This window comes from Phocoena sinus, chromosome 4 (assembly GCF_008692025.1).
Source record: "Phocoena sinus isolate mPhoSin1 chromosome 4, mPhoSin1.pri, whole genome shotgun sequence".
Classification (NCBI taxonomy): domain Eukaryota; kingdom Metazoa; phylum Chordata; class Mammalia; order Artiodactyla; family Phocoenidae; genus Phocoena; species Phocoena sinus.
The window spans coordinates 97,101,803-97,245,981 of record NC_045766.1 but is presented as its reverse complement, the minus strand read 5'-3'; the positions used below and the strand labels follow the sequence as shown (position 1 = coordinate 97,245,981).

The 144,179-nt window shown below is 38.7% G+C and overlaps 3 protein-coding genes across 11 annotated transcripts in view; all 3 read left to right on the top strand.

Moving 5' to 3' along the window:
• The window catches only part of LOC116753454 (cell cycle control protein 50C-like), a 27,740-nt gene extending 26,381 nt beyond the window's left edge, over positions 1-1,359 (top strand). The window contains exon 9 of the mRNA XM_032631230.1: positions 922-1,359. Coding sequence (XP_032487121.1) covers positions 922-1,112 — 191 coding nt within the window. The 3' untranslated portion in view covers positions 1,113-1,359. The remainder of the gene's footprint in view (positions 1-921) is intronic.
• Positions 1,360-43,493: 42,134 nt separating this feature from the next.
• TBC1D23 (TBC1 domain family member 23) lies at positions 43,494-107,842 on the top strand. 7 transcript variants are annotated; one of them, XM_032629739.1, is made up of 20 exons: positions 43,552-43,806; positions 46,515-46,547; positions 69,291-69,402; positions 70,954-71,059; positions 72,101-72,305; positions 77,304-77,427; positions 80,932-81,056; positions 81,148-81,194; positions 82,015-82,118; positions 83,474-83,596; positions 84,747-84,839; positions 87,320-87,490; positions 90,334-90,376; positions 92,277-92,386; positions 95,212-95,351; positions 96,881-96,925; positions 100,229-100,317; positions 102,958-103,093; positions 104,556-104,750; positions 105,560-107,842. In XM_032629739.1, exons 1-20 carry the CDS (start codon positions 43,754-43,756, stop codon positions 105,639-105,641), a joined length of 2,136 nt encoding a protein of 711 aa, XP_032485630.1. In that variant the 5' UTR covers positions 43,552-43,753; the 3' UTR covers positions 105,642-107,842. The 7 variants fall into 7 exon arrangements, 6 of the variants coding, with proteins under 6 accessions (XP_032485631.1, XP_032485632.1, XP_032485630.1 ...); XM_032629744.1 differs by lacking the exon at positions 46,515-46,547 and adding an exon at positions 66,284-66,314 and having other exon boundaries at positions 43,667-43,806; XM_032629740.1 differs by lacking the exon at positions 46,515-46,547 and having other exon boundaries at positions 43,544-43,806.
• Positions 107,843-111,301: 3,459 nt separating this feature from the next.
• Positions 111,302-132,050, top strand: NIT2 (nitrilase family member 2). Of its 3 annotated transcripts, XM_032629746.1 has the most exons (10): positions 111,302-111,655; positions 117,069-117,187; positions 118,725-118,845; positions 120,481-120,569; positions 124,892-124,985; positions 125,502-125,576; positions 126,673-126,751; positions 128,490-128,588; positions 131,241-131,296; positions 131,643-132,050. In XM_032629746.1, exons 1-10 carry the CDS (start codon positions 111,436-111,438, stop codon positions 131,732-131,734), a joined length of 1,044 nt encoding a protein of 347 aa, XP_032485637.1. In that variant the 5' UTR covers positions 111,302-111,435; the 3' UTR covers positions 131,735-132,050. The 3 variants fall into 3 exon arrangements, 1 of the variants encoding a protein (XP_032485637.1); XR_004349588.1 differs by having other exon boundaries at positions 111,341-111,655; positions 118,725-118,864; positions 125,502-126,751; positions 131,643-131,787; XR_004349589.1 differs by lacking the exon at positions 117,069-117,187 and having other exon boundaries at positions 111,432-111,655; positions 118,725-118,864; positions 125,502-126,751; positions 131,643-131,787.
• The last annotated feature ends 12,129 nt before the right edge of the window (positions 132,051-144,179 follow it).

Genomic DNA, 144,179 nt, shown 5'->3' with positions numbered 1-144,179 from the left:
CACTCCTCTTGAAGAATTTTCCGAGAGGTAGGAATCCATACCTTAGCCTATGAAGGACTTTAGCCTACCCTGGGTATTCTGATCCTTAAACGCAAATTTAGGTTTGCTGCAAAACCTATCTGTAGTCTTTTCATTTCCTTGGGTTTAGAAATTAACTATATTTGTTCACTAGTGAGTTGTCTATAAGTCATTCAGATCTATCTGTGTCAGAATTTCTTTCATAGATTACAACTATTTAGAGGGAAGACTTGTTTTTACTTAATTTCATTCCAACAAAATACAACATACTGCTTGGTAAAGATTGGACTATATGAAATTGAATAGTCAACCATTTTTTACCAACAAAACCAGCAGTATTATACGGTTCAGGACTTCCCTGGCAGTCCAGTGGTTAGGCCTCTGTGCTTTCACCGCATGTTCGATCCCTGGTCAGAGAACTAAGATCCCATGTGATAAAAAGCACAACCAAAAAAAAAATATATATATATGTGTGTGTGTGTGTGTGTGTGTATGTGTATGTATATATATGTGTGTGTGTATATATGTGTGTATGTATGTGTGTGTATATATATGTGTGTGTGTATATATGTGTGTGTGTATATATGTGTGTGTGTATATATGTGTGTGTGTGTATATATGTGTGTGTGTATATATATGTGTGTGTATATATGTGTGTGTGTGTATATATGTGTGTGTGTGTATATATGTGTGTGTGTATATATATGTGTGTGTGTATGTGTGTGTGTATATATATGTGTGTATTTGTGTATATATGTGTGTGTGTATATATATATGTGTGTGTGTGTGTATATATATATATATATATATATATATATATAGTTCAACCTAATGTATTTAGGATATGTAGTGGTAGAGCTGAGAAGTGCTGAGACAGATCCTTAACAGGTTTTCTTTTCTTAGACTTTCCTGTAAACAGGTTCCAAGGAGAAAAAGCAGTTGTTCTTTCCACCCTGACATGGAGTGGAGGCAGTAGCCTTTTCTTAGGTCTCGCCTACATGGTGACAGGAGCTGTGACCTGGTTAGCCTTCTTTTCCATGTTGGCAGTTCACTTGAGGCTGAGAGAAAGGAAAATGTTCTTCCTACAGCAGTAAAGTCAGACTTTAAAAAGAAGAGCAGAAAACACAGAAATGGACGGTGAAGTAATGGAGCCAAAGATCTCAAAATGACTGGGATGTTTCATCAAGGGGAACTGGACTGACTGACCAAGTTCAATCCCAGATAGATAAATAATGAGAGCTTCAGAGTGAAGAAAAAGAAGAAGAGGAGGAGGAGAAGGCATAATTAGGTATAGTAAAATGTCCTTGGAATGGGGAAGATAAATCATCCTTGAGCTCTAAACCAAGTCTCGGGAATTTATTTGAAGCCCTTGTGCCTGAAAGTGGGTGAATGCCTAGGAGGGTGGCATCACCAGACAAGAGTAAGTAAACCTGGGGCCCCAAGATTAGGCGAATCCTTTTAACCATCAATCAGGCTCAGACCATGAGTCCTCATTGGCTGGTTGAAATTACAGACTCACCAACAACAATTTTTGAACACTGAATTGAGCAATCAGGATGATTTTTGAAAACTGATTTATTCAATTATATATGAGTCAAAATGAAGTTTTCTCTACTAAGAATAAGCCGAGCAAAGGTTATGGCAGTGCCGTGAGCACCCAAAATACATCAATACACCAAAAAGAAAGTCCAGGAATTTCCCTAAATTTACCCATGTAGCCAAGAGGGAAGCACTGAAAATAACTGATTCTCTTGAAAACTGTACTCAGTATTTGAGGACACAACACAATTCTAAAACTTACATTGGGATGATGTACTCTAGAATGCAGGTGATGACATGGATTTGTGATACTTGAATTATACATGTCGAGGAAGCTTCTTAGGGTCCATCTTAAAAAGTTTTAATTCCTGCTAAAGGTCACTTTACAGGAGACTGAATGGCATACAACGTTGACCCTAGAATAACACAGGGGTTAGTGGCGCTGACCCCATGCAGTCAATAATCCGCCTATAACTTTACAGTTGGCCCTTAGTATCTGTGGTTCTACATCCACGGATTCAACCAACTGTGGATCATGTAGTGCTGTAGTAAGTATTTATTGAAAAAAATCCGTGTATAAGTAGACACTTGCAGTTCAAACCCGTGTTGTTCAAGGATCAACTGTACTTGGTAAAGCTGCCAGGGCAAGAGACTCCATAGATCTGTATAACTAGATAACCAGAATATTATACTTTAAAAAACATGTTTATATTATTTTATTTTTTGAGGTGGGGAAAGCTTAACTCTGTGATGACTCTAACAGCAGAATTTTCATTGTTAAAGAGAAACATAGTACCAATACATAGTTGTCTTTTGAGCAGGCAAGAAAGCATTTCTCTGTTGCAACTTTCTGCATTCACCAAATGGTCAAGTACTTTTCCAAAAAAAACAGAATGGTTTCAAGTACGAACCACTGACCTCAGGTGACCAGGTGTGGTAGGCTGAATAATGCCCAGCCCACCTCCACCCAAAGATACCCACATCTTAATCCCTGGAACCTGTGAATGTTACCTTGTATGCCAAAAGAGGCTTTGCAGCTGTGATTAAATTAAGGATACTGATATGGATTATCTGTGTGGGCCCAGTGTAATCCTAAGGGTCCTTATAAAAGAGAGGCAGGAGGTCAGAAGAATAGGGGGAGATGTGGCAATGGAAGCAAGAGGTTGGAATGATACAAAGAAGGGGCCATGATCCAAAGAATGCAGGCAGCCTCCTCTATAGGCTGAAAAAAGCAAGAGACACATCCTCCCCTGAAGCCTCTAGAAGTCCTGCTAACACCTTGTTTTGAGAATTCTGACCTCTAGAACTGTAAGAAAATTAATTTATGTTGTTTTTAGCACTGAGTATGATAATTTGTTACAGTAGCAATAAAAAACTAATATACTTGGCAATGCTCTAGTCATCTGAACAATTGTGGTTTCTTGAGCTTAGGTGACAGGGCAGAGAGCTAGGAAGGAACAGAGCTCACACAGGAACCAAACCCTGTGACTTCATATCCTGGGCTCTTGCCCCTTCAGTCCACACTCCTGAGTTATGGTGTTGATTGGAAAAAGGCAAGAATACATTTGTTACATTTCAATCCTGTTTGTCAGCTTATAAAATGCTGTATTAGTCAAGGCTCTCGGAGAAACAGAACGAATAGGAGGGGTGTGTGTGTAAAGAGATTTATTTTCAGTAATTGGCTCACATGATTGTGGAGGCTTGGCAAGTGCAAAATCTGACAGGGGAGGCTAGCAGACTGGAATCTCAGGAAGGAGTTGCAGTTTAAGCCAAAAGGCAGAGGCTTCCCTGGTGGCGCAGTGGTTGAGAATCTGCCTGCCAATGCAGGGGACACGGGTTCGAGCCCTGGTCTGGGAAGATCCCAAATGCCGCGGAGCAACTAGGCCCGTGAGCCACAACTACTGAGCCTGCGCGTCTGGAGCTTGTGCTCCACAACACGAGAGGCCGCGACAGTGAGAGGCCCGCGCACCACAATGAAGAGCAGCCCCTGCTTGCCGCAACTAGAGAAAGCCCTCGCACAGAAACGAAGACCCAACACAGCCATAAAAACAAAGAAAGAAAGGAAGGAAGGAAGGAAAGAAGGAAGGAAGAAGGAAAGAAAGAAGCTTTCATTAAAAAAAAAAGAATCCGCCTGTCCGCCTGCCAATGCAGGAGACACGGGTTCGAGCCCTGATCTGGGAAGATCCCACATGCCGCGGAGCAACTAAGCCCGTGTGCCACAACTACTGAGCCTGTGCTCTAGAGCCCATGAGCCACAACTACTGGGCCTGCGTGCCACAACTACTGAAGTCCGCGCTCCTAGAACCCGTGCTCCGCAACAAGAGAAGCCACGGCAATGAGAAGCCCATGCACCACAATAAATTTATTTTAAAAATATATAATAATAATACTGTGTTGCAAATATCCTATGATGTGGCTTAAATGTGGAATCCAAAAAAAAGGGTACAAATGAACTTATTTACAAAACAGAAACAGAGCCACAGATGTAGAAAACTAACTTATGGTTACCAGGCGGGAAGGGGTGGGAAGGATAAATTGGGAGATTGTGATTAACATATACACAGTGCTATATATAAAATAGATAACTAATAAGGACCTACTATATAGCACAGGGAACGCTACTCAATACTCTGTAATGACCTATATGGAAAAAGAATCTTAAAAAAAAGAGTGGATATATGTATATGTATAACCGATTTACTTCGCTGTACACCTGAAGCTAATACAACATTGTAAATCACCTATCACTCCAATAAAAAAAATTTTTTTTTTTAATTTGGCCAAAAGACAGTCTCCTGGAACACCTGAAAGAATTGATGTTGCAGATGGAGCACGAAGGCTGTCAGCTGGAGAATTCCCTCTTGTTCAGGGGCAGTTAGCATTTTGTACTATTCAGGCTTTCCATTGATTGCATGAGACCCACTCACATTATGGAGAGCAGTCTGTTTTATGCAGTCTACTGATTTAAATCTGATCCAAAAACAGCCTTACAGAAACATCCAGAATAATGTTTGACCAAATATCTGGGCACCATGGCCCAGTCAAGTTCACCCATAAAATTAACCATCACAGAAGGCATCTGCATTCACCAAGTAGTCAAGACTTTTCCAAAAAAGTACTCCTCATTTCACTTTGCACTAGAGTTGGTTCCATGGAAAGCTCCTATACAAAGCAAGTCTATCCACACCAGAAAATAAACTACTTAAGAAAAGTTAAGTGACTGGAATTTATGACAGAATGGAAGTGTCGTTCCTTTTTTCTGCTTCTCCACAAGTCATCAAGCCCAAAGCAGTTTATCTTTGTAAGACTCCTTCTTACCCTGCTATAAAAGATGGGAGCTGTCCTTCTAATCCTTGTTAGGGGAAGAGCCTCATCATTCACAATTAACTCCCCACCCACAATGGGGAACATTTCTGGCTTTCTTTCTCTCTTATTCTTTGTCTTCCTTCTCCCATCATCTTGCTCTTGTCTTCTTCCTCCACTTTTCTAGCTCTTCATCCTTGTGCTTTTGTGAATAGGTTGGTGAAACTAGCCTTTCTTTCTGCAACTCCTGGCAACAATTCTGGAGCAAGAAAAAGTGAGCATGAGATCAAGAGAGACAAAGAACAAAAATGTAAATAAATAAGAGCTTGTGAGTGTGTGTGTGTTCAGGCATTTGTGTGAGTGTGTGTGACTGTGAGTGTGACTGGAAACTATCGGGGTTTTTAAAAATATTTATTTTTGGCTGCGTCGGGTCTTAGTTGCGGCACACAGGATCTTTCTTTGTGGCGCGGGGGCTTCTCTCTAGTTGCGGTGCACAGGCTCAGTAGTTGTGGCACACGGCTTTAGTTGCCTGGCAACACGTGGGATCTTTGTTCCCCAACCAGGGATCGAACCCACGTCCCCTGCATTGGAAGGTGGATTCTTAACCACTGGACCACCAGGGAAGTTCCACTATTGGGGTTTTTAGGTGCTTTTATTCAGGTGTATATTCTAAGTACATGCGCAGAGGCAGCAGGTAAAAAGTTGGGTAGGATGAAATTATGGGTAAATAAAAGTATAGAGTTAACCTTTATTTGAAATTTAACTAATTAAACCCCTACCTCATGTGACAAATTCACAAGGCCAAGGATACCAAAATGAGCCAGCTGAGGTCCTGCTCCCAATGGACTCATCTCACATAGGTCTTTGTGTCCTTCCAATCCCACTTGCACAGCTTAGCATGGATCCCACACTCGCCTTACATGGGTTTCACTTAGCTTCTTTAAATGTCAGTCTGGCCTCCAGCATGGAAGAGAGAGTATGCTCCCTCAGGACAGCACCAGCTCCCCACCTCCGAGTATGATCCCAGAGCACCCAAGTCCATGCTGAGCGCACAGAGGTGTTCTGAAGTTGATAAAACCGTAATCCTTCCCAGCCTGCCCTAAGGCCTTCCTCATGAAGCCTGGTTTTTCATCTGGTTTGTTTCACAGTAGAGGCTTTATTAACCAAATGTTAATATACGAAAAACAGCTTCAGACAGCTGCTGGTGGTTTTCCTTCACAGGACGTCCAGCAGAATCCCACAGCGCCACAGCCTGCAGTTGTCAACATTTATTTGTTCTGGATGTTCCTAAGTGATAGAACTGCGGAGCAGATTTCTCCTGGCTTCTCCACTGGGTGCAACACAGGGAAGCCCATTCCCCTTTCTCCATGCCAGGAGTCACTCAGGCGCTCAGCCCAGGGTCCCTCCCCTCAGGACTGGTTCAGGAGTCCGTTGCTAAATCAGCTTTGGTTTGGCAAATAAGCGCAGGCCTTTGAAGTCTTTATCACTACTGACCAGGTTTCAAAAACCTTCCTTCTCCTTTTACCTGTTTACAGTGTCAGTATTCTTTGACACTTCTTAAATAAATGAATTCTAGGCTGAGCCACTTTTTGCCTCCACTCCCCCTGCCAGCCCCCTTAAAATAGCTAGCTATCTGGTAAACAATTAGAAGAGAGGATGTAAAATTATGAGATTTGGATTGCAATGACTCAGTTGCAAGAGAAGCTCATTTAGGCGGAAGAAAAAAAAACCTTTCCTGCAAAGGGTCGGGCTTGTACAATATCCCCATTCTAATCCTGTGGCGGTCAGTGAGATGACTCAGAGCCACTTCTGACAAAGTCTGGGGAGTGAAATATTGTCTTATACTGAATCTTCCTTTTTTGATTAGTGTGGAGCCTGTATCCTGCTTCCAGAGGCAGGATCCAGTTTTCTTATTCATTTTCACCACAGTTGGAATGGAAAAACTGAAGTCATTGCTCTGATGGCAAGAAACATCTTGTGGCGCCCGCAGAGCCAGCAGTCGCTGCAGACAGGCGTCGGGGTGCCTTTCGCCCCTTTTCTGTATGGAAAGAGCTGCACTCCACTGAAACAGATGATTTTTAGTGCAGGCTAATATGGCAGAAATAACTTAGACTCTGTTGATTTTTTTCTTTTTTGTTTATAAAGATTTCTCTGTTTCTTATAATCAACATCCATGAATTGGCCATAAAACTATATTCCTCAGTTTGAGGTCAAGAACTTTCTTGAGAGGTCAGGGAGATTCCGAAATGGTTTGTGGAAACTAGAGCTGCAGAAATCCAAAAAGTAAGTTGGGGTGGAAGAGACAAGCAATGCCTTTGTATAGGGAAGGTGAGCAAATCTTTTGGATTCCCATCTTTCTTCTAAGGCTGAAAAATAAGGAAGGAAACCTGAAGTAGAGAAAGAGAGAAATGGATCAAAGAAATGAGGATGTGCCTGGCCCAGTTAGACATGCCCTACCCACATTACTGTGTTTAATCTTTCACAACAATGGGTTGAGACAGGTCTGTTACCCTCCCAGGAGTCACTTCCCTTACCCTTCTTCTCTCCTGTCAAAGCCCACTTCACATGATAAATGTTAAAATGCTAGATATACACTTTGCCTGTGGGTAGGAATGGCCAAAGGACCCGGTTCTGACTATGGTTAATAATAGAAAGTTTGGGGTTTCCCTGGTGGCACAGTGGTTGAGAGTCTGCCTGTCGATGCAGGGGACACGGGTTCGCGCCCCCGTCTGGGAGGATCCCACATGCCGCGGAGCGGCTGGGCCCCTGAGCCGTGGCCGCTGAGCCTGCGCGTCCGGAGCCTGTGCTCTGCAGCGGGAGAGGCTACAACAGCGAGAGGCCCGTGTACCGCAAAAAAAAAAAATAAATAAAAAAAATAATAGAAAGTTTGTTGGCAGAATTGGGAAAAGAAGAGCTCTCTTGTCATCTACCTGCCCCCTGCTTCCTACATATGAATGCAATTGTATGAAGACATGGTGTCTGGAACTGTAGCAGCCATCTTGCAACCAAGAGGCAAAAAATCTGAGGGTTAAAAGTTTTCATACTGAGGATGGTGGAATGGAGGATGGAAAGAGCTGGATTCTTTTCGTTTAATTATTTTTAATTGAAGTATAGTTGATTTACAATATTGTGCTAGTTTCAGGTGTACAGAAAAGTGATTGTTTTATATATATATATATATATATATATATAGTGGTTGTTGTTTTTTGCTTATTTTCCATTATAGGTTATTACAAGACATTGAATATAGTTCCCTCTGCTTTACAGTAAATCCTTTTTGCTTATCTATTTTATGTATAGTAGTCTGTATGTGTTAATCTCACAGCCTAATTAATCCCCCCCTTTGATAACCATATGTTATCTTCTATGTCTGTAAATCTTCTAAGTCTGTAAGTCTGTTTCTGTTTTGTTTATAGATTCATTTGTATTATTTTTTAGATTCCACATATAAGTGATATCATATAATATTTGTCTTTGACTTACTTTGCTTAGTATAGAATTCTCTAAGTCTATTCATGTTGCTGCAAATGGCAATATTTCATTCTTTTTAATGGCTGACTAATATTCCATTGTATGTATACCACATCTTCTTAAGTCAGTCATCTGTTGATGGGCACTTGGGTTGTTTCCAAGTCTTGGCTATTGTAAATAGTGCTGGATGAACATTGGGGTGCATGTATCTTTTCTAATTAGGGTTTTTGTCTTTTCTGAATATATGTCCAGGAGTGGGATTGCTGGATCATATGGTAGCTCTGTTTTTAGTTTTTTAAGGAACCTCCATACTGTTTTCCATAGTGGCTACACCAATTTACATTCCCACCAAAAGTGTAGGAGGGTTCCCTTTTCTCCATACCCTCTCCAGTATTTATTATTTGTAGACTTGTTGATAATAGCCATTCTGACTGGTGTGAGGTGATACCTCATTATAGTTTTGATTTGCATTTCTCTAATAATTAGCAGTGTTGAGCATCTTTTCATGTGCCCATTGGCCATCTGTATGTTTTCTTTGAAGAAATATCTGTTTAGGTCTTCTGCCCATTTTTTGATTGGATTGTTTGTTTTGTTTTGTTTTTTGGGTTTTTTTGAGCTGTATGAGTTGTTTGTACATTTTGGATATTAACTCCTCATTAGTTGCATGATTTGCAAATATTTTCTCCCATTCTGTAGGTTGTCTTTTTGTTTTTTGTTGGTGTTTTCCTTTGCTGTGCAAAAGCTTTTCAGTTTGATTAGATTTACATTTGTTTATTTTTGCTTTTATTTCTTTTGGCTTGGGAGACTGATCTAAGAAAATATTGCTACGATTTTATGTCCAAGAATGTTTTGCCAAAAAAAAAAAAAAATGTTTTGCCTATGTTCTCCTCTAGGAGTTTTATGGTGTCATGCCTATATTTAGGTCTTTAAACCATTTTGAGTTTATTTTTGTATATGGTTTGAGGGAGTGTTCTAATTTCATTTATTTAAATGTAACTGTCCAGATTTCCCAACACCACTTGTTGAAGAAACTGTCTTTTCTCCACTGTGTATTCTTACCTCCTTTGTTGTAGATTAATGACCATAGTTGTGTGGGTTTATTTCTGGGCTCTCTATTCTGTTCCATTGATCCATATGTCTGTTTTTGTGCCAATACCACGCTGTTTTTTTTTTTTTTTTTTTTTTTTTTTTTTTTTTTTTTATGCGTTACGCGGGCCTCTCACTGTTGTGGCCTCTCCCGTTGCGGAGGACAGGCTCCGGACGCGCAGGCCCAGCGGCCATGGCTCACGGGCCCAGCCGCTCCGCGGCATGTGGGATCCCCCCAGACCGGGGCACGAACCCGCGTCCCCTGCATCGGCAGGCGGACTCTCAACCACTGCGCCACCAGGGAAGCCCCTACCACGCTGTTTTGATTACTATAGCTTTGTAGTATTGTCTGAAGTCTGGAAAGTTTATGCCTCCAGCTTTGTTCTTTTTCCTCAGGATTGCTTTGGCTTTTGTGGTTCCATATAAATTGTAGGATTATCTGTTCTAGTTCTTTGAAAAATGTCATAGGTATTTTGATAGGGATTGCATTAAATCTGTAGATTTATTTGGGTAGTATGGACATTTAAACAATATTAATTCTTCCAATCCAAGAGCATGGGATATCTTTCCATTTCTTGAATCATTTTCAGTTTCCTTTATCAGCGTTTTATAGTTTTCAGTGTATAGTTCTTTCACCTCCTTGGTTAAGTTTATTCCAAGGTTTTTTTTTTTTTTTTTTACAATGAGGTGTAACTTTATTTATTTTTTTAAGATGTTGGGGGTAGGAGTTTATTAGTTTATTTATTTATTTTTGCTGTGTCGGGTCTTCGTTTCTGTGTGAGGGCTTTCTCTGGTTGTCGCAAGTGGGGGCCACTCTTCATCACGGTGCACGGGCCTCTCACCGTCACGGCCTCTCTTGTTGTGGAGCACAGGTTCCAGATGCGCAGGCTCAGTAGTTGCGGCTCACGGGCCTAGTTGCTCCGCGGCATGTGGGATCCTCCCATACCAGGACTCGAACCCGTGTCCCCTGCATTAGCAGGCAGACTGTCAACCACTGTGCCACCAGGGAAGCCCCCCAAGGTATTTTTTTCGACACAGTGTTTTTTGTTTCTTTCGTTTTTTTGTTTTGGTTTGGTTTGGATTTGGCTGCACCGTGTGACTTGCAGGATCTCAGTTCCCCAACCAGGGATTAAAAAAGGGGCCATGGCATTGAAAGCCCAGAATCCTAACCACTAGGCCACCAGGGAACTCCCTGACAGTTTTAAATGGAAGTGTTTTCTTTACTTTCTCTTTTTCACTGTAAGAGATTTTTGTATATTAATCTTGTATCCTGCTACCTTCATTTATTAATTCTAATAGTTTTTTTGTGGAGGCTTTAGGATTCTCTATTTAGAGTATCATGTCACCTGCAAATACTGACAGTTTTACCTCTTCCCTTCCAACTTGGATACCTTTTATTTCTTTTTCATGTATAATTGCTGTGGCTAGAACTTCTAATACTATGTTGAATGGAAGTGGTGGAATGGGCATCCCTGTCTCATTCCTGAATTTAGTGGGAAGGCTTTCAGTTTTTCACCATTGAGTATTATGTTGTCTGTGGGTTAGGCATAAATGGCTTTTATTATGTTGAGACTTGTTCCCTTTATACCTACTTTGGTGAGAGATTTTATCATGAATGGGTGCTGAATTTTGTCAAATGCTTTTTTGAATCTATTGAGATGATCATGTAGTTTTTGGAAAGAGCTGGATTCTTCATGATATTGTTGAGACCACTCAATCAGTTCTGGAACTACCTACGTCTAGAGACTTTTTTATGTGAGATTTTTTGTTGTTGTTGTTGTTGTTGCGGTATGCGGGCCTCTCACTGTTGTGGCCTCTCCCATTGTGGAGCACAGGCTCCGGATGTGTAGGCTCAGTGGCCATGGCTCACGGGCCCAGCCGCTCTGTGGCATGTGGGATCTTCTCAGACCGGGGCACGAACCCGCGTCCCCTGCATCGGCAGGCAGACTCTTAACCACTGCGGCACCAGGGAAGCCCTATATGAGATATTTTTTATGTGAGATATCCACTTTCAGCTGGATATTCTGTTACTTGCAGCCCAAATCATCCTAATAGATGAAATATGACTATTTCCATTTTACTGCACTAGATGTGTTTCACCTGACCAGAAAATTATATTGCTGATCACTGCATTGGAAACAAAGCATAGTTGATTTTTTTTTAAACAAAATAATTCACCTTTTTAAAAAATTAATTAATTTGTTAATTTTGCCTGTGTTGGGTCTTTGTTGCTGTGCTTGGGCTTTCTCTAGTTGCAGCGAGCAGGCGTTACTCTTCGTTGCGGTGCATGGGCTTCTCATTGCAGTGTCTTTTCTTGTTGCGGAGGACAGGCTCTAGGCGCATGGGCTTTAGTAGTTGTGGCTCGCTGGTTCTAGAGCACAGGCCCAGTACTTGTGGCGCACGGGCTTAGTTGCTCCGCAGCATGTGGACCAGGGCTCGAACCCATGTCCCCTGCATTGGCAGGCAGATTATTAACCACTGTGCCACCGGGAAAGTCCCAAAGCATAGTTGCTTTACAAGCTGTTGGAAATCATCTCTTGTGCAGTTCTGTAGTTTTCAGCTTAATACATTTCCTCCTCACTGTCCTTCACGTGTGGATGATAACATGTAATAGTCCATGAAATGGCCATGTACCACAGGTAACCTATAGAATAGGTTAACCTCACATTCTGTTCTTTCTTTTTTTTTTTTTTTTTTTTTTGCAGTACGTAGGCCTCTCATTGTGGTGGCCTCTCCCGTTGCAGAGCACAGGGTCTGGACACGCAGGCTCAGCGGCCATGGTGGACACCAATGCACGAACCCGCATCCCCTGCATCGGCAGGTGGACTCTTAACCACTGCGCCACCAGGGAAGCCCACATTCTGTTATTTCTTATTTCTTATGATCCAGTTGCTCAAAGATTGGCACCAGTCTTCAACCATTAGTCTTCTAATTGGGCTAACACTCTTCCTAGCAGACTGATAGACGTTCTGAGGCTGATACAACATATGAATCTATGATTATTCTCTCCTACCATGATGATGATTATACCAGGTTCATGGTTTAGAATAGTTCTGTTATTCAGAATGACTGCTAGCAAAGCCATCAGTCACACTTAATCTTCCCCTCACAGATACATGTTATACACTATATGACATTCTCAAAAAGACAAAATAGTGATTATTAGTTGCCAGGAATTCAAGGTAGGGGGAGGATAATAAAAGGATAGAATGCAGGAGTCTTTTTAGGGCAATGGTACTGAGCTATATCATGATGGTGGTGGTAGTTACATGAATCTGTACATGCACTTATTCCTAGAACTCTACATGCCCAAAAACGTTCATTTTACTATGTGGCCATTTAAAAATTAAATTCATCCCATTCAATATTGTTTCTAGCCAGTCATTCATCAGTAAGTCCAAATTGATTTACTGTTTCGTCTAATTATTAGCAAGAAAGAGGGGATGCTTTGGTTAGCTATAGCTGCGTTTAAAAAAAAACCAGTAGCTAGGTCAAGAAAAGTAAATACCTAGATCTGATTGCTGTAATTGACAACAGTGGCTGGCTTCACTAAGAGGCACGGAAGAGAACAGAGTTTCATGAAATAAAACTGCAAGTTCTTAATTGCTGAGGCCTCCCCCAATTTGTGTGCAGGGGTTAGGGGCTAAGAATAAAAGCCATTTCTCTCATTACAAAATCTCAGGGTCCATGATCTCAACTGATACCGAAAAAAACATTTGACAAAATTCAACACCTTTCATAATAAAAAAACTCAACAAGCTAGGATTAGAAAAACGTTTCTTCAACATAATAAAGGCCATATATGAAAAACCCACAGCCAACATATACAATGGTGAACGACTGAAAGCTTTTCCTCTAAGACCAGGAATAAGGTAAGAATGCTCACTTTCACCGCTTCTATTCAACGTGGTACTAGAAGCTCTATTCAGAGCAATTAGGCAAGATAAAAGAAATAAAAGGCATCCAAATTGGAAAGGAAGAAGTAAAATTATCTCTGCTTGCAAGTAACAAGATCCTGTATGTAGGAAACCCTAAAGATCACACACACACACACACACACACCCTGTTAGAACCAATAAGAAAATTCAGCAAAGTTGCAGGATACAAAATCAACACACAAAAATCTGTTGTGTGTGTGTGTGTGTCTTTTTTAAAATCAGTTGTGCTTTTGTACCCTAACAATGAACAGTCCAAAGGAGATTAAGAAAACAATTCAATTTACAGTAGCATCAAGAAGAATGAAATACTTGGCAATAAACTTAACCAAGGAGGTTAATTACACTTGAAAACTACAAAACATTCCTGAAAGAAATTAAACACATCAATAAATGGAAACACGTCCCATGTTCACGGAATAGAAGGTTTAATATTGTTAAGATGTCAATACTACCCAACATGATCTACAGATTCAATGCAATCTTCATCAAAATCTCAACACTTCTTTTTCAGGAATAGAAAATTCATCCTAAAATTATAATGGAATTTTATCAAGTAACCCCAAATAGTCAAAACAATCTTGAAAATAAAGAACAAGGTTGGAGGTCTAACATTCCTGATCTCAAAACATACTATAATTCTTTGACAATCAAAACAGCGTGGTATGGGCTTCCGTGGTGGCGCAGTGGTTGGGAGTCTGCCTGCCAATGCAGGGGACCACGGGTTTGTGCCCTGGTCCGGGAAGATCCCACATGCCGCGGAGCGGCTGGGCCCGTGAGCCGTGGCCGCTGAGCCTGCGCGTCCAGAGCCTGTGCTCCGCAACGGGAGAGGCCACAACAGTGAGAGGCCCGCACACTGCAAAAAAAAACAAACAAAAAAAAACAGCGTGGTACAGCCATAAAGACAGATATATACACCAATGCAATATAATAGAGAACCCAGAAGTGAACCCTCACATATATGGTCAAATGATTTTCAGTAAGGGTGCCAAAATTGTTCAATGGGAAAAAGGCAGTCTTTTTAAGAAATGGTTTGGGAAAACTGGATCTCCAAATGCAAAAAAATGCAAATGCAAAAAAAATTAAGTTAGACCCTTACCTTACGCTATGTACAAAAATTAACTCAAAACGACCAAAGATTTGGGACTTTCCTGGTGGTCCAGTGGATAAGACTCCATGCTCCCAATGCAGGGGGCCCAGGTTCGATCCCTGGTCAGGGAACTAGATCCCTCATGCCACAACTAAGAGCCTGCATGCTACAACTAAGAGCCTGCATCCTGAAACTAAGAGCCAGCTCAGCCAAATAAATAAATTAATTAAATAAATAAATATTTTTAAATAAATAAATAAATATTTTAAAATGATCAAAGGGCTTCCCTGGTGGCGCAGTGGTTGAGAGTCCGCCTGCCGATGCAGGGGACACGGGTTTGGCCCCGGTCCGGGAAGATCCCACATGCGGCAGAGCGGCTGTGCCCGTGAGCCATGGCCGCTGAGCCTGTGCATCCGGAGCCTGTTGCTCCGCAACGGGAGAGGCCACAACAGTGAGAGGCCCGTGTACCGCAAAAAAAAAAAAAAAAAGATCAAAGATGTAAATGTTAGAGCTAAAACTTCTAAGAAAACATAGTAAAAAAGCTTTAAAAAAAAGAGAAAGCTTTAGGCCGTTGGATTTGGCATTGATTTTCTGACACCAAAAGCACAGTCAAGAAAAGAAAAATAGTTAAATTGGACTTCATCAAAATTAAGAACTTTTGTGCATCAAAAGGCACTATCAACAGAGTGAAAAGGAAACCCCCAGAATAGGGGAAAATATTCACAAATTGTATGTCTTATAAGGGATTGATATCCAGAATATATACTTTTAAACTACAACTCAACAACAACAAATCCAATTTTAAATGGGCAAAAGACTTCACATCTCCAAAGATATACAAGTGGCTACTACGCACGTGAAAAGACACTCAGTATCTAATCATTAGGGAAATTCACGTCAAAACCACAATGAGATATCACTTCACACCCATTAAGATAGCTATTATCAAAAAAACCAAACAAAAAACAAACCCAGAAAGTTACAAGTGTGGACAAGGATGTGAAGAAAGTGGAACCCATTGCTGGTAGGAATGTAAAATGGTGCAGCCACTGTGAGAAATGGTATGGTGATTTTTCCAAAAAAAAAAAAAAATAGAATTACAGTACAATCCAGCAGTTCCACTTCTGGTTATATACCCAGAGAAGCAGGAACTCTTAACAGATATTTGTATGCCCATGTTCATAGTAGCATTATTCACAACAGCCAAAAGGTGGCAGCAACTCAAGTGTCCATTGACAGATGAATGAATAAACAAAATGTGGTATTGGTGTGTGTGTGTATATATATGTATATATACATATATACCGACAGATATATGCATACAGTTGATCCTTGTACGTCTCAGGGGTTATGGGCGCTGACCCTCTGCACAGTCAAAAACCTGCATATAACTTTTCACCTGTCCTCGTATCCACAGTTCAGGATCCAAGGAACAATCAACCATGGATTATGTAATATTGCAGTACATATTTAGTGAAAAAAATCTGAATATGGGTGGACCTGCACAGTTCAAACCCATGTTGTTCAAGGGTCCACTGTGTGTGTATATGTATGTGTGTGTGTATATATATATTTATATGTATTATACACAGCAGTATATATTTGAGCCTTTAAAAGCAATAAAATTCTAACACATGCTACAACATGGATGAACCTAGAGGACATTATGCTAAGTGAAATAAGCCAGACACAAAATGACACATATTGTATGATTCCACTTATATGATATACCTGTGTCAAATTCATAGAGGCAGAAAGTAGAATGGTGGTTGCTAGGGGCTGGGGATGGGGGGAGTGGGAAGTTATGTTTAATTAGTACAGAGTTTCATTTTGGGAGTATGGAGTAGTTCTGGACATGGATGGTGGTGATGGTTGCACAACAATATGAATGTACTTAAGGGCTCTGAACTATGCACTGAAAAATGGTTAAAAGGGTCAATTTTGTGTTATGTGTATTTTACCACCGAAACAAAGAAAAATCTCTGGGTCAGTGTGCCATGCTTGGAATTTAGAATGACAGATACCAAAAAGTCTTTTTGAGTGGCTTTTGCAGAGGTGTTAAGCATTTGATCAAGCCAAATGTCAGTAAGGAAGATGGAGTGAAAATGGCTGTAGGTTTCAACTGCAGTATCTTCCAACAAGTTAGAACAGCGTGGCTTGTTGTGTGAGGTTCCTGTCTTGCTAGTTTTATTGGAAATGAATACTGTCCACATCAATGGAGAGTTTTATTAACTAGGGCTTATTGGGTTCACTAAAACAGTCCCATTATTTAACAACTCAAAAAGTTCTTCAGGCACAGACATCTTATGTCACTACAGCACCGAACAGAACTCCGTCTAAGATGCTCTGTAGATAACTTCTTAGCACAAGGAATGCATTTTCCTGGGAACACACTGGAGCCTCCACATGACCCTTAAGAAGACACTGACCTCTTTGAAACTAGGACTGCAAGATCCAAGGGACTGGGAGACGACTTCCAGTTGCACAGATTTTTCTGAACTCTGCTTCTCAAGAAAGACTAAATGAAGGAGTCATTGGAAGACTCAAAATAGAATCTGTCACATACCAATCCTATGAGGTAATGCATGATGTTGCAGAGGCATTAAGATGAAGGAAGACAGATAATCTGGGCCTCTTTTAACATGGTTTATTGGCTTCTAGAGAGACTCTAAGACTGTGGAAAAATTCTCCTCTTCTATAAAAATATATTAAAATATATAGACCTATTGGACTCTTTTAAACTGAAAATAACATTTAAATCCTAGGATCAGGACTAACACCAGCAGAAGGAAGGCATTTCCGACTCCCCAGCCTCCTTCCAGCCAGCCCAGATACCATCAGTCTCCCTGCTAATGCAGAGAGAGAGTCTGTATTTCAGGATCTTCATCTTTGACCTCTTTCTGTCTGAAACATAAAATACCATTGTCAGAGGTTTTAGATAGCCTATAGCTTCATGTAAGCTTTTTCAGTTCACACCAGTGAGATTTCCCCATATGGACTGAGGTCAATTCTTGACCTCTGGAATCCTTCATGTGTTATCCTCAAGGTAGCTGCTTTTTTATAAATTAGCTGTGTATATTCTTGGATCAACCACATCCTTGGAAAACTTACTGCATCTCATCCAAGAAACTTAGCCTCCATTCTGTGCTCTCCAGAGATAGCTGTGTGACTTTCAGAAGCAATAACTCAGGCAGAGGGCCCTCTGCAGTCAGGCAAGCCCCAAATTTGGATAAGGTTTCACTTGAATATTCATTGGTTTTAGTAATTTGTTGAAAGTAGGAGAAGACTCCTAATTCCAAGGGGTCAAATATCCTCCCTGAAACTAAAATGGAAAAGATGAACTGACTCATGGAAAGGATTTTGTGATAAATCTAATGTCCTGGGACCACTTTTGTAATAGTACCTCCTCTTCTCATCACTCATTTCCCTTGTGTGTCACTTGAATAATATCATTTTTAAAGACTTAATAAAGAGCAGAAGCAAGAAGAACTACAATCCTGCAGCCTGTGGAAAAAAAACCACATTCGCAGAAAGATAGACAAGATGAAAAGGCAGAGGGCTATGTAGCAGATGAAGGAACAAAATAAAACCCCAGAAAAACAACTAAATGAAGTGGAGATAGGCAACCTTCCAGAAAAAGAATTCAGAATAATGATAGTAAAGATGATACAGGACATAGGAAAAAGAATGGAGGCAAAGATTGAGAAGATGCAAGAAATGTTTAACAAAGACCTAAAAGAATTAAAGAGCAAACACCTAGAAGAATTAAAGAACAAACAAACAGAGATGAACAATACAATAACTGAAATGAAAAATACACTAGAATGAATCAATAGCAGAATAACTGAGGCAGAAGAACAGATAAGTGACCTGGAAGACAGAATGGTGGAATTCAGTGCTGTGGAACAGAATAAAGAAAAAAGAATGAAAAGAAATGAAGACAGCCTAAGAGACCTCTGGGACAACATTAAACACAATAACATTCGCATTATAGGGGTCCCAGAAGGAGAAGAGAGAGAGAAAGGACCCGAGAAAATATTTGAAGAGATTATAGTTGAAAACTTCCCTAACATGGGAAAGGAAATAGCCACCCAAGTCCAGGAATCACAGAGAGTCCCAGGCAGGATAAACCCAAGGAGAAACACACTGAGACACATAGTTAAAGACAAAAATTGAAGACAAAGAAAAATTATTGAAAGCAACAAGGGAAAAATGGCAAATAACATACAAGGGAACTCCCATAAGGTAAATAGCTGATTTCTCAGCAGAAACTCTACAAGCCAGAAGGGAGTGGCATGATATATTTAAAGTGATGAAAGGGAAGAACCTACAACCAAGATCACCCTACCTGGCAAAGATCTCATTCAGATTCAACAGAGAAATCAAAAGCTTTACAGATAAGCAAAAGCTAAGAGAATTCAGCACCACTGAACCAGCTCTACAACAAATGCTAAAGGAACTTCTCTAAGTGGGAAACACAAGAGAAGAAAAGGACTTACAAAAACAAACGCATAACAATTAAGAAAATGGTAATAGGAACATACATATCGATAATTACCTTAAACGTGAATGGATTATGCTCCAAGCAAAAGACACAGACTTGCTGAATGGATACAAAAACAAGACCCTATATATGCTGTCTACAAGAGACCCACTTCAGACCTAGGGACACATACAGAAAGTGAGGGGACGGAAAAAGATATTCCATGCAAATGGAAATCAAAAGAAGGCTGGAGTAGCAATACTTATATCAGATAAAATAGACTTTAAAGAATGTTACAAGAGACAAAGAAGGACACTACATAATGATCAAGGGATCAATCCAAGAAGAAGATATAACAATTATAAATATATATGCACCCAACATAGGAGCACCTCAATACATAAGGCAACTGCTAGCAGCTATAAAAGAGGAAATCGACAATAACACAATAATAGTGGGGGACTTTAACACCTCACTTACACCAATGGACAGATCATCCAGACAGAAAATTAATAAGGAAACACAAGCTTTAAATGACACAATAGACCAGATAGATTTAATTGATATTTATAGGACATTCCATCGAAAAACAGCAGATTACACTTTCTTCTCAAGTGCACACAGAACATTCTCCAGGAGAGATCACATCTTGGGTCACAAATCAAGCTTCAGTAAATTTAAGAAAATTGAAATCATATCAAGCATCTTTTCTGACCATAACGCTATGAGGTTAGAAATCAGTTACAGGGAAAAAAAACATAAAAAACACAAACACATGGAGACTAAACAATATGTTACTAAATAACCAAGAGATCACTGAGGAAATCAAAAAATACCTACAGACAAATTACAATGAAAACATGACCATCCAAAACCTATGGGATGCAGCAAAAGCAGTTCTAAGAGGGAAGTTTATAGCAATACAAGCCTACCTCAAGAAACAAGATAAATAAAATCTTAATTCCCAGTTGCATCCATCTTCTCTTATGAAGCAACCGAGATTTCACAGCCTGAACTAGACATATTTCTTGCAGGCATCTCTCCTCACTGCCTATTGAATAATCAGTGTTATCATCTATTCAAAATGACTGATGACTAATTATTGTTGAACAAATGTGAGTGGCAGCTTTATATTTATTTCTGTGAAAAATTTAGTATAGGAAAGATGCATTGCAAGAGTGTGCAAACATATGACAGTTATCCCCAATGCATCTTATTATGATCTCTATTTTTTTCCTGTAATCTGGAAGATGGTTGCCTGACATATGAGAATGTGTGATCCATAAGCTTCTCCCTGACCTATATGATTTGCTTACCAATATTGAATCCTTATTGTAGCTTCTTACCCTTTGTATTAAATGAAATAAATCTCAACTTTTAAAAGTGAAAAAAAAAAGACTTAATAAAGATTTCTCTGTCAGCAACCCAAGTCAAAGCCTCTAGAGGAACTGGTATATTGTTTGAAAAATCCAGGGCCCTCAGTTTCAATGAAGTGTAGGAATAAAGAGGATGTAAGGAACAAGATGTCTATTGGGGATGGACAGCCTGAAGCTGACAACACCCTGGGATTAGAAAGAATTAAAAGACATCAGCCCAGTGGAGATATTTAAACAGACTGGGAGTCAGATGGTATTAGAAGTTACATATACAGATGACAAATATGCATATGAAAGGATGCTCAACATCATATGTCATTAGGGAACTGCAAATTAAAACAACAATGAGATGGCACTATGTACCTCTTAGAATGGCTAAAATCCAGGCATCGACAAAACCAAATGCTCACAGTGAAAAGATCAGTGGTTGCCAAGGGTCTGGAGAAGGGAAGGAAGGATGAATAGGTGGACCACACAAGATTTTTAGAGGATCTATGGGAATTCTATGTACTTTTTATTCAATTTTTCTGTAAATCTGAAACTTCTCTAAAAAAATAAATTGTATTAATTCAAAAACCAAAAAAACCCTGCTGACTAGAGGACTGGTAATGCCTATATGCATAAAAAAAGGGCCAGGCAGAGATCTGCATCTTCTCAATCATGTGGAGTATTTGTGTGTTTGTTAAACGGAAACCAAAGTGGGGTTTCTCAAAATGAGGTTTAAGAACCCCTTCATAAGAATCAACTGGGTTGATTATTAAATGCAGACTCCTGGACCAAAACTATTGAATCAAAGTTTTTTGCGCGTGCCACAACTACTGAAGCCTGTGCACCTAGAGCCCATGCTCTGCAACAAGAGAAGCCACCACAATGAGAAGCCCACACACCACAACGAAGAGTAGTCCCTGCTTGCCACAACTAGAGAGAGCCCGCATGAAGCAACGAAGACCCAATGCAGCCAAAAATAAATAAATAAATTAATTTTAAAAAAGTTTCTTGGAGTGGGATCTGGAAATCTGCATTTAGAACACTCCAGTGATTCCTATGCACTTTAAGATTTGTGACCTGTTAGTGTACACTGTACCGGTCTACACTATACCAATCTCTTGGTCTTCTATTTTATTTTATTTTTGTCCACTAAATTCTTATATATGTAATAAGCCTGTGAACACGGGGGATGGAGATAGAAAGCGTGGGATGGACACATAAAAGTTGAGGCCAATGAACGAGTTGTTTGGAGAAGCTTCTCAGCCTGCATCAATCAGAAATGACCAGCGAAATATAGCTCATGAGCTTCAAGTCCAGGAGTAATAAGTGGTTTGCAGGAAGAAATGTGAAAGCACACCAAAAAAGAAACACAAACAGGGACTTCCCTGGTGGTACAGTGGTTAAGAATCTGCCCGCCAATTCAGGGGACATGGGTTCGAGCCCTGGTCTGGGAAGATCCCACATATCACGGAGCAATGAATCCTGTGCACCACGACTACTGAGCCTGTGCTCTAGAGCCCACGAGCCACAACTACTGAGCCTGTGCACCACAACTACTGAGCCTGTGCTCTAGAGCCCATGAGCCCCAACTACTGAGCCCACATGCCACAACTACTGAAGCCCACGTGACTAGAGCCCATGCTCCACAGCAAGAGAAGCCACCGGAATGAGAAGCCCACGCACCACAACGAAGAGCAGCCCCCGCTTGACACAACTAGAGAAAGCCCTTGCGCAGCAACAAAGACCCAACACAGACAAATAAATAAATTTATTTTTTTAAAAGATTGTTATAAAAAAAAAGGAAACACACGAACACACACAAAACCCCAAACCAAAACAAAGAAACAAGAATATGAAAGATGAGCATTTTTCATCATTGATGTTACATTCATATATTTGCCAGATTGTGGTTTTCTTTCTATTTGAATAAACTACTGTAATTGTAACCTGAGACTGAGGTAACAAAGTAAATGAAAGTGCAGTAGGAGGGATCATAAAATATCTTTCTCATTTGTCCCAAATCCACTTGTGTAACAAAATAAGGTCCTTTCATGTTTACATTTGCTTTATTATTGCTATTTTAGTACTTGTAGCCAGATGTGTACCAACCTGTCTCCTTCACTAGGCTGTGAACTGTTTAAAGGCTCTTATTTGCCTCTGGGGTCTTAGTGTCAAGCACATGGAATGTAGTTCGTAAGTATATATTTTGTTAATTAACTAATTAAAACAGCAGCTCAGGATAGAGTCACACTCTCCACTGGAAGTCATGTTGTATAAACAAGGGTAACTGAGCAAAACGTCATCTATTTAAAGCAAGTGGAGGGGAAGACCGGCAGTAAGGAAGGTTAGGGTCAACAACTGAAAAGCGTGAGGAGCAAGATGACAGTTGGTCATTAGATTTCCCAGAGCTTGAGCATTTTTGTCAGATCACAGAATAGACCCACAATTGAGCTTGGTCTACTAGTAACCATAGCCATTGTTAAGTACAGGCTTTTCCCTTCCTCTCCTCTATCCAACATCGCTCTTATTCTCAAAAAGAAACTCTGGTAGAACTACTTAAAAGAGCCCATAAAGTCAGATGTAGTGAAGTCAGGTAGTGGATGTTAAAGAAATGAGATGAATTCTGTCCTAGTGTTTGGGTTACTAACTTTGCATAGGAAATTAGATTTACATTTTAAATGAGTATATTTGCTGTGTACTAAATTTTCCTAGCCTGTGGTATAGAGTTGAGCTCCTCCTTGTTTTCACAGATTGGAAGGAATTAGTCTCTTGCCTGTAGAACTGAAGGACATAATTAGCATTTCTGAGAGACACTCTAGCAAAATTAGGAAAATTTAATTCAGTTTAGTTATTGGGCTTGCTTTTTTTTTTAACATCTTTATTGGAGTATAATTGCTTTACAGTGGTGTTAGTTTCTGCTTTATAACAAAGTGAATCCGTTATATAAATACATATGTCTCCATATCTCTTCCCTCTTGCATCTCCCTCCCTCTTACCCTCCCTATCCCACCCCTCTAGGTGGTAACAAAGCACAGAGCTGATCTCCCTGTGCTATGTGACTGCTTCCCACTAGCTATCTATTTTACATTTGTTTGTTAGTGTATATATATCCATGCCACTCTCTCACTTTGTCACAGCTTACCCTTCCCCCTCCCCGTGTCCTCAAGTCCATTCTCTAGTAGGTCTGTGTCTTTATTCCCATCTTGCCCCTAGGTTCTTCATGACCATTGTTTTTTTTTTAGATTCCATATATATGTGTTAGCATATGGTATTTGTTTTCCTCTTTCTGACTTACTTCACTCTGTATAACAGACTGTAGGTCCAGCCACCTCACTACAAATAACACAGTTTTGTTTCTTTTTATGGCTGAGTAATATTTCATTGTATATATGTGCCACATCTTCTTTATCCATTCATCTGTTGATGGACACTTAGGTTGCTTCCATGTCCTGGCTATTGTAAATAGAGCTGCAATGAACATTTTGGTACATGACTCTTTTTGAATTATGGTTTTCTCAGGGTATATGCCCAGTAGTGGGATTGCTGGGTCGTATGGTAGTTCTATTTGTAGTTTTTTATGGGCTTGCTTTTATTTGGATTAACAAAGGCATAGCTTAATTAAGGCTGCCCCAGAGGGCAGTAACTGTCTGAAGAGAAGCTGTGAGTAGTGAAATGGCATACACAGTCTTACCTTCAACTCACCTTAAATTACTCTGGAACAAGACAAGCTAGTAAAATAAAATTAGGAAACGTCTCGCATTTGAAGGAGATTTATGGTTTATGAAATTATTTTATGTATATTACAATCTCAACAGAGAAAAATCCTAACTGTTGGCAAAGATGTGTAGCAAGCGGATGTCTCATACATTACCTGTGGGAGTGTTAACTGCATCAACTATTTTGAACAATTGTTTGGCAGTATCTACTAAAGCCCAATACATACAAGCAATGACCAAGAAATCCCAATTCTAGGTATATACCCAACAGAAATGAACATATTTGTTCTCCCATTCATAAAGCCAGAAACACTATTCAAATACCCATCAACAGAGAAATGTATAAATAAATCATGGTACTTTTATAAAACAGTACTATACAGCAGGGGAAAGGAATTATCCATAAACTGCACACAGTATGGGTGAACCTCGTCAACATAATGCTGAGTGACACAAGTCAGGCGTAAAAGAATACATACCATGTGGGCCCTTTTATATAAAGTTCAAGCACAAGCAAAATCTATAGTATTAGAGATCAAGGTAGTGAACACTCTTTTGAAGGGGTGTGAGTGATATTTCTGGGGTATGGTGACATTCTGTTTCTTGTCTTGGCATGTTTATTATTACATGGGCATGCTCAGTTGGTAAAGTTTTATCAAGCTATGCAATTCTAAAATGTGCACTTTTCTCTTTGGTATCCTCTAATAATATTTGTTTTTAATCTCAATAGATACACAAATCCTAGGAGGTTGTCAAGGAAACTATTATTATGTCTCTTTTATAACTGAAAAAAAATGAGGTAAAGAGAAGATAAATGACCTTTTTAAAGTACTTAAGTTACTTTTCACATTGTGGATCAGGGCTAAAACAGTGCTTTATTGTACTGAAGGTGAAGAAATGTTGTGCCTTGTTTTAATTGTGTTTTTTTTCCTCTTTGTAGGAAGTAGTGCTTTAGAATCACATGTTACTAATTATATACCAACAATTTATACATCCCAATATGCAGGTAGAAAGAATGGAGTAAAGGTATATTTCACTCCTCTTAGTAAAAGTAAAAATAGAGTATACAGAAGTTTCCTATTCTAAATTTACCAAAAGAAGTGACCATCTAAAATCATTCACTAGTAAATTTTTATTCTAAACCAAACCAAGTAAACCAAACCAAACAACCAATCACATCTTCAGGTAAAATCTATATTTTATATACAAAATGGCATACCTAAAGTTCTCGTTTTCCATATGAGGAAAACTGAGTAGGAGAGAGCAGAAATATCTTACATGGAATTAACTACCAAGGCTAATACTAATATAAAGCAAAAGAAACGATTTCCTTCACAACTAGTCTTGGTATAAATTAACTTGGATAAATTTTACAATCATACAATCGTTAAAAGGAGCTAGGGGAGAGAGTGGTAAGGCAATGGCAGGAAAACCAACAATCTAGCCCTGAATGTCCTCACAAGCACTATACTGTTAAAGTAAAACGTTAATTTGAAAATGGAATTATAATTTATAAGCAAGCTCCCAATAGATGAGATTACTCTTCTCCTTTGTTAGTTTTAATCGTTAAAGTTGTCACATGACAGAGTTTATGCATTTTGTTCTTTAAAATGTTTCTTTTCTTACTGAAAAGCCAATAAATAAGTAAAGTCATCTCAAGATGTTTTTGAAAAAATTTAAACAGCTAAAATCTCACTTTTTAGCGCAATAACTATTTTTATATTATCTTGCAGGTGATTAAGTATATTTACATCATGGTAATCTTAAGGTATGTACTTTTTTTCTTTCTAAGTGACAAGAGCAATATTATACATGCTCACTGAAATAGTTTCAAGTAGTAGATAAAGGAAAGGGAAACGTTCTATTCCTTTTCACTCTCACTCAGGAGTAAGCACTGTTAACACCTTTTTCCTTGTATACTCATACATACACACCTACTATTTTGTCTTTTGTTGCTACCACTTAACATTTTGTTGTAAACATTTTCCCATGTTTCTGCAAAATTGCTGTTTTAAAGGCTACATAGCCTTCCTTTGTGTGGATGTAGTAATCAGGGCTCTTAATTTTAAGTGACAGAAACCCAACTTAAACTAGCTTAATGAAAATAGAGACTTAACGGCCTGTGTAACTGGAATAGACAAGAGTGGAAGAGATGCTAAGAAACAGGGCTCAAATTATGTTTTCAGGAACGTGCCAGCTGAGTCTCTGTCTCTCTTCACCTCTTGTGTCTGTTTGTGTATTGGCCTTACTTGATTTTGCTGCAGCCAGGCTTTCTTCATGTGGCTGGCAACACAGAGCTGTATTTTTCCAGTCCTTGACCATAGATGCAAGAGGATGTCTTCCTAACTAATTCTAAAGGAAAATTCCTAGGAAAGGACTTTTATTGGCTCATCCCTAAACCAATCACTGTGGGCTGTGGAGATGGGACAATTTAATTGGTCACTTCAGGTCATGTGCCTACCCTTATGTTTAAGGAAGTGATAGCGAAGAAACATGCTTAGCAGCCAGAAATCATACCCGTCATAGATACTGTATCCTGGGCTTTGAGACTGTTTTGGTATTTTGCCTATGATTGATAACCTTGAGAATACCTTCAAGATTGTTACTCCTACCAGATTTTTTCTTTATGAAAAATTCTTTGGAGTAGAACTTCTGAATCAAAGAGTATCACACAGACATTCCTATGGTTCTTGCTACATGTTGCTTTATTGTTTTCCAAAAGAATTGTGTCAAAGAAACAGCTAATAAAAAATGAGCGCCTATTAAAAGTTTTAAGCCATTTATTAACTCAACAAATATTTGTTCAGTTATATGCCAGGCAATAAATCCATCCAACGTGTCACAGAGTTAGGGAGTCAGCAGTGTCTAAATTCAAACCCATCTGAGAGATCTGTCTACATTGTAGCAGGAAGAATACACATGGGGAGACATTAAGTTCTGTTTAGAAGTCACTGTGGATCCTTGTGGGTGGGCAAATTGTCTTGAAATGGATCTATCAATTATCAACCTTCCTAAAATGGTTTCAGCCATTTTGAATTACCCACATGATTGATTCCTTTTCATTCAAAATTTTATTCAAATTAACTTTACGGATGCAATATAAATTGTAATCTGAGGCATCATCACCCACCAGCTAGCTTCTTCATTTCCCTGAGCTTTGGTTTGCTCATTTCTTTTTTTTTTTTTAAAGAAGATGTTGGGGGTAGGAGTTTATTAATTTATTTATTTATGGCTGTATTGGGTCTTCACTTCTGTGCGAGGGCTTTCTCTAGTTGTGGCAAGCGGGGGCCACTCTTCATCGCGCTGCACGGGCCTCTCACTATCGCGGCCTCTCTTGTTGTGGAGCACAGGCTCCAGACGTGCAGGCTCAGTAGTTGTGGCTCATGGGCCTAGTTGCTCCACGGCATGTGTGATCTTCCCAGACCAGGGCTCGAACCTGTGTCTCCTGCATTAGCAGGCAGACTCTCAACCACTGCGCCACCAGGGAAGCCCCAGGTTTGCTTATTTCTGACTGCATATCTGCCAAGCTCTCTCCTCAGGGCCACTAAGGGGATCAAAGGTGGAGAATGAGGGGTCAAGGAGACTAGGTGCTTAAGGTGTGATGTCACCAATGATGCGTGATGGAGCCAATGAGGTGAATGTGATAGGAAATTTAAAAACTGAAAAAATTAATTTGGGGAGTTCCCTGGTGGTCTAGTGGTTAGGATTCCGGGCTTTCATTACAGAGGCCCGGGTTCAGTCCCTGGTCAGGGAACTGAGATTCTGCCAGCCATGCAGCGCGGCCAAAAAATAAATAAATAAAAAATTTAAAAATCAATTTGTTAAACTGTAAAGTGTGGTATGAATGTAAGATATTATGATCGGGAGAGGTGCTGCAATAGCAGCTCTTTTTTATATGTACATATGGCACAAAATTATAACAGTGGAACATAAAGCTGGGTGTTGAAACTCTGTCATCACCTTTGCAGAAAAATAAGGAAAAAAAAATTTCCGAAATGCCTCTTCCTTTCATTAGAAGCTCTTGTTACGTTGTGAACATTTTATTAAACATGTAGGTAGAGTGATGAGTTAATAAAAACAAATGGATGAATTCACATAGAATTGCTAATTTCCCTTCAGATTTGAATTAAATTAATGGGCAAAAATTTATCATGTAAGGCATGAATAACAGGGCGTGTGAATTGTGTTCAGGTTTTAGCATTGACTAAACTTTTTCAGGGTTGCAGCCATAGATTTTTTTTTTCCCATGACTGAAAGCAAATTTAGAGATATTAGTTCAAATCCTTCATTTTATAGACTACTTTGGTTTCATTGCTTTAGCAGAAACTTTCAATGCACACTTCCATTTGGTTAATACCCATCTATTTCAAAAAGATACGTTGTGGCTATATTTGAAAGGTACTTAATAGGGAAACCATTAGAACTATATGGAGTGGTCCAAATTGTTTAGGAAAATATTTTCATCAGGGGATCATAAGATTTAAAAATAGCTGGCATTTACACTAAAAGTTTCATAAAATGCTTTATAAATGAAGGCCTCAGTAATCTCTGCAATGCATTCACAGTTGTTTGGTTCCATTATAAGTAGTGGTGGGAATGGAAATTCTAGAATCTCACCTCTATTGCTGTTCAATTTCCAACTATAGGTTCAAAGATTTGCATACTTTTAGTATCCATGAGCAGTCTAGAAGCTTCTTTCTGGTGCTTGCCACATTATGTACACTATTATCAAATGGTATCAGTTGACTAAAAGCCAAATTCTGGCAGAAAGAAAGATTAATTAAGAGTTTAATTATCACTTTCTGCTAAGTGACATTTTGTTTAACTCATTCTTTATAATTTTGTCACTAGTGTTAGCATATGCAAATATTGGCTAATCTTATTCTCATGGTAAGAAATAGAAGGCTTATGAATTCAGACGGGTCCCAAATAATATCCAAACATATACTGAGTCATGGATAACATCAGAACAAGGTAAAGAAACAATTACAGTCGGATGTTCGAAACAGAAAATTCATGAACTGGCCAATTATCCTTCGTATGATATTAGGTACGTTCTTTAGAAGTAAATAAAGCAAGTGACAACTATAATTTCTGTCACCATTTTGATTGAAGTATGGCATGGAGGATCATTGTCTTCTAATTCAAATTTGGTCATTAAATTGTTGTGAAGCCTTGGGCAGTTAACAGCACAATACAGACAGAGCCACATGACATGGTACAAAGTGCACAGGCTTTGGTGTTGGACACAGTCTTAACTTGACCCTCCATTTGTGGTTCCCTCACTTATCTGATCCTTCATCTAACTTTCATTGAGTATCATCTATGTGTCAGGCATCACCTGGGAAGTGGAGCTACAAAGCTACAGAAACGAATCAGACATGATATTTGCCCTCAAGGAACTTATATTTAGTGGCAAGAGACAGGCAACAAATAAATGTATAAAATAGGAAGATTAAAACCTACAAAATGGGAGTCCTATGAAGATTGAGATGACATATAATATACTTGAAATTGTCTCTAGCCTGTAATAGGCATATAACAAAACAAATTTAGTTGTTCTTCTTCATTCAACTATTTATTCACTCAACAATTTTTTTCAGTGCCAGATAAGCTTACGGCACTGTTCTGGGTATTGAACAAGAGTCAGGATAGTGCAAGTCCTAGCTCCTATGGTAACCTAGAGATTTACCATATAAAAGTTGGAGGGAGGGGCTTCCCTGGTGGCGCAGTGGTTGAGAATCTGCCTGCCAATGCAGGGGACACAGGTTCGAATCCTGGTCCGGGAAGACCCCACATGCCACGGAGCAACTAAGCCTGTGCACCACAACTACTGAGCCTGAGTGCCACAACTACTGAAGCCCACGCACCTAGAGCCTGTGCTTTGCAACAAGAGAAGCCACTGCAATGAGAAGCCCGCACACTGCAACGAAGAGTAGCCCCCGCTCACTGTAACTAGAGAAAGCGCACGCGCGCAGCAACGAAGACCCAACACAGACAAAAATAAATAAATAAATTTATTTTTAAAAATAAAGCTGGAGGGAGAAGAGCGGAAGGGAGTATATCAAGTACATAGATACCTTCTGCATAAGACAGAATTGGATAAATGTCAATCATCTCTTACAAGTTAGACACAATGTAAGTGGAACAGGGAGACAATATGAACTGGGTAAAAGGATTGCTGCAGTAAATGTGTTGATGAAATTGGCTGTCATTGAAGTGTAGTTTACCATTCAGTAGATGGTACTGAATGATTTTTTTTTGGCCGCACTGTGCAGCTTGCAGGATCTTAGTTCCCCAACCGGGGATGGAACCTGGGGCCCCGGGAGTGGAAGCGTGGAGTCCTAACCACTGGACCGCCAGGGAAGTCCCCACATGAATTTTTCCAGTAAGGTTCATCACTCAAGTTTCAGAGGAAAGAAGACCATGGGGTGACTCAGAAATCAGTCTGACAAGCATGAGAAAAAATCAAAGGGTCGAGAGGAACAAGAGAAGGCAACATAAAATCCCAGACCCTTGACTCCAAGCTAGTGAACCTTGCTAGAGAGGCCAGGGAAATCAGAAGGAGGTGACTGTCAAGATAGGGAGAGAAGGATAGGGGTCACGGAGGGTGGGGAGAGCACGCTCAGTGCTCAGAGAGGGAGTGGACAATATCAAAGGACAGAAGTTTGTGGTCAGAGAAAGGGAACTCATAATCTTGAGATATAATATACACCCATCTCAACTGGTGGCCCCAAGTAGAGTCATATTAGGGGCCAGTGTGGCAGACATGAGATATACCACTCATGTCCTCCTTTCCAGAAAGGACATGCTATTCAGCTTCAAGAAGTGTGGTTAGCTGACAGCCTCCAGCTATTAGCTCCTTCGAGACCTGCTCTGTGTTGGAGCTGAGGTCACTCTGTTTATGGAGTGGCCCCCCCCAGCCGATGACTAAGCAAGGCAGTGGTATAAGGAACTGGCCATGCCCATCCAACATGGACTTCTTGAACTGGCCATCGTAGCTCTGTGCTCCCTGTTGGGCTGGCAGAGAAAGCACTGCGCTCTGACCACTGCCCTGCTCGATCCTGTTGACTCCCCTTTTCTTTTACAGGTGTCACTCCCTCAGAAAACCTTTTTTACTCCATACTTTATCTCACCATCAGTTTCCAAAAGAACTCACCTATAGAATTTTGAGTCCTGTCACATACATTATCTTATTTTATCCTTAACATTATCTTATTTTATCCTTATAATAACTGAGGTGGAAGAGATAGTACGAACAGCCATGCTTTGCTTTACAAATGGAAAAACGGAAACCCGGGACACTTAAGTAACCTGACCATGTTTACACTGCTAGGTTGTACCAAAGCTGGATTAGAAACTTTCTCCAAACCTTTTCCAAGCTTCGTGCTCTTTACCTTGGGCAATGTTAAGAAGAATAATGAGTGGCAACAAAAAGTCCTAAAGGAAGTCACAACTGGGTATCTGCCAAGCTTTGTAGAATTCACGTGAGGTTGAAAAGTAAAAAACATCATAGTCGAAAAAGCAATCTCACACTTAAAGTAGTACATTTTGATTCAACAAGAGGAGAATTATAAATTATAAAACATTATTTGTATTCATTTTCCAGGTTCCTTTTGTGTATGTTGAGGACAATTGTAATGTTAATGTGAGTCTTTCAGGTGTTGCTTCACCATCAGTGGATCAGACCAGAGTCAAGTAATTTCCACATCCAAGGGAAATAGTACAATCCCCTTCTGAAATCACACTGGCTTTTTTTCAAGTCATAAACAAGGTAATTCACCAACAACTGTTTCTTTGTTGAAACCTGCTGATCATTCTTTTCTCTTTCCTTCTTTTTTCTTTTGAAATAATAAAACACAAAAACAAATTCATGATCATTAAATAAAATTTGAGAAATACAGAAAAGTATACAGATGACAATAAATGTCACCCATAACGCCACTGCTGTTAGTATTTTGGCTTCAGGTCTTTGTAGTCTACCAGTGCATACACATATGTACCTTCAATCCCTTACCCTGACTCTAACACCACCCCTAGGTCTGGAAGTCATGCCTATACTTCCACCCAGGAAGTTCACCCAAGTCCAGGGTCCCTTATATTGACAGGTGATGCAGTCGCTGCGATCCACCTATTACTCCCAACATGAATTAACAGTATGAAACTTCTTAAATCTCTTCTTAGATCTCACAGATTTAGATGCCAAACTTAGTTCCTCCATCTTTTATTTTTGTTGCTAAATCCTTGGGTACTACTACTGTGGTCCTTGATTGAGGGAGAAGCATCTGAAAAGTGTCTTGGGTGATTTTTGCCGATGAAGAAAGTATCACCTTTGAGATAATATCCTGATCATGAAGGTCAAGTTCTGAAGCCAGGTTGATCCAGACTGCATTCTTGAAATGAACCTAGACCAGAAGGAACCTCTTGGATACATCAGGACGGACCAGCTGTGGGGAGCAAGACTTTGAACAAAAGCCATGTCTGGGTCACCCTGTTCAGGGGCGGCTCATCTCAGGGAAGAATCCCATTTGCTTGAAGTTCAGTGCTGGAACAGTGGGTCTCTCTCCTAGAAGTTACTCGTATAGTGGCATGTGACTGGGAAAACTTGGTACTTGCTAAGGTAATACCACGTGCTCTTATGTCACACAAGCCTGTGTGTCTGGACAAGATTACAAATGTAGCTAAGCCATAGGAAATAGCTTTCTCTGTAATATTTTAATATTTGAGGTGATAAAAAGGAGAGGAATATGAAATCAAAAGTACATTGTAAAAGTAGCTGGTAAAACATAACAGACATCCACAGATTCAAAAACTCTTCTTGGTGAAAGGAGGCCCAATCAGTCTTCCTAAAACTGCATTATTTCCCAAGTTGCATTTATCATGTCCTTGGGTCTTTTAAGGGACAGAAGGAGGCTGGCAGCCAACATGGTCCAACCGTTCCCCACTGGAGTTACATGAGTGCCACCTAGTGTCACTTGCTACTGCTGAAGGGGGTTTGGATAGACCATATAGTTCAACTTACCTCATCTGAAGGAACCGAGGCCCTGAGAGCAGAGGTGACTTAAGCAGGCCACATCTGTGGTGATTAGTGGCTAAGCCAAGACTAGGAATCAGATGTCCTGCTTCAGACAGGACACCTGGTGATAACCTCTGGTGTTTGGGAGTCAGGAGTCCTGGGAGATGAACTGTGCTGAAGAATAAGGCATAAAACTTCCAGGGCCTCAGGTGCCCCGTGCATTAAACTCCTAAAATAATACTTGCTCGTTCTGAAAGTCTTTGAGACACATGAGTAACAGAGAACAGAATCTGAAAGCTAATACGGGTCCCCACAGGCATTTAATCTGCTCTTCTCCTCCATGAACGCCTGCCACTAATCCAGCTGTACAAGTGATCCAACTATTTCCTACAAGCAAGTGCTCTGGTCCAAAGTCATCAGCCTTAATTCAGGGTGGTGCTTCAGCTGTCACCTTTTATGCTTTCGGCCTTCAGCCTCTACCTTTGTGAACAAAGCAAGTCTGACCCCATCTAAGAGACGGATGCCATCGGAATCACCCAGGCTTTGATTTCCATAAGTCAGGTGTTCTCCAGTTCTCCAAGTAGAGTTTCTGTTTCAGGATTAATCTCAGCCAGTGGTACTTAATGCTGCCCGCCCATTAGCATCACCCAAGGAACTTTCAGAACACCCCTGTGCTTGGGTCTGACCCTAGACCAGCAGAGTCAGAATCCCTGAGGGTGAATTCCCACCTTTTTTAAAAAGCTCCTCAGGTTATTCCAATGCTCACGAGATTGAAAATCACAGTGATGGACTGAGCTTGCCCTGAATAAGAGAGTAGAAGAGGAAAAAGTAGGAAAGGTGGGCGGTAGATAAGGTTATTCCACCCAGGGTCTCGAACAGAACTTAGCGCTCAGTAAACGAGGGCAGAAAGGAATTTGTCCAAAGGGAAGTTGTACAATGATACTGCAGGAATTCACAGTCTATTAATGATTTCAGGCTTCTCTTACCGCCCTGCATAGGAAATATCTAAGAAGAACCACAAGTAAACTTAAAAGTAGGAAAAGCAGGTAGACTAGACAATATAGATCAAGAAGAAAGGTTTCAAAACATGAATACCATTAAAGCATTAGTCACTCTCTGCCATCCTTCTCCCTTCCCGTTTTAAATTTCTTGTTTTCCCATTCAAGTCACGTGTAGCGTATTTAGAAACACATGTACCAAAGGGGCCTGCTGTATTCTGAGAGGCTGCCCTCTCACTTCTCTGAGGAAGTGACAACAGAGCTGAGATGTGAAGTAAGAGCAAGGTGTGTACATGTCGGAGGCTGTGTGTTTGGGGTGGGGATTTTTTCAGGCAGAGACAGCATGCGCAGAGGCCATGTGTTGAAAGGCTTATTCAAGGAACAGAGAGGAGGCCGGTGTAAGGGGGAGAGGAAGGTGCTATGAAAGGGGACTAGAATGTTCAGGAGGTGCCAAACCAGGCAGAGCCCGTCCGCTCGTTTTCATATCTCAATACATACACACCATGTACCACTTTCACATACTCAGTCCACCACACGTTTTCCTGCCTTGCTTTGACCTACTTTTACCTCACCTTTAGTACCAGTGACTGAATGACCTCTTTAAGAAAGTCTGAAAGTGTTTTTTTAATAAAATTCCAAACTTTTATTCTTATTACAAATAATACATGCTCAGTGGAAAAAACGTCTAACAATTTATAGCTGTAGAAGGTCAATGTCCCCTTAAGTCGTGCCCAACCTAAACTATCACAGTTAACAATTCCACATATTCTTTTAGACCTTTCTGTGTGCATGTCCAAATATATATCTCACTTTTTTTGAAAAGTGGAATTATATTAGACACACCATTTTGCAACTTGCTTTTCTCCCCACCCTTCTGTTTTATTTAAAAATAAATAAAATGGTTAACACAATTCCTGGGGGATAGAGAAGTGACTTGCTGTTGGACCCAGCTTTTCAAGGCTAGGTAGAACCAGAACATGCACCAACTGAACTCTTCTGTTAGTGGTCATGGGGTGGGAGGGGAACTTTAAGAGGTTTTTTTTTTTTTTTTCTAAATATTGGGAGTGTTGGGAGAAGGACTGCATTATATTTATTTAAAAAATTTTTTTTTTTTGCGGTACGTGGGCCTCTCACTGTTGTGGCCTCTCACTGTTGTGTTGCAGAGCACAGGCTCCAGACGCGCAGGCTCAGCGGCCATGGCTTAACGGGCCCAGCCGCTCCGCGGCATGTGGGATCCTCCCGGACCGGGGCACGAACCCGTGTCCCCTGCATTGGCAGGCGGACTCTCAACCACTGCGCCACCAGGGAAGCCCAAGACGTTTTTTTAATTGAAAAATGTTCAGCTTTATTGAGGTATAATTGACAAAATGGAAAGATATTTAAAGTGTACGTGAAAAAAATAAAGTGTACATGGTGATGACTTGATATACTTATTCATTGTGAAAAGATTCCTCCCGTCTAGTTAATTAACACATCTACAACTTGCTTTTTTTTGCTTAATACATGGTAGACACCTTTCTGTGTCATTATATATAGCTTTACCTCATTCTATTATATTTAACAGCAACACAGTAATTCATCATATAGAGGTACCATCCAATGATGGACAATTAAGTTGACTCCAATTTTTTTTGCCATTACAAGCCAAACAGTACATCAATGAGCATCCTTGTATATGCTCTTCCTCAATTGTGCAAATATCTCTGTAAGGTAAATTCTACAGAGAATATTTCAAAAGGTACGTATACTTTAGATGTTGATGAGTATTTCCAAATTCTAATCCAAAACCATTTGCACAAATTCACTTCCCATAGTGGCATATGAGAGTGCCCATTGCCAGTCTCTGTCTCCTGATTGGTTACCTCTCATCCTACAGAAAGAACCAGAATCAGAATTTTACAGGATTTGTATCCTTAGACCTAGTCCATTTTCTGGGCCACAGCCCTATTTCCAAGCGCCTAATATATCCCATTTCCATCAAACCTCTATCTGCAACAGATCCCTCCTGAGGGCTCTGCTCTTGCTGTGGCTACTATCATCAGGACCACATACCCCTTCTTTTGTCTCATATCTGATCAGGAACTCGGTCTCTCATAATCTTTCTCTTCCCACAATCTTTCTCATTTTTATTACTTTTTTCTAGCTCTATGGCTAATATCCCAGTTTAGGATCTTACTGGCCCCTGGCTGACCTCCCTGTCTCTGATCTCTTCTACCTTCAATCCAACTGTTCATCTTTGTAAAACTGTCCTTGGGTCATAGAGTCCTCTAATATTTGAGAACCTTCAGTTGCTCTCCATTCCCTGCCAGATCCTGGCTGAACTGTCTCTCCACATCACTGGCCTACTCTCTGAACCACCAACATGCCTGGTGCTTTTCTGCATTTGATCTTGTCAGTCCCTCCCTGAAGTTCTTTTCCTTATCTCTGCCTGCCTGAAAACTATGTACCCACTGAGCCTAAATATATCTGGGCAAAGAGATTTCCAGATGGAGGGAACACTGGGGTTGCAGATTATGTAGAGCCTCTTAGGACATTGTAAAGACTGTGACTAGGGCTTCCCTGGTGGTGCAGTTGTTAAAAGAGTCCGCCTGCCGATGCAGGGGACACGGGTTTGTGCCCTGGTCCGGGAAGATCCCACATGCCGCGGAGCGGCTGGGCCCATGAGCCATGCCCGCTGAGCCTGCGCCTCTGGAGCCTGTGCTCTGCAACGGGAGAGGCCACAAGGGTGAGAGGCCCGCGTACTGCAAAAAAAAAAAAAAAAAAAAAAGACTGTGACTAGACAGAATTGAAGCAGATATCATTATCTGTGGATATAGGCTTTGTCTCTGCTCACAGATTATCACCAAATGCTTTATACAAATCAAAGATTTAAAAAATAATAATGTTTTTATGGGAGGAAGAAATTAATTTGCTTCAGGTTAGAAAGGATGACACAAGATTTTGCCCCTCCCAGGAAGGATTTCATTAAGCAGAAGCAGAAACAACTGAGCAATTGCACCTACTTGTGATGTATAAGGACCCTGAAGTAATGTCCTCCCTCTTCTTCTTTTGTGTGTCTTCATTAACTTATTTTTTTAATTTAATACAAACATGACAATCATTTCTACTTCTAAAGAAATGCTTCTTAAATCATAATAGAAAACTACTTGCCTATTTGATCTAACTTGATTTCAGATTTCATATTTATTCATTACTAATTTATAGGGTTGTTGGGAGGATTAAATGAGTTAACAGAAGTGCTTAGAACAATGCCGAGGATATGATAAATGGTCTATAAGTGTTTGCAGTAATAATGTTACACACGCACACATACACACACACACACACAGACGCATGCACACAGTCCATTCATCCATTTACTCATACAGCAGATTACAGCTATGTATCAAGTACTATGCTAGGCACTAGAAATGTAAAGACATATTAAGCTGGTCCCAAGGATATCAGGTCTAGCAGAGAAAACAAATATATAAGCATATAATTTTGAGGAATATTTAAGGGGAAGTGATAGCAAAAGGCAGGAATGAATAATTCTGCTTGAGAGAGGGGGTTACAAAGAAAATGTTGCTCAAGCCATATGGCTAAGTGTAACCAGTTGAAGGAAGTTAGAATGTAACAAAGCAGAGGAAGCAAGTTATAACAAAGACATAAAGTCATGGAGCAGCAGGGCATATCTGGGGCCTGTAAATCTAGAATGGCTGAGGGACCTCCCTGGTGGTCCAGCAGTTAAGACTCCACAATCCCAATGCAGGGGGCCTGGGTTCGATCCCTGGTGAGGGAACTAATACCGCATGCCGCAACTAAAAGAAAAAAGATTTCGCATGCCACAACTAGGGATCCCGTGTGCTGCAACTAAGACCCAGCCCAGCCAAATAAATATTTTTTAAAAATCAAGCAAATGACTTAAAAAAATATAGAACGGCTGAAGCATATGTTAAAAGGGAAGATGGGAAAGTACTAAAGATTCTGAGAGTATTGTATCCATGATAAAGAATTTAGACATTCTTTATAGGGGATAATGGGCAATTGAAGGATTTTAGGAAAACTTCCATTTTAGAAATATGCAACAAGAGTCACAAATTCAAATACCTCTGAGGATCAAGCAAATAAAAAATGTGTAAATTGGGGGCTGGTCTAAAGTGGTGGGGAGTGGTGGAGGAGACAAACTGAAAAGTGTATAAAGATATTCAAGTGATTAAAAATGACAAGAGAATAAAAGTTGCTAAGTAAATCTAGCCTGAGGGCTGCCAGTTTGAACCCCTAGTGTAGAGCCTGTGTTGACTCTTTGGGGAAGAGAGTGGAAGGAGGTTGGAGACTAATTAAGGACTCCCTTCATGCAAAACAAAATAAGGAGCAAAAGCAAGATAAAAACTGCAGGGGTGGTGAGAACGACCTGACTTGAAAGATACCTAGGGAGGAAAATATGCATAGGTCCATGATGACCCATGGGAAATAAGAAGGAAAGAAAGCTAGAATAATTCCCAAGTTTCTGGCTTAGATGACTAGATACATAATAAAACCATTTACCTCTATAGAAATGGAATGGACTGGGGAGCAGGTAGACACAATGAGTTTGGTTTTAGAAATACTGAGTTTAGAGTGGTTGTGGGTCATCCAAGTGCTAGCTCCCAGCGGATGGCTAGATTCATAGATGCAAACTATAAAAGAGCAGGGTTGGAAATACAGATTTAGGAGTTACAGATGGAAATTAACAACACAGAAGTAGTTGATATTGTCTAGAAAAAAGTATGAGCAAAATTATAGAGAAGAAATTCTTCATCTAAATGTTTTAAATGCTTTTGTTTCTGTGGTCATTTGCATATTCATTATATCCTAAGAATTCTTCTTACTTAATTTTTTAATTCTTTTTTTTGTGGTACGCAGGCCTCTCACTGTTGCGGCCTCTCCCGTTGTGGAGCACAGGCTCCGGACGCGCAGGCTCAGCGGCCATGGCTCACGGACCCAGCCGCTCCGCGGCATGTGGGATCTTCCCGGACCGGGGCACGAACCCATATCCCCTGCATCGGCAGGTGGACTCTCAACCACTGCGCCACCAGGGAAGCCCTTTTAATTCTTCTTATGTGAATTTGGAATGTAGTAATGACAGTGATAAGCTGTACAATTTCTTTTTTTTCTTTTTTTTAAATTGAAGTGTAGTTGACTTAACAATGTTGTGTCAATCTCTGCTGTACAACAAAGTGACTCAGTTATACACATATGGACATTCTTTTTTAAAATATTCTTTTCCATTATGGTTTATCCCAGGAGATTGGATGTAGTTCCCTGTGCTATACAGTAGGACCTTGTTGTTTATCCATTCTAAATGTAATAGTTTGCATCTACCAACCCCAAACTCCCAGTCCATCTCTCTCCCTCCCTGCCTCCCCCTTGGCAACCACAAGTCTGATCTCTATGTCTGTGAGTCTCTCTGTTTTGTAGATAGGTTCATTTGTGCCATATTTTAGATTCCACATACAAGTGATATCATATGTATTTGTCTTTCTCTTTCTGACGTACTTCAGTATGATAATCTATAGTTGCATCCATGTTGCTGCAAAAGGCGTTATTTCATTCTTTTTTATGGCTGTGTAGTATTCCATTGTATACATGTACCACATCTTCTTTATCCATTCACCTATTGATGGACATTTAGGTTGTTTCCATGTTTTAGCTATTGTGAATAGTGTTGCTATGAACATAGGGGTGCATGTATCTTTTCAAATTATAGTTTTGTCCAAGTATATGCCCAGGAGTGGGATAAGCTGTACAATTTAGCATGGGTATTACAGAAACCAGTCTGTAAATAACATATTCATAGAAATTGTAATACATACCTGTATTTTTTACACATATCGTTAAAAGCATATATCATGCGATTTCATCCAATTACCTTAGATGGTTGCTTGCTAACTCTTTTATTTGGAAAGACATATGCCGAAAAGGAAGGGTGAGTATAAGTGTATGAGGTGAATGGAGACAGATTATACGTAAAGAATAGCACAGCCATTGTCTAAAGATACTGTTTACATATTGTGAGTGTGTGAACTCACAAAAAGCAAGAAGTTAAGTTTTTAAAATGAAGGCTAGTTCCAGCTAACATATTGTTTACAATCTCTGTTTCTAACCAGCAGTGACTCAACCCTAATAAGAGCCTTTTGTCTGGAACATTTGGGAGCAAATCTGGAATGAGGAAAGAGTGAAACAGGCTCTCATGTTAAAGCATAACTATCCCAAACCCAAGAATTGGTCAATCCCTGTCCAAATGTTTACTTTGGGTCCATCTATATAACCTATTAAGAGTCAACTTCAATTAGCAAAGACGACTACTAGAAGGATAACGGAGAAATATTTTGTTATCACTGTTCGCTCAACACTTGCCCCCAGTCCCAACCAGCTGTTTATATATAGCTGAATGACTTCATCTATTCCAAAATACTTCAAAAAAAAATCTTCAGTTCATTTAACAAATATTTATTGAGAATAGACTGTGTCATAATATGACTTAAGTACATATAATACAATATGAACTACATAATTACATAGTTATATGGCACGCAACACCAAATAATAGATGAAAAATATTCTTTTTTTTTTTACAGTTTCATTCAAAACCAAGAAACTTTAATTTTCCCTTTATAAAAATGCAGTTGGATTTTATCCAAGGATAATATAGAATAATACCATACTTTTCTATTTGGGCACGGGAGTACAAATAGCTGCAGAAGTGCAGGCCGATAACACACCCTATGTGGGGGATAGGATGTGCCTTTCATGAAGATATATCTTGGAATGCCTGCATTGTGCACAGATCCAGATGGTCAGCACTATTAGCATCAGCAGGCCTATGAAAAAAGAAATTCCAACTTCCTCTCTTCCAGAAAGATATAAAGATATATAAAAGCAGAGAGAGCTTCTAGTGTCATTGATGGAATCTTCTCATAATTAGGAGAAAAGAGTAAAGAAAGAAAATACAGGGAGATAATTTCATAATAAAATCTTCTCTAGCTCTTGAAATTTTTTTTTAAGCAGAGATTTACTACTAGAATTTAACAAATTCTACTTGTAATCCCATACTTATATTTTTTAAAGCTCATAACAATCCAGGTAAAAGGCAGGACTTTGAGATTTTTTTTTTAAAGCACAAAAATACTCAGAAAGTCACACCCATAAAAACTTGTAGCCATCTATAAAATGTTCTTTGGGCATAGAGATATCCTTGTCACCTCAGGAAGTGAGGCATTTTGGGGAAAATGTGGACAAACTGGATCCAAATGAAGAGGAAGGTCTTATCAGAAAACTCATCAACCACGGAGTCTGTGCTAACTCAGGAGCCTGGATATCAAACACAAGCAAACACTTGATATATTTTAAATGGAATAATACTTTTACAACATGGAGTATTAAGCAGTCACTGTTTTAATTACACTGAGAATGAATTACAGTTGAGGGTTATGATCACCTTAATCAATGAACAACTGCTTGTCATGTCACTGAATTAACAGTTTTACAAAACATTTTAGAAAACCTCTGAAAATCCACTGACAGCAATTGAAGAGAACCAGCAGAGGTCCTGAATATCAGGATGGTAATTTGACCTAGATTCATGTCTTTTATTCTTTTTGATAGCTGTTATCTAAACTCTCACTCCATATTAAAAAAAAATGTTTCCCCATAGAAGGACTGAACATCATGCAGAGATCCTTGGCTTAGAAGTAGGTGCAATAATGTGGCTCTGTATTATTTCCCCTTTGGGAAGAGAATGAACATGTTTTTGGTTGTAAATGAAAGAGCTGTACTATGCTTTGTGCATATTTAATCAAATAGTTTTTAAAATTATGAAACATTTTAGATACCAAAGTATAGACTCTATAAAGAATACTGAACACCTATGTAGCCATTTCTCAGCTCTTTAGAAACAAAATATTAAAAATATAATTGAAGCCATTTCCTCTCCTCCCACAAATGTAACTGTGAGAACTGCAGAACTTTTGGCACCTAACAGTTCTGTCCAAACCCTTGCACTAAGAGACTTGATCAAACTCTAGCATGGTCTTTGGCAACTTAAGGCTGTGTCCCTAGGATGACCCTGGCCTCCAATGAACCCCATTAAAATGCCTGATTGAGAAAGTGCAATGGCTGCCAGCAGTTTACTGTTTGATCTAGCCAACACCTGATGATAGGTTACTGACGTCTCTTGGAGCATTTACTACAAAGGGCTTACATCTGTGAATATGTATCTATTACAACTTAGAGGTGTCCTTCTCAAGGACCTGAGAGCCATTCCTTTGAAATGTAATCATCAAGAAGGGCAGGGTCTCTGTCTCTCAGGCTCTGTGCGAGGGAAGAATCCTAACCTCGAAAATTGCCAGCTAGCAGACACAGCTGGTCTAATCACAATTACACTGACCAATGCTTTGTAATTTTTCACTTGTCTGCCTCTGAGTCCCGCTCTCTCTGCTCCCTCTTTCTCCCTTTAAAACCCCTAATCACCTCTGCACAAATCAGAATGGAGCTCAGCCCACGCCCCTACTGTCCGTAGTTTCAGAATAACATCTGTTTTCACTACTTAACTAATGTCTGGTTTTGTTTATCTTTGAGAACTGCCATTCCAATTTTTCTATATATCATTCTTGTGCATTTTTTAAAAGCACATACATTCTATAAAAATGTATATTGTGCTGCCTATTTTTAAAGCCAAGTATAAATGGCACCATACTTTACCTACCCTTCCGCAATGTTTTGTTCATTTAACATCACATTTTCCAGATTAATCCATATTGTTACATGTGGCTCTACTTCATCAGCATTAGGTCCAGGGTTTACAAAAGCATTTCCCTAGGTCCATCTTCCTGAACCCTGTGCTCAGCCCTAGGCCCAGGGATGGTCAAGGGGAAACCAAAAGCCGGTGCTTTGCTGGTGATGGTAGACACGGAGCTTGGATGTGGAGGCCGAGGAGTCCACCCACGTGGAGTGAAGGGGAAGTAGGGTGGGAAGAGAAGAAACTTGGCAGCTCTCCCTGCTTGGAAATCCAGAGTTCTAGAATTCTAAATTTGAACTTGCCCTTCTATGTTGTTAGAAAGATATGTTTATAAAGGTGGGAGGCTAGAACATATTTCCTTTACTGTTTAGCTTTAAAAAAAAAAAACTTTTAAAGTATTCAAACATAAAGTACGTGGCCTCCATTTGTACTTCTGATCGCGCCCCACAAACAGGAGTGAGCGTGCCTTTTCCTTACATCCCACTCTTTTCTCAAACACAGCTGTTGCACTAGGAAATGGCCCAAATGTGGCTATGCTCCTATCTCCACCCTCCCTGTAGAATTCCCCCCTCCCCTCGCCTCTCCACTATTTAAGACAGTCAAACTTGATTTTAAGCAGGACGCCAAGACGCAAAGAAGACGCTAACTGGACGCCAAGAAGCGACCCTCTCAAGGGCCTCCTACTGGGACGCACGCCCTCGCCAAGCCCCGCCCACTGCGCCCGGCCCAGTCCCCGCGGCATCCTGGGACATGTAGTCTTTGGATGGGGCAGCGGCTCTCCACGTCTCCTCCTCCAAGTTACCTTTCGCCCTCGGGACGTCGTGACGTTGCGTTCTTCGCGTTGTCGCCTCTTCCCTCTTCCTTTGCCTCTCAAGAAGCTCAGTCCCAGACTTCCGAGGACCTTTTACGACGTTGGGTCTGAGTCGGCCTCGGCGCCGGTCCACTTTTCGGCAAAGTGACGTGGACGTCAACAGCAATGGCGGAAGGAGAAGAGGTCCTGCCACTGCCAACGTCGGGGGGCGACGGCTGGTGAGTGAAAGCCCCGGGCTGCTTTGCACTGCCTTTCTATTCTGCCTTGTCACCACCTTGCGGGTCCCCGCGGCACCGGCAGGCGCCGGCATGGAACGGGAAGACCCGTCCTGGAAGTCCGACGCCCTGCCCCGCCCCCTCTGCCTACTGGGTCTCCTGTGCCAGCCCAGTCCTGCCCAAGGGGCTAAGCCCGGACTCGATGGGAGAGGGGTGTCGTCCAGCTGCTGGGTCTCAGTTCGGCCCTCCCGGTTCGTCCGCCGGTTTCCAAACTGTGCTGGAGAAGGGTGGCTTCAGGGTTGGGTTTGGCCGGAATTCCTGGCCCGGGGAGTCAGAATAGGCTGGTGAGGAAGGAAGATTCGCGGATGCAGATCTCAGGTACTGGAATACCATTTGAAGAAAAGACCCTTGAAATGACCACTGCGACCTTTGCCTGAGGGTTCAGAGGTTGAGAGATTCACCCAGGGAGGATCCCTCCCACATAATTCAGACATTTTTTGTGCTAGGTTTTATTTCTCGTTTCGCGTTCCAGTAGTTAACACCCTTCGTCTCTTGCACACAAGTCGTCTTTTCCCTTCCTACCACTTTCCTCACAGCTCGATTTCAGAGATTTGGTTGCGATATAAGACACTGTTCATGCTTTACTCAAGCCTTTGTATGCTTACCTGGTCTATTCTCAGGGTTGTGGGAGGATCTCGGACAATTTTTGGTAGACTTTAGTCACCCAGTGTCGTTAATCTCTGGGAAAGTCTCCTACTTTTGAATTAATTGATCTTCACAATACACTTAGGGACAGCAGTGTAAAAAAAAAAAGTGGAACCTTTAGAGGCTTGTAGAATTTTTACAATTGATGTAAGTGTATTGACTGCTGGTATTAGTTTTAGATCTGCTTGTTCATCATATTATTATAATTATAATCCAGGACATTTGTAGACATGGAGTTTAATTCCTCAGGAAGAAATATGGAAATCGGTGAAAAGGATAGATAATATAGTAATTGAGAAGTTCAAGTGTCAATTAGTAGACATCTCGCATCACCTTTGTACATGCACTCTCCAAGGTGTAGGATGAAAATTTATGTGACCTAGATGTAGTTTCTTTTCTCGATTTGCTTATCTTGGAGTTGGGGAGCTGTAATAGGAACACTCAGTAAGAAGGTAAAACTCCTCTGGTTCTTTGGGAAGAAAAGTTATATGAAAGTTCAGGGAGACAGAAACCATGTCCACTTGGAGTCATTGGGGAAGGCTTTACGGGGCTGGAGGTGTTTGAATTAGGCCTTGAAGAATGAGTAGGATCTAGACCAGCACTGTCTAATAGAAGTGTAACGTGTACCACACATGTAACTTAAATTTTCTAGTAGCCACATTAAAAAGAAACAGGTGAAATTAATTTTAATTATCTATTTTATTTAATTGAATATATCCAAAATATTATTTCAACATGTAATCATTGTTAAACAATACTGTTACATCTTTTTTGTACCAAGTCTTAAAATTCGAAGTGTATTTTACATTTATCATACATCTCTGTCTGGTTTAGCCACATTTCAAATGTTAAATAGCCACACATGGCTGGTGGCTAACATGCAGGGTCAGATTAACAGGCAGAAAGTTCTCTATGAAGTAATAACATGAGCAAGGACATAGGCAAGAAAACTAATGATTTGTCTGGAGCGTAAGGACTATAACGTCATGAAATTTGCTGTTTTGGAAGAGTGAATTTGTTGTATTATAAACTGGCTGTAATAGGCCACAAGGGGAAGTGTTTCTAGAGCTAAGGTGTCTTTGAGTTCTTAGGTTAGGAGGATTGTGAGCAGGTGTCTGGTTCACAGGGGCAAGGACCATGGAGTGAATGGTTGCTAGAGGTAGTATTTGTTCTCTCTGGCATTTCTGTATCTTTGGTGAGGCTTCCCATTTTTCTCTTTTTATTTTCACAACTGGAGGAACCCTGAGTGTTCTCTGATTTTTATTCTCCCTCCATTCTCTTCTAATCTTTTTCTCTACTCACTCTACGCACTGGTCCCCTAGAAGTGAGTTTGAATAGAGTCAGAAAAGATTTGGATTTGGAGCCACAAGTTCAGTGAAGCCTCTGTTCTTAGAGTGCTTGTTAATTGGGTTGTTATAGAATGGAGAGGCTTTATTCTTTTTTTAAAAAAAATGCTGTGACATTTTTATTGTAATTTTTTTAGATAGAAATTTTTGTGAAATATATATCTCATTGCCTAACCAAACTCATTTTAATGATTTAAGGTCATTCAGTTTACAAATGTAAGTGTATAAAAATAAAACTAGGGCTTCCCTGGTGGTGCAGTGGTTGAGAGTCCTCCTGCCGATGCAGGGGACACAGGTTCGTGCCCTGGTCCGGGAGGATCCCACATGCCGCGGAGCGGCTGGGCCCGTGAGCCATGGCCGCTGGGCCTAAGCGTCCGGAGCCTGTGCTCCGAGGCAGGAGGGGCCACAGTGGCGAGAGGCCCGCATGCGGCATAAATAAATAAATAAAACTAGGTCCCTGTCCTCAAGGAATTTGTGGACTAGTTAGAGGAGACACATTTAAGAACATCAATAACTGTTATATTTCTGTAACACACTGACACCTTTTGGGCCTATTTAGGCAGAAAGGGTAGATTGTTGCTGTTTAAATGGTCCCCTATAGCCATCCCTTTTTGAGATTGCTTTTTATTAGTTTTTCCTGTTTTCTTTCTTTGTTGTCAGTGGTATCTCCCAGTTTGTTCCTGATCTGTGTAGGTAAGTAACTGAACTTGTTAAATTATCTATTCATTTGTAAAAAGGCTCAGGATGGGGCCTGAAGAGCTTAAAAGTACAAGATGTCACTTTTACTTATTTACAGTTTTTCAATTATGTTCTAGATCAGTGTTTCTCAAAACTTAAATGTGCATTGGGGTTACCTGGAGAGTGTGTTAAAATGCAGATTCTGATTCAGTAGATTTGCTTGGGACCCGAGATTCCATATTTCTGACTGACCAGCTACTGGGTGATGGCATTTCTGGTTCATGAACCATACTCTGGTTATCAAGGTTCTAGGTAATGTGTATCTCCGAATGAGTTGGTCAGAGGAATATCTGTATGTATGTTATCTCTCTGTATGTTATAGTGTATTACCTAATACATTATACTATATATATCACATAATTATACTATAATTTATCTGACTACATGATTTATCATTGCTCTTTAGCTAGTGAACTTCTCATGGGCAGTGCTGATGGCAGGTGGCTCAGTAAATGTTTATTGTCTGAATGTGTGTATGATTTTACTTTTGTAAAATCATGTGCAGTAATATAGCAAGCTGTCAATTCATATAAATTTTCTGACTCCATTGTTTTTGTGAGCTGTGTAATTGTCTGCTGGTGTAATGCTCATTTTTTATGGAAAACCAGGGTTATCAGAAACTGTGTCAGCTCTCAAACTTTCTGAAATTGCATCCATATAAGCTCAGAGGGCATGGAGAAATCCTTGTAAAAGTGTTTACAGTTTGAAATGATTTAAGTTTAATTAAAAAGTTAGTATAAGCTACAGGTTTGAAAATAAAAGAAATGTTAAATTATTACAGTCTAAAGATTGGTCATTATTCTTCTTGGTATTGAAGAAACCCGCTTTGAAATTGAGGCTTTCATTTTCTGAGGCTTTCTTTCTGAAATAACTCCTTAAGATCTAAAGTCATGATTAAAAAAAATTTTCTCTTTGGTGTACACATTGATTGTACAACAACTGTTGGTATTCTGAGTTTGCTTAGTTAAAATTTTTTGTACAACTTTTCTTAAATTGTTGCTAAACTTCTATTAAAATTGTAGAAATATCAGTTCCATAAAGAAGCTTCTATTGTTGTAATTTGAAATGCGAATAGGAATTGTTTTGAGAATAATGGGGTCTTTTTCAAAGTTTTGTGCACTTCGTGAATAGTACTCTCAGTGCTTTCCATTTCATAAGCATTGAAATAGAGATTTAAAGGGTCACTTAGGGAGCAGGTGATTGCAATTTCAGGCATGATAAAATCAATAAAGAAATACATTTAATATGAAAGAGAATGTAACCCATTGCTTAAGAAGAATATTGGTAGCTTGTAGTTCTAGCAAGACTAGATATTACCTTACAAAAAATGAAGAGAAAATGAACCTTACTGGCTGGAATTAGGAGTTTTTAAGTGACAACTGTTTGATTTTGTAAACTGTAAGTAGAGGGTAGACAAAAATTAGAAATTAAGACTTATTTTGTTTATAGTATTTACATTAATGTTATTATTATAATTCAGATTTTACTGTTTTTAGAGGTAATTCCTAAATAATAATTCACTTTTAGGATTTCGTTCCTGTGGATGTTTTAATATCCACAGGTAAGAGTTAGTAATTGGTTTTTGCACGCTAAAGAAATGTATTCAATTAATTTATTTCTATTTATTTGTACTCACTGCTGAGAATACAGGTGCATTCCCTCTCTGAGTATAGTGAGGCAGTTCAGGTGATTCTGGAGCACGAGTTAAGTGTACTGCGATACACAAGCCAACTCATGAGTAGGTGTCTTCTGAACAGAATTGATAAAGTATGCTTGGCAAATCTTTTCTGCTGCTTATGGTGAAATGTGGATTCCACTTGGTATAAACCAAAGACAGTGCCCCCCCACCCCGCCCCATGTATCAAAAAGCAAAATAGAGGCAAAGCATTCCTAATTCATTCAGTAAACATTAAATACTGGTTATATTCAAGCTGCTATGTAGTGTTGTAGAAAAAATTTGAAACATTTAAAACCGGAACTGTGCATTGTTCTGACATTCTTGGGCACTTCAGTTTTTCATCATTTTAGCCCTAGGAATAGATACATGAAGATATCTTCTGAAGATACTTAAGTACTTGTGTTGTTGGAAATTACATGCTTTAGCAGAGTAGAATAGGATTATACAGCTTGAAAAGGGACAATGCTTGAAGTGACTTATTTAGATATTGAGAATTACACATGGAAAACAAATCAGTCCCATATGTTAGGTTCATAAGAGCAAATTGTTGTTTGTGGAAATGCAAGAGCAGTAAGAGCCAATTAAAAAAAAACACCTATTTCCTGAAATTTAATGTATATTTGTTTTTAAGAGTCTGTCTTACCTTTTGACCTGAGTCGAGAAAATGATGACTAATTAAATAATTTGTTTCACATCTTCCTTCTTCTCCAAGGTTAAAGGAGGTTTTTCTTATCCCTAAGCTGACATTGCATTTCGTAGTTGGGTGAGAATGCTGTAGCGTGTGCTTTCCTTACTTTAAAGCAGTTGTTACATAAAACTAGTTGCTGTGGTGGTATTTAATAATTTCACTAAGAAGATATAAGAAAATACTATGTTTACGTAGAGCTTTTATCTTTTGTATACTATCTTATTTTGGCTCTTAGAACAATTCTATGCAGAAGGGAAATTATGAATTATTGTCCTTTCCTTGTTAGAGATGAGAGAACAGGCATAGGGAGGTTAGACAATAGACCCAGTGAGTGGAAAATCTGGAACTTAAACTCATGGCTCTTTAAGCCCTGTGCTCTTTCTAAAGTTGATTGTGTGTACAGTGTATAGTTCACAAATACTTTAACAGACAGCTAGAGAGAACCCAGTTAAAAATATGCTAATCCTATACCCAATCAACCATGTGTTTTGAAACATACAATATGCAAAGTTGTGCTTTGTTGAACATATGGTGTGTATTTTCTGTGGCACTTTACAAGGCTCTAAGGATATGCATAAGCTGTGAAACACATTATTTTTCTTGCATCCACAGGAAGGGACAATTCATGAGTGATATGGTGGGATATGATACAGAGCATTATATATTATAACGTTATATCTCTATGGTTTTCATAATGTGTCCTCATATCTCTTGCCAAAAATCACTTAAATAGATTAGTTTTTTATCTTAAGATATTATGGTTACAGGGACTTCCGTGGTGGAGCAGTGGTTAAGAATCCGCCTGCCAATGCAGGGGACACGGGTTCGAGCCCTGGTCTGGGATGATCCCACATGCCGCAGGGCAGCTAAGCCCGTGCGCCACAACTACTGAGCCTGTGCTCTAGAGCCTGCGTGCCCTAGAGCCTGTGCTCTGCAACAAGAGGGGCCACTGCAAGGAGAAGCCCATGCACCGCAACGAAGAGTAGCCCCCACTTGCTGCAACTAGAGAAAGCCCGTGTGCAGCAATGAAGACCCAACCCAGCCAAAAATAAATAAATAAATAAATTTAAAAAAGATATTATGGTTACAAATATCATCTAGATTATATATATAATATGTTATATATTTAAATGTATTTATGTAATAAGTTACATATTAAATATATGTAAATATATAAGTAATACAATTATATGTATCATTTATGGAAGTAAAATTATAATTTTTGATTTACTTATTTAGTTTGTGAGAGCACAGTAGTGGTATTTAATTAGAACATGTAAACAGTTACACAGTTTTAATAACTCCCACCTCAGTAATTTTTTCATTGTTTTTATTCAGTGATGTAGGAGAAATAAGAAACTTGCTTTTAAAACGGCTTCCTTGTGGTTATTGTCCCTCTAAAGAGTTTCTGGTCTCTGTTTTGAAGTATAAAAGTGACGCATAGAAGGATGTATTCATCTCATATGGGTGTGCAGTTGAATACCAAACATTCTTGAGCTTATTTAGTAGATTCCATTTAGATTTAACCACTGACATGAAAATAAATGAGAGCCTATTTTATTGAATAAGTTCTCACTAATGTTGGAATTCAGGTTTAAAAAATAAATCCGTTATGTATTTCTTTGCCGAACTATGATCTCCATTGGTAAAGTACCTTTGGAAAGAATTGCCCAAATGTTGCTAATATTGTCACCTCATTTGCAATAATTGTTCCTTTATCTTCCAAAATGATGGTTTCAAGAAAAGGAATATTGGGGGTATTTCTTTTCTCATTACATTTTGAGTAAAGTGGAAATTTGTAATAGAAACAGGTAATTTGCTGTTTTGTGTTGACTTGTGCTGTTTTCATCCCATTCTTTCTTTGAGGCAAAAGGTATACACTATTTTCAGTTTCCAGATAAACTAGTGCTTTGGTTGGGGGGTGAGGGGAAAGACGCTGATGCATTTCTTTTTGCCTTAAAAGTGCTAGAAAGTCACCTTATATGTATAGAAAAGAACAGTGTGTTGGGGACTTTTTATTTTGAGGAAGCATGGAAGAGGAAAAGGATTTAGAACACTCTCTAAAGTTAACTACTCATTAGTAGAGAGATAGTCTTCCATTTTGTAAGCCAAGTCTTACAGAAAATGCATTGCAACATTACACATATGGTAAAGTTATAAGCAGCTTTTTTTTAAAATGCTTACACAAAAATTCCTGAGTTTTTTCTTAGCAGAAGAAGGTATACCATTGGTGCAATTTGATCTATGTGGATTATGGATCAAAAATAAGTTTATGAAAATTTAAAGCATCTGGTCCATTTGTACTGTAGTTAATTTTAGTAGTTTACAGAGCAGTCTGTGATCACTGTCTCCTTTGCCTATAGCACAGTGCTGAAATATTGTAGCTATCATGTTTGTTTGTCATCTCAAGCCAAGAGGACTAGATTTAGCACCTTCTTTACTTGGCCAAGATCCTAGTTAAACACAAATTCTGCGGAGGATTACAGTATTTGATAGGGGAATCTCCCAAAGCTTCTTTTGTGGATCTGATCCTGATACATAGTTTCACTATTTTTTTTTTCAAGCTGGTGGATGGGGTGTTTTTCCCCTTGGCATTCAAATACACATTTTGTTAAAATACTGTAACAGTGTGTCTGACAAGAATCCAGATAACTTCAAGATTTTGCAGTTAACAAATTGTGCTCTCATGGACTGTAAGGTGTCATGGTCATTTCCAAATGTGCCATAATACTATTTGCTGTTAGAATGCTTTGATAATTTGAGATTGGTATTTTAAAATAAGTTGCATAATACATATTATGGTCAACTCCATCCATATCTACTGTACAAGCAAATCTGTAACAAAGTTCTGGTATTTCCATTTCGAACAAATGTCACGCAAAATATTCAGGAACAAAGTAAGGAGTTTTGGTTTGGTAGTAATTTGTAACAAGTGTGCTAACAATAGTAGCAAAATAAGTTCAGACAAAGCTTTGGTGCTGATGTCTCATGACCTGGGCATTAAGAAATAACCAGAAGTCTGATGGCACAAATTAAGTCATGAAACCACAACTCAACATGTGCAACTTGTCACTGTTACACAATTTGCTGGTGCTCAGGACTAGTTAGCTGGCTATTTTTGAGTTTTAAATAATTGATCAGAAGCTTGTGCCTGGGTATAATGTGTATACATGAGCAAGCTGGCCTGTCATTGTTTACTCTGTGCTCATCAGCGGTTTACATTCTAAACAAATTGGAATGAACTACAGCTCAAAAAGAGCCGCTCCCATCTCTGTTCAATGGGATTAGATAATAGGACCTGGGCTAAAACCTTGGAGGAGCCAGCTAGACTGTAAGCTACATGAGAGCACCGGCTTTGTTTACTGCTAGATCTTCAGTGCCTCACACAGTGGCTAGCATGTAGTAGGTGCTTCAATACATATTTATTGAAGATTTGAAAAAAGAATACTTTTGTTAGGGAGGAAAGAATTCAGAGCATGGGTTAGAGAGAGTTACAGAAGTACTGCAAACTGGAGGCAGAGTGTTTTAACGAGAGAGTCTAACTTTGCAGAGTATGTGAAGATGAGGACCAGGAACGATGACTAATGACTCCTTGGAGCAGTTTTATTAGAGCAATGGAGGGTTTGAGTGAATGAGAAGAGACGACGTGGAGGCGAGTGGAGACTACAGTTTGCAGGGCGTTGAACCGTAAAGGGAAAGAGAGAGATGACTTTTTGAAAGGGAGGTCACATGTAGGACCTTTTGAATAAGCAAATGTGGAAATATTGGGGGAAAGGAGAATAATCATAGGCTATATTGTTCTTTATATATTTGAATGCTAGGAATACTTTCAGTGAAGAGTTCTGAGTCCATTTTATCTCTTGGCTCTGTTTAATACAGTAACCCCTCTGTATCCTTGAGTTCCATATACAGGAGTGTAGAACCTGTAGTTTTGGAACCTGGGAATACAGAAGGCCGACTGTACTATGGCATTTTATATAAGGGATTTGAGCATCTTTGGGTTTTTGGTATCTGCAGCGGGTCCTGGAATCAATCTCCAACCGATACGGAGGGATGACTATACTACTGCTAGCAGTCAGAGGTTTGAACAATATCCTTTGCAGTAGAAATAACACATTTAAGATGTTTACACAGCAGGTGTTGGGCTTTTATTGATTTCCCCTGTAATGCGGTTTTTGTATTTTTCTTGTAATCACATAATAATGTATCTTAGATCCTGACCATTTTAAGACACAAAATTAATTTTTTAAAAAACTGGTAATTTGGGTTTTCTCTAGTTTCTCTGTACTCTGCATTTAAGGTTAGGTGATTATGTATATTCTAGGTCCTAAGTGGTCTTTTTTTTTTTGGTACTCGGGCCCCTCAGTGTTGTGGCCTCTCCCATTGAGGAGCACAGGCTTCGGACGCGCAGGCTCAGCGGCCATGGCTCACGGGCCCAGCCGCTCCGCGGCATGTGGGATATTCCCAGACCGGGGCACGAACCCGCATTCCCTGCATCGGCAGGCGGACTCTCAACCACTGCGCCACCAGGGAAGCCCCTAAGTGGTCTTTTTGAACTACTATAATCTTTGATTTTTTAAATAATTACAGGAAAGGATTGGATTTTAAAGAATTTTGAAAACTAGTGAAGTTGACTTAGCTTACTTGGTAGACTGAGAAGCTTGATGAATTAAAACGATTTGTTTCCAACCCAGAAAACATTCTGTCCTAAGTGTTTTAGCAATTTATCTCAGTATGCTTTTGGGTGACAAGAGTCTATTTTGAAGTTGAATAGGCTATGTAAGTCATACAGGCCATCTAATAAGTTGCTGGGAATGATTGCTAATTGCTTAATTCTAGGGCTACTTCATTATTTCATATGTATGCTTTCTATTAAAAAAAATTATTGAGTGCTTACTTTGCCTTTAAAGATTTAATCTTGACTAAATGAAGAGTTAGTTAGTATTCCTACACGCATGTTTTCGCTTGTCTTCTAATTTTAGTTTTTTCCACATTTTACTGTTGTCTCATTTGTGCCTCAGGATTTGTGTCACATGTACCCAGCAGTGGTTCATGTGAACAGCAACTCACTGTCTGACACACTTCTTTTTGGGGAAACAGTGAATCTTCAATGCCTGTGGAGTCTTGTATGGAGACGGTCCTGAAAAAGAAAGTTGGAAAGGACAAATTCAGGCAAGGTGTAGTCATTAAGATGGAATGAAAGAGGAGTGGGAGTGATAGTCTAGTAGAACAGGAGATAATTCATGTGCTGTATAAATACTCTCCACCTCTTTTGATTGGATGGTATCTGATACTATCCCTGTTTTACAGGTGAAGAAACCGAGTTTGTATCTTAGGTCACACGGCTGTTAAAATTGTATAGAATCTGATGTCATGTTTTCTGATTTTAAATTTTATATTATTTTCTCTGTAACACATTGTTTCTAAGCCTTTATATTCTTAATTTTTGATGCTTTTGCTGTTGAGCTGCCATGGCAACTGTTTAGGAGTCTGTTCCTTTCCCACACCGGTAGTTAGCAAGTAGTATCAATTTGAGAAGTTAAAGAGGCAAGGCAAGCTGTTATCCCCTTAACAATGCTAAGGTGTGGCTTGGACCCTTCATAGTGATACACTCCCTTCATTGAAGTAGTAAATGAGGGTTGACACAAAAGCTTCCTCTTAAAGCCCTAAATTAAAGAGTCTGTAAACTATTTCTAATGAAGTTACTTTTTTGAGATGTAATTTATGAATCATAAAAATACATCCATTTAAAGTGTACAGTTCACTGGTTTTAGTATATTCCCAGAGTTAAGCAGTCATCACCATGATCTAAGTTTAGAGTGTTTTCATTACCCCCAAAGAAACCCCATACCCATTAGCATCCGTCTTATTCCCCTGTCACCCCAGGTCATAATGATCTACTTTCTATCTCTATACATTTGCCTATTTTGGACATTTCATGTGAACAAAATCATACATATGTGGCCTTTGTGTCTGATTTCTTTCACTGAGCATAATTTTCAAGGTTCACACGTGTTGCATGTTATCAACACTTCATTCCTTTCTATTGCTTAGTATTCCAGTGTATGAATACACATTTTATTTATTCATCAGATGATGGACATTTGGATTGTTTCTACTTTTTTGGCTATTATGAATAATATAGTACTGTTATAAATATTCTTTAGAAGTTTTTTGTTGTTGCCTTTTTTAATGTGATAAGACATACATAACATAAAATTTGCCATTTTAACATGTACAATTAAGTGACATTAAATACATTTACAATGTTGTGCAACCATCACCACTGTCTATTTCCAGAATTTTTGATCATCCCAAACAGAAACTCTCTACCTAATAAATAATAGCTCCCCATTGCCCCCTACCTCCAGCCTCTATTCTACTTTTTGTCTTTATGAATTTACCTATTTTAGGTACCTCATATAAGTGGAATCATACACTGTTTGCCCTTTTGTGACTTTTTTCCCCCACTTAGCATTTGTCTTCAGAGTTCATTCATGTTGTAGCATGTGTCAGAATTTCCTTCCTTTTTAAGGCTAACATTCCATTGTATATATATATGTACCACATTTTGTTTATCCATTCATACATCAATGAATATTTGGGTTGTTTCTACTTTTATGGCTGTTGTGAATAATACTGCTGTGAACATGGATGTACAAATACCTGTTTGAATCCTTGCTTTCAGTTCTTTTGGGTATATACCCTGAAGTGGAATTGCTAAGTAATATGGTAAATCTGCGTTCAACTTTTTAAAGAACTGCCAAACTTTTCCACAGTTGGCTGTACCATTTTTCATTCCCACTAGCTAACAATGCACAAGAATTCTAATTTCTCCATATTTTTGCCCCCTCCCCCCCTTTTTTTTGATACTAGCCATCCTAATGGATGTGTTGTATAGTATCTCATTGTGGTTTATGTACAAGTTTTTGTGTGGTGTATGTATTGTATTCTCTCCTGTGTATGTATACCTAGGAGTAGAATTGCTGAGTCATATTGCAACTTTAACATTTTGAGGATCTGTCAAACCAATTTCAAAAATAGCTGAACCATTTTACATTCCTACCAGCAATGTATGAAGGTTCCAGTTTCTATTATGACTTTTCCGTATTAGCCATCCTTGTGAGTGTGAAGTGGCATCTCCTTTGTGGGTTTTCCTTTTTCTCATTGTGGTTTTGATTTGAGTTTCCCTAATGGCTAATGATGATGTGTGTCTTTTTATGTACTTATTGGCTATTTGTGTATCTTTTTGTTTTTAAAGAAACATGAGTAGTTTTTATTTATTAATTCATTCATTCACTTAGGCTGCGTTGGGTTTTTGTTGCTGTGCACGGGCTTTCTCTAGTTGCAGCGAGCAGGGGCTACTCTTCGTTACGGTGCCCGGGCTTCTCACTGCAGTGGCTTCTCTTGTTGTGGAACACGGGCTCTAGGCACAAGAGCTTCAGTAGTTGTGGCATGCGGGCTCAGTAGTTGTGGCTCGTGGGCTCCAGAGCGCAGGCTTAGTAGTTGTGGCGCATGGGCTTATTTGTTCCGCGGCATGTGGGATCTTCCCGGGCCAGGGATTGAACCCGTGTCCCCCGCATTGGCAGGCGGATTCTTAACCACTGCGCCACCAGGAAAGCCCCTGTGTATCTTTATTTTGGAGAAAGGAGAGTTGTCAGATGCTTTGGAAAGGTCAAATTAAGGTAAATATTTGATTATTAGGAAGGAGCATAGGGAGAGCGGTCCCTCTGGAGTTGTGGGTGTCAGAGAAGGAGGAGGAATGATTGGGTGCGTAAGAGGAGGAGTTGAGTGGAAGATGAGGGAGAAGTGGTGACATATATTGTCAAGAATACTTTCAGAAAGCTTTGCTGGGAAAGGAACAACCAAGAGTTTGGTTACTTACATGAAAGGAAAGTTTGGAGGAGTTTTTGTGGTTGTCATTATTGATGTTGTTTCTAATAGCAATACTTGAGTATATGGCTCAGAGGAAAGAGCCAGTGGAGAAAGAGAAGTGGAAGATAGGAGAGAGGGGGATAATGGTGGCACATGGCTCTAGAGGAATTGGGGTGGGGTGGGGTGGGGGAGGGAGGGATGAGGGAGATAAGACCCAGGTGAAGTTATCAGTCTTGGACTAGAGAAAGGATACCTAGACATCGGTGCATATAGGGAAGAAGGAAATGATGTCTGGGATAATAAGTTACTTATGTTTGGTTTTGGAGAGTGGCTGAGATCAAAGAGAAGAGAAGCCTGCTGTCCTATATTTTCTCTTTGGAGTCAGAAGTAATGTCACTTGAGGTAAAGTGGGCTGGGTAGGGAGTCTGAAGAAAGTGGTAAATAGAAGATTTTTAGGTAACATTGATGCCTAGAAGAAATAGATGGTGGTGAATATATGATAGCATCATGAAGTTGTCTTAATTTCTTTTCCCATGAAGTCCTCAGTGAGCAGAGTATAGGAACAAAGAAAGTAGAACTGGTTAGATTATCCCATTGTTAGGAGTTTGCAGCTTTCTGAATGTGGCAGGAAGACAAAGGAGTGAAGTTCAGGGTGTTAAGAATGTGCTTGAAGTCTTAGGCCATGGAATTAATACTGAGGACATAAAGTGAAGCCACATGAAAGTTCTTATAGCAAATCTGTGCCACCCTTCCACCTTCTACTTTTAACTCCTTACACAGGAAGCATGGGGAGGATATCCCTTCTCCAAAATTAATTTTCTTCCATGCTCAAAAATAGAAACAAATATTTTTACATCTTTTAACTTCCTTCCAAGTTTATCATATATTTAAACTTTTAGAAATTTTGTTGTCAGTATGGGTTGCACTTGTTTATTTTTTTTTTACACTTTCAGTGTTCAGTATGAGAGAACTAAAATAAATTAATATATGTATGTTACATATGCCACATTGTTTTCTTCTTACTGATTATGTGAAATAGTCTTAAGTAGTAGATACTTAATACTTTAAGCAAGGACATATATGTTTGAGGTGAGAATTATTATCATCTTTTTTCTCCTTGCAAATATTTGTGCATTTTCGAGGATACAGATAATAATCCCCCCTAAAACAAAACAAAACAAAACAAAATAAATTAAAATTCCCCTGTAAGTAAACCACTAGAAATAAACTTTTTAAATATCCTTCCCCATGTGTATGGGAAAGACTGGGTGGGGAGTGGGAATAATGTACTTTTTCTTTTAAACATGTATGCTTGGATGTTAATTTTATTTTATTTTTTTAGTTATTTCTGAGATAATACATTTTAAAGTAATAACTAGAATTATGACTTATAACATTATACCTTCTACTCCACCATCTTGGTTCCTCCCTGGATGTTAATTTTATTTTTAAAATTTTTTCTTAAAAACTTAATACATGTCCTTAATATCATAAACAGTTTCCATTTTATTAATTGTTTTTTAGCATTTTAAACTGTTGCTTAGTATTTCATCTGCTGATTTAAGTCAATTCCTCGTTTTAGGACAATTTACATTGTGTGTAGTTTTTCATAGTTAAAATAAGCACTGCTTTGAACATGCCTGTAGCTGACTCACTTTACTCATTCTTAATTATTGCTTGGTGAAAGGTATATATGTTAAAAAGGAATCCATAAATGTTATTTAAATTATTCAAAAAGTACATACAAATATAATATGTATTATAAGTATACTCAAGCTGTACTGACTGATGCTATGTGAGAAGTGAAAGTTTCCTTCCTATTTCATTTCTCTGAAGTACCCACCTTTCATGATTCTGTTTTTTGTTCAAATGGATACTATCACAATTCTAAATAATATTTGATGCCTGCATTACCTAACTTTTAACATTAAAGAATATTGATTATTGAATAATTCTTGAGGGAATTTGTGCTAAGGATAAGTGGGAAAAGATTAGCTCAAGGAAAATTTAGAAAGTACATAAATACCAAACAGTAGGGGGACAGCCAAATCAATTACTCAGCCATTAAAAATCTTATTTTTTAAGAGTATTGAATGACTCAGAGAAATGTGTATATTTTTGAAAAATATAAATGAGTGAATCCTGCAGAGCATAAAATTATATATTCAATATAAGGACTTACCTGGTAGTCCAGCGGGTAAGATTCCAAACTCCCAATGCAGGGGGCTTGGGTTCGATCCCTGGTCGGGGAACTAGATCCCTCACACATGCTGCAACTAAGAAGTCCACATGCTGCAACTAAAGATCCTGCATGCCACAACTGAGACCTGGTGCAGCCATAATAGATAAATAAATAAATATTTTAAAAAATACGCTTATTAAAAATATACATATATTCAATATAACAGTTTTTATGTGTATATATGTTTCTATACACACACACATACACTTACACACATACATATATATGAAGAACTGAAAAGTTATTTACGGAATGTTAATCTTATGGTAATAGAATTGTGGTTGTTTCTGGTTTTTTTTTTTTTTTTACTTTTAATTGGAGTACGGTTGATTTACAATGTTTTGTTAGTTTCAGGTGTACAGCAAAGTGAATTAGTTACGCACATAGATATATCCACTCATTTTTAGATTATTTTCCCATATAGGCCATTACAGAGTATTGAGTGGAGTTCCCTGTGCTTTACAGTAGGTCCTTTTTAGTTATCTATTTTATATATAGTAGTGTGTATATGTTAATCCCAACCTCCCAATTTATCACTCCCCCCCCAACTTGTGGTTGGTTTTTAAATTTTTTTATACATTGACCAAATTCTCTAAAATGACTTTTAAAAATGGGATAATATCATTAAAATAAAGTAATATAAAGATAGTGTATTGATTTTTGTTTGACTGTTTTACTGAAAAAGGCCACAATAGAAAATATAAGTGCCATATAGACCAGTTAGCTGTTCAGAATTAGAAAAAGCCATTTTAGAGCCACATACTTCCCTCCAAGACTTACTCCTTCACTCATAAATACTGGTCACAAGGAGTGCAGTTCCTTATGAAAATGACTGAACAAAAATCTCACCAAGATAGTAAAGAAAGCAGAAAATTTATCCTCAGAAGCATTTTCACATTTTAAAGAGAGGCAGTATTTTAATGCATTTATTTACTTGGTTTAACTTAAACTTAGAAATAAATTATTTGGGGCTCCCCTGGTGGCACAGTGGTTGAGAGTCCGCCTGCCAATGCAGGGGACGCGGGTTCGTGCCCTGGTCCGGGAAGATCCCACATGCCGCGGGAGCGGCTGGGCCCGTGAGCCATGGCCACTGAGCCTGCACGTCCAGAGCCTGTGCTCCTCAATGGGAGAGGCCACAACAGTGAGAGGCCCGCATACTGCAAATAAATAAATAAATAAATAAATAAATAATTTGACTATGTGATCCCTAAATTATTTTGACATTCCATGTAAAGAAATCCCATAGTAACATGCTATCCCAAGTTCTTTATTAATAATAACACCATTAACTTTATAATGGTGAAATATATTTGTAAGAATCTTAAGGTCCCTTACATGTTTTTAGTTATCTTTTTTTGTAATATAATTTAAATAGAAGAAAATGCACCAATTTTAAGGGTACAGTTTGATGAGTTTTACCCAGCGTGTACAATCATGTAGCCAGCACTGCACTTCCATCACCCCAAAAAGTTCCCTGTACTGCTTTGTAGTCAGTCCCTTTTCCTACCCCCAGCCCTGGAAACCACTAATCTGTTTCTATCCCTATAGTTCAGCCTTTTGTAAAATTTCAGTTAAATGGAACCATTCAGTATATACTAGTCTTTTGTTCTAGCTTTTTTCACTAAAAACATAATGCTTTTGAGATTCATCCATGTTGTTACATATAGTTTCTGCCTTTGAAATTCAGAGTAGTATTCCATTTTATACTACAATTTGTTTTTCCAATGATGAGTGTGATGGGCATATGTATTTTTCCATTTGGGGGCTGTTATAAACAAAGTTGCTATGAATATTCGTATATAAGTCCTTGTGTGAATATATGCTTTTGTTTTTCTTAGGTAAATATCTAGAAGTTGAATGGAAAAAATTATGTTTAACTTTATAAGAAACTGCTGAACTGGATACCAAGTTCAGTTCCATTCTTCATGCCCACCAACTGTATATGAGAGTTGCAGTTTCGCCCTACAATAAATAACATTTGGTGCTGTTAGTCTTTCAGTTTTTCTGGTGGGAATATAGTGCTATCTCATTATGGGTTTGATTTTTATTTTACTGTCCTAATGACTAATGATGTTGAGCTGCTTTTCATGTACTTATTTCCCGTTCATATGTCTTCTTTTGTGAAGTGTCTGTTCAAATTACTTGCCCATTTTTTGTTAATCAGGCTTTTGTCTTACTATTAATGTTACTCAACGTGGGAGTGTGGCTGCTCCCTGCTCTGAAGCCAATAAAGAGGCATGGTGGAAAGGAAGGTTTGTTTTATTTGGGGGGCCAGCAGAAGGGGGTGGGGGGTGGACTCCTGCCCATAGGCCAACTCCCACCCACTGACAGTCAGTGGGCAAGAGCTTTTATAGGTGAAAAGAGGGGACTACATGCAGAAACAGCATAGTCAGCTCTGACAGTCACCTTGAAATTGCACATGTGGTGGTCTGATCAGCGTCATTTTGTTTGTTTTAAGTACAATTAATCTTCAGTTCCAGGGTCGGTTTGTTCCCATTTCTTTGAGGCCAGTTCTCAGAATTGTGGCAGCTTATGTCATGGCTGCAGTCTGGTCGTCAAGTGGTTAACTTCTTCCACCTGGTGGGGGTTTTAGTATCTATAAGACAGCTCACAGGATATGGCTCAGAATACTATCTGTAGCCCTTAAAGAGGAACTAAAGGTCCTTGACTATGCTTAGTAACTAAACTATTATTATTTAGTTTGTTGGACTGTTTTCCTTTGTTTCTGCATTTTCTCATTTCTCTGATTAAACTTATTCTTTGGCTGAAGTTTTTCCACACACAAAAGGCTGGCTGAGGACATGGGGGCAAGGACCATAAGGTCCTGCTCTGTTTCATTAAGTTGTAAGCATTTGGTGTACTTTTTGGACACAGTCCTTTATCAGAAATTTTACATTTTTTTCTCTCAATCTATGGCATGTCCTTTCCTTGTTTTTCTTTTCAAGAGAAGTTTCTAATTTTAATGAAATCTAATTCATCAGTTTTTCCTTTTATGGATCATCCTTTTGGTACATATCTAAGAACTCCTTTGTAACCAAGGTTACAAAGATTTTCTCCTATGTTTTTCTTTCTAAAAGTTTTATAGTGTTGTTCTTGCTTTCAGATCTGAGACTTGCACCATGCCTGCCTCTTGTCTGTGCTAATTTGAGATCCTTTCGCACTCTTTCCATTTGGTTCTTTACTTCCTTTTCTGCCTGTTTCTGGCTTTGCACACCTTCTGATCAGAATATATCCTGTTGCCTTTTCTGGGGACTCCGAGTTACAGTCCTGTCCCATTTCTTCCTGGAGGTCAAAATACATTGGAAATCCCCTTTGATTTTGTTACGATAAGAAAAAGTCAATTTTTTAAAATGAATTATTTGTTTTCTAATGCTGATCCTGCCTTTTAAAAAAATTTTTATTATTTTTTAAAGTTTTTGGCTGCATTGGGTCTTCGTTGCTGCACACGGGCTTTCTCTAGTTGCAGTGTGCAGGCTTCTCATTGCAGTGGCTTCTCTCGTTGTGGAGCACAGGCTCTAAGCACGTGGGCTCAGTAGTTGTGACACGCGGGCTCCAGAGCACAGGCTCAGCAGTTTTGGCGCACGGGCTTAGTTTCTGCGTGGCATGTAGGATCTTCCTGGACCAGGGATTGAACCTGTGTACCCTGCATTGGCAGGCGGATTCTTAACCACTGCACCACCAGGGAAGTCCCAAAAAGTCAGTTTTAATTTAAAAGTCAGCTATTGGATTCTCTTTGGTTTTCTGTATAAATGATTTTACTTAGAAATAATAATTATATATTTCATTTCATTTAGTCTACTTATATTTGTTTGTCTTACTGCATTGGTCAGGTATCTGGTAATAACGTTGGTAAGTAGAAGCAGCACAGGCATTCTTGTCTTGTTCCCAATCGTAACAGGAATGAGTTTCAAGTTTTGTTTTTTCCATTAAAAATGACATCTGCAATAGGTTTTTAGGAGAAAGCCTTTAAAAAGCTAAAAAAATTCCCTATTTCAGGTTTTCTAAGAGTTGATTCCATCTGGAGAAGAAAAAACTTAACTTTATTAAATGCTTTTCTTTATCATTGATCACCCAATCTCTCATTCTTTGCCATTAATGTGGTAAATTACAGTGAAAGATTTTTTTAAACACTGAAACTTCCTTTCACTTTTATGATTAATTCAACTTAGTCACAATGTACTATTTTTTAATACATTGCTAGATTTGAATTCTTTGCATTTTTCAATGTTATAAGTCAAGTTGGCCAATATTTTTTACCTGTTTTTTGTTTTCAAAATTAAACTTAATGGCTTGGCTTTTTCCTTTGTTCTGTAAGAAGTTTTATGAACAAGGATTTTCTGTTCCTTGAGAATTAAATAGAACTTGCTTGTCAAGAAAAAAAAGTCAGCTATTGTTCAGTAATAATAACAACAGTAATAGTATTCGTGGCGTCTATTTATTGAAGAATTATTATGTGCCAAGTATTGCACTGAATGCTTTGTGTTCAGAAATTTGTTTAAGTGTTAACTGATCTAATATAGGCACTGCTTCTATATATGTTACTTGCTTGAGATTACATGGCTGTTGAGTTGGGCCAATATTGGATCTCAGATCTGACTCTAAAGTCTGGATTCATGAACTTTTTTTAAAGATTTATTTATTTTATTTTTGGCTGCATCGGGTCTTAGTTGCGCTGCGCGGGCTTTTTGTTGTGGTGCACAGGCTTCTCTGTAGTTGTGGCGTGCAGGTTTTCTCTCTCTAGTCGTGGCACGCAGGCTCCAGGGTGCGTGGGCTCTGTAGTTGTGGTGCGTGGGCTTAGTTGCCCTGCATCGTGTGAGATCTTAGTTCCCTGACCAGGGATTGAACCCGCGTCCCCTGTGTTGCAAGGCGGATTCTTTACCACTGGACCACCAGGGAGGTCCCATGAACTGTTTTGGTATACTGAATATAGTTGAATTTTTAAAATTATGGTAGAATAGATACATAAAACTTACCATTTTAACCTTTTAAGTATACAATTCAGTAGTGTTAACTATATTCCCATTGTCGTGCAGCTAATCTCTAGAACTCTTCTTCTCTTGTAAAACTGAGACTCTATACCCATTAAACACAAACTCCTCATTCCCCCACTGCCTCCAGTCCCCAGCAGCTGCCATTCTGCTTTCTGTCTCTATGAATTTGAGTATTCTAGGTGCTCATATAAGTGGAATTGTACATCATTTGTCTTTTTGTGACTGGCTTATTTCATTTTGCATAATGTCCTCAAGATTCATCCATGTTGAAGCACGTGTCAGAATATCCTTTTCTAAGGCTGTATGATATTCCATTGTGTGTGTGTGTGTATATGTATACATGCATACATACATACATGTATATGTATACACACACACCCTATTTTGTTTATCTGTTTATCCATCAAAGGGTATTTAAATTGCATCCACCTTTGGCTATTATGAATAATGCTGTTATGAACATGAGTGTACAGATATCTGTTTAAGTTTCTGCTTTCACTTCTCTTGGGTATATATCCAGAAGTGGAATTGCTGGAGCATATGGTAGTTCTATTTTTAAATTTTTTTGAGGAATAGCCATACTATTTTCCAAAGTGGCTACACCATTTTACATTCCCACCAACAGTGCATGGAGTTGCAGTTTCTCCACATCCTCACCAACATTTATTTTGTTTTTTCATTCTTTTTTAAAATAATAGCCATCCTAATGGGTGTGAAGTTTTAATACACTTGATTTTTAAATTCTTCCAGACTTTCTTGGGAAGAATGAATAATTAATAAGTATTATGTATGCATCATACACTTAACCAATTGAATTATTGATATTAATGTTCAAAATTATGAGACAGTCATGGATTTCCCTGGTGGTGCACTGGTTAAGAATCCGCCTGCTAACGCTAATGCAGGGGACACAGGTTCGATCCCTGGTCCTGGAAGATCCCACATGCCGTGGAGCAACTAAGCCTGTGTGCCACAGGTATTGAAGGCCGTGTGCTCTAGGGCCCATGCTCGGCAACAAAAGAAGCCACCGCAATGAGAAGCCTGCGCACCGCAACAAAGAGTAGCCCTCGCTCACCACAACTAGAGAAAGCCCACACACAGCAACGGAAACCCGACGCAGCCAAAAATAAATTAAAAAAAATAAAATTAAAAACAGAAAAGAGACAGTCATAATAGCCACAAAGTTGAAACAAATCAAATGTCCATTAAGTGATGAATAGATAAAATATAGTACATTCAATGAAATATTTTTTGGCAATAAATAGCATGTGCTGATACATGCTACAACAATGAAAACGTTATGCTAAGTGAGAGAAACCAGACATAAAAACCATGTATGTATGGTTTTATATATAAAATATCCAGAATAGATAAATGTATAGAGACAGAGAGTAAATCACTGGTTGCTAGGCTCTGAGAGGTGGGTATAGGGGAATTCAGAATGGCTGATAATGAATATGGATTTTAAGTGCAGAAAGATATGTAAAAAATTTTTAGGCAATGGACTGTCTTGCTTTCATCTCCTATTTGGAGTGTGTACAATTAAACTTTGCAAACATTTTGAAATTATAGGGAAGAGAAGTGTTTAGAACATGATTAGGAAGAAAACAGAATTTAGAAAAAAATGTAATATATAGTTAGTTTTTCCCAGTGGCAAATTTTCTGTAACTTTTAAGTTTTAGGAACACAACGTATAGTATAATCTAGTTGCTTTTAAAAATTAAAACTTTAAATATGATTCAATGTACAGCTTATTTGGAAAATAATTACAAAACTTCAAATTGAATTTACTAATCCTAGAAGCATTTAGAAATGAATGCTTAATTTGGTAGTGTTTGAAAATCCATGTCCCGTCACCCCCTTAACTTGCGTTGTGCAAATGCTTCAGTGTGCTAGAAGTTACTCACCATTTGGTTGAGGAAGAAAAATCTAATTCAGTTGCTAACTTAAATATAATCATTAAAATAATTCATATAAATTTAGTCACATTGTTTGCCTTGCTGTGATTAGCAGATCGGGTTACAGTGCTTAGATTAGGTGATTTTGCCACAGAACATCAGGTATGGAGAAATTCCATTAGGATTTATTTAAGTTTTGAAAATATGTCATTGATAGATCATTGACAGAAACCTATACTATTTTTTAAAATTAATTAATTTATTTGTTTTTATTTTTGGCTGTGTTGTGTCTTCGTTGCTGTGCATGGGCTTTCTCTAGTTGACGCAAGCGGGAGCTACTCCTCGTTGTGGTGAGTGGGCTTCTCATTGTGGTGGCTTCTCTTGTTGCAGAGCATGAGCTCTAGAGCGCAGGCTCAGCAGCTGCGGTGCACGGGCCCGCCCAGCTGCTCTTCGGCATGTGGGATTCTCCCAGGCCAGGGATCGAACCCGTGTCCCCTGCATTGGTAGGTGGATTCTTAACCACTGCGCCACCAGGGAAGTGCTATACTGTTATACAAACAAATGTTACAGTTTCAAGGTACAGAGTCAGGAAGAGATGCCTTTCTGCTTCTTTCCAACCCTAAAACTTTGGATTTGTTTTGCCTTAAATCTTTGAGCAAAGAAGACAATTACTTAGTTTTCATATTTACTAGGATATATGGACAAGGCCTGTACTTTTCTATTTTTAAGACCTGTCTGAATATCCAGTACATTTCTATCAACTTTATCTTGTAAGGATAGCAAGAAACCACCATAATCAGAGAAGACTTAAAAAATCGCAACCCACCCAGTCATACTCCACCAGACATGCGTTTTTCTTTTGGATATTAGGTATTGCTTGTTCAAAAGTAAAAAGAAATTTGCTTTCCGGGAAGGAAAGTTCTGTCTGAGAGCTAAATGCCATAGAGTTCCTATCTCTTGATAGGAAATTGACTCTTTTATGAATTAACTTCACTGTTTTCATCTCTTTTACTAATTTTACATGCACATTTGTAATGTTCAAGGTCTGATAACTAAACCTTTGAACACCTTGTTCAGAAGGTAACATTACTTCTAATTGTTTAGTTTGTGAGAAGTACCTTTGACTACTTAAGGTGGAACATTTTCTGGTCTCTTGCTCATGGTTGTGTTCCTGGAAACCACATTTGTGGTTCCCTGGGGGCAGCATCAAATAATCCAATAGCAGCTGTATCAACAGAGATGTGCTTGTATATTATTATCATTATTATCAAGTACACTGAGGATTGGACATTTTGCCCCAAAGTACTGACTTTGTTGTCTGGAATAGTAAGGGATTTGGCAAAGTTCAAAAATAAACCAAAGATTTTACACTGAAAAATGCAGAAATTCTAGGGACTTCCATGGTGGTCCAGTGGCTAAGACTCCGTGCTTCCAATGCAGGGGGCCCGGGTTCAGGCCCTGGTCAGGGAACTAGAACCCACATGCCACAACTAAAGATCCCGCCTGTCGCAACTAAAGATTCTGCATGCGGCAAGTGAAAGATCCCGCATGCTGCAATGAAGATCCCACGTGCCGCAACTAAGATCTGACGCAGCCAAATAAATAAATAAATATTAAAAAAGAAAAATGGAAAAATTCTAGTTCTTCATTAATTTGGTAAAAATAATTTTATCTCATTAAATGGGGTTTTCAGTTCATTTACACATTTAATCATTTAAAAGTATGGTATTTATTAAGAAAGATTCCATTACATTTTCTTTGTGTAATGATTACAAACAATCCTTTGAATTCTAACAGGCTGTCGTGTACATTTTGGCCAAATAGAATAGATAAACCCCAGTCTTTATCAACTATAGACCTTAATTAACTGTCTCAACAGTAGACATGACGTTTCTTTCACTTTCTGGTCCAACACTTTGGTAACCATACAGCAAAAGAACAAAATGTTTCTTGTGTGGTTACTAGTTAGATTCTTAAACATATGAGTTTGTAGTAGCTTGGTTAAGAAATCTTTCAAATTTGATCACTGCTTTTTTGTTGAATACGAACCCAAGTGATTACATTTTCGTTTAATTCCTTTCCCTTAAGGAGGCAACACTTTGGGAAATTTATACAGTTAAACTAATATTCTTGGAATCCTATGAGTAGAGGAAAGGATTTACATTATCTTATTGAGAGAATGTAATGGGAGTAATTTATTTTCTTAAAAAACCACAAAAATGACAAAATCGTGGTTTTCTGATCCTAGTGGGATGCTCTGCCTTTTAGCCTGCTCCAAAAGAATTTTAGAAATTGGCTAAGATAGGGATTTTTATTTGTACAGATTTCTTATGTATTGTATGCTAAAATTGTAAACAATGACTGGAACCTTAGCTTTTGAGAATTCTGAGGGAATTAGCTATTTTTAGTAGTTATTTCCTGGCTAAAAAACAATTCATACCTTTGTGAAAGTTTTTTTTTAAGTATTATTTTAACCATATACAAATGAAAATAAAATTTATTTCATACTTACTTTTCTCCTTAAACATAGTAGACTAAACATAACTGCTTGATGATTTACTTGATAATTTATTTGATGACGTGGTATTATTTTGCTTTAATATATAATAAATACAGTGATGATGTTAGAGTTTTTTTCGTTCCTCTAACAGTTATTGAATATTCACTGTAAGACAGGTATTGTTCTAGGCATGAGATCTGTATAGTTTTGTAGTAGTATTCCCATACCTTGAATTCTTGGCCCAATTTTATGGTTTCTCCTTCTTGCCACCATCTGGCATAATGTTAAGAGCATAAATTCTGGTACCAGACTGTTAAAATTGGAATCCTAGTTCTACTGCTTACTAGTTGTGTGACTATAAGCTATACAACCGCCCTTTGCCTCAGTTTTTACGTCTGTAAGCTAGGGCCAGTGATATAACCTGTTTCATAGGGTTATTGCAAGAATTTAAAGGCATGTGAAATGTTTGAACTGTGCTTGGCACAAAGTTAGTGCTATAGAAAGTTATTAGTCATTATCGCTACTATGAATATTACTATTACTATGACTGCTCAATGCTGTTTGCCGTGTTTCCTGTTTTTAAATTTCTTTAATCTTAGCAAACAGATAACTAAGCTTGCTAGAACTAAGTGTAAAATAAGAATAAATTGACTGTATGAAACCTGAGATTTCCTTTCAAGAAAACAAAATGTGGTGTATGCCTTGGCATTATGTCTAAGAACCTTTCTTTCTTAGACATAACCTTTAATAGGTCATACTTATAAATGAGTACTGAGGAAGGAAAAACAAATAAAATTTATCTTAATAAATGGGACTTGTCTTTCAGGGAAAAAGATCTTGAAGAAGCTTTGGAAGCAGGAGGTTGTGATCTTGAAACTTTGAGAAATATAATTCAAGGGAGACCACTGCCTGCTGATCTGAGGGCTAAAGTTTGGAAGGTAACTAGAAACTGAAACAAATAAAATGTAATGACTTAAGAATAATATTTTAGAATTTTTATTTTCAGTTGTCTTAGTTGCAGAAGTACATGCCACACTTAGAAAATTTATCAAACAGAGCAGCTTGCTAAAATGTGTGTTTCTGTAGTGTTTGGTATATTTAATAATTCAGGTTTTGAAAGGCAGTGCTTTCTTTTGTAGCCATTAGAAATGATGTTTATGAAGATTGTTCACTGAAATGGGAAAATGCAACCAATGAGTAAAATAGGATATATAATTGCAGATATGGAATGATCTCAGCTATGTTTTAAAAAAAAAAGGTAGGGAGAAGAAACAGGTCTCTGGGTGTTAGAATTACAGGAGATTGTCCTTTGCTTTATTTTCTGCTTCAGCTGTTCTCTAGTACGTGTGTATTATCATTTTTAAATTTTAAATTAAGATTTTTTTATGATGAAAAAAGAAGTAGTTCCCTTTGTTAAAACGTGTAAGCAAAGGATAAGATAAAAAACCATCTGTTGGGCTTCCCTGGTGGCGCAGTGGTTGAGAGTCCGCCTGCCGGTGCAGGGGACCACGGGTTCGTGCCCCAGTCCGGGAAGATCCCACATGCCGCGGAGCGGCTGGGCCCGTGAGCCATGGCCGTTGAGCCTGCGCGTCCGGAGCCTGTGCTCCGCAACGGGAGAGGCCACAACGGTGAGAGGCCCGCGTACCGCAAAAAAAAAAAAAAATCCATCTGTTATCTACCACTTATAGGTAAAACACATAATAATGCCTTGGTGACACATCTTATTTTTTCCACTCTGCACATATATATGTAACAGAAATGGAATTACAACTGTATATAGCATTCTGAATGTTTTGTTATAGAAATTTAAAACACATACAAAAGTAGAGAGACTTGTTAGTGAACCCCCATTTACCCATCACTTAGCTTTAACTGTTACCAACATTTGGCCAGTCTTGTTTGATTAGTATTCTATCCTTTCCTCCTCACCCCGCCCACTGGATTATTTTAAAGCAGATCCTTGGTAGCACACTAAAATATTTTAGTATGAAAGTCTAAAAGATAAAGACTTTTAAAATAACCATAACACTATTAAATTGAAAAGAATAGTAATTCCTTAATGTGTCCTCACATGGCTGAAGGGACAAGGGAGCTAACTGGGGTTTCTTTTATAAGGGGGCTAATCCCATTCATGAGTGTTCCACCCTCATGTCCTAATCACCTCTCAAAGGCCCTGCCTGTAATTACCAAAACATCGGGGATTAGGTTTCAACATAAATGAGTTTGGGTGAGGGGACACAAACATTCAGTCTATAGCATTAATGATGTTTGCTTGAAATAAATTTACATATATAATTATGTAAATATCTTGTGTAATTCATTTTATTCACTGGATTAACATGAAGTAGTGAAATTTGATATAGATACATTACTTTGTAATCTTTGAAGTGTGCATTATTCCTAAATTCAGGCCTCCATTATTATAGCATATTTGCCAAGAATGAGAAATAACATATGAAGCTGTTTGCTTTTTTTTATCTTTCTTCCAGATTGCTCTAAATGTTGCAGGAAAAGGAGATAGTTTGGCATCCTGGGATGGTATTTTAGACCTGCCAGAACAGAACACTATTCACAAAGATTGTCTGGAGTTTATTGGTAAGTTTAATAATTGTTTTCAAACAGTGAAAAAGTTTTCAAATAATAATTTTTGGATGAAGGAGTTGCTCTTTAGTAGAATTAACTTGTTATAATTTGGGATGTGTTGAATTTGTAAAGGGCTAATAAATAGCTTTAGAACTTCTTTTTTGAAATTCTTACGAAATAATGTCTAATATTTTAAGAGAGTCTGATTTTTAGTGTTTCTTTTGCATTATGTTTGATTAAACATTAACATACTTATGTTTAATTCTTCAAGTACCTTTACAGTTTTGTGGCAGTTTTAAATTGTTTTTTGGATAATTGAAGATCTGTATGATTGTATACAGTCCTCAGATTTAAGGGGGCTGTGTTCCAAAAGTTTATCTGTAAGTCGTAAGTCATGATCTGTTATAGAAAAAGTATTGTAAATCATGGGTGAATATGTTTCCAATCACCCCACAAGGTCTTTTGAAGATTAAATTAATTTGGTTTATATTTTTCTTTTTTAATTCATCTATAGTCCATTGGTCTTTTTGTTTCTTTCTCTGTCACATTTTAGTTAAATTATTGGCTAAATAAGCTTTTATGTGCTAACCTCAACAGAAGCATTATTGCTGATGTGGGCAAAGGAAAGGGAATTTGGTGGTGGAGAATGAATCACTTTCCCTCCCCTTGACAAAGCTAAAGTGGCAGCTGCCCATTATGGGGCGGATGATAATCCATTATTTGGAAAACACTTTTTTGCTTTCCAGGAATGCGGATTATGCCTACCTTTCCTGCTTCAGATTGTCCATTCTTGTATATATCTATATGTTATATAGATACATATATATCTATATAACATAGATATAGGTCAAGTATTATTAACTTAGTAAATACTGAATAGCTAGTGAATATGAATAAGTATAAGGAAAAATATGCTTTTATGTAGTTCTATTTTGCCCTTGACATACTCTAAATAGAGTAAGGTAGTATTGTATGTTTGTAACCCAGTATTTTGTCCAATAACTGAGCATCTAACAGGCCCTTGGTAACTTTATTTTGACACTTATTTTCTAGACCAGCTTTCAGTGCCCGAAGAGAAGGCAGCAGAATTACTTTTGGATATTGAATCTGTAATTACCTTTTATTGTAAATCACGTAACATTAAATATAGCACGTCCCTTAGCTGGATACATCTACTCAAACCGTTGGTGCATCTTCAACTGCCACGCAGCGATTTATACAACTGCTTTTATGCTATCATGAATAAGTACATTCCCAGGTAAAATATTATTTAGTTATTACACTTTTAAAAATGAATAAAGGTCTAGTTTGTTTTGAACTAAAGTTGTTAGATTTATTTTGATGGTAAAGTAAATGGTTCAAATAATTTTTAAGGTTGTTTGAATCATAATTGTTACTTGACTTTATTTTTGTGGTTATAAATATTTTTTAAAGGATTCTTTAGTTAAGAATTTATGCAATGGAATATTACTGAGCCATAAAAAGGAAAGAAATTGGGTCATTTGTAGAGACGTGGATGGACCTAGAGTCTGTCATACAGAGTGAAGTAAGTCAGAAAGAGAAAAACAAATATCGTATATTAATACATATATGTGGAATCTAGAAAAATGGTACAGATGAACCTATTTGCAGGGCAGGAATAGCAACACAGATGTACAGAACCGGGAGGTAAGGGGGAGTGGGATGAATTGGGAGATTTAGATTGACATATATACACTAACATGTGTAAAATAGGTAGCTAGTGGGAACCTGCTATATAGCACTGGGAGCTCAGCTCAGTGCTTTTAGATTGACGTGTATACATTAATGTGTAAAACAGATAGCTAATGGGAACCTGCTGTATAGCACAGGGAGCTCAGCTTGGTGCTCTGTGATGACCTAGGTGGGTGGGATGGGGGTGGGGTGGGAGGGAGGTCAAAGAGGGAGGGGGTATATGTATACATATAGCTGTTTCACTTCGTCATACAGCAGAAGCTAACACAACATTGTAAAGCAATTATACTCCAATTTTAAAAAAAGTAATTTATGCTTCTAGGGTTTATATATGCAGTATAACTCTTCATAGTTTTTTGATTTCTTTACTTATAAAACAGTAACATAGTGTCTAAGTAAAAAGTAAAATTTTTGGAGTGCTGCTACTTTTTTTTTTTTTTTGCGGTACGCGGCCTCTCACTGTTGTGGCCTCTCCTGTTGCGGAGCACAGGCTCTGGACGCGCAGGCTCAGCGGTCATGGCTCACGGGCCCAGCCGCTCTGCGGCATGTGGGATCTTCCCGCACCAAGGCACAAACCCGTGTCGCTTGCATCGGCAGGCAAACTCTCAACCACTGCGCCACCAGGGAAGCCCTGGAGTGCTGCTACTTTAAATGAGGTGCTGGGGTTACAGCTTGGAATGTAGTCCTAGAAATAGAGGCATTGAACAAGTAATTAGAAGTGCGCTGAGTGTCAGGAAGGTGAAATATAGAGTGCTATGGGAATGTATAATGGGGGTGACCTAACTTGCCCTGGAGGTCAGGGAGGTCGCCTCTGGGAACGTGACACTTAAGTTGAGTCTAGACAGATGTGTAGGTCGTTGTGGGGGGCAGGGGAAAGGGGGTGGGTAGTAGCAGGTGTGGCACTTACGAGGAAAGAAAGAATTCTTGTAGTTCTCAGTGCTGTGGATCAGGTAGTCAGGATTTTAGAGCCAAAAGGAACTTTTGACATAATCTAGACCAGTGGTTTGGCTGCACAGTGAACCTTTGATGCACATTGGAATCATTGGGGGGAGTTCTTAAAAATTCTGATGCCCATTTACATACGTGACTAATTAAATCACATCTCTGAGGAGGACATTAGTGCACTGATGTTTGTTTAGGTTTAGAGCTTCTCGGTTGATTGCAGTGTGCAGCTGTTCTGGAGCTTGATAGTTAAGTGACTACCATTTTTTTCTGCTTTACTGTGCGGTAACATACTATATTAGGTGTAGGTCCTTTGTGTATTTTCTCATTTAAACAGTGACCACTGTAAGGTATGTATCTCTGATTTACAGCTGCAGAAACTGAGGCAAAGAAGGACATTAAAATGACTTATTCAGGATTACACTTCTGCTGTATGACTGAGTCAGGATTTGAACCTAAGTTTGATTGGACACCTGTGCTTTAACTAATAAGGTTCCCTCGTTGCTTATTAGAATCAACTGAAGAACTTTTTTTTTTTTTCTTTTTCTTTTATAGCTTAAAGTATCATTCACATATTACAAAATTCATCCTTTTAGTATGTACAATTCAGTGGTTTTTAGTATGCTCACAGAGTTGTGCAACCATAGCCACAATCATTTTTAGAATGTTTCTGTCACCCCCAAAAGAAACCCCAATACTCATTAGCAGTCAACTCTCCATTTTCCCCTAATACTCTCAGCCCTAGGCAACCACTTACCTTTCTCTATGGATTTGCCTATTCTGGAGAATTTATATAAATGGAATCGTATAATATGTGGTCTTTTATGACTACCTTCTTGCACTTAGTATAGTGTTTTAAGGATTCATACATATTATGGCATATATCAGTACTTATTTCTTTTTATTGCCAAGTAATATCTAATTGTATGCACAATATAAATAAAATACCACATTTTATTTACTCATGCAACAGTTGCTGGACATTTGGATTGTTTTCACTTTTTAGCTATTATGAATAGTGCATTTGTGAACATTGGTGTACAAGTTTTTATGTGGACATGTATTTCATTTCTTTTGGGTATGTACCTAGGAGTGGAAATGTTGAATCATATGGTAAATCCGTGTTTAACCTTTTGAGGAATTGCCAGATTTTTCTACAATAACTGCAACATTTTATATTCCCACCAGTGGTGAATGAAGATCCCAGTTTCTTTGCATCCTTGTCAACATTTTTTTTTAAATTATAGCCAGACTGAGTGTGAAGTGGTATTTCATTATGGTTTTGATTTGCATTTCCCTGACAGCTAATGATTTTCTGCCTTTTTTCATGTGCTAAGTGACAATTTGTATATCTTCTTTGGAGAAATGTCTGTTCAGCCAAAGAACTTTTAAAACATACTGGTTCTTGAAGTTTCAACTATAAATAGACTGTGTAGAGCCATGTAGGGTTTTTTTGTTTTAACTCCCAGGTGACTCTAGTGTACTCCAGAGTGGAGAACCTCTGTGCTACCTGGAAGCGATAGTGCTTCATGTTAGGAAAACAGACCCAGAGATGCCAGAATACAGGGCTAAGGTCATGGTAAAGCTGAGACTGGAATTCATATTTGGGAGTCATTCTGTTATACTAAGTCTCTCAACTGCTTATACTTTACCACCTCTCAGTGTAACAGAGCTAGTAATAGCAAGGGACATGATATTCCAGCTTTCTCTCTACAGAATGTTGGCGGTGGTAGTTACTAATAGAGGGATTGGGGTTTACATTGAGCTGTGTAACATATCGTCTTGTCAGGTTCTCCAGTTACTGTTTCCATGAGTTCCACATGTAACACAGTACTCCAGGGTCAGTGTTAATACCCCTGCATAGGGCCCAGCCCCACAAAATGTTGCTAGAACAACTCCACTATAATATATCTTCTTATTACAGATTCAGATATAACATAGGTAGAATTCTATCAAGGACAGTGCTTTGCAGTGGAGAGTAACTTTGTAATACACAGCTATTAAATGAATAGATGCTGTTGCAATGGCTGACTCTCTGAGATGTTCCACTTTTTCTGAGGCAAACTAGGCAATTGTCCTTACAGTGTATGTCCCTACTCTGCTTACAACCTGTGTTTATGTGTTTTGTTTTAGCAGTCTGTTGCCTTGCATATGTAGAGTGGGGAAAGTATTCAGACTAAGGAGGAGGTAATCTTGCCAATATGAATCCACTTCTGTCTTTGGGCATCTGAATTACCAATTTAGGGCTTTTTCTACAAAACTTCTCTGTTATCTGCAGTATTAGAAAATGGTAGATAGAGGGTCATACCAAATCCTGGCATTGACCTTAGAGCTTAGTTTTTTGTAGAACTTAATTTTCATTATTCCCATTGGAATAGCATTTTGAAACATTCCTTATCAATGCTTTTATGTTAAAACTGACATTCATTTCATTAACTTTTTTGCATGAAGCCTTTTACCTGTTTCAGTGTTTGTTTTTCGTTGGCTGTGCCCTGCAGCATGCAGGATCCTAGTTCCCCAACCAGAGATCAAACCCCCGCCCCCTGCAGTGGAAGCGTGGAGTTCCAACCACTAGACTGCCAGGGAAGTCCTTCAGTTTTTTTATAGTTTGCTTTTTTAGACTGTACATCTACCAAAATACCACTTGTTGAAATATTAAATTACATATGTGGAAGGGTAGTATGCATAATGGTTTAATGCCCAGTTTCTGTGTACAAGTCTTAGTTCCATCACTTCTTAGCTACATGACCTTGGGTGGGCTGCTTGACCGCAGCTAAGCCTCATTTTTCTCATCTGTAAAGTGAAGATGATAATAGTATCTTTCATAGTTGCCTGTAAAGATAAAATGAGGTAACTTTGTGAAGTGTCTATTATAGTGTCTGGCACATGGTATTTCCTCAATAAATACTGACTTTTATTATGATGGCCTATGCTTTGAGCTGTTTAAATTTTTTTAAATTTTTAATGATTTATGAGACATAGGGTAACAAGGTAAGAAGTAGTACAGTTAATAAGGTCGGTGTTTGGCACTTCCCAGGATTCACTCTGAGCACCTGATACCCAGGCCAATTCAACAGCTTCTAAGGCTCTGGGTCCACTATTTTGGAATGTTCATCTGTGGCCATTTCAGACTTGTACCTTTGCTGAAGGATTCCTAATTGAGTACATTAACTGTGGAGCTAACCTGAAGCCTTTCTAGGAGTTTCTTCTTATTTGGCAGGGAAGAAGGGAGCTGGACTTCCTCAGGACTCTCCAGATATCCTTTTGGGATCCAAAACTTATCAAAATAACCTAAGTAGTCCCACTGTTTTCATTGGTCCTTGTAGTCCTTTCTCCTGAGTGCTGCCTGGGTTCACCTGGAAAGACTCTGCCTGGAGTTGGTTGTAGACCTGTTGTTTCTACAGACTTTCTTTCAGGTCAGGTATATCAGGTGTTAGCAAGAGAGGTCTGCCCGGTTGTATCAGGCAGGCTTGCTGTTGTCAGTGCTGTGGTGTTCAGATGTTCTGGGGTAGGGAGGGGATGTGGGTATTGCAGGAGGATCGGTTACTGACATGATCATTTCTGACCTATTAATGCAAGAAACTTTGCTTTTGTTTTTTAGGGATTGTTCTCTGAAGGGGAGACCATTTCATCTTTTCCGATTACTCATCCAGTACCATGAGCCAGAGCTTTGTTCTTTTCTTGATACAAAGAAAATTACTCCAGACTCCTATGCACTCAACTGGGTAATAAAGTGAAAGTAGGAACACTTAATGAAAAATAGCTTTCTTTAAAACTATAGTTAGGTGTTTTTTTTCCCCCAAGGAAGAGAAAGAAAAGCACTAAATTATAGACTATTACTATTTAAACTAAAGGAGTAAAATTATTGACACTTCAAAAATGATTTTTTTTTGCTCTTCACTTACATTAGTTTAAATTATTTAATATGAAGTTTAGCCTTTTGTTGTTTTACAAATATATGTAAATATATGTGATATATTTACTTATGTATAATATATATATGTAATATATATAAATATATGATCTGTATCAGTTCACTTTAAAACTGTGATTAAATTGTTGATAGTATGTATAAGAATTGATATCCAATGACAAGGAAAATAACAAGATTATCAAATGATTAATATGAAAGAATATAAAGTACATCTCAGGGACTTTCCTTGTGGCGCAGTGGTTAAGAATCCCCCTGCCAATGCAGGGAACACGGGTTTGAGCCCTGGGCTGGGAAGATCCCACATGCTGCAGAGCAACTAAGCCCGTGTGCCACAACTACTGAGCCTGCGCTCTACAGCCCGCAAGGCACAACTGCTGATCCCACGCACCACGACTGCTGAAGCCCGTGTGCCCTAGAGCCTGTGCTCCGTGACAAAAGAATCCACCGCAATGAGAAGGTTGCGCACTGCAACAAAGAGTAGCCCCCCGCTCGCTGCAACTAGGCAAAGTCTGCGTGCAGCAATGAAGACCCAACGCAGCCAAAAAATAAATTAATAAATTAAAAAAATTTTAATAAAAGTACATCTCAGTACTCTGTCATTCTATATTTTTATTTTTTTTAATTTTATTTATTTTTGGCTGCGTTGGGTCTTCATTGCTGCGCGTGGGCTTTCTCTAGTTGCAGTGAGCGGGGGCTACTCTTTGTTGCGGTGTGCGGGCTTCTCATTGCGCTGGCTTCTCATTGTAGAGCACTGGCTCTAGGTGCGCGGGCTTCAGTAGTTGCGGTGCGTGGGCTCAGTAGTTGTGGCGCACGGGCTTAGTTGTTCTGCAGCATGTGGGATCTTCCCGGACCATGGCTCAAACTCGTGTCCCCTGCATTGGCAGGTGGGTTCTTAACCACTGTGCCACCAGGCAAGCCCTATATTTGTATTTTTAAATGGGAAATTCTGTTATTTCTAGGTCAGTGGTTCTCAAACCTTTTGGTCTCAGGACCTCTTAACACTCAACATTTATTGAGGAGCCACAATTTATGTGGATTATGTTGGTTAGAAATTAAGAAATTTTAACCATTTATTAATTCATTTAGAAGTAGTGATAAATCCAATGCATGTTAACATAAATAGCCTATTTTTAAATGAAAATTAACTATTTTCGAAAAAGAAAATCAGAATAGTGACATTTTTTAATATTTTTGCAAATCTCAATATTTGGTTAGAGCACAGGCAGGTGCGTTCTCATATCTGCTTCTCTATTGAATCTGTGATGATACCATATTTCGTGTAGCCTTTGGAAAATTCTGTTGTTCATTTGTGAGAGAATGAATATGAAAAAGGCAAAATCTAAGTATTATTATGAAAATAGCTTTGACATCACAAATGCCCTGTAAATACTCTTGGGGACTTCCAGGGCTCCTCAGACCATACTTTGAGAACTGCTCTTCTAGGGTAACTTGAAGATCTTTCTAAAACAGTGATTGGGTTCTAGAAGAATATACATATATTCAAAACTTTTAATGTATTCCTTGATCATGTCTTACCTAGCTTTTCTTCAGGAAGGATTCCATTTCTGCCACTTATTAACCATGTGATTTAATACACTTAGCCTCTGAGCTTCGATTTCTTCATCTGTAAAATGGAACTAATAATAGTACCTATCTCAGAAGGTGATGAGATGAGTAATGAGGAAATGGTGACTAGAGAATCGCAACTGGTTTCAGCTCTGGCATACTAAATCTCATACTGCAGCAGCCTATTCTTTCATTCCTTCTCGGCTGCAGTTTTCTCACTTTGAGTAAAAATAATAAAATTGTAGTTTCTCTGAGATTCATATGTTGCTATTAAATCTACTTATTTGTGTTGAAGTAAGAAACTTTCTTTTAAGCATTCTGATATGTTAATAGAGATCTCTCTTGTCACATTATGCCTGGGAAATGCCATTTCTGTGACCAGAACTCTGAAGTAGTACTCAGTGCTGCTAGCAGATTTTAACTGAGTACTGAAACTACCAGTTTCATTTTGTCAATGCCCGAAGTAGTTCATTCTTGCTACTAGTATCATGTCTATGGGATGGAGTCTTTTTTTTTTTTTTTAAATCATGAGATGAAACAAAATGAATTCCTAAACTTTGAGAACTCATAACTGTGAATGATGCAATGGTAGCTTTAGTTTAGCTAACTGAATTTAATGATGACCATATCTTGCTATTCTGTTTGTATTTGCATCTTCTGTATTTGTAATAGTAATTTTTAAACAGTTACAGAAAACATTAGAAGCATTATGTACTTTAAAAGCTTTGTGGTCAGCTGTAATAGCAGTTACATCAGCTGTGGAGTGTTAGGCTTTTTCTAGCCCAAACATCACCATTTACTAGCTCTGTGATGTTAGGAAGGTTATTTAATAGACGTCTGTTTTCTTACCTATAATATGGGGAGGAAAATGTCTATTTTGAAGGACTGTTGTGAGAATATTTAGAATAAGAGATATATAATAAAAGATATGTGGCAGTAATTTAGTACCTGGCACAAAATATTCACTAAGTGTACGTGTTCTCATTAGCTCCCTTTAGCCATTAAGACTGTTTCAAATTTAACTTCTAGATGGAATTGTTTCTGTATCTAATAAAAATGGAATAATCTAAAAATATCACTGAATTTATGCAATTTAAAACACAGTTGGGCTCTAGAGGAACTTACACATTAACAATTCTTTTATTTGAAGTAGAAAACCATAGAGCTCCTGAAACGTTTTGAGGAACATGAATGTTGTCTCATCTGTTTCAAATGATGTACAAGTAAGATTGGTGAACAATTTGCCTTTAAATTGTCCTTACAATTTCATTTGGTGCTCTTAACTCAAATTACCATGCTTGATCCTCACAATTACCTTGCAAGTTAAGTACTATAATAGTTACCCTTACAGAGCTTGTGGGGTTGTTATGCTGTGGCAGATATGTGCCAGTTACTGTATATATGTATATATGTGCTAGTTACTGTATATACCCTAGGTTAGAGGATGGGTAGTAGTATTCCTTTTTTTTTTTTTTTTAAAAAAAAAACAGAAGTAGAAATGGAAGCTCTAGAGGTTAAGTGACGTACCCTAAGTTATACAGCTAGTAAGTGGCTTCATTGTGCCTTGAATCCACATGTTCTGCCTTTGGATTACATACAGTAAAGTTAAGGTACAAGTTAAATATCAGGTACAGACAGTTTGATATAATGTTACGCATTTGCCTGAATACTTTTAAAAGAACAAGTCGTTGCCATGGTTTATATCTCTCATTTCATTTCCTGATTACAGCTTGGAAGTCTTTTTTCCTGTTACTGTTCCATTGAAGTCACTCAGGCAATATGGGATGGATATCTACAACAAGCAGATCCATTTTTTATTTATTTCTTAATGTTAATAATCCTTGTTAATGCAAAGTAAGTATTAAGTTGACTAGATTTTTTCCTCTCTGTTCTCAGGGTGCTCTGTTGATATTTAACTCAAATTCATCTGATTCTCTTTTTACAGAGAAGTCATTTTAGCGCAGGAGTCTAACAGCAAAGAAGAAGTTATCCGTAAGTATTATTTAATGTGGAGAAAACATTTCAAGTCAGTTTTCTGAAACTCGGTTTCCTCATGTATAAATTTAGAATACTCTAGAAGACCTCTGAGGTTCCATTAAAGTCTTACACACTCTCCACGTACAGACCTTAAAGACTGTTGCCCCTGATTGCCACCCTTGTTCATTCCTTCTATGTATTTTTCACTCTTTCAATTCTTTTCCATATACTCTTTCTTTGGTTTCATTGTTGAGATAAACTGCCCTCTTCTCACTCTCCCCTTCCTTCTTCCTTAATTTGCCTTTGAATACTCAGCTCTTACAAGTGTATCCGTTGTTGAAGTCTTGGTTCTTCGTTTGGGTTCTCCCCCACTCTAGCTCCCACACAGATTTAGTTACTTGCTCTCTATAGTGCCTGGCACTTTGTACTGTGTGTGTTACAGTGTTTATCTCACTATGTTATAATGATTTATCGTCACATTTCTCAAACCAGACAAAGTTCCTTAAGTCAGGAACCATTTCTTGGTCATTTTTTATTTCCAGGGACCCTGACATTTATTATGTGTTCATTGAATAAATCACACTATTCCAATCGAGGCTAATGAATTTGATTTGATTGCTAGGTACCATCATTCACTAAGAGCAGAACTGTATTAACAGTTTGAGTTCCTTTGGGGAAAATCCACTTCTCAAGCAGTTTTCAGTGCATCACTGTTGAGATTCCATTTATATAGTTCAAATGTTGAAGATAAACCAACTTTGATATGTAAATAATGTTCATTACTGTATTTTTCACAAAAAACCTTTTAAATATTATATTTGTAATCATATTTCAGAGTTCTTGGAAAATACTCCATCCAGTTTGAATCTAGAAGATATAGAAGACCTTTTCTCTCTGGCTCAGTATTATTGCAGTAAAACACCAGCTTCATTTAGGAAGGTATCAGACAAGAAATCACCTACTTCAGTATTTCACATTTTGTGCATTGTTTTATGTTTATGTTGTATCCACTTCAGTTAAAATACTCTAGGTTGTCCTTCTTTTCTTTTTATGTGTTACAGTTTTGTGTGATTTTTTTCACTGTAAATACTCTCCCTAATGGAGGAACAGACATTAAAAAAGATACTATACAAATATTCTAGGAACCATTTCACCTCTACTCTGATTATTATTTCTGATCATGAGACTATTGACTATAAGGTATTTCTTAAATTAATGTTTCCTTGATGTTAAAAAATATAAATATTACAAAAATCTGATGGAGGATATATAATTATGCCTTCTTTATCTGGAGTTTAGCTTTGCACAACTTTAATGCTGCTGAGCTGTCTTTTAAACAGAAAAGGGTCACTTAGCTCCATAGAGACCTAGAACCTTTCTCAGATCAGACAAGTGCTTTCAAGAGAAAGGACACCAGATTAGAAGCCCAAGTGCTGTGAGCTCCTAGAAAGTAAAACTCTAAGAAGCAAAAGCAAGTAATGGGGAGGCACAGGAGTACCATTTATGAACAATTTGTGACCTCAGGTGCTCATGAGAGCTTTATTTTTTTTTGGTTTTTTTTTTAAGGCATTCTAGCATCATAATTGCTAGTTGGAAGTTATCATGTCACTGAAACATTAAGATGAGATTAAATTATGTTCAATATAGTGTGTTCAGGAGGCAGATAAGGGAAACCTTATAAGAGCATTTCCCTCAAAACTAACTAATTACAAAAGAGATATATTTCTAGGGACTAGTTTCAGCTATTTTAATAATTGCCTTATGTAGATCACCTCATTTCCCAACAGTGTTGACTAAGTTAGATGGTGGCGTAGTGGTTATGATACTGGATGAAAAAGAAGTCTTATCCTTTTCTTTCCAGTCTTTTAAGAGGATAGCTTTTATTCTTCAGACATAAATAATCTGCACTAGCAGTTGCTAATTAGAGCAGGTTTTAGCAGCATATTACACAATTTATGCCATGTTTTTGTTTTCATTTTATTAAAATATAAAAAGTTGTGAGTAACCATTTAAAAATTTACTATTTAAATATAGGTGATAATATAGAAAATAGCTGTGTAGAATGTGTTATTTTTTCTTAGTCTTTCATTTTGTGTGAAATCTAATGGGGACTTTGTATGCAGACTTTTTGTAGCTTTTAGCCTGTAAAATATGAGAGGATATGTTAAATCACGTGACTCAAAGATGTTATGTAATTATTTTACCTTTTGTCTTGGTCTGTTGAGAATAGTTTTAGGAAGAAAGTTTGATTTTATTTTTTCTGCATAATGTTTCAAAAATTCCTCTTCCCACAGGATAATCACCATCTCTTTGGTAGTACTTTGTTGGGAATTAAGGATGATGATGCAGATTTGAGTCAAGCACTTTGTCTGGCCATCTCCGTGTCAGAGATCCTTCAAGCAAATCAGCTTCAAGGGGTAAGTAAAAAAAACCCCACTGTTTATCAGAAAACTATCCCCTTTAAATGCAAGGAATCAACATTTCCTCCCTGTTTGTTGATTCTCACAAAATTAATTTACTATAACAATGTTGTTGTTTTGCTTTTTTTGAATGATTAATGTGTTAAATCTTCTGTCCATATGCTCATTTTTAAACTGCCAGCTTGCGTGTTATTTTACTTGTCAACAACTAATTAATTTTGACACCAAATTTTTGTAAATTGCCAAATCTTTTTTCATATTTTAGCAAAGCAACTGAATGTTATATAAAGTACTTAAAAGGGTGGATTTAACAGTTAAATTCTGGATACTTATACAGCTAATTGAATTACATGGTTTAACGCCAAAAGGCATGTTACAAAGGAGAATTGAGGATATACCATGGTTTTCTGTCTGTTGCTGTCTTCATGAAAATCTTTTTGCTAACAGTGCAACAGTTAACCGTGTGTGTTTGGAAGGTTGGATGTATTTCGAAGATGGAGAGAAGAGGAACGGACATGGAAAGACAGGCCTTTTACAGTAGATCTTTTTAAAACAAGCATTTCACATATTTTTCTTATTAGAACTATTACTTAAAAACAAATCAGAGCATGTAATCTAGTTTAAAGAGACCGATGTGAACTTCTTCAGTTCAGACTGGCACTGGAGAACCTTCTCTCACCCCCAAAAGACATTTATTTAATCCTTATGTGAATTGCATTGTTGATAAATGTGTGGGCTTATTTTCAGAAACAGGAATTGTATCTACATCTGTGTTTATTTTCAGAAACAGGAATTGTATCTACATCTGTGTTTATAACTACATAGTGTTTTTAAAAGTGTTTAACATGATAGATATTAAATTATTAAATTCCAGTATAATTAGTTTTATAGCTCAAACTAATATTCTTCTGCTACATATTTTAAGACTTTCTAGTCAAGAACAGTATATACAGAGTATTTTAACTATTTAAAATGAATAAAACTATTTAAGATCTTGAGGTTATTTTCTTGAGTCTTTATGGGTCCTCCTATGTGAGATCCATTTCTAATCTATCTGTTTCCCCTTCTTTGGTTAATTGTTAATGTTATATTGTGTAAAATGTGACCCTCATGGCAAATTTTATTTTGTCAAATGTTTCCCTTTTAGGAAGGAGTCCGGTTCTTTGTGGTGGATTGCCGTCCTGCAGAACAGTATAATGCTGGGCATTTATCAACTGCTTTCCACTTAGATTCAGATCTGGTTAGTATAAATGCTGATTAAAAATTTTTAAAAAGTAAGAGAAGAAATGGATTTCTTTTCTTTAGGCCATAAATAAATACACATGTACCAGATTGGGGATGTTTTTCTTTCTGCTTAAGGAGGGAGTCTCTGCCCTTATAAAAGTGTTGCCTCAGGTTTCCTTTTCACCTAGGACACCCTTTTGGGATCATAAAGGGTAGATGAAAGCACTGTTAACTATGGCTTACTGTTGCTTACCATTGTTATGTCAGTAAATTCTAAACTTCTTACTGTGAGCTACCTGATGTAGCACTCAGCATAGTGTCTTGCACTTAGTAAGTACTCTGTGAATATTAACTCTTCTTATGATTGGGTAATTAGTCTATAAGCCTTTTTTTCCATCATGAGTACTTATGCATATAATAAAGTAATATTTAATAAGGGTGGTATCTGGTGTATAGGGGCTCAGTTGTTCAAATTGCTGTCCTAGGGTCACTTGAATTGAAGGACTAGATGAAGTAGATAATTAAATATTGTCAGAGATGCTTAGAGCATTTGGTAGGACTGGGACTGACATCATTTAAGCCCTTCTGGGGTTATTAGAGCCTCAGGGATGGAGAAGACAGAAAGAGGAATAACTTCTTTTGCTGACTATTCTATCTGCCCTTCTTCCCAACTTGTCTGAAAAAGTTGACGCTGAAGCTGTGAAAGGGCATGTTGAAAGATCTAGGTGGTATCAAGAGGAAACTCATGGAAAATGGAGGTGAAAATGGAGAGTTTGGGGTGCTATAGGTGAAGAAGGCAGTCCTAACTTGTTTGCATCCTAAAAGTGAACTCTGTGCCTTTCTCTTCCTTGATTCATCTAGGAAGACCTAAATGGTCCTTCTTTTATGCTTATTTTTAAAATTTATTCATCATTAATAACTTGATTATTCTTAAAAAACTTAAAGGATGTCTCCAGAGTTGACAATTGCTCTGTTTGTTTAATCATCCAGACCTTTAATATGTATTTACATATTTCTTATTCACTTTTTTTTTTTCCACTTGATTTTTCACTTAACAGTTCACTCGCATTTTCACTTAACAGTTTTTTGGAGATCTTTTCATTTTAGTACATTGTTTTTAACGGCTGTATAGTGGTGCATGGTACAGATATACCATAATTTATTGCCTGATTGATGTACATCTAGAATGTTTTCAGTTTTCTTGTAATAAAACAATGCTGTAGTTAACATCCGTATATGTATTTTGTGGACTTGTGCAAATATTTCTGTAAAATAGACCCCTACAAGTAAAATTTTGGGGTTGAGAGTTGTGGGCATATACAACATTACTAGAATCTGCCGTATTGCCCTTTAGAAAGGCTGAATCAACTGATACTTTACAACTCTAAGTGAGAATGATTGTTTCATACCATCAGCATTATTGGACATTACCAATTTTTTATTTTACAAGAATGATTGTCATTCTTGTTATTACTAGTGATGTTGTGCATCTTTTTTCAAGTGTGCTGTTAATTTGTATTTTTTTATCAATGCAAATTGCTTTTCTATGGTTTGTCCATTTTTCTATTGGATTTTCACTGTGCCTTTTTTTTTTTTTTTTTGCGGTACACGGGCCTCTCACTGTTGTGGCCTCTCCTGCTGCGGAGCACAGGCTCCGGACACGCAGGTTCAACAGCCATGGCCCACGGGCCCAGCTGCTCCGCGGCATGTGGGATCTTCCCAGACTGGGGCACAAACCCGTGTCCCCTGCATCGGCAGGCGGACTCTCAACCACTGCACCACCACTGTGGAAGCCCCACTGTGCTTTTTATGAACAGTTTTTTGAACAAATTTTTGTATTTATTGGCATACTTGTTTTCTTGAGGGTAGGAAATCAATTTTTTCATCCTCGTATCTCTAGTATCTAGAGTAGTGCTGATGAATAAATGGCTTCTACTATTTCTGACTGTCCTCTAAGAAATTCATGGTTTGCCATGTAAGTGGAAACTAAAAAATATAGGTTGTTTCAATGTATTGTTTTTGTCAGGGACCCTTCCACTCAGTGTTAAACTTTTCTTGTCATGATACCTAAAGACACTGAAGCTTAGAAAACAAACAGCAAAAACAATTTTTTTGTCTAGTAAAGTATTTTCTTTGCATAATTTAATCTTTCTGTGAATTTTCAACTTTTGTTTTCTGATGTATTATAGGTACATTTATACACATTTCTTTTATCCCAGGGATTTTATTTATAAGAGCCTTTGTTAGAGGAATTCCCTGGTAGTCCAGCGGTTAAGACTCTGCACTTTCATTGCTGAGGGCCTGGGTTTGATCCCTGGCGGGGGAACTAAGATCCCACAAACTGCGTGGCGTGACCAAAACAAACAAAAAAAGGCTTTATTTTCATGGTGGCAATTTAAATATTGTTTTTTTTTTCCCGCCCTGGGAAAATATTTTGTTTTGCAAATGTATAAGAAGCACAGGCTTGCCACATTAAAAAAAATTTTAATTGTCTAGATGCTCCAGAATCCGTCTGAGTTTGCACAGTCAGTAAAGTCCCTGCTGGAAGCACAGAAGCAGTCCATTGAGTCTGGCTCCATCGCTGGTGGGGAGCACCTCTGTTTCATGGGCAGTGGCAGAGAGGAAGAAGACATGTATATGAACATGGTCCTGGCACACTTTTTACAGGTATGCCGACAGATTATTTCAGTTTTCCTTGGTTACTGCTATCACCTTTAAGAAATTCTCCTAGGTAATTTTGTGCTGTTGTCTACCTTGTCAAATTTATGTTTTTTTTTTTTTTTTTAACACTTTATTGGTTTTGTGTCTTGCCAACAAAGGTCTTCTCCCCCAGATTTTTCTTGCGTGCTTATGTGTTATACTTTTATGTTTAAATCTTGGCCCATCTGGAATTATTTTTGTGTAAGAAGTGAGGTAGGAATCAAAAAAAATTTTTTCCCCAAAAAGCTAACCAGTTTTGCTGTCAGTATGAAATACTACCTCTTTAATATACTGAATTCCTCAATGAATCAGGGTCTATTGCTGGATTATTCTTTTGCATTGTTCTCTATGCCTATTCATGCCTCAGCTTTTTACAGTTGCTATATAATTCATTTTAATATCTTCACTTTGAAATTGAATAAATGTACATGTATATGTACTCATGACACTTAGCCACCTTTCCTTTTTGTGTTTAAATGTTGTCTTCAGCACAACTAATTTGTATCAGCGATTTTATGCAACCTGTCCCCTCTACCTTTTCTACAAAGCCTCACTCAGTGATGGCTCTTTCTTTATAAAAATGGTTGTTTATTAGGTATTCTTTGGTAGTTTATACATTAAAGTCCTCATTTTGTGTGGCCCTGAACTATGGAATCAGGAAGACAATAGGAATGCTATTACACAAGCCACTCAATTTACATCCACTTTACTGGGAATCTGGTTTGAGAAAATTAGTCTAAAGCAGGGGTCCCCAACTCCTGGGCAATGGACGGGTACCAGTCGGTGGCCTGTTAGGAACTGTGCCGCAGAGTAGGAGGTGAGCAGTGGGCGAGCCAGTGAAGCTTCATCTGTATTTACAGCCGCTCCCCATCGCTCCCATTACCACCTGAGCTCCACCTCCTGTCAGATCAGCAGCAGCATTACATTCTCATAAGAGCACAAACCCTACTGTGAACTGTGCATGCGAGGGATCTAGGTTACGTGCTCCTTATGAGAATCTAATGCATGGTGATCTGAGGTGGAGCTGAGGTGGTCCCAACCATCCCCAGATGGGTCCATCTAGTTGCAGGAAAAGAAGCTCAGGGCTCCCAGTAATTCTGCATTATGGTGAGTTGTATCATTATTTCATTATATAGTACAAAGTAATAATAATAGAAATAAAGTGCACAATGAATATAATGTGCTTGAGTCATTCTGAAATCATCCCCCACCCCACCCCCCATCCGTGGAAAAATTGTCTTCCACAAAACTGGTCCCAAGAAAGACTGGGGACCGCTGGTCTAAAGGGCAGTCCTTGAAAGACAAAATCAGAGAAGGAGCAAGGTATTTGGGAGAGGGATTATAAGGTAAAGTTATACTTTACTGGGGGAAAGATTTTAGAAGTTTATACAGAATAACAAAAATAGGTTCTCAAACTCATTTTACTTATAAATTTAATTGACCTGTTCTAAAAATGGCCTGGTATAGGCTGTATATTATGAAGGGTGTCAGATGGCAAGAATTTGGAATATTGTGGACTTCTATTAATAATTCGAGTTCTTAATGTGGTTTTAGAAATTCCCCCCCTCCCAGTTTTTATTGTGGAAAATTTCAAACAAATCCACAAGTAGGGAGAATTGAACTCTATAAATTCTTTGTAAAGACATAACCACATTATCACTATTACACTTTATTATAAAAAAAAGTAACGAGTGTTCAAGTTCCCTTGGTTTTCTCAGGATCTAAAACAAGACATTGCACTCTGGTTGGTATCTTTTAAGTATCTTTTAATTTATAGGTTCCCTTTCCTAATTTTTTTCCTTGTATATATTTGTTTGGAAAAACTGGTTACTTTGTCTTATATTTTCCCACAATCTGGATTTTGCAGATTGCATTCACATGGTGTTGTTTATCAGGTTCTATCCCTGGTATTTCCTGTAAACTGGTAATTAGACCTAGGGACTTATTAGATTACTTTTGGGGGTGGGAGGGATAGGAAGTCTTGGGTATTGTGTACTTCCTCAGGAGGTAAATACTGCCCAGATACCTTTCTTTTTTGTGTCTTTGTTTATCATTGCTTAGATTCATTAATTTTTAGTAGTTTGTAAAATGTTAACATTCTGTCATTTCTTCATAATTAGCTGTAGTATTTGCTTTTGTATTTCCTTTTTATAAAAGACCCAAAATATTTTGGCAAGCTTTTAAAAACCATTCTAGTAACATCCGAAAATACAGTGTAACTGATTTTGGTTTGACTCTGTATCGCACTATTGGGACTATAATACAAGTAAAATCACAGTCTCATTAGTAGCCATGAAGTTATCCACTTCTTCCCACTCAAGCACCAGACCTTATAGTACACAAGATAAATGTGTGTACTTCTCTGTGCCAAAGTCCAAAATGTCAAAGAAGAAATTCAGAAATTTAGTATATAACCTTATATTACATTTGTCAATGCTTATAGAACTATCAGAAGTTTTATAGAATTTTTAAAAAATTTATTTATTTAATTAATTTATTTTTGACTGCGTTGGGTCTTGGTTGCTGCACGCAGGTTTTCTCTAGTTGCAGTGAGTGGGGGCTGCTCTTCGTTGCGGTTCGCGGGCTTCTCATTGTGGTGGCTTCTCTTGTTGCAGAGCACGGGCTCTAAAGCGCAGACTCAGTAGTTGTGGTACACGGACTTCGTTGCTCTGTGGCATGGACCAGGGCATGGAACCCATGTCCCCTGCATTGGCAGGTGGATTCTTAACCACTGAGCCGCCAGGGAAGCCCCCAGAAGTTTTAATTAAATTGCATTTGGGAATAATTTTAAATTTTATTTTCCATTTCAGAAAAACAAAGAATATGTGAGCATTGCCAGTGGAGGATTTATGGGTAAGGTTTTAATTTATTAATCCCTTTGTCCCTACTTTTCAGAGGAAATTATACTATCACTGGAGCTGATTTAGAATGACCAAATTAGTTAATGGGTACACTTTCTCTTCAGTCATTCACTATTTTCAGAAAAGGCAAGGCCAGCAGGACATATAGATAAAGACAAACACAATAGACAATTGCAATGAGTGAATAAATAGTGGAAGACTGTTGAAGTGGATGTGTATTAATTAGCTTGTATTTGTAGAAAATGTTTTTGTAAAGATGGGTGAAAAACTGCCCCACATGATTTGTTTCTGTGGAGAAGGAAGGATAGATAGGACTGGGAAACGAGAGTAGGAGGAATAATTTTCACTGTATACTCTTTGTGCTATTTGCTTTTTTGTTTGTTCTGTTTTCATTTTAGTTTTGAACTACATGAGCGTATTAGCTGCTGAAAAAATGTTGACTGAATAGAATAAAACAAATAAGTTGATATTTTCAAGTCTGCAGATAATATCTGGTAATTCATGATAGTAAAATGACAGAATCCCTACCAGCAAATATTTGAGAATATGTGAAGGAGTAGGTCAGGGTAGTAAGGTTAAAAAAAGACTATCTTTTTTTCTTTTCTTTTCTTTTTTTTTTTTTTTTTTTACAAATTATGTTATTTAAGGGTACAGATTTACAACTAGTAGATAAATAAGTCCTGGAGTACTAAGGCACAGTATACTAATGCACAGTATAGTGAATATAGACAACAGTATTGTATTATAATCACCAAACTTGCAGAGACTAGATCTTAATTATTCCCACCACAAAAAAGAAATGGTAATTGTGTGACATGATAGAGGTGCAGCTGTTGCTACAGTGGAAGTCATATTACAGTATATAAATGTATCAAATCAACATTTTGTATACCTTAAACTTACACAGTGTTATATGTCAAATATATTTCAATTAAAAGATAAGGCGCCTTTCATTAGGAGAAGAGATATAAAAATATTGAACTATAATTACTAGGAAAATTAATGATAAAATCAAATTAATATTTGTTGGAGGCAATAGAATCCTGAGTTTGAATCATAAGAGTCTTATAAGGATTAAGTTCTGGCTTAATATGATTTTCTTATGTTATGACTTAGACATTTTGATAGGTTAGGGTCTATTTCTTCTTGGTCTTTGTTGATATTAGTAAGAATTATTTCTCCTGTATATCATGGCCTGATAACTAACTACCCTTGAAGCTCATACCCAAAGTGATTTAACAAAAGGGCTTATTTAAATAAGTACTAGTGTTAAGCAAGTATTGGCCTAAGGCCCAGTGTTATTGGAAGTTCTGACAACATGATACAAAACGTCGTGATACAAGACACTTTTGAGAGTCTGAAAAGTATTCTTTTATATCACAGATATCCTAGGTTTTAGGAACTTTTTTCTAGATTATTTCTGTTCCAAGAATAATCTCTCTTTCCATAGCAGTTAATGCCTAAGACTGCTTCTTTATTATGGGAAGGATTAACTGATGTCTCCTTATGGTAAACAAAAGCCACCATAGGTTTTCTATTAATCTTTTATGTCATAAAACCATTGCTAAGTTTATCTATTAATACTTGAAGGATTACCTTCCAAAGAGGAAAACATCAAGCCTATATATATAGTTACTGTTACCCTTAGGGTCAATTAAGAAAAGTTATATGTGTATAGAGAGAGGGCTTTAGAAGGAAAAGGAAAAGGAAGGCTTTCTGTAGCCTGGGGTCTTTTAGTACTTTACAGAGGTGCTGAAAGAAATACCTGTGATTATGCCTTCGGATCCTTTTCATTCAGCTATGACATGTTTATTGTACTTCTCTGGTATTGAATCTTTCCAAAGGGTTTGATACGTCAGGATTTTTTTTTCTTCTTCCTATTTATCTTTAAGCACTGCAGCAGCACCTAGCAGACATTAATGTGGATGGACCAGAAAATGGATATGGCCATTGGATTGCTAGTACCTCAGGCTCAAGGAGCAGTGTCAGTTCTTCTCTTGATGTAAGTGTATATGTAGAATATGTCACCAGAGTTGGATAAATGCCCAGGTGATTAACAACTAAACAGCTACCATAACAGAAATGGAGTAAAAATAATTCAGACACATGCAGTGAGGAATCATATTATTGCGAGGTTAATGAAATGGTGGGAGCAGGCCTAAGCAGCTAAACTAGCCAGGAGTTCTGGTGGTCTACCTGCTGAATTCAGATTTCTCCCTCTCCAGCTGCAGCTTGGTATCACCTAGTGACAATTTTCTACTCCACCTTAAATGTCAGTGGAGATAATTCTGAGTCCCGTGACTAGCTAGGACTCTAAAGTGAGCTGGTTCTAGGAATCTCCCAATTAGTTTGGGTCTGGAGAATACTGAGGCTCATGTTTGCATCTCCAGCATACTGTCTCTGTAGCTCTCCTCCCCACCACATACCTACATGATTAAAACTTCAGTCCACCCATATTTGAGAATGGGCCAGGCAGAGGAAGACAGGAACCAGTTGCCAATCCCATTTTATTTGAGTTTTAGTTATTGAGGTGTATATTACTGCAGGGTTTTGCAATAGTGGGTAAATCCATTCTGTTCTACTTTGGAAATATTTGGGCAATAAGTCTTGTGTGTTTTCAGTATTTCATGTCATTTGAACTAGGTGTCATTAAATCATTTTCTTAACAAGTAATGGTCTTCATCTACCTAAAGGTCATTCTTTAAAGAAATAGAGGGAGAACTCCAGTACAGGGTGATGGTTACAAGCTTGGGCTTACCAGTCTGACTCACCTGGGTATTCAGGTTTTGTCTTCACAGTTTACTTTCTTCATGATCTCTAGCAAGATCTTTTCCACTCTGGTTTCTCCATCTGTGCAAATAGGGATGATGATAATAACACAGCTTTCTTCACAATAATGGCATGAGGATTAAATGTGCAAGTGAATGTAAAGTGTAGTACCTGTCACTTATATATCTTATAGTAGTTATTATAAAATTGTAACTCATTAGATGATTAATTGAGGCTTATCTTCAGCCATGTAAGTCAAAGCAAATTATTGCCAAATTATCAGCGGATAAGTCTTCTCTGAGAATTAGGTTTTCAGCTTGATCTAGGTATCTAGGAGCTCACCATTTATTTAATAAGTATTTGCTGTTTTCATTTTAAATATCTAAATAGTATAGATGTATTATAATGTGTTCAGTTAGTCCCCTTATTGTTGAATATTTACATTGTTTCTAGTCTTTTACTATTATATACACTACTACAATTAAGTTTTGTAGTAATATATTTGCATATGACATGATTATTTCATCCTAGAAGTGAAATAACATGATCAGAAGATTACATGTCAGAATCCTTAGAATTCTGCATTATTGTCAAATTGCCCTCCAAAAAACATTATTCTAATTTATATTCCTGTCCACAGCTTTGGATGGTCTTTGTATTGAACTTTTTATCTTCAGATTTGAAAAACAATGATTGAGGCTAAAGATAACTGTCTTAAAGATGTGTTACATTCAGAAGTACCAAAGAATTTCCACAGTCAGTTTAATTTGGTTTTGAATTTGGATATTGCAATGGGAACATGATTTTTGTGTTATTTCGTTAATGACTTCTCTTAAGAATAATACACGTTCATTGTAGCATCATATATAAATATGAAAAATATAAAGAAATCAAAATTATTTATAACCCAACCATGGATAACAGCTATTCATAGTTTGAAATATTTTCTTTAAATCTTTTATAATGCATTTTTTTTTAGTATTTTATTTTAAAAGTAGTGATCAGAGTGTACATACAGTTTTATTTTCTGCTTTCTCATTGAACATACGAGCATTTTCTAGTATTTTTAAATGCTTTTTTTTTTTTTTTTTTTTTTAGTATCAGTATAGTTTTCCACCAAATAGTTCCTAAATCCTAGGGCATTTTCTGATTATTTCCTCCCCATAAATTCTGAAGAAGAATTAATAAGCAGAAGATAGGCACATTTTAAAACTTTTGACATCTACTACCAGCTTCCCCTGGAGGGTATAAAGGAGCAATTATATACAACTCAAGAATTATACTCACATCTCTTACACTAGGTACGTAAGAGTGACTTTTCTTGAGAATTTAAAGGCCTAAGTAATAATGTTTTAAACAGCAAAAATTTACAAGGAATAAATGTTTAAAAATTTAGCTATATGAATGATATTCTGATTATAATTTTGCTTATCTTTATAGAGTAATCTGAGTTAAGAAAAGGTCAATAACTTTACTTCTTATTGAATAAATAAGGTAATTTCAGCCTCCACACATTTATGTGTGTAATACATATCCTCATTTTTCATTTCTACCTTCCATTCCTAAAATGGTTTCACCCAGTATATCAGTCTGCTGGGGCTGCCATAACAAAATACAACCAACTAGGTGGCTTAATGTATTTTCTCATAGTTCCAGAGGCTACAGGTCTGGGATCAAAGGGCTAGCAAGTTTAATTTCTCCTAAGGCCTCTGTCTTTGGCTTTCAGAGTACCACCTTCCTGTGATGTTGGTACATGGCCTTTTTTCTGTGCATGTGAATCCCTGATGTATCCCCTTCTTCCTGTAAGAGTATCAGTCATATTGGCTATGGCCCACCTCATTTAACCTTAGTTTACTCTCTAAAGGCCCTATCTCCGCATTCAGTCACTTTCTGAGGTACCCTGGGGATTAGAACTTGTAACACACGAATTTATGGTCGGGGGGTGCACCCAGTTCAGGACATAGCATCTAGATAACCTTTAGCAGTAGTGTATCTTGCTAATCATTTGGAGAGTAGTTAATCCATCAGTAAGTTGTTGTTTGTTTTTCTTTTTTTCAGGGTGAATCTTCTAATGGCTCAAATGATAGAGGAATGAAGTCACTAGTAAATAAAATGACTGTTGCTTTGAAGACAAAATCCGTTAATGTCAGGGAAAAAGTTATCAGTTTTATTGAGAATACATCAACTCCTGTGGACCGGTGAGTTGCTTATACAGTATGAATTTGTGATGAGTAATTAAAACTATAGAAAAGTATCTTAACAGTAAATGTTAGTTGAATAGAGTGTGCTCTAGAAAAGGATCGTAAATTACATTTTTTTATTAGATGATTCCAGTTTTCGTTGTCATCACAGAGATGTTCTTTATTGCTATAAAATTTTACTGTAAAGATTACTCTCTCTTCTCCCACTTCTCAGAATAGGAGGCAAGTAATAATTCTGCCCCTTCACGCCATTCATTAGAAAAAAATTATTCCAATGCTATTATGTATATGACACTTCATATAGCAGCTGCTTCTCACATGTCAAATGGTTGGGAATCATCTGCTAAGTGCAGTAATCTCATAGCAGGAATCTCTTTCTCCGCTTCAGGAATTTAAAACCTAGAAAATTTGGTCATACTAAATCAAGCAGAAACCCATTTTTGTAAAGTTGAAGAATTCAGATCTTCATAGAATTTTGTTCACAGCATGTGTGACCCCTATTTTCCCAATTACAAATGAAGTATCCAGCTAACAAATGATAAGTTTAAGAATGTCTGTTATATTGTTTCTTACTGGAACTGTGAGGGCACAGTATGTTTTTTGTCCTCCACATGTTGGTCTCATTGATCTTTCTTGTTCTTAGGGTTCAAAGCTAACCTAACAATCCCAGCGTGAAATTTGTTTCTAAGCAAGCCTGATCTTGGAAATGTGTTATAGTATTTAATTTCACTCTCATGTCTTACTTGCAGCACCCTAGGAGAGTTGAAGTATTTGATTTTAAGAACTGAATATAAGGCATTTACTAATATTCACTTTATTAAATAAAGGACATATGCATACAGATTTTTTTTTCCATTTAGTAAATAGCAAAGAAGATATAGATTATTTTCACTAATCCAAAAAAATTGTACCTTGTCTACAGTGGACTAATGTTAAAGTGTTGTTATCAAGGCTGAAAGGTTTTTTTTGCTCATTAAAATTATGTCTGCTTTCAAAAGCCTTAATTTTAAAATTACTTTTAGTTAGTGCATTCTCAATTAGGGTACTATTTTATTTTATTTTTTTTTTCTGTATGCGGGCCTCTCACTGTTGTGGCCTCTCCCGCTGCGGAGCACAGGCTCCGGACGCGCAGGCTCAGTGGCCATGACTCACGGGCCCAGCCGCTCCACGGCATGTGGAATCTTCCCCGACCGGGGCACGAACCCGTGTCCCCTGCATCGGCAGGCGGACTCCCAACCACTGCGCCACCAGGGAAGCCCTAGGGTACTATTATTGGTACATTTTGTAGCATGAACACTTAAAATTTATTTTAAAATGAACTAGTGATAAATCTAAATTGAAAAGACTATTTTCATTAAAGAATCACGTGAAACTGACTTTTCTTCATTTTTCTTTGTACTTGGGATGATCAAAATATTCTTTTTCAATATACACCCTGGGTTAGAAAAACTGATTATATTTTTGTTTTAAAGCTTTTGCATTTTTAATAATCATATTGTTCTGTCCTCTGCCTCAATTTGCTATAGAATGTCTTTCAATCTTCCTTGGCCAGACAGAACATGTACCGAGCGGTAAGCCAATGAGTAGAGCAGCTTTACTGGACCATCCTTTTCCTTTAGCATGCTTCATGCTGTCTATAAGCCTCATGTTGTCTTGGCTAAAATTTCATGCAGCTGTTTCAAGTGCTAAACTTTTCTCATTCTGCTTTTAGGAGTGTGTGATGCTGGTATGTTTTCCTTTTGGTTTTTTGCTCGATCATTTTAATTTTTTTCCTTGCCTCCTTCTTTATATCTCCCATTCCTCATATGAAAATCAAGTACATTCAAACCCAAAAACTTCATAAAATCTGCAGTTTTAATTCTGAGACAGAGGAAGGTGAAACAAAGAAAATATGTAGTCTGAGAGTTAGGAGGGTATTAGCTTTGGAGATCATTTACTTCTGTCTTGTGCTCTAACAGTAGGGAAAATTACAGCATCTGAGAAAAGGCACAGTTTGTGGTTCAAATTTTTTGTTATTTCATGTACACTATGTAGTTTTATAATATTGCTAGGTTTTTCTTAATAAGATGTATGTATTTAAGTTGGTGAGTTAACATTATATAAATTGGTGTGAACAAACTATAGTTCTAGGGTTCTACCTTTGCTTTTCCTTGAAAGAAATTAGGCCATGGTGGACATGTTAAAATATAATCCATCTCTTCTCTGACCCCAATAAAACAGGGTACTTATCATTAGATTCCATAGGTTTAAAGTTTAGAAATCTACTGGATCTTCAATTAGGATAAACAAAAGAACATTATACTGTATGGCTTTACAGTTTTTATACTCATGACTTTTCTGCAATTTGAGTTTGAATATCAATTATAGCAATCCCTATGAACATTTAAAAAGAAATTCTAATCATACTTTGAATGTAAGTTAAGCTTCAGAATAATGGAGTTGACTTTTTTAGCAGGTCATTTCAATATTTTCAGTGAATTAGAAGTAGCATTTTTAACAATAGTTTACTTTCAACTTACGGATAAGAGTTGGCCAATGCCAGTTACAGAGCTTCTATTATAATTTTATAATTTTAAAGGAGGTTGCTTCTTTTAAAAGTATAATCTATTTGTGAATCATCTTTCTGTTTTCTCTTGTTACAGGACCATTGAATTAGTCTAATTTTAACTCCTAAGTTTTATCGCAAATAATTTTTTAAATGTTCAAATTATCTTCTCTAGTCCACAGGCAGATATATCCATTTTGAAAATAGAGTTTAGTGAAAAGTTAGAATAAATTGGGTTGGTTTTTGAGGTCAGTAAATCAGGTTAAAATCTAGTCAAACTCTTGTAGATTTTGTTTCTGCTAAAAACCATAGATACACTGCTTTTTTCTTTTTTTTTGCGGTACGCGGGCCTCTCACTGTTGTGGCCTCTCCCGTTGCAGAGCACAGGCTCCGGACGCGCAGGCTCAGTGGCCATGGCTCACGGGCCCAGCCATTCCACGGCATGTGGGATCTTCCCGGACCGGGGCACGAACCCATGTCCCCAACCCGTGTCCCCTGCTTTAGCAGGCGGACTCTCAACCACTGCGCCACCAGGGAAGCCCTATACTGCTTTTTAAAAAGAGTCCAGCTTTTTTTTTTTGGATGTCATTTATATTCTGGTTCAAGCATTTACTATAAACATTATCTTTGTTACTTTCTATGTTATAGCAGTTTATACTTCAATATCAGGAGAGCACCAATAACTTAATCTCATACAACTTTATAATCTAGACCGCACTAAAGTATTGTTACACAAAGCTATATTATCTTTGCCTTTTGTAAGTAAGCTGAATCTGAGTTTCATAGGTATTTGAATTATTTCTTTCATTTTCTTTAATGAGCATAGTTTGATAATTTATTGGATAATTTTACATTAGATATGCTTTAACATAAAAAATGATTTTATAACTTAAACTGTAAGCAGTGTACTGATTAACTTATAATTCTGTTATATACTCAACTCTCATTGGTTTTCTGTTGAGGAATGTTGTTTTGGGAGAAATAAAGATTTAAGCATATTTTAACAAAATTAGGTCTTCATTTTTATTGATGATATGTATTAAGAAATCATTTAAAATACAGATTTGATCTCTGTCTTCTGGAAAAATTGAATTCTAAGACTAAAGACACATAACTTGATTTTTCTCCACATTGAACTCTCAATACATGACAAGGAAAAAAAAGCCATAGTTTTCCTTCATCATAGATTATCTTAGCTGAACCTTATTCTACAAATAATACAATACTCTTTCTCCAGAAATGTGGTATTTTGTCGAAATATTTTACGTTTACTTATTGGTTTATTTGAGGTTACCTGAAAAGTAATGAGGTATTGATTTTTATATTAAAAAAGAGAGAGGTCATACTTCCTGCAGAACTTACTAAGTTTGAGTTTACATGTTTATGTTTCTGTCACTTGAAAGTGAAAGGCAAATTCATTTTCATGGTTTATTTATGTAAAAGAAGTAGCATTTTAGTTTCTGTTGAAACAAAAGTAACAGTAATGAAAAAAAAAATGAGAGGAAAAACCTTAAGACATTTGTACCCATATGAGAATTAGGCACTCCTACTGGAATTTGAATATTTGGTTTCATAAACTATTTTGTCTAACAAATGTGTATGTAGCACTTGCTGTATGCCAGGCATTGTTCTAAGAACTTTACCAAATATTAACTGATTCAATTTTTTTGTTTATTTTTGGCTGCGTTGGGTCTTCATCGCTGCGCGCGGGCTTTCTCTAGTTGCGTGGAGCGGGGGCTACTCTTCATTGCGGTGCGCGGGTCTCTCTTGTTGCGGAGCATGGTCTCTAGGCTCACAGGCTTCAGTAGTTGTGGCTCGCGGGCTCTAGAGCGCAGGCTTAGTAGTTGTGGCACACGGGCTTAGTTGCTCCGCAGCATGTGGGATCTTCCTGGACCAGGGCCCGAACCCGTGTCCCCTGCATTGGCAGGCAGATTCTTAACCACTGTGCCACCAGGGAAGTCCTAACTGATTTAATTTTCACAGTAACCAGGAAGGGTAGATATTGTTACCACCATTTTACAGATAAGGACACAGAAGCACAGAGAGGTTAAGGAATTTCACAATGCATTGGTTTTATGTGAACATTAAAATTGTTTAAAATTTAACTTTTACAGATTTGAAAACATTCCGCATACCCAAGACCTTGTGCCACTTTTGCTAACAATTTCCTTATCTTGTTTCAATTTCCTTAACATAGCTCTCCTGAAACTGGGTGGTACATGGTGGGCGCACAGAACATTTGTATTTTGTTTTAATATTCAAATGATACTTGGTGAAAATCTTTGGTAACTTGAGTAATGATTTCCCTCCTAAAATTCTTTGAATATAGGCATGTGAGCAGCAGTGACAGAGTGGGAAAGCCTTACCGTGGTGTAAAGCCTGTTTTCAGCATTGGGGATGAAGAAGAATACGACACAGGTATGGCAATACACTAATTTATAGACTGCTTTCTTCAAGCACCGAGAGTGATTATAGGGATAATTCTGGGAGTAGCTGAACAACTGCTTAAAAAAAAAAAAAAAAAGACACAGTGAAATTCTGTAGAGGAGATTGGAGAGTCTGTGGTTTTTCTATTAAGAGTTTGGTTTTGGACATCTTAAATTATGCCATAGAAATGCTGAGTAGGCGGTTAATTATAGGAGTCTTTAGCTGAGGAGAGAAGTCTAAGCTGGTGATAATCTGGGAATTATCAGTGTATAAATAGTATTTAAATCCATGGGATTGGATTTAAATCCCCCTGATCCACCCAGGTAGGAGATTGAGGGAATTGAGACATCTGAAAAGAGCCTTTTGAAACTGGAGGCAGTAGCCTAAAGGGCCACAAGATGGGGATATTATGCCAGGGAAGCTTGTCATCCTCTGTGATTGTCTTTCTTTATATTTTAAAAAATAATTTATTACTTTGGTTCATAATCCCACTGCCCAGATTACCCTGCTTAAGTAATCATAATTAATATTGTGTATTGAGTTAGAAAAAATATATTAAAATATGTATGGTATGTAAAGTATATGTTATATGTAAAAGTACAAAAAAATACTCCCAAATCTCATCTTGCTTTTTCCACTTAGTAATATATATTTCATATTTTCCACCTCAGCCTGTATACCTTCACAGTTCTCTTTCTGTTATACAAATGTACCATAATTAAATCATTCTGTTCTCTTTCTATTGTACAAACATACCATAATTAAATCATTCTTCTCCCAATTGACACTGGTAGTTTTCCAGTTTTATTTCTGTTTCAAATAGCAGTGGCTATCTTTATGCATATATCTAGGTTAACTTTTGCAAGTATATCCAGAGGGTAAATTCTTAACAGTAAGATTGCCAGATTAGAGGGACTCACATTTGACATTTTAATGGATATTACAGAGTCAGCTTCCTGAAAACTGCATTGAGGTAAATGTAATTTTCTATATGTTATTTCTTTTTTTTTTGAAGCAAATACGCAGAATTTTTATTTTCTCCTACACAAAATTTTTATATTCCTGTATATAAAATCCAAAAATATACTTCTTCTTTTATTTTATATTATAGTAAAATAATCAGTACATTGTATTTTATTTCTATACAGATTTTTCCCCAACACCTTCTCTAGCTATTCTTTATCTTCTGTTTCATGCACTTCTGTGTGCTATTTGTCATTGTTTCCTTTTCTCCTTTTTCCTCCCCCTCTTGTGCCATTTTCCTGTTACCTGTCCGTCTCTATCTCTCTCTAAATATGTGTTATTCCATTTACAAAGGGAGGAGGGAAATGGATGAATAAATGATGGTATATTTCACATATCATACATGTATATATACACTCTGGAAAATTGCACAGTAATGAAAAATAAAACTAGAGCTATGTGTGTCAACATGGATAAATTTTACAATGTTGGGAGTAGGATAGCAGTTGCAGAAGAATACAATTGAACAGTGTACTATTTATATAAATTTTACTTAAAATGTAAAACGCTACTGTATATCATTTAAGAATATTCATGTTGGGTTAAAAGTAAAGATGAGACACCAAATTCACATAGTCACTGTTTCTTAGTGGGGAAGAAAGGGGGATGTGACTGGGCAAAAATCCATGAGTGCTTCACTTTTTTATTTAAGCTAGAGGTGAATAGATATGTGAGATTTCATTTTTTATTATGTCTTTTTATATTTTGACTTCTTAAAAAGCAAAGAGAAGAATATCTACAATTATTAACTCTAGGGAGTGTAATTCCCCTTTGTTAAATTAGAAAAACAAAATAACTAGAATGTCTTATATTTCTTTCGCAAAAAATCCCACTAAATAGATTTTTACTTATCTATCCCAGCATGGATTTTTTTGTTGTTATTTTCCTTAAAATCAGAAACCAGCAACTCTGCAGATGGAGTGCAATCTATAAAAATATTGAATCACTATGTTGTACACCTGAAACCAGTATAATTTTGTAAATCTACTATACTTCAATAAAAAAAAAAAAAAAGAAACCAGCAAGAGAAAAAGAACTCTGCCATCTTTGCCCTCAAGATAGATGCTAATATTATTATTGGACAATTCTGCCATCTCTCGACAGACTAGTCATAGATTAGAGTTATGTTATATAAATCAAAAAAGTTGAGGGCTTCCCTGGTGGCGCAGTGGTTGAGAGTCCGCCTGCCGATGCGCAGGGGACGCGGGTTCGTGCCCCGGTCCGGGAAGATCCCACATGCCGCGGAGCGGCTGGACCTGTGAGCCATGGCTGCTGAGCCTGCGCGTCCAGAGCCTGTACTCCGCAACGGGAGAGGCCACAACAGTGAGAGGCCCGCGTACTGCAAAACAAAACAAAACAAAAGTTGAAATTCCTCATAGTTTAATATTTTAAAAGTATATTCTCAATATTTTCACACCATCTAGAATGATGTTTCATAATCTTTTATAGTAGTACCAGTGGCATAAGGAAATATAGTAGCTGGGTTAGAATTTTTTTTTTCCAACATGTGTGTTTAAAATACTACTGAAATTTTTTTCAGGCTGTTAAAAAATGTATCATTTTTAAAGTTGGTGATACCCACTTATAACATCTTATAATTCTTTATAGATGAAATTGACAGTTCTTCAATGTCAGATGATGATAGAAAAGAGGTTGTAAACATTCAGACTTGGATAAACAAGCCAGACGTCAAGCATCATTTTCCTTGTAAAGAAGTGAAAGAAAGTGGACACATATTTCCTAGGTACTTTTTAAAATACCTTCTTCAGAAGTAAAATTGAATTTAGGGAAGAATGATATAAAAGGTAGCTGCAGAAGAAATTTTATGTATCCAAGTACAATAAGATACAATTTCCTGGGGATTTCCCTGGCGGTCCAGTGGTTAAGACTCTGAGCTCCCACTGCAGGGGGCACGGGTTCAATCCCTGGTCAGGGAACTAAGATCCCGCATGCCGTGCAGTGCAGAAAAAAATAATAAACAAACACACAATGAGATGTAATTTTCCTCTGTCAACTTGTATTATATGTCTTGATTTTTAAAAAATATTTCTAATGTAATTTTTTTATTTTGAAAAATTTAAACAGAAAAGTTGAAGACGTAGTACATTGAATATCTTTATAAGCCTCTCTCAGACTCACCAGCTTTTAACTTTTTTTCACACTACCCCATCTCTCTCTTTATGTGTGTATATACATACACACATATACATACACTTTCTTTTTGTTGTACCATTCGGAAGAAGCTTATAGATATGACACTTTACCCCTACATGCTTCAGCATAAATCTCCAAGGAATATGAACAGTCTTCTCCACAACTCCAGTAGCACTATCACATCTTTAAAAACTTTAAAATTAATGAACATCATTCAACATACAGAACACACTCAAATTTTTCAGTGTCTCTAAAGTATCTTTTATTGTCTTTGTTTTTTTCTTCCTGGTCCAGGATCCAGTCCTGTTTCACACATTGCATTTGCCTGTTATCTCTCTTTAGTCTCACCCAGTGTAGAACAATACTGCTTCCCTCACCACACTTCCCCCTTTTCTTCATGTTGAATGAATCCTTTTTGAGTCTAGGCCAACTGTTCTGCAGAATGTCCCACATTCTGGATATCTGATGTTTGTCCTGTTGTATTTCATAAAAGTGTGTGAGTATTATCACTATACTAAAAGTGAGCTGAGACACAAAGCAGGGTGTGTGTATTAATAATTCTATCCCTATTTTGCCTGTAGGATCCAGTTAAAGAATATTATTAAATATGTAAGGCAGCCCAGGTATTGCTTAGTGGTCTTTGACATAAAGTATATGTTATGGTATGTTGAATGAGGATAGTTTACTGTTAAAAGTCTGAAAGGTAGTATATTCCAAATACCATATAGAATAGATTCTAAAATTTTATTATTTTAATGATTTCTAATTGTCTTTTAGTTTTTATTATATTAAATATAATTTTTGCTCTTAAACAGTTACAGGATTATCTGTTAATAAAACATCAATTTTGCATACAACTAAAGGAAAATTAAAAGCTGTTACTAGGTAGCTTATTTGTTTATAGACGATCCTTTGCCTTCACTTTTTAACTCAAAAGTAATTTCATCTGGAGTTGAACATTTTTTATAATTGGGGCTGCTGAAGTAATAGTTGTTTTAAATGACATTTCTTTAAATTCTTTTTGTTTTTTTAACGCTTTTGTCCCTCTCAAGTCATCTGTTGGTTACTGCAACACATATGTACTGTTTAAGGGAGATTCTTTCACGGAAAGGATTGGCTTATATACAGTCTCGACAAGCACTAAATTCTGTGGTTAAAATAACATCCAAAAAAAAACATCCTGAGCTAATTACCTTCAAGTATGGAAACAGCAGCACTTCAGGAATAGAAATTTTGGCAATCGAAAGGTAAGATTTTCTTAGGATGATGTTATCTGAATTACTGAATTAGTTCATTATTAAACATGGTTTGTTTCTCTATTTTGGGGAATGGATGGTGGAACAGGATACTTGAACCATTTTTATTAGTATTCTCGCTATCTTTCTTCTTACAAATTTGTAGTAATATATGGTTTAGCCATTAGCACATGATTTCATTAAGTGCAGTAGCTAATTTCACAAACCTTTTGACAGAAGGGTCTTTAGGAATAATCTACACCAGTGCTACACTAAATGCTGGTTTGCAATTAAATACGAGCTTTTATTTTCCTTCATCAAATAATTCTTGTTTTAAAAACGTATCAACGAAGTAAGCAGTGTGCTGGATGATGTAGTTAATTTACAGTCTGGTACAAGTTCTTCCTTATCTCATTGTGTACCAGTGACAAACAGTTCATGGACTGGCACAAGGGCCGTAGACCACACTGCTCTTGAAGCTAAACCATCTTTAATCTTACAGGTAAAAATGTGAAGCCCAGAGGGGTTGAATGACTTCCAGATCTTCACACTTGTGTTAGAACCAAATATAGCCCTTCTGACTCCTGATCTCCAGTTCATTCCATCTTGCTCTATGCAATATGAAAAATCACCTTGCTTTTGCATTTAGATTTTCTTTCTTTAAAAATAACTCTTTTGAGTATATGTTGAAATAAGTGATGGGGAGTACATAGGAGGGCATCTGTGCTTGATTTGTAGGTTACTTCGACATTGGAATTGATATCTAAGTTGAATCCTGAACAGAAGGCTCTATATTAATATATATATATTTTCCCCCATAGGTATTTGATTCCAAATGCAGGAGATGCTACCAAAGCCATAAAACAACAGATCATGAAAGTTTTGGATGCTTTGGAAAGTTAATATAAAAGAAAATTTTTCAAAAGAAATTAAGGCAACCAAGAGAAACATGGACATATTTTCCTGACTGAGTACTAACTGGAGACTTTCATTTGCTTATGGGGGTGCTTGAATAGCAAGTCTAAGAAGGTGTAAATTATTACAATCAATCTCTGGAAAGTTAAATTGTTTTAAAATTTTCTTTTGCATTTTTGGTTTTGTAAAATGATTTCTTATAAAGGTCAGTTATTAAATGACTTTGAAGTAACTGACCGTGTGCCCTTATGAACTAAGGGTGCAGAATGCAGTTCTGTTTTGAAGAGCTGTTTTAAGGGAACATGCATCAGTTTAGATTTAAAAACAACCATACACATATATATTTGCAGTGTCTTCACTGAAAATTAGAGGTAGAATTCGTTGAAGAGACCCCTTTAATTGCTACATTTAGGTTTACCCACTGAGCAGTATGAGAAACTAAAAAGTATTACATAGATTAATAATTAGCTTGCTGTTTCTGTTCTTAAAAAGAGTGAAATCTTTTTTAATGCAATGGATGAAGATTCCAGCCAACTCAAATGGAGACCAACTAGTGAAATGTTGAAACATCAGTTTCTAAGTCATCTTTGCACCATTAGCTAATAGTTTGAACACTTAGTGCTTCAGATACTAAACTTCATCCTAATTGTCTCTAAGGAGCAGTTAAAAGCATTATAATAAGTAGGTAGGCATGTTAAGATTAAAATTAACACTTGGGGGACTGACTTGTATCTTTAAAAATGTCATTGGTCTTTATTACCAGAGGAATGTTTGATTTAGAATGTTTCAAAACAGGTGTTGAGTACACATGGATTTATCCTCAGTGAGATTATGTCTGTGACCACACTATTATCCACCTAAAGAAAAGCCAGATAAACCAGAGAGCTGTCTAAACTAGTTTTTATCATCACTTTCTGAAATTTCTTTTTCTTCTTTGGTTTTTGTTCTCTTACTAAAGTTCCAGTGGTTTGAAGATTTTTAGTCTCTTAATATGACAAAACTGAAAAGTGGTATGCTTTATTTTGCAGCTTTCTCAGTTTAATTCATTGAGGTTCATATTAGACACATTTGGTGAAAGAAATCCAGGAACACGTTTGGGGCCATGGAATGACTGCTTATAAAATCTGTTTGGGAAGTAGCAAATCCTCACAACCTGCTATGTCCTAAAATGTAATGGATTGTCTCTAAGGGGTTGATAGGAGAAATATTTAGATGTATTCTGTTTACAGCCAGTTATTTTAATTTACTTAATGGAAATCAAGTGAAAAAAAGGCAACATAATTAAAGATATTTTATTCTAATATCTAAATAATAAAGTTTGAGTGGTTGAAGACATTTGCATGAAATTGCACCTGGTGCAATACTTGATATTTATAACTCTCCCCACAACTGTTGTATTGCATTTTTTCCCTTCTTTTGGTGCCCCTTTTAGAAATGTCTTGAAGTCTCATTTTTTGCCCATTTCAGCCATGGGACTTCTTTCATAATATTAGTGTAAAGATATTTGTGTTACTCTTTATAAATTACAGTTGTAAATAAATCAGTACAGTTTGCTCAAAACTTTGTTCTTAAGGACAGTGTGTCTCTCCCTCTCTTTTTCTCCCTTCCCCCATTTGTAAATCTCTATGGATACAACAAAATTAGGAAATTGAGGGCTATCCTTTCAGTGGAATTTAAATGTTCAGATTTTAGGTTTGAAAGTATTAGATTCCTATTTCTGTTCTTCTAGATGGGGAGGAGGAAAGAGGTGGTTTAAAACTAATTACATTACATTCTACATGTAGTAAATTCCTCCCTTGAACTACTCATCTGAACTTCAGTTTTCTCATCTGAAATAGCCCAGTTATTAGTCATGAATACCAAATGGAAAGATGTTTCATTGATTGTATTAGGCACTTATGTAGCTTATCCTCCCTTCACTGTCCCGATAACCAGAGAACTAGAATTCACTCTGGGATATCCACCTCTCGTGGACCCTTAAGGATTGCAGGGGTTGCAGCATTATGCGGTTGGTATTTTCTGTATTTTCAAGATGAGAAAAACAAGGCTCAAAGAAATTGAAAAGAAAAAGTACCCCTCATCTCTCCCCAATCCCTGGGAATTATTATTGCTTATTAAGGTGTAAAATTAATCTCCTATGTAATATTTGATGTCACTTGTCCACCATTAATAAAACATGTTTTCTAGTAGAGATGATAAATTTTTACTGATACGTACTCAACCATTTTGCCACTGGTGTGTTTCATACAGGACCATTAAAACTCCTTAGCTGGATATTCTAACATACTAAACTAACTGCCATAGGTTGACAGTTCTATTTAAAATTTGACAGTTTGGCTCAGGCTGCCATAACAAAATACCATAGACTGGGTGGCCTGAACAACAAATTTATTTTCTCACAGTTCTGGAAGCTGAAGTCTGAGATCAGGGTACCAGCATGGTTAGGTTCTAGAGAGTTCTCTTCCTGACTTGGAGATGGGCACCTTCTCACTGAGTCTTTGTATGTCTTTTCCTCTGTGCTCTCAAAGAGAGCTCTCTTGCTCTTTCTTCTTCCTACAGGAACACTAATCCCATGATGAGGGCCCCATCCTCATGATTTCATCTAACCCTAATTACCTCCCCAAGGCCCTGTCTCCAAATCACACTAGTGATTAGGGTTTCATCATATGAATTGTAGGGGTACACAAACATTGCCTGTGACAGTATTTCTTATCATGAACAGTGTTGGATTTTTGTCAAAAGTTGTTTGCATCTGTGGAGATAGTCATGTGGCTTTTCTCCTTTATTAAAAGTTTATTCCATTAATTGGTTTTCATATGTTAAACCAACCTTCTATTCCTGGGGTAAATCCCAGTTGGTCACAATGTGATCCTCATAACAGTCTTAGGCTATGTGTGATATTATCCCCATATTATGGATGAAGAAATAAAGGCACAAAGAGGATAACTATTTCTAAGATATATAGCAAATAAGTGTTAGAGCCAGGATTTAAAACCAGACCATCCAATTCCAGAGTTCACGCTCATGACTGATAGGCTGTGCCTGACTTCTTTGCCGGGGTCTGGAAACAGTAGGCCAGAGCTAGGGGCCTCTGTCAGGTCACTGCTCACTTTTCTCTCTTCAGGTCACCAGCTTCACTCCATAGGTACCTTTCTAGTCCATGTAAGTATTATAAGTTGCTATCCCTATGCTGCTAATAACTTGCCCAAAGTTACATGGCCTTTCGGTGATGAAGCAAAGTTTTTAACTCTGGTCTTCTGATTTGTAGACAATTGCGTCAGAAATTTAGAAGCAGTTATACATACATTTACATACACACACCACCCCTCTCCTTCGACTCTCACCCTGTGCAAAGCTCTAAACCCAATATGATAATTCCCAAGTTTGAGTCTTTTGTGTTTTGTAGTATCAAACATTCTGCTAGGATCTCATCCACTCTTAAAGTTTCTTCTCTTTTTCTGGTGCAGATGATTCCAATTCTTCCTCCTGATTTTCGGTCCTTCATCTCTCTTAGTCATTTATATACCTACCTCACCCCCAAAATTGAACTCATGTTCCCCCAGACTAACTTCCCTAATACTACGAAGGATTGACTGGAGGGTAAGATGCTGGTGGAAAGGAGACCAGTTACGAGTTGCCTGTAGTAGTCTCCCCAAAATGAGGAAGACCTTGCTGTGGATGGTGGTCATGGGGACAGAAAAAGGGGCAGCAATCAAGGGGGTGCTTCAGAAGAATAAGAAGCGCCCTGTCGCTAGCCAGAGGTTGGGGGTAAAAGACTTGAAAGACACAGAAGTGACTTAGATTTTTGGGAGGAGGGGATGGGGAGCAGAGGGAACTGGAAAACAGTATAAAGGGTGGTGCCTGTGAGTGAAAGAGGAAAGTACGGTTGAGAAGCTCTTTTAGAGGGGATAAATTTAGTTTCAGACAGTTGAGTTTGAACTGGTATGAAGACATGTAAATAGAGATGGCTGAAGATGGTGGAATAGGTCCTCTGGAGTAAAAATGGAAATCTGATCAGTACCAGCCTGGACATGGACATTAAAGCGGTGAGACATGGTTGGCAACAGCAGAATTTTAGCTAGGTTTTAGAGATCCATCTAGTGTAGTGATTTTACTCTTCGGCTGCTTTTCAAATGTCTGATGAAAGGGAATATGGAAACACGCAGGCAGAGCTGCTGCGGTTGAAGGGGCAGGGAGTGGAGTGGTGGAAGGGCTGCACAAACTCAGCTCACCTGCCTCTCTCCTTCTGCCTCTAAATCCTTTTGTATTACACATGATGACAAGGTCCTGAGAGTGAGGTGATTTGCCCTAGGTGTTAACATAAAATAAGTGGCAGAGCCAGAACTGGAACCCAGCATCTAGCTTTTCTGTTATGCCCAGAAAGTTCTAAGGGAAAGCGCAAAAACAGTTTTCATTTTTATTACTTTCCTTTTCTCTAGAATCCGGGTTGGCAGTTTCCCTGCATGGGATGTAAGGAACACAGCACCCACCGGTTCTTGGGCTTGATGGTCTTCTCCTGCCTCTTGGATGGCTCTTTCCCAGGCTTCACAGGCCCCTCTTCTGCCTGTGCCTTTCACAGTCCACTTGAGTTGTTGTCATTTGCATTCAGAGCTCCATCTTGGTCTAAACTTCTGATGACTCCTAAATCAGTCTCCAGGCTGGGCATCTGAGCTTGAGGCTTATGTCCAACCGCCTACTGGGCATCTCTACCTGGATGTTCCAATAACATGTCCAGCCATGTCTGGAACCATTGTTGGATACAACTTTATGCCAATAAACTTCCAAGTCTAAATGAAGGGTAACTTTTTTTTTTTTTTACAGATTGTAAGAGGCTAATATTGAATAAGGAACCTCAAAAGGCTATAAGTATAGCAAAATTTAAAAGGTTATTAAAGATCTTTCTGCTGCCAAGCCAGGTCCAGATAGTCTGTTAAAGCTTCAAAAACCCCATAATTGCTATGCATTTCCCCTTGAGTTTATTATGAAAGTGTTAGAATTTAAACTTTTAAAAAGTCTTAAAATAGTACCATGAACAGCTATATATCCTCCTCCTAGATTTAATAATTAACATTTTGCCATATTTGGTTTATCTCTATATAAGCACATATTTTCAAGTCAGACATTCTGACACTTCACCCCTAAATACTTCAGCATGCATCTCCTCAGAGTGAAGACAATGTCTGGCATAATCACAGTTATCACACAAAATTCATTAAAGCAGCAAATATCCAGTTCATATTTAAATGTCCCTAATTGTCCCCAGAATGTTTTTTATAGTATCCTTTTAAAAACTAAGATACATTTCAATATAGTTTATTTCAGAGTATTAAGAATAGCAAACTTTATTCGTCTTATGATCTTTGATCCCCAAGCCTGACAAAAGCACAAACACACAAAAATCAATCCTGACTAATAAATGCAAGTATCCTGAAACATTATTAGCAGATTTCAGCATATTAGAGGACTGAATTGTTGTTGAGGATATTCTGTCTGAACCCAGTTTCTCTTTTCCCCTCCCCAATCACGTAGCAGCCTTGTAGTCCAATCCCACTGTTGTCTTGAGTGCCTAAAATAACCTAGATAATTCTATGCTCGTCACGGCGACTTGTTCAAATAGCCCAAGGCAATCAGCCTCTGGTATTTCCCCTGGCCACAGAGGTGATGCAACTGGCAAGAGGCTCAGTTCTTTGGCTGAGAATCGAAGAGGCCGGTTGTTAAACATTGACGAGTGCACCCCCCGGATTTTGGTCGTCCCTTGCCTTTCGAGGATCTGACTACAAGGATGTTACATAAACAGCGGGCGATTAATAGGTGTTTGAGGCTTGCTGGAAAGAAAACACCCTCTCCGCGGAGCCAGCGGGCCAGGAGCCGAGGCGGGGCGTGGCGTGGCGGGGGCGGATCCTCGGACGCTGCGGCACCGCCCCTCGCGGCGCCGGCGCGTGGCCCACAGACCTCCGCTCAGGCTCCGGAGCCAGTGGTGCTTCCCGGCAGAGCCATGGCCAGTAAGTAGTGCCGCGGCCCGAGCTCGTACTGGAGGGAGGCTTCGGGCGCGGCGCCGGCGGACGGTCTCGCCGGCTCAGCCTCTCGCCTCCGCGTCGTGTCCCCGCTGCGCCCATGGCCTTCCTTGCTCCAGTGGCCGCGGGGCTGGGGGCCCGAGCGGCGAGGCCGGTGGGCGCGGGCGGGGCGGGGAGGGGAGGCCGCGGAGCACAGCGCGGCGCACACGGGGATTCCGGGCTTCCGGGAGGGCCGGAGGGGCCGCGGGAGCGTTGGGCCTGCGTGCCGGAAGGGCCCTCGCCTTGCGTCCCACTGGGCTTGTGTGAAACGGAAGGCAGAGATTCCAGGTGCGTTCCGGGCGCGCCTACTCCAGATTCACCTGCGCGGGAAGGGGCGGGGGCAGGTGCTTATTTAAAATGCCACTTCCGCACCCTCCCTGTGGTCTTGCCTGTTTTTCACCGCTACCCCCGCTCAGCGACCCGAAGACTGTGCACTTTCAGTAACTATGATGCTTTTTCAAATGTGAAACTTTGTCCCGTGGGATTCTTGGAGACTGTTGCTAGGTTTCAGATTGAGGTTTTTTTTACATCTTTATTGGAGTAAAATTGCTTTACAGTGGTGTGTTAGTTTCTGCTTTATAACAAAGTGAATCAGTTATACACATACATATGTTCCCATATCTCGTCCCTCTTGCGTCTCCCTCCCTCCCACCCTCCCTATCCCACCCCTCTAGGTGGTCACAAAGCACGGAGCTGATCTCCCTGTGCTATGCGGCTGCTTCCCACTAGCTATCTATTTTACGTTTGGTAGCGTATATATGTCCATACCACTCTCTCGCTTTGTCACAGCTTACCCTTCCCCCTCCCCATATCCTCAAATCCATTCTCTAGTAGGTCGGTGTCTTTTTTCCTGTCTTACCCCTAGGTTCTTCATGACATTTTTTCCCCTTAAATTCCCTATATATGTGTTAGCATACGGTATTTGTCTTTCTCTTTCTGACTTACTACACTCTGTATGACAGACTCTAGGTCCATCCACCTCATTACAAATAGCTCAATTTCGTTTCTTTTTATGGCTGAGTAATATTCCATTGTATATATGTGCCACATCTTCTTTATCCATTCGTCTGATGATGGACACTTAGGTTGTTTCCATCTCTGGGCTATTGTAAATAGAGCTGCAGTGAACATTTTGGTACATGACTCTTTTTGAATTATGGTTTTCTCAGGGTATATGCCCAGTAGTGGGATTGCTGGGTCATATGGTAGTTCTATTTGTAGTTTTTTAAGGAACCTCCATACTGTTCTCCATAGTGGCTGTACTGATTCACGCTCCCACCAGCAGTGCAAGAGTGTTCCCTTTTCTCCACACCCTCTCCAGCATTTATTGTTTCTAGATTTTTTGATGATGGCCATTCTGACTGGTGTGAGATGGTATCTCATTGTAGTTTTGATTTGCATTTCTCTAATGATTAATGATGTTGAGCATTCTTTCATGTGTTTGTTGGCAATCCGTATATCTTCTTTGGAAAAATGTCTATTTAGGTCTTCTGCCCATTTTTGGATTGGGTTGTTTGTTTTTTTGTTATTGAGCTGCATGAGCTGCATATAAATTTTGGAGATTAATCCTGTGTCAGTTGCTTCATTTGCAAATATTTTCTCCCATTCTGAGGGTTGTCTTTTGGTCTTGTTTATGGTTTCCTTTGCTGTGCAAAACTTTGAAGTTTCATTAGGTCCCATTTGTTTATTTTTGTTTTTATTTCCGTTTCTCTAGGAGGTGGGTCAAAAAGGATCTTGCTGTGATTTATGTCATAGAGTGTTCTGCCTATGTTTTCCTCTAAGAGTTTCATAGTTTCTGGCCTTACATTTAAGTCTTTAATCCATTTTGAGCTTATTTTTGTGTATGGTGTTAGGGAGTGATCTAATCTCATACTTTTACATGTACCTGTCCAGTTTTCCCAGCACCACTTATTGAAGAGGCTGTCCTTTCTCCACTGTACGTTCCTGCCTCCTTTATCAGAGATAAGGTGACCATATGTGCGTGGGTTTATCTCTGGGCTTTCTATCCTGTTCCATTGATCTATCTTTCTGTTTCTGTGCCAGTACCATACTGTCTTGATTACTGTAGCTTTGTAGTATAGTCTGAAGTCAGGGAGCCTGATTCTTCCAGCTCCGTTTTTCATTCTCAAGATTGCTTTGGCTATTTGGGGTCTTTTGTGTTTCCATACAAATTGTGAAATTTTTTGTTCTAGTTCTGTGAAAAATGCCAGTGGTAGTTTGATTTAGTTTTGAACGTGAGTTTTGCAAAGGCACCAACCCTGATTATTTGTAATTTGAGCCCTGTCAGGTGAAAATGAAGCACCTGTTTTCTTTGATTTGTGCTTTTGTGGTAAGAGGACTGATTAATTTGCTCCACAGTGAGCCCCCCTCACACCCATTGCAGAATGCCCACTTCTCTTGGGGAAAAAAAAAAAAACTGGGCAAGTTTTTTCTGCACCTGGACGTTGAGCTTTCAGGTTAGGTACTACATGTTACTTACACATCCCCATTCTGGATCAGCCCCAGGGATGAGTTTCTAGCTGTGTTTGTTCCCAGGTCTTTGCCTGATTCTTTTACATGAGGCAGTGGAGTGCTCTAGGCTCAAAGTCTGGAGACCGGGATTATTACAGCCTTGGCTCAGCCCATGTCAACAAGTCATTTGATCTCTCTGGACCTCAGTTTCCTGTCCTTTAAAATGGACATTTTTAAGAAATAAATGTTATTTTGAAACCCTTAAAAAAAATGGACATAAACTGTTCCTACCAAGGGCTAGTGAGGCTCCCTCAAGATGGTAAGGTTTGTGGAAGTGCTCTCTGTTTTTCATTTCAACCTCCTGGAGCGCAGTGCAAGTTGGTGGCTGAATGAACCCTCAGGATCAAGGTATAGAAGTCCTTTTAGGGACTTGCCTGGTGGCGCAGTGGTTAAGAATCCACCTGCCATTGCAGGGGACACAGATTTGATCCCTGGTCCAGGAAGATCCCACATGCTGCGGATCAGCTAAGCCCATGCGCCACAACTACTGAAGCCCCCTTGCCTAGAGTCCGTGCTCCGCAACGAGAGAAGACCCCGCTCACTGCAACTAGAGAAAACCTGTGCACAGCAAAGAAGACCCAACGCAGTCAAAAAAGAAAAAAAAAAAAGCCCTTTTACACACCTCCCTCTGAGTGTGACTGTCTCTTTCAGAAGAGGCTGATGGACTTGAGAGCTGTGGTTCTTGGTGGGGTTGAGAGTGGTGTTGATCTGACTCCCTTGAGGAATGTTTTCAAGTTACATGACCTCAGCCCCACCCACCCAAAAACAAACAAGGTAGTCATTCTGTCTACAGTCCAGATTTTGGCTTGCTTCTGGCTGTGCCACTCACTTTGTTGACTGGCTTCGTGCAGCTTTCCCTCTGCAAGCTTCTTGTTTCCTCATCTACAAGATACTGTTAATGATACCTCACAGATGCTTCCATGAGTAAAGGACCTGCTTGTTCCTTCTGCTGTTTCCATGTTGGTCCCTTCAGTTAAGATATTTTATCCTTTGCTCCCCTTGGTAAGTCCTTAATTTTTAGAATACAATGAATATTAGTATAGCCAGGGACCTGACAATGAAAGGTAGTTTCATTTTACTGCTGAGGAGATGAAGTGACTAGTATCTCGTCCTTGGCCTCAGGGAACTCCCCAGTGGTGGAATTGTCCGGCTTCAGCCCCCCTGTGGAGCGGGTGCTTTGCAGCATGTCGGGCAGTCCCAAGCCTGGTGCAGGACAGCTGCCTTTCTGGGTGTGATGGGCGAGAAAGGAAGCCATCAACAGAACCATGGTGGACTTCATCTTACCCTCCTTCAGAAGCAGAGACAAACCCAGCTTCTAAGTTATAGTGGAGACCTTTAGTTGGTCTGTGATGTTTTAGTGACAGCTCAGGCTGTTTGCCCCAAAGTAATTATCCCAGCTTTTGTTTCCTGTTTGGTTTCCATCCAGTCTTTGAAACTATTTGACGAACTGCATTCCGGGTTAAATTTAGTTCCTCTCAGAATATTTAGGAGAAACCAAGGAATGGAACATCTGAGTTTTCTTACTTTTGGGGTTAACCATGAGCCAAACAGGCCTTCATCAAAGGCTAGGGTCTGTCAGTGTTGCCTCTCTGGGGATGTTTTTACAGCTACAGGAGAGACCCAGAGAGAGAAGTCACTAATGGTGGGATTTCAGACTCCACAGCAGAAGCCAGGTAGGGAAGCGAGGCCAGGCCATTACTGATAATTCCTGAAGTTTTGCAAAACTTTGTGGGTTACGACATGGTTTGGAACCTTTAATGTAGCCTTTCGTCAGACCATAAGGAAAAACTGTCAATCAGGGTCCAGGCAGCACTCGGAAACCACACCAGTCACTTGAACAGGAAAAGAATTCATATAAAGGACTATTAACCAGTAAAAGGTGATTACTGTAAGAGCTAAAAGAGAACTCTATAGGAAAAGCAAATGTAGGGTGTGGCTACTACCTCAAGGAAGGAGTAAGCCTGGAGGAGCCACTGACCTGCTTGCCCCAAGGCTGACAGCAGGTCCTCTTGGCAGAGCTGGCCACATAATATGTGGGACTGAGTCTCCAGTGAAAATGTGGAGCCGTTTGTTCAGGGAGCAGGAAAAAACGCTGTTGGGTTTTCCTTGCACAGTGTTTCTCTCAACCTCTCATGGTATTTTCCATTTGCTACTTAACGTTGTGCTCCTTTGGGCACGGGAATGTTCATGCGGTGAGTGCAGACCTGCCCAGGGGCCCTGCCCTGTGACTAGGCACATGTGCAGCCCACTGGTTGCCAGGCTCCCCCTCTACCTGCAGCTGGACCAGTGCACTGTGTCCCAGCTGGTGACGGGGACTTCAAGACAGGCATGTCCGCTTCCCATGGGCCTGCTGCCCCAACTCACGGTGGAGCAGAGACTTCCAAAGGGATTTCACCTGCTACGCTGGGAGGTGCCCAGCATCTGGACTGGGGATAGACTGGAGGCTGGAGGTCACATAAGGACCTAGTCTTCTTTCTTCAAGCCATGTTCTCACTTGTAAGGCAGAAGCTGGCCCTGCCTGCTTCACTTCAGATTCTTGTGCCTGGAATGGGCTTTGCCCACGGATGTGGCTCTGTCTCAGGGTTGCTCAACCTCAGCGTTATTGACATTTAGGACTGGATAATTCTTTGTTGTCAGGGACTGTCCTGTGCGTTATGGCATGTTTGGCAGTGTCCCTGACCTCTGCCCACTAGATGCCAGTAGTACTGCATTAGCTGTGACCATCAACAATGTCTCCAGACATTGCCAGATGCCTTGGGGGGCAAAATTAACCTTCCATTGAGAAATGCTGCTCTATGTGATTCAGCAGTCAGATCTTCTGACAGCTGTTTTCTTTTATCTTCATCCTCAGCTTTCCGCTTGGCCCTCATCCAGCTTCAAGTTTCTTCTGTCAAATCAGATAACCTCACTCGAGCCTGTGGCCTTATCTGGGAGGCAGCAAAGCAGGGAGCCAAAATAGTTTCTCTGCCAGTAAGTATGGAGGCAGCCACCCCTTTCTGGGGACTGTTGTCCCAGCAGAATAATGTCCGCTAGCTCTGGTTGTCCTTCTGTGTCCTGGGGTCCAGCAAGGTCCTTTGGGGCCCCAGGATTGTCCCATGTTTGTCTGGAAGATGACCCTAGCAAGAGTCTTTGTGATAGGATGTGCCAGCATGCTTACAGGTTTTTAACTTTAGGTCACTTGCTCGGTTCAGAAGCCTAGTAGGCTGAGGGACCTAAAGCTACAATACTCAGTGCCTCAGATATTTACCTTCTTTCCTTGTGTACTTAAGTCTTTACAGGACCAGCTATTGATTTTAGCGCTAAGCTTCCAGCATTTAAAAAAATTGTTAAAAACTGAAAATTGTTAGAGACATTTAGGAAGTCTGTGGTATCTTCCAAAGTGTGGTAAGCCAGTAGGACTCTGCATCTGTCTCCTACGTCATCTCTTTTAGAACAGAATCAGCTGAAGATTGCGCCACATTTGTTTGTCAGCAAATACAGGGTCAGCCCCAGAGAAGGTCCTGCACGTGTCAGGACATGCATCTACTGGCAGAGGCCTGCTGGGGTCAGTGGGAGAACTATTCCCGACCACCCACTACCCCACTGTGGGGAGGAGGCAGCCGTTTGCAAACCCTGGAGAATTTTCAGGGCTACCTTGTATTTTATTTTAGGCTCCAGGCCATTACAGCGTGGCCAGTGAGTAGGAATCTTCAACAAGGGAGCTCGAGATCTTAATTTTGCACCATGGGACTCACCTGTACTTGCACCTGATAACGGGTTCTTGTTGGTTTAAGTTGCTAGGGGTAAAAGAGTCTAAAGGCCAGGAGTGAAAGCACTTGAATTCCCCTCTACCTAACACGTGTTTTGTACAAGTTGGTGATCCTCGGCCTTGAGTTTCCTAGCACAGTGCCTGGTGCACAGGCAATCTCAGTAAATGCGAAATGAATGAACTAGAGTCGAAATCTAGTAGTTTTGCTTTTCTTTTATCACAGAGCTGTTGGGACATATTCAGGGGAGTGAGAGATTTTGCAGGATCAGAATGATAGTGCTGGAAGGGAGCTTAGAAATAGATCATTTTATACATGAGGAAACACCCTAACCTCTGTAGCTTTCAAAGCTTCTGTATTTTTAAAAAGCACAGGCTTTATTACTTTACATAGTTAATAATATAGTACTGAGACTATGGAGTCATCCTAACACCCAAAGTCCTATGAGTAAGCCCAGTGGTAGTGGGGCCTGGGTGCCCAAGGCTGGGAAGGCGTAGTTCTCCTGCGAACTCAGGGAGGGGCAAGTGTGGTCTTTTGCCAAGGTGACCAGGATCTGGGACAGCACGCTGACTTGTCTCCTCCAGCCCCACCTGAGTCAGGGGCCGAGTCCTGTCTGTGTCCACAGGCTCTTTAGCCCTGAGGTGTCCATGTTTTTCTTATCAGCTGTGTTTTACCCCTTTGAGAGCTATGTCTTTTTACAGCAGAACTTTAAAGTGAGTTGGGTGTTTTCTTCCCCTTTTTCTCTTCCAACATTATTCTAGGAATGCTTTAATTCTCCATATGGTACGGAATATTTTCCTGAATATGCAGAGAAAATTCCTGGTGACTCCACACAGAAGCTTTCTGAAGTAGCAAAGAAGTGCAGCATATATGTCATTGGAGGTAACTTCCTACCCTCAAGGTATAATGGCCTAAACATTAAAAACATCTGAGTAACTTTTGTTGTTACATTTAAATCATGGAATACAAATTAGCTATCAAAAAGAATGAGGTAGGGGCTTCCCTGGTGCCGCAGTGGCTGAGGGTCCGCCTGCCAATGCAGGGGACATGGGTTCATGCCCCTGTCCGGGAAGATCCCACATGCCACGGAGCAGCCAGGCCCGTGAGCCATGGCCGCTGAGCCTGTGCGTCCAGAGCCTGTGCTTCGCAACGGGAGAGGCCACAACAGTGAGAGGCCCGCGTACCACAAAAAAAAAAAAAGAATGAGGTAGATCTGTATTTAGGAATGCGGAAGGATCTTTGAGACACACTGTTCAGTGGAAAAAGAGCAAGTTTAATATGAAATGAACAGGTACTTCCATACAGATGAATGCCCCACACAAAAGAAGGTTGTATATTTTTATATGTATTTATGTATGTAAGACATAGTAAATACTGTAGAAGGACACACACCAAACTGATGATGATCTTCTCTGGAGAAGGAGTTGGAAGTACAGGGGCAGGTGGAAAGAGAAACCATATCTGAATGTCTTTCATTAATATAGTGTTAAGATTATTTTTTTTCCCATAAAGAGGCCGCATACATCAAAGGTAGCTTAGAGTATTAGGCTTAGTGAATTAAGTCAGACAGAGAAAGACAAATACTGAATGCTATCATTTACATGTGGAATCTAAAAAAAGAAAACAAAGGAATGTATATAACAAAATGGAAACAGACTCACAGAGAGAACAAACTAGTGGTTACCAGTGGGGAGAGGGAAGGGGGGAGGGGGAATATAAGGATGGAGGATTATGAGATATAAGCTACTATGTATAAAATAAATAAGCAACAAGGATATATTGTGCAGCACGGATAAATAGAGCCAGTATTTTGTAATAACTTTAAATGGAGTAAAATCTAAAAAAATACATTGAATCACAATGTTGTATACCTGAAACTAGTATAATATTGTAAATCAAGTATACTTCAATTTTAAAAAAGTAGCTTTATTTATGTGGTTTTGTTTAAATAAAGTGTTCTATTTGTTTAAATAAAAATACAATAAAACTCTGTTTAATATAGCAAACAAAATTATTTCTCTATTATCATATAGTAAGAATTAGAAATGAATAAGAGGAGGAGAAAAGAAGGCAAAGCAAGAAGAGATAGAATTGCAGGAACCATATTCAGTGATGGAAAGACTGGCTTACATTCCCACCTCAAGACCTTTTTGGATACAGTTATGTTGCAGGACCTGGTGAATTTAAGTTGAGCAACAGTGAATTCCCCGTGTTGCACCAATGCTTCAGATGAAGTGTTGCTCAAGATCAAAGCTGAATTCAGAAACAGTTTGGTTATTTTTGAAACTTTTCTTTGGCATCTAACCTAATTATATTTCACCTACACTCTGAAGTCGGTCTCTGAAAAATCATATTCAAGAAGAAAAAAACATGATTAAATAACCCTTAGAAGATAGTAAACTTTATTGTTGGACCCAAGAAGATAGTAAATTTTATCAAGCCTTTGTCCTGTTATCATAAAAGAATGCTTTATTCAGAGTGTTTTCTGTGTCTGTGTGTTTCTCCTCTCAATGAAAGGTTCCATTCCTGAAGAGGATGCTGGGAAATTATATAATACCTGTGCCGTGTTTGGGCCCGATGGAACTTTACTGGTAAAGCACAGAAAGGTAAGTAGAGAATGTGGCAAGTCTCATTGCCCCCTGAGAGTTTGCTTTGAAGTTCCCAGTAACTCTTATCATGTGGTACACACATCAGGCATTTGATTAGTTGGCACAGGTGGCTATTCTTGGCTGTTGGCATTTTGATATAAATTGTAGGCTCAGCCTATCGATTTCAGCCAAGGAAAAACCTACAGGAATTTTGATTAGGATGGTATTGAACATACAGTGATCCAGCTTTGGGGAGAGCTGACATCTTTGCAGTAGAAGTGCATGCATATACATTTAGGATTGTTAAGTCTTCTTGGTAAGTTGATTCTTTTATCATTATATGTCTTTTTTCTTTTTCATTGTAGTACTCTTTGTCTTGAGGTTTAGCTCTGATATTACTATAGCCACTCTAGCCTTCTTATACTTACTGCTTGTATGGTACATCTTTTACTAATCTTTTATTTTCAGTCTATATGTCTCTTTATATTTAAAATGCTTCTCTTGCAGACAGCATGTAGTTGGGTCTTGCTTTTTTTTCATTCTGACAATCTTTGCCTTTTAACTGGAGTGATTACTCTATTTATATTTAATGTAATTATTGATATGGTTGGATTTTAAGCAGATAGACATTTAATTATTTTTTCCCTTTGTTCCTCTTTCCTGCATTCTTTTGGGTTGAGTAGTAGTTTGCTTTTTTTTCCCTAAGTTGTTGCCCTGTGACAATATACACGCTTATATTGTCACAGTCTACTTAGTTAATAATATATTTCTTCATGTGAAATTTAAGAATCTTGCAATTGTATAGGTCATTTCTTTATGGTATGGTTTTCATACATATTGCATCTATATACATTATGAATCCCACAAAACACTAATTTTTAATTTAAGTAGTCATGTGTATTTTAAAGAAATTAAGAGAGAAATATTTTGTGTTTACCCAAATACCATTTCTAGTGTTTTTCTTTTCTTCCTGAAGATCTTAGTTCTGTCTGGTATGTTTATCTTCAAACAAAAAGACCTCCTTTAGCATTTTTGTAGTGAGGCTCTGCTAGCTATGAATTATCTTAGTTTTTATTTATGAATATACCTTTACTTTGCCTTTATTCTTTTTTTAAAAATATTTATTTGGCTGCGTCGGGTCTTAGTTGCAGCATATGGGATCTTCGTTGCGGCATCTTTCATTGTGGCGTGCAGGCTCCTCTCTAGTTGTGGCGTGAAGGCTCTAGAGTGCACGGGGATTAGTTGCCCCACAGCATGTGGGATTTTATTTCCCCGACCGGGGGTCAAACCCGCGTCCCCTGCATTGGAAGGTGGATTCTTAACAACTGGACCACCAGGGAAGTCCCGCCTTTATTCTTAAAAAAGATTTTTGGTGGAATAGCATTCTGGGTTGACAGTTTTCTTTTTTTCCTCAGAAGTTTGAAAGATGTTATTACTCAGTTATCTTCCAGCCTCTTTTTCACCCCCGATGTGAAGTTAGTGATAATTACTATTGTTCTTCTGCATGCAATTCATGTTTTTCTCTACCTGCCTTCAAGGTCTTTTCATAATCTTTCGTTCTCACTATTTTGACTCTTATATTCCTAGATATGGTTTTCTTTGTATTTGTCCTGCTTTGTGTTTCTTGAATCTGTAAAATTTAAGTCTTTCACTGTATTTGGGAAACTTGGGGGCATTATTTTGTTAAGTATTTTTCTGTCCCATTCTCTTCTTACGGGATTCCAGTTTTGATACTGTTCACCAAACCAGGTCACCAAGGCTCTGTTTTTTATTTTTGTTTTTCAATGCTTTATCTCTGTCTTCTTCCGATTGGGCATTTTCCATTGACCCATCTTCAGATTCACTGAGTCTTTCTTCTGTAATCTCCACTCTCCTGTAAATCAATCCAGTGGAATTTTTTAAAAATTCAGATGTTGAATTTTTCAGTTCTAAAATTTTCATTTCATTCTTTTTCATAGCTTTTATTCCCTACTGTATTTTCTGTTCGTTTATGCATTAAGAGCTTATTTTTCTTTACTCTCTTGAGCTTAGTTTCAATAGCTGCTTTAAAGTCTTTGATAATTATCACATCTGGGTCTTACTGGGGTCTGCTCCATTGCTGCTTTTTCTTTAAGACTTTGGGTAATATCTTTGTGTATCTAGTAATTAGGATTGTATATTGGATTATATGTTGTTGAGATTCTAACTTCTATTACATTCCCCTGAAAAGTGTTGAATTTTTTATTTTAGCAAGTAGTTAATTTGGGCATACTCAAACACCAAACTCTTTTTCCTTTGTGAGGTGGGTAGCGACTTCAGCTGCTCTGTTCTACTGTAAAGTTGTTTAGCTTTAGCTGGGCTGCTTGGAGTTTGCCCCACACATGTTTAGTTCATTGGTTAGTCAGAGATTTGGACAGATTTTATATGTAAAATTTAGGGCTGTTCTTTGGCTTTCTCCTTTTCAGCATTTCCCCCTCACTTTCCACCTGCCATGAAACTATTCTCTGGTTCCTCAGCTGGTATGATTGTGCGTAGTTGTCACCACCACTCCTAGCAACAGCTGGGGCCTTGCCTCCAACTAAAAGCTGTAAACAAATGGGAAACTCACACAGCACTAGTCCCTTCTTCCAAGTGTTGACTTCTCTTCTGTTTCTGCCTGATTTTGATAATTCTCAAGTGCTTTTAAGTAGTTGTGTTTTTTATTTTGTCCAGAGTTCATAGTTATCTGTGAGAAAGCTGGTCTGATAAGAGCCACTCTGCCATTAGTGGAAGAGGACCCAGCATTGAGCTATGTTTCTTTTTTTTTTAAGTTAAGTATATTTCTTTTTAATTAATTAATTAATTTTTTGGCTGTGTTGGGTCTTCGTTGCCATGCAGTCTTTCTCTAGTTGCGGAGCGTGGGGTTTACTCTTTGTTGCGTTGTGCAGGCTTCTCATCGCAATGGCTCCTCTTGTTGCAGAGCACGGGCTCTAGGTGTGTGGGTTTCAGTAGTTGTGGCGATTGAACTTATATTGTCACAGTCTCAATATAAGGGGGTGCTCAGTAGTTGTGGTGCATGGGCTTAGTTGCTCTGCGGCACCTGGGATCTTCCTGGACCAGGGCTCAAACCTGTGTCCTCTGCATTGGCAGGTGGCTTCTTAACCACTGAGCCACCAGGGAAGTCCCAGCATTGAGCTATTAACCCAACTCTTTAAAGTGCTTGTTTTCAGAATTGAGTTTTCCAGGCCATGAATATGATATATATCTCTCTCCATTTACTTAGGCTTTCTTTAAGTTCTCTCAAAGTTTTTAAATAGTTTTTTGGGTATAGTCTTGTATATCATTTACTAGATTTATTCCTAATTGGTATTTCTTGATGCCCTTTCATTTTCTGTTTCTTGCTAGTGTACAGAAGTAGAACTAATTTTTAAAATACTGACCTTGTATATAGTACCCTTGTGTAAACTTATTCATTCTAATAATTCATCTGTATATTTCCTTTGACATTTCTTAGGTATACAAATATATCATCTGAGAATAATGGCTTTTAATTTTTTCTTTCTAATCTTTATCCTTTTTATTCCTTTCCTTTGCCTTGTTGCTTTGGTTAGGACCTCTGGTACAGTGTTGAATAGCAGGTGTCCTTACCTTGTTCTTGATCTCAATAGGAGAAGGGTTTTAATGTTTCACCATTAAATATGATGTTTCCTTAGATTTTTTTTTTTGCAGATATTCTTTATCAGATGAAGGAGGTTCCCTTCCTAGAAGAGTTTTTCTGTTCCGTTTTTTACATAAGAATGGACGGAGAAGTTTACCAGATGCTCATTATGCACGTCTTAGGATGATCATATGACTCTTCCCCTTTGTTTTGTTCATGTGGTAAATCACATTGATTGGTTTTTTAATGTTAAATCACATTGGCTTTCCTTGAATGAGTCCAAGTTGGAAGTGATGTGTTTCTTTTTAATATATTGCTGCATTGGGTTTGCAAATTTTACCTATTTGTGATTGCTCACCCACTCTCCACCTCTTCTGCCAGTGTATCAGTTTGATTCTGATTCTGAGAAGTCTTCATTTAGCATTTATATTGAGTAAAAAAGCTGCACATTAATTGCTTTCCATAAGAAATCTAGATGTTGATTTGCACACCGCTAAGGAAACAAGGGTCTAAGACCTACAGCATCATTTTTCCAGTTCCCTGTGTTAGAAATTATTTTGATATGATGTCAGTCAGCCTGTGGGGTGGGTTGTGGGCAGATTGGGGGTGCTGTTTGTACAGTTGATCTTAGAACACCCCCATTGCTGGCCAGGGAAAGATGTTTGTTATTACTGTCATGAACCCTGCAGAAAAGAGGTAACCGAATCCATTATTTGTGATGCAGCTCCATCTGTTTGACATTGATGTTCCTGGGAAAATCACATTTCAAGAATCTAAAACATTGAGTCCTGGTGATAGTTTCTCCACATTTGATACTCGTACGTACCAGATAAATTCACCTCTTTTAGCAGTCCCTGTAGAAAAGGATCAGGTAGTCCTATGTTTTTCACTTCTCTCCCTTCCCAACCTCTTTACAAAACCTGACTGAAAGGCCAGAAGTGAGAAGGGCAGAGAATGGTCAGAGATCTAGAAAGGGGGGGCTGGATGGAGAACTGAGGGTTTGACATGGTTTTGCTCTTCCGTTTGGTCACAGCCTTTTATTAGTATGATAGCTTCCGGCCTGTACCTATTAGGCCACGATTGAACACTTCCCACTTATATAAGAAGCATTCAGTTAGAACGAGTTTCTCATCTCTGCTTTGCTGTTGTAAATGATGTCTTCACGAGGTGAGGTCCAGGCAGGAATAAGCTTATACATTTTCTCCATCCATGGGCCCTGCATGAATGTATTCCCATCAGTGTTTTGTGATCATTAGATCTTGGAGGCTTTCCCCTGCTGCACCATGAGGCAGGGGCTTAACTTTTTGTTTGTATATTTTCTGTTTGGAAAACAGCTTACTGCAGAGTGGGCCTGGGCATCTGCTACGACATCCGCTTTGCAGAGCTGGCACAAATCTATGCACAGAGAGGTAAGGCAGCACTACAGTTATGTTGTGTAAATGCTTGGAGGTTTAATTTGGGCTGGTCTTTGTGGGTAGAGGGAACCCTTGGTCAGAAAACCTGGAGGAGAGGTCTTAATTTCTCTACCTCCATATGAATTCTCAGACTTCTCCTGCGTATGGACAGTATGGTTTTTTGGGGGTTGTAATTGAACACGCCGCATAGCTGAGGGAGGAGCCATACTCCTAAACTAAACCTCTGCTCTACCCTTTGAGCCCTTCCTGCTACTGTGTTTGGAAAGAGTAACTCGGGGCCCAGTGGAAATGGTCTGCGTGCACATGGCTTTCACCACTTGCTAGTCCTAGATGTTGGGTGGTTGAAATGTAGTCAGTGACATTTTGGTCCAGAGCAGCATGCTACCATCCTGGAGAAGCACCAAGTCAGAGCAGAAGATTTGGGTTCTGGTTCCAACTCTTCCCCTTAACTGGCACAATACTTTGGGTAAATTACTTAATCTCTGGAAAAATATGCATCTCCACAGGAACAGTGTGAAGATTAAGGAGAGAGGACTTACAGAATTCCTCATATGGTACTCAACAAATATTAGCATACCTACTAGACTGCCAAAGATACTCTGATTCCAATTTATCTGTCGGTGAAAGTGAAGTGGGTGCAAACGGTTTGACTCCCTGCTCAGCAGAAGGTGGAGGCACAAGGGCTCTGGGTTGGCAGTCTCAGTTGAGTCTTAGCAATAAGTAGTAGAGCCCTACTCTGCCCCTCGTTTCAACTGACAAGCATCACAGAACATGGTCCTTGGCCATGGGAGCTGACCACATGACGCTGAGAGGAATTCGAATGACAGGTTCTCCACTTTTTTAAAGCAAAGTCACATGTTGTGGTTTTGGTTGTCAATACCACTTTTCTTGTGTGTATGTGTTTTGTGTGTGTGTGTCTAGAGGAATTTAGAGCCATACTTAATGCTGCTGACCCTGTCTGACTTGGCTGAATCTTTTTATGCTTGGGGAAGTTTGAGTTTGGTCCCTGATGGGTAAGGAATAGGGGGAGGGGCTAGTGTGGTTGGGTGTCTACCTGCATCTGCTCTTCTTTGGCCTTTCTCTCCCCAAGGCTGCCAGCTGTTGGTATATCCTGGAGCTTTTAATTTGACCACCGGACCAGCCCACTGGGAGTTGCTTCAGCGAGGCCGGTAAGAAAGCATCTCAAGCACACCTTCAGGAGTCTCAGTGTTTCTTTGTGGGAACATTTCCAGTTTGGTGGAAGCACCAACCTTCCCCGTATGGAATGCTGCCTCTGACTCAGAATGCCCCGGCATCCAAATGCAGTTGAAAAAGGTGACTCTTTTCATCTTCCAGTCCAGAAGGAGGGCTTCTAGTGTAGGGCACCTTCTCCTCAGAAGCCACAGCACCAGTCTCATGGATTTTGGGGACTGTGATTTTTGCATTTCGAAGAGCATTCACTGCATCAGGTGGGCAGTAATTTCATTCTTCTGTGTTCAGGCATGGATTGGTGTCTCTGATACAGTTGCCAGCAACTTTTACAGAGAATTGGAGACCCACGGAATGTATGTGTCCGAAGCCAAGGAAAAGGCAGGGGTTATTTTAGCCTGACAGCCCTAGGGAGAGACTTGTGGTCTGCACTCCGTGGACCCTGTGCTGCTCAGATTGGGTGTTTATCCCACTTCATCCTCCATAGTGTCCTGCTAGTCTTGGCACTCTGCCAAGAAATTCGTCATAAGTTCTCGCTCTTCTAACCTCTGAGTCCTGAGTGTTGCACAGCTATGTTGTGCATGTCACAGTTGCTGTTTCCCTGGTCCCCTGAGGCTGAGGAGTGGTGAAGGGCAGATGGCAGAGGTGCGTGTAACATGGAAGGGGAAAGGAGTGTGACTGTGTAAAGTGCTCTGCAAAACAAATGCTGGTCAGAGATGACAGTTTTTTTCATTAAAAGATTTTTAAAGTGAGGTGTTATATACTTACAGAAAAGTGTACTAGTTTTAAGTTTACAGGTTAGTAATTTTTTACATATGTATTCACCTATGACCAAGATCAACATCTTGAACATTTCTAGTGCCTTGCAATGCTCCCTTTTGCTCCTTCCCAGTCAGTACTCTCTTCCCTCCGCCCAGGGGTAGCCACTAGCTCATGTCTGGAGATGATGGTAATTTTTATTGGAAGGGGATGTAGAAGTGTTTGGCTGGTTGCGTGATGGAAGGCGGGGTAGGGGTACGTGATACCCATGAGTATTAATAAACGCCTTGTTGAAAGGAAGAAAAGCCTGGGAGAGACTGGGATGGTCTGGCATGAATCTGTTGATTGAGCCCAGAGGGCTCTGGGTCAGAGCTACCGCTTTGGTGCACCCGGGCTGCCACCCGAAATTCTTGCCTAATTTGAGACAATGGGGCTGCCACATTGGCATGGAAGGGCCCTGCAGCCCTGCAAGGTGTGTTGTCCCAGAGCAAGGCCAGTCCGTTCTCTCTGGCCACCTTGACTGCATTAACCAGAGAAGCTCTGCTCTTTACACGTTACAGGTTGGCTCAGGCCGGGGTTCCTCGGCTTTGGCAGCACTGACATCTTGGGCTGGATGACTCTTTGGTGTAGGGGCTGCCCTGTGCATTGCAGGGTGTTTAGCAGCACCCCTGGCCTCTACCCACTAGATGCCAATAGCAGTCCCTTAGTCGTGACAGTCAAAAATGTCTCCAGACACTGGCACATGTCCCCTGGTGGGCAGAATTGCTCTAGTTGAGAACTGGCTTATGCAATAAGATCTTTTTTGAAGAGAGGGTCCTGTGGCTTTGGATGTTTCTTCCACATCTGAGCCAGCCTGTCCTATTCTAGTTGTTGAAAGAAGGATCTGTACACTTAGGATAAAAAGTCACAGATCTATGTAATCACTGTATAATTTACCTCTTTTCTGTCCATTAACTACAGCGCTGTTGATAATCAGGTGTACGTGGCCACGGCATCTCCTGCCCGGGATGACAAAGCCTCCTATGTTGCCTGGGGACACAGCACCGTTGTGAGTCCTTGGTGAGTTGGCTACACAGGGACAGGCTCACGAGGAGCTTGGGAGATGGCACTTGGGCAAGTGGGTTGTCTGATTCCTGCCTGGTCCCGCCCCTCCCTCCACTCCCATCTCCCCACATGCCTGCCAGGTCTCCAGGTCTCTCAGTGAGAGAAGCTTCCACTTGAAAACCATGTGAGAGAGAAACGGTCCTGCTCTCCTGACTGAGTGCTTGGCCTCAGCCCTCTTCTGAGTTTCTAAGTGACTTTTAATGTCAAGCAAACTTGGAAACAAGGCAGCAGTCACGGGTGGGTGGTTTTAGTAAAAGAGGCTCCCAAACTCTTGGCTTTTGGTTAAAATTTAGACTGGGTCAATGGTCCTAGGGCAGGAATGAGTTGCAGGTTGAGGATTTGCTCCCTGCGTAATGATTAGAGGAGAGTGGAGGATGGGATGAATTAAGGGGAGCTGTGAACTTGTCCTCTGTGAGAGGGAAAAGCATTTTATTACTTAGCGAAACCAGCATGGAAGTCTGCCCAGATACATATACATATGTTAATAGACATATCTTACTGGCATTTGTATAGTTTACATAGTACTTTCACACACATTATCTCACTGTGAACTCTCAGGGACTTATCTTTATTTAGCCCAGTTTATAGATGGTAGACTTGAAGTTTACAGGATAAAGTGGCTAGAACTGGTGTTTGGATCCAAGACTTTTGAATTCAGAACTGAGATTTATTCCATACTACTTCTCGTATGTCTGTATGATTACAGACACACAAGCACACACACAGATATGTATTTCTACAATTTCAGGATAAATATACCAGTAACAAGGCTGCAAAGGCTTAAACGTCACTGTGGGGTTCCTAAAGTTTCTCTCTGCTGACTTTACAGGACCCACAGATTAAAGTGTGTGGTAGGGAAGGCCTTGGAAGATGTGACCAGCAAGAGTCCCAGTGAGCCTCTTGCATGCTAGGATTTGGGAGGCATTGAAAGACTGGAAGGATTGAGTTGGCTTCAGAATTAAACTTGACTCAAGTTCCTCTGCAGATGTTAGTGATCAGCTTCCTGACCTTTTGGGCAGCTCTGCTCCCCAGCTGGTTCTCCTAATGAACTCTGTTACTGATCAAGCTGGCTGCTCTGACACAAAGTAGTTGTATAAGATTTACCTTTATTTCTTCCTTTTTAGAATCCCCCCCGTTCGGTTTGGGAGCCCTCTGGCTTATTTCAGCGTTGGTATAGGCGCCTGGGGTTAACATAGAGATCTTTGAATGCCAGGGCAAATGGGGAAGAAATAGAAGAGACTAGAAAAGGATTCAGTTAAATGGCATTAATGATGGTGTTTGTAGCTCATTGTGCCAAAAATTTTTGGCCATCTGGTAGATGGAACCAATTATTATGTCAGATTGTTTGTTGTATCAGATTACTTTGTTTTGTGCTTTGGAGAAATTTCATTTCACAGATATGTTTCTGAAGCTCTGTTTTGGGCCAAGAGCCTCAGCACTGGAAAGAGTTTTCCAAATCAGCTTTTCCTCAGATTTATGGAGTGTTGCTGTTTCCAGTGTGGGGTTCCTGCCAGGGCATTTCTACCCAGGCCCCATAGGTTGAAACCTTTCCCTCAAACCCTGAAAGCCATTAACATAGGGATCCAGGGATCACAGGCATGACAACAGAGATCCAGGCAGATCTGGGCCCTGCCCAGGCCTAGTCTCACCATCCGCATGGTTGGGTAGCAGCCTTGGGAGGTGTGAAGAAACAGAGCCAGACTACCCTTGTAAAGGGGTCTTGAATGTACTCACGAGGGGACAGATGGAGCTCCCTGTTGGTTATAGGTGTCTCTATTCCCAGATGTTTACATCCGTCGACAGAAATAACAAATAATCTATAATAGGAATAGAAAAGAGTTTTATTCAAGCCAAACTGAGGGCTGTAGCCTTTGAGACAGCCTCTCACATAGCTCTGAGGAACTATTCTGAAGAAGCATGGTTTGCGGCACAGTTTTATATCTTGTCAGAACAAGGAATGTCAAACACAACAGGTGTACATTCTTTCAAGATTTCAAAAAAAAAAAAGATCAGCACGTATACAGCAAGTGGTATGGCCTTGGTGCTTGGGAAGGGAGCCTTATATAGAAAGAGTATTAGCATTGATGTCTCAGGAAGGGAGGCATTTATTTCCATCTTCAGAACGAACATTCTTTCCTTCTGGACAGTGCACCCTTTTCTTTAATAGTTAAAGCAGATGTACAATGTATGTGTGATAGGCCACAAGGCAGGCTGTTCCAGTTAAAATAAAGTTTAAGTTAAATGATGTATAAGCCAGAATGACTTCCCCATACCTCATTATGTGAAAATTTCTTCCATCACATCTTAGAATAATCACCATTCCCTAGCAGTTTGTGGATTACAAAATACACTCCATAATTTTCTCACCAAGTCCTCACAGAGCTCATATTTCCACTTTATGGATTAGGAAATGGAGATTCCAGATGACTTGCCACAAGGCCACACGGCTACTTCAATGGTAGAACAGGAATTTATGCCCCTACCTTCTTGTTTTAAATCTCAGATTCCTTCCCCTTTGGCCTGTGAGATGGGGAGGAAAAACAGAGAGACCCTGAATATCAGCAAACATCAGAGAATCCACTCATTCTTCCCCTGAATCTTTTTCAGGGGGGAGGTCCTCGTCAAAGCTGGCACTGAAGAAATGATCGTGTATTCAGACATAGGTAAGATTAGTTCTGGCACAGTTTAGGCCTCTGGTGTCCCCTTTCTCTGAGGCCAGATTCCATAGCTGTGCAACCCTGTCACCTGGAGGGGCTCCTTTATGCCCCACCCTCCTCATTTATCCTTGGTTCTCTGGCCAAGCCCCGGGGCTGTATCTCAGCCTGAGTTTTCTTGGTTTGGTTTGAAATGAATACAGGGGCATTGACAGGCTGTCTGTGCCTCCAGACAAGGCCTGTGAGCAAATTACTTGCTGAGGCTCTGGTTGTTTTTATAGTGTTTGGGGAAGAAATTCCCGTCGGTCGGTAAGGAATTACATCTTACTAATAGTGCACTTTTCTGTTTTTGCAGACCTGAAGAAGTTGGCTGAAATACGCCAGCAAATCCCCATTTTTAGCCAGAAGCGCTCAGACCTCTATGCAGTGGAGGCGAAAAAGCCCTAATGTTTATGTTTCCAACGTGTCATGAAACAGGAAGATATGTTTCTACAACATAATCAACTCCCTTCTGAATTCTTTAATGGAGATTCTTTTTTGTTTTTTTTTGATTTCAGCCCTTTCCCTTTCTGGATAGGGAAGCTCTCTGTTGAGATGGTGGAGCATCAACTGATGCTGGTATTCTCCACACCACATTAAATAGTCAAAAAGGACTCAGGCTGGCATAGACGAGCAGAAGGCAAGGGGATGGCTGGCTGTAAGTCTTCCATATTCAAGTTACCTCAAAGCAATTAGTAAAAGTATCAGATCTTGGTATCCTTAATGGTTGATTGAGCAGGTATGAATATATCTGTGTCATGAACCTCTTATCTGATTGTTGGAGTTGGAATCCATTATGTAGAAAACTTGTTCTTTGAGCAGTACCTTAAAGTTACATTTTTGGTCTGTGTGTAGCTATGGAAAGCAAGGTGATGGATCCTTGGTGTTGGCTAGAGGAGATGGCAGCACCTTTCCTAGCAGCCTTTGGGCTCTTCAAACTCAGGAAGGAGCTAACTATTTAAGACCCCCTTAGTTTTAGGGGAAACATTGTTTCAATAATGAGCCCCCTAGGAGAATGGCAGTAGCATAATTTGGTCAAGGTAACTAAAGTGTGAGTCTCTGCAAAAGATTTTCTTGATAGGGGTGTGTCTCTTTTTCTTTTCTCCCTAGTAACACTTATAGCTTGATAAAGGTAAATTTTTAGCCTAGTGGTTTTCAGAATCCTTTTACATAATTAAAAATTAAGAATTCCATTGAGGTTTATGTATGTTATAGCTAGTGGTAGGTTGGTAAATGTTTAATGACCAGCTGTCTGAGAAGAAGTCGATTTTATAGTAGCATTTGCCAATTTCCATGGTGTACTTACTGCCAAATTCAAGCTATCAGTGTAACACCTCTAAACACAGAGCTGGGAATAGATGTGCTCGATTGGCTCTTGTGAGCCGGTGCAAGTCTACTCTAGCACACCACTGTTTACATATAGATAGATATTTGCCATACTGGAAAATAAAATTTAAAACAAAAGAATACACGAACACGCATCCCATTATCTGTAAGAATGATGACATTATCATGTGCAGTTTAACCAGCGCTGTATACGGTGTTGTACAGTGAAAAAGGCAAATGACTTTTTAAAAATAAGTGTATAATTTGGCAAAATTTGACATGTATATACATGAAACCACTTCAATCAAGATAATGAATATACCCACCACACCTAAAAGCTTCTTTGTGCTCTTTTATAATCTCTCTGGCTACTCCTCACATCCTCAGGCAAACACTGATCAGCTTTGTCACTACAGATTGGTTTGAATTTTCCAGAATTACCCAAAAGTAGAATCATACTATAGTTTTTTGTGTCTTCTTTCACTCACCATAATTATTTGGAGATTCATCTGTGTGTGTGCTTCAGTAATTCATTCCTTTTTTATTGAGTTAGTAGTCCATTGTATGGATGTACTGGAATTTATCCATTTACCTGTTGATAGACTTTTGAATTGTTTCCAGTTTTGGGCTATTACAAATAAAGCTGCTAGCTACATTTTGTACATGTTGTTCATTTCTCTTGAGTAATGTCTAGGAGTGGAATGGTGGAGTCTTACATGTATTTCACTGCCAGTGCCATTTTACTTAGCAGTCTGTCAGAGTCCTAGGTGCTCCACATCCTCATCAGCACTTGGTATGATGAGCTTTTTAAATTTTAACGATTTTAATATGCGTGTAATGTTATTATAGCTTTTTCTTTTTTCTTTTTTGGCGGTACGCGGGCCTCTCACTGTCGTGGCCTCTCCCGTTGCGGAGCACAGGCTCCGGACGCGCAGACTCAGCGGCCATGGCTCATGGGCCCAGCCGCTCCGCGGCATGTAGGATCTTCCCAGACCGGGACACGAACCCGTGTCCCCTGCATCGGCAGGCGGACTCTCAACCACTGCGCCACCAGGGAAGCCCAGTCTTCATTTTCTTAAACGTATTATTTAAAAAGTAAAAGTTTTAAATTTTCATGAAGGCCAATTAATTGCTTTTTTTAAATAAAGTTTGTCATGAATTTAGGTCTATGACCCATTTTATTTTATTTTTTAATTTTTATTTTATATTGGGGTATAGTTGATTTACAATGTTGTGTTAGTTTCAGGTGTACAGCAAAGTGATTCAGTTATACATATACATACATATAACTATTCTTTTTCAGATTCTTTTCCCATGTAGATTACAGAGTATTGAGTAGAGTTCCTTGTGCTAAATAGTAGGTCCTTGTTGATTGTCTTTTATATATGGCAGTGTGTATATGTTAATCCCAACTTCCTAATTTATCCCTCCCCCCCCCCCACCTTTCCCTTTTGGTAACCATAAGTTTGTTTTCTGTGAGTCTGTTTCTGTTTTGTAAGTTCGTTTGTATCATGTTTTTTAGATTCCACATATAAGTGATATCATATGATATTTGTCTTTGGCTGACTTCACTTAGTATGATAATCTCTAGGTCCATCGACGTTGCTGCAAATGCCATTAATTACTTCATTCTTTTTTATGGCTAATATTGCATTGTGTATATTTATTACATCTTTATCCATTCATCTGTCCATAGACGTTTAGGTTGCTTCCATGTCTTGGCTGTTCTAAGTAGTGCTGCAGTGAAAATTGGGGTACGTATCTTTTCAGAGTATGGCTTCTTCCAGATATACGCCTAAGGATTGTGATTGCTCGATCATACGATAGCTCTGTTTTTAGTTTTTTAAGGAACCTCCATACTGTTCTCATAGTGGCTGTACCAATTTACATTCCCACCGTGTAGGAGGGTTCCCTTTTCTCCATACCCTCTCCAGCATTTATTATTTGTAAACTTTTTAAAAACGATATTATTTTATTAATCTTTTTTAACATCTTTATTGGAATATAATTGATTTACAATGTTGTGTTAGTTTCTGCTGTATAACAAAGTGAATCAGCTATATGTATACATATATCCCCATATCCCCTCCCTCTTGAGCCTCCCTCCCACCCTCCCTATCCCACCCCTCTAGGTGGTCACAAAGCACCAAGCTGATCTCCCTGTGCTATACAGCCACTTCCCACTAGCTATCGATTTTACATTTGGTAGTGTATATATGTCAGTGCTACTCTCTTACAAACTTTTTGATGATGGCCATTCTGACCCACGTGAGGTGACAACTCATTGTAGTTTTGATTTGCATTTCCCTAATAATTAGCAGTGTTGAGCATCTTTTCATGTGCTTTCTGGCCATCTGTATGTCTTCTTTGGAAAAATGTCTGTTCAGGTCTTCTCATGTTTTGAGTTGTTTGGTTTTTGTTTGTATGTTTTTTGTTTGTTTTTCCGGTACGTGGGCCTCTCACTGTTGTGGCCTCTCCCATTGTGGAGCACAGGCTCCGGACGTGCAGGCTCAGCGGCCATGGCTCACGGGCCTAGCCGCTCTGCGGCATGTGGGATCTTCCCAGACCGGGGCACGAACCCGTGTCCCCTGCATCAACAGGCGGACTCTCAACCACTGCGCCACCAGGGAAGCCCCTGTATGTTTTTTGATATTGAGTTATATGAGGTCTTTATATACTTTGCAGATTAATCCCTTGTTGGTTGCATTGTTTGCAAATATTTTCTCCCATTCTGTGAGTTGTCTTTTCGTTTTGTTTATGGTTTCCTTTGCTGTGCAAAAGGTTTTAAGTTTAATTAGGTCCCATTTGTTTATTTTTGTTTTTATTTTCATTACTCTAGGAGGTAGATTCGAAAAAATATTGCTGTGACTTATGTCAGAGTGTTCTGCCTACATTTTCCTCTAAGAGTTTTATAGTATCTGGTCTTACATTTAGGCCTTTAACCCATTTTGAGTTTATTTTTGTTTATAGTGTTGGAGAATGTTCTAATTTCATTCTTTTACATGTGGCTTTCCAGTTTTCCCAGCACCACTTATTGAAGACTGTCTTTTCTCCATTGTATATTCTTGCCTACTTTGTCGTGGAATAATTGACCATAGGTGCATGGGTTTATTTCTGGGCTTTCTCTCCTGTTCCATTGATCTGTGTATTTCTGTTTCTGTGCCAGTAATATACTGTTTTGATTACTGTACCTTTGTAGGATAGCCTGAGGTCAGAAAGCCTGAGTCCTCCAGCTCCATTTTTCTTTCTCAAGATTGCTTTGGCTATTCAGGGTATGACCCATTTTGAATTGGTAATTGTTTGTATATGGTGTGAGGTAAGAGTCAAGATATTTTTTTTTTTTTTTTCTGCTTATAGCTATCCAGTCGTTCCACTGAATTGCCTTGGCATCTTTATTAAAATGAATTGGCCATATGTATCTTGATCTATTTCTGGACTCGTCTCTTCTTTTTCATTAATCTATTTATCTTTACACCAGTAACTTACTATGTTGATTACTGTAACTTTATTTTTTCTTTTTCTTTTTTTAAATGGTTTGCCTCTTCTTTAAAAATTTATTTATTTTGGGCTGCGCTGGGTCTTCGCTACTGCCTTTCTCTAGTTGTGGTGCATGGGCTTCTCACTGTGGCGGCCCCTCCCGCTGCAGAGCACTGGCTCCAGGCACATGGGCCCCAGTAGTTGTGGCTCGCAGGCCCAGTTGCTCCACGGTATGTGGGATCTTCCCGGACCAGGGCCCAAACCCGTGTACCCTGCACTGGCAGGGGGACTCCCAACCACTGTGCCACCAGGAAAGCCCTGTAAATTTATAGTAAGTCTTTATAAGTCAGATAGTATTAGTCCTCCAACTTATTTTTCAAAATGGTTTAAACTAAGTCCTTTGTATTTCCATACAAACTTCAGAATCAGGTTGTAAATTTCCCCAGAAAAAAAGCCTGTCAGGGTTTTCACTGGGAATGCACTGAATCTATAGAACAGTTTGGTGGAAAGTTGAAGTCTTACCCATACTGAATCACTGACTCAGGAACATGAGATATCTCAATTATTTAGGCCTTCCTTAATTTCTCTCAGCAGCGTTTGTTAGTTCCAGTATAAAGGTAATGCAAATCTTTTGTCCATTTTATCCCTGAAGACTAGTGTTTTGATGCTGCAGTATTGTTTTGGAAACATTTCTAGTTTTTCATTGCTAGTGTATAAAATATAATTTATTTCTGTATATGGTCTTTTATCCTGAAACCTTGCTAAATTCACTCTAGCAGCTTTTTATATGTGTGTATTCCATATTTTTCACATAGATGATCATATCTGCAAATACAGTTTACAAAATAAGCTTCTTCCTTTCCAATCTGGTTCTTTTATTAACTTATTTATTCTGGCCTATGGCATTGGCTAGAACCTCTAGTACAGTTCTGAATAGACTAGTGAGTGAACATATTTGTGTTGGTCCTGATCTTACAAGAAAGCACTTAGTCTTTCAAAGATGCCTTCAATGAGGTTGGGGAAATTCTTTTCTGCCTTATTGAGACAAACTTATCTTTTTTCTTCTTTAGTCTATGTTTATATATTGTGAATTATATTGATTTTGGAATGATAAACCAAACTTACATTCCTGGGATAAATTTTACTTGACCATAATATATTAAGTTTCTTTTAAAATATATTGCTTGGGCTTCCCTGGTGGCACAGTGGTTAAGAATCCGCCTGCCGATGCAGGGGACATGGGTTCAAGCCCTGATCTGGGAAGATCCCACATGCCATGGAGCAACTGGGCCTGTGCGCTACAGCTACTGAGCCTGCACTCTGAAGCCCATGCGCCTAGAGCCCATGCTCCGCAACAGGGGAAGCCACCTGAATGAGAAGCCTGTGCACTGCAACGAGGAGTGGCCCCCTGCTCGCTGCAACTAGAGCAGCAACGAAGACCCAACACAGCCAAAAATAAATAAATTAAAAAAAAAACCCCAAAACCCTCTGCTTTCTTTAAAAAAATAAATTGCTGGGTTTGATTTGCTTACATTTTAAGAATTTCCTTTCCTTGTAATACCTGTGTCTAGTTTAGGAATCAGGGTCTGCTGGCCTCAGAATGACTTAGGATGTATTTCCTTCTCTTCAATGGACTGAGAATTATGTGGTAATTTGTATCTTGTCTCTTAATTTTGATTATTCTGGTCATTTATCAATTTTGTTGATCTTTCAATAGAACCAGCTTTTGGTCCCATTGACTTATCTGTTTTTCAGATTTGATTTTGCTTATTTCTGCTCTTATTTCTTCTGTTTACTTTGGGTTTTATTTGCTCTTATTTTTCTAGTTTCTTAAACTGGGTGCTTAGGGTCATTGAAGACCTTTCCTTTCTTATAAAGTTGTTTAATGCTATAAATTTCCCTCTAAGTATTGCTGTAGTTGCATCCCCAGTCTTTGATGTATTTTCATTTTCACGTAGTTTAAAACATTGTCTTATTTTCCTTTTAACATCATCTTTATCCAAGGGTTATTATTTATGTTAATTTCAAAATATTTGGGGATTTTCCAAATCTTTCTGTTATTATTTGATTCCATTGTGGCCAGATAACACACCTATATAATTTGAATACTTTTAAATTTGTTTAATGAGATGTTTTATGGCCCAGAATATGCTCTTAGTAAATGTTCTATGTGCAGTTGAAAAGAATGTGTATTCTGCTGTTATGGGTGGAGTGTTCTGTAAATGTCAATTAAGTCATATTGGGTGATAGTGTTTTTAAGTGTTCTATATCTGTAGTCATTTTCTAATTTTTCTATCAGTTATTAGAGGGGTGTTGATATCTGAGTATAATTATGGATTTGTCTGTTTCTCATTACAGTTCTCTCATTTTTTGCTTCAGGTATGTTGAAGCTCTCTTATTAGTGCATATTTAGGCCTGCTGTGTCATCTTGATGAATTGGCCCTTTCTTCATTATGAAATAACACTTTATCTCTTATTTTTGCTCTAAAGGGACTCTGATAGTAATAATGCCAGTCCAACTTTCTTTTGATTAGTATTATCAGGATACATCTTTTTCCATCAGTTCTTTTAATTTTAACTTACTTGTGTCTTCATATTTAAAGTGGGTTTCTTTTAGGCACCATACAGGTGGATCATATATTTTTTTATCGTTTGATAATCTCTGCCTTTTAATTGGGGTTTTTTTGACCATTTATATGTAATGTGATTATTGATATGGTTGCATTTAAATCTACCATTTTAAAATTTTGTATTTATCTTATTCTTTGTTCCCTTTTTCCTTGTCTTCTTCTTGGATTAACTGAATCTCATTCTTTGATTCACTTTGTCGCCTCTGTTGGATTATAAATGATAATTCTTTGTGGTGTTATTTTAATTGTTCCTTTAGGGTTTGTAGTATGCATCCATAACATGGCAGTCTACCTTCAAGTAGTGTAACACTTGATAGGTATGGATCTCAGCAGTATACTTAATTTCACTCCTTTTTTATTGTCATATTTTGTACTTCAACATATATATAAACCCCACAACAACACATTGCTGATTTTGTTTTAAACAGCCAGTAATCTTCTAAAGAGATTTTAAAAGTAGGTAGGTGTCTTTTATGTTTACCAACACATTATCATCTCTCTTCATTAGAGTAGATCCATTTTCCTTCTGCTTGAGGGACATCCTTTTACATTTCTGGTACTGTAGATCTGCTGGTGATTAATTCTTTCACCTTTTGTATGTCTGAAAAAGTTTTATTTTGCTTTCATTTTAAAAAATGTATTTTTATTGATTATAAAATTCTAGGCTCACCTTTTTTTTTTTCCTTTGAATAATTAAAGTATTTTGCTCTACTGTCTTCTGGCTTACTTTCTCAGAGGTGAAGTGTACTGTCATTTGTACCTGTTGTTCCTCTTGTAATGTCTTTTTTTCTCTTTCTGCTCTTAAGATTTTCTCATCACTGATTTTACAGAATTTGATTATAGGATGTGCTTTAGTGTAGTTTTCTTCACGTGTCTTATGCTTGGGGTTCTGTGAGATTCTTGCATCCTTGGGTTTAAGTTCTCATCAAATTTAGAACATTATCAGCTACTGTTTCTCAAAAGTTTAGGTTTCTGGGCAAATGTTCTGCTCCACTGGCACTAGTTTTAAGTCTTTTATGCTGCTCCTTAAGCACTGCTGTATAGGTTTTGGTGGTGAATGGGTTTGATAAAGCCAGGTGATGGAAAGGGAAAAGATGTGTTCTGTAATGTCTGCACTCACCAAACATATTGCCAGGGTGGCAGGCTTAATATGGGCTTTTCTCCTTTATGCCTTATGAACACCTTTGTGTCATGAGTTTCTTGTCAAATTATTATCTTCATTCAGGTCTATTTCTTCTTGAGTGAAGACTGGAGGGTAATTAAAAATATAGCTGTTGAAGAGACTTCACTTTAGGAAAAAAAAAACGGTCTTGTTAAAATCAGGAAGTAAAAAATAAAGCCCCAGATCTACAAATTACTATAAACACATACATACAAGGACATTACCTCTTGTTCAGTGATTACTTGGTAGCTGGTTCATGATTCACCAAATGAATAAGAATCTGGAAGAATGGAGCATGGTCAAGGTGCAGTTTGTGATCCTAGCTTTTCTTTTTTTTTTTTTTTTTTTGCGGTACGCGGGCCTCTCACCGTCGTGGCCTCTCCGGTTGTGGAGCACAGGCTCCGGATGCGCAGGCTCAGGGGCCATGGCCCACGGACCCAGCCGCTCCGCGGCACGTGGGATCCTCCCGGACCGGGGCACGAACTCGTGTCTCCCACATCGGCAGGAGGACTCTCAACCACTGCGCCACCAGGGAAGCCCTAGCTTTTCTTGAAATATTTTAAACCCTATAGATGTATTTCTTTGTGTGCAACCATTCTAACTACTATTGTGTCTGTAGGATCATTCTGAAAGTTTTTCCCTCAAAGCAAAACAAAAACCATGCCATCCTGTAAAAAACTTTTCTTTTCACCCAGTTTCTTAAAGGAGTCATTTCTACTCACCAGTTAATTCTTGTTTTTCAGTTACTTTACAGACCCTTTTAGACAGATTCTCCCCTCATCATTCTAGTTACACTTCTCTGGCAAAGACTACTAATGATCTATTTGCAGACCTGTCCATTTGGCCTCTTGAAATGCAAGACCATCAACGTGACCTTGGTCTTAGGTCTTACTATCTGACCACTTTTTCATTGCCAACTTTGTCCCTTAGATGTTGATGTTTCCCAGTTTTTAGTCCTTTTTGTCCTGATGTAATCTCATCTACCTGCATGGTCTTAAGTATATGCTGATAATCCTCACACAGGTAGTTCCACTATTGGTGTCTCCTAACCAGTTTAAAGAAAACAGCTTCATCTTGCTGGAATCTAACTTGGATGGCTTATTTTCAGCTCAGACTCATAATGTCCCTTAACTTAGTTTTTGTGTGTGTTGTTTTGTGATGTCCCCATCTTCTAGAAAGCTCCTTACCTAAATCCTAATTATTACTCAAGGCCTAGCAGAATTTATTACTGTCATGTATTTCCATACCACAGTATATGTAACTTCATGGCACTGAAACTCATCCTAGCTTTGGCACTCCTTGAGCCACCCAATGAATATGTGCTCAGTAAATGCTGAGTTGCAGTGAATTCATTCCTACAGTTCGTACTTGTACATGTGCCAGTTTTCTGGTTAAATAACTTCTGTATATTCTGGAATGGTTCCCTTACCCTAAGGGATTCTAATCTGGGGAGATCTAGGACATGGTATAGCTTCGTATAATTTAGAGCTGGATGGGAACTTCATTTACTTAAGATCACACAGCCAGTGGAAAGCTGTGTTAGTTAGAACAAAGGCCAACTGATCCTCAGACCAATAAGACTTTTCTCTGCGCTATGCTGTGGTCCAAAATAGACACTGTAATCTTCTAAACTCATGAAAGATTAAGCTCGAGATGAATTAGTAAGAGCTAAGAACATGTAGAGATGGGTAGTCCATTCTCCATAGGTCTCTCTAGTTTCTGCATGTCTTGCAAATAGAGGCACTGATAGCTTTTATTCCAGACTGGTATTTCAAAGATGTTTGTATAAAGTGAACAGCTTTAGAAGACAGAGACGGTCTCTTTACTAACCAGTACAATAAAAATGTTTCCCTCTGATGCAAAAGTTAGGCAGGTTTGCGTGTGGCCAGCTCATTAAGATTTGGGTTTCCTAAACTCAGAGTTCCTCAGCTGTGATACAAACCCACTCCATGTGCAGCCTCCACCTAGATTACTCCCGGTTACCTCCATGGGATGTGGGGTGCAAAGCAAACATGAAGCTCATGTTGCTTACCGTGCTCTAAGTAACTAAATCCATTGTCTCTGACCCAGGATCTCACATCTTCTGCTAGCATTCATGAAACTGCTGTTTGGAAGAAGAGCAAAGTCTTAGACCCTTCAGTGTTCCTGTAGATATTCTGAGAAATAAAATTGGGTAAAATTTGCTTAATACAGCAGTTCACTGAAATTTAGACTATGGGTCATCTGTGCAGAGAATCCCACCTGCTCTATCTGGTCCCCCCTTGCTTTAAACTTTCCAGCCCCCAAAATGGTGTCCAGGAGTCGGTTTCAGTCGTGGTCTTCCTCGCCTCTATTTGCTCTAGAAGCCCTATCTGCCAAACCCTCTCATGGCCTCTAGGACAGCACTTGCAGAGTCATGCTATATTCCAGTGCTAGAAAAAAATGCTGGAGAAATTGAACCACGTGTCTCTGGGCTCTAACGGTAGCTGTCATGTTAGCCTGCAGCCTCCTCCCACCTTGAACTTCCTCCCCTCCTTTGGTTAGCACCATTCCTGTCCCAGTGATCAGCAGGCTCTTTAATCCCTTCTAGCATGTAGGCCATCTAGAAGAGTCTAATATTAGCTCTCAACTCCCAACAGAATTTATGCACTGTCTGCTTGAAATAAACCAGACTGTAGTTTTCATACTGCCTAATTTTAAGAGTTTCAAAACACCTGGAAAGAGCATCTTACTTCTGATGTTTCTTCTAGGTATCAGCAGAGGCATCTCAAAATTTTTACCTCATGAAGAGCAGGCTTTTGGCCTGGTGATTATACCATGCTCATATGTATTTTACATCACAAATGCTCCAGCTCTTGACTAAACCTCCACTCTGGGCCTAAAACACCTTTGGCCAAAACTTAAGTGCATGTGAAGTCATGCTGAACTCTGCGATACTCAAAATAATTCCTTTAAACTGTAAGCTGTGTTGTATACAATAACCGAAGGAGTATTAGTTTCCTGTGGCTGTTGTAACAAACCGCCACGTATTTAGTGGCTAAAACAACAGGAACTCACTCTCATAGTTCTGAAGGCCAGAAGTCCGAAGTCACTTTCACTGGGCCGAAATCAAGGTGTCAGCAGGGCCGAGCTCTGCTCTAGGGCAGAATCCATTTCTTGCCTTTCCAGCTTCTGGTGGCTGCCAGCATTCCTTGGCTTGTGGCCACATCACTCTGATCTCTGCCTGTTGTCGCACTGTCTTCTCTTCTCCTGAAATCTCCCTTTTACAAGGACATTTGTAATTATATTTGGGGTCTACCTAGATAACCCAGGATATTTTCCCCATCTCAAGATTCTTAACTGAATAACACCTGCAAAGTCCATTTTTGCCACATAAATAGGTAACATTCACAGGTTCCAGGGATCAAGATTTGGATATCTTTTGGAGGACCATTATTCATTCTATTGCAGTGTGTTAAGGCTTATAAATAGATCAAGTTAAAATTCTTGTCACTTTGTTTGCAAATCAGTTTTGCAGAGAACTAAAGGTAGGCTTGATTAATTATTACCCCTCCTATCACCACTCCCATATTATTTCTTTATAAATACAAAGACCATACAACCCAACTTACCCAGGACAGTCTTGAGTAATTATTACTTTATGCTCAGAAATTTCTTGGGTAAATTATATAGTCTCCCTGTTTATAAACAGCCTTAAGAAGATGACAATTAGTTGAGCTCTCCTGGGAAAAAGGACTATTTAAACTACCATTTGAGTCTCCACAGGGCAGGAAGTTCTATCTGAAGTGTGTTTTAAAGCCAAAGCTGCTTACTATTGCTTTGAGATCTATTCCCTATTTGTACCACAAATACTCAACGGTGGTAGATATTTTCAGGTATCCTCTCTTAAAGGCTCCAAGTGGTTGAAAACTGATCAAAACTCACTGGTGAAACCAGTTTGAGTATAAACTTAGTCACAGGCCTCAGGTCTGATTGGTAACCTTCCAGGCTGTTGTGCAAGTATGGGTAAGGTATAGGTAGGAATAAAGTAAGTGGCTCTACTAGCAGTTCTTAAAGCTTTGCTTCACCAGGAGGAAGGATGGGGAAACTCCATCTTTAATACCGAAAACTTATTGTGCTTCAGATACTAACGTGTCCAGTATGTCCCTTTTTTCAAAGTTAGTTTGAGCCCACAAAGAGAATGATTATGAATTTACCCAATACTATGGTAAATGAATAAACTACCTATCTTTCTATTTAAAGAATAGATTGAAAAGCTTGAATGTAATATTTATTTGGT

Bases quoted from the DNA above. Each gene is read 5' to 3' on its own strand.
- NIT2 (XM_032629746.1), top strand. From the start codon at position 111,436: ATGTTACATAAACAGCGGGCGATTAATAGGTGTTTGAGGCTTGCTGGA. The intron at 120,570-124,891 runs GTAAGTAGAGAA...TTTGTGATGCAG, and splicing joins TACTGGTAAAGCACAGAAAG to CTCCATCTGTTTGACATTGA. The intron at 128,589-131,240 runs GTGAGTTGGCTA...AATCTTTTTCAG, and splicing joins AGCACCGTTGTGAGTCCTTG to GGGGGAGGTCCTCGTCAAAG.
- TBC1D23 (XM_032629739.1), top strand. From the start codon at position 43,754: ATGGCGGAAGGAGAAGAGGTCCTGCCACTGCCAACGTCGGGGGGCGAC. The intron at 84,840-87,319 runs GTTAGTATAAAT...TTAATTGTCTAG, and splicing joins TCCACTTAGATTCAGATCTG to ATGCTCCAGAATCCGTCTGA. The intron at 87,491-90,333 runs GTATGCCGACAG...TTTCCATTTCAG, and splicing joins TCCTGGCACACTTTTTACAG to AAAAACAAAGAATATGTGAG.